Genomic DNA, 144,179 nt, shown 5'->3' with positions numbered 1-144,179 from the left:
TTTCTTTCTTTCTTTCTTTCTTTCTTCCTTCCTTCCTTTCTTTCTTTCTTTCTTTCTTTCTTTCTTTCTTTCTTTCTTTCTTTCTTTCTTTCTTTCTTTCTTTCTTTCTTTCTTTCTTTCTTTGACAGGTTTTCTCTGTGTAGTTTTTGGTGCTTGTTCTGGATCTCACTCTGTAGACCAGGCTGGCCTCAAACTTACAGAGATCCGCCTGGCTCTGCCTCCCAATTGAGATTAAAGGCGTGTGCCACCACCGCCCAGCAAAATAATAATTTCTGCCTCAAAGGGTTTCCATGAGGATGAAATGAGATGCTCTCAGGAATTGGTACAGTGACTAGTGCCACTGTGTTCTAAAGAGCAGGAAGTCAGGGGTACTGTAATTAAACATTAACAAGAAGAAAAAAGCATGTCCTTAACAAAATATAAAACAAACATAGCTCAAAGTGAAACCACTAAAATGAACTTATGAAGTATTAATTACATGGCACATATTGATGCATGCTTTCTTAATTTTTATTTATAATATTCATCTATAGCACCTCAGTTTTTATTGGTATAGGGGAGCTAGGCTTACGAAGAGAAAAAGAAAGTTATCTCATTTGCTGTAAATTCTGAATATCTTATTTAACTATAATGCAATGCAATATTTTTTGTGCATTAGAATGACCCCTACAGTCCAGAACCTATACCAAAGGAAGTCAAAGGATAAGTGTGGGTAGCATGCAGTCTTTAGATCCCATTCATTTCTTAGAAAGAGTTGTGTGCTCTTCCATATCCCCCCTGTGGAAGCTTTCAGTTCTTTTCCAGTTGTCTGCTGTAGCTTCCGCTAGCTCATGCTTTTTTATAGTTTTATAAAGCATAAATATTTTTTTCTGTAGCCCTCTCATCTTGCCCCCAGTAAATGGGCTTTTTGTATGGGGTATTGAAATTCCCCAATTCTCTTCTATTGTAGCCCCACAGCCCTCATAAAGTACTTTCCTGACAGGAAAATTTCTCCCTTAAAGCGTTTTTTATTATTTGTATTGCTTGGCCACCTGCCCTTTATCAAATGACAAAGAATGAAACCACCATCCCCTAGATGCTACTCTTTCAGAGGTGGTTTATAAAATACAGTAGATGTAGATCTGGCCTGGGGTAGGATTTTTTAAGTCAATCTTCCCTTCGTCTTCTCTCTGAAATGATGGGCCAGATCCTCATCTGTGCCCCCAGCCCACAGGCATCTTTTCACAGGAGCTAAAATACATGCAACCGAGGAATCTGATAGGAAGTTTAGAGTTGTGTGATAACAGTGATAGCCTGGTGCCCGAAGAGTCTTCAGTTGCTCCATGTTTGGAAATACCTACAGCAAAAGGTAAAAAGCCTGTTATCAGGAAGGAATATACAGTATTTGGGCTGCTTACACTTGGACTTGATGTTCCTAGGACTACAGAGAATAAGGGATGTTAGCATCTGCCTCAGATCTGTAAGGAAAGATGTGTGGCTGATGGAAGAGCATCGCTACTGCTACAAACGCTGCCACTTGCAAACACTGGCCTACAGCGAAAACAGCATTTTCTTTGCTCACTTCTTCTTTTCTTTTCTTTTCTTTTCTGCAATATGCAGGACCTGCCCAGAGCTCTTCTCTGCTGTTTGACTAGATGTCAGCTGGGCAGCTGCAACGCTGAGAGCTGGAATTTAAAGTCTGTCTTTGCGTAGTTAGCAATCAATGTGGAATGTAGATGAAAATAATAGGCGGTGCTGGTAGTTGGAAAACCTGCATGCTTCCTCCATATGGCTGGTGCTTTCTCACAAGATCGTGGCTGGGATCTGAGTAAGAGAACCTTACAAGGGACAGCCAGAAGAGAGCTGCAACACCATCACATTACATTTTTGTCTTAATATATTGGTTGGGACAATCATAAGACTGCTCAGGCTCAAGGAACTAGTTAATGAGATGTGGCTGGGGAGGGGTACATGTCACCAAAAGTAATTCTATGGCCAGTTTATGCAAATAAAATAGTTCAAAGGACTCTAGGCTTTGCAGGAGTTCTTCGTACTTCATGGTTAAGTAGTTTGGGGGCAGGACTGATAAGGACATGAAAGATGTAGCTTTCTTGTGTAGTGGTCCTAGTAGAAATATGTCCCCTTCCATCCATCATATCATAGGGAAACCAGGTTAGAAAACAGGAAAGGAATACAGGCTCACACCTCCTAGCACTCTAGGAATCCCTGGAATTTTGGAGGTACTTATGAGAGTGAAGGCTGTTTTCTGTGGAAATTTATGTAGCAAGCCAAATTTGAGCTCATCTGTGTCTAGGCTGGTAAAGCTAAGGGCAACACAGGGTAAGAAATGTGTCCAATAATCACAAAAGGCAACTTCAATCAGGTGACATCTCTCTCTCTAATGATGTTCACTTTATAACAACATGGAATCAGTTTTCTTCTTCCTAAATACAGCTTTAAATAGATTTTTCTATTGAAATAGAAAGATTATATTGTATTGAATCATTTTCAAATCAGTGAGCATTGCCTCTATTAATTTTATAGAAATTCATAACTTTTAAAGTTTTATATTTAAACTACTCTTTTACGTTGTGAATGTATTCTTATCTTTGCTCTTATCTACTCATATAGACATTATGTCTTTTGTTAACCAGTTCACTTCCCAAAATACATGACCTTCAATGTCATGACCAAACTCAGCATCATTGGAAGACATGACTGACTGCTCCTACTGGCTCATGCTACTTCCCTTTTTATTCCTAATTTAATACACTGCTACATAGTCTCCTCTTTATGAAGGAGGGACAATCCATGGCACCAGAGGTTGCTGGATTGTTGTTGATATCATTGAATCTGTCATCTGTTTATGTTTTCCTATACAAGTGTATCCATGATAAAGTTTAGTAGATTAGTAATACTTAGTAATGACAAAATCAAATGATTATAACAAGCATATACAAATATGGCAGTGCATGCTTTTAATTCCAGCACTCAAAGGCAGAGCCAGGTGTACCTCTGTGAATTTAAAGCCAGCCTGCAGCCTGGTCTTATTTTTTTTTTCTCTTTTGGCTCTTTTGAGGGGTCTGTCACCCAGCTCCCAAATAAATCACACATGGAGTCTTATTCTTAATTAAGAATATCCAGTCTTAGCTTGGCTTGTTCATTGATAGCTTTCCTTTACTTAAATTATCCCATCTACCTTTTGCCTCTGGGCCTTTCCCTTTACTCTGTTGCTGGTTGTATAGCTGGGTGGTTGGCCCCTGGAGTCCTCCTCCTTCTCTGGCTGCTTCTCTCCTCTCTTTCCTTGATCTTCTTTCCTCTCAGATTTCTCCTTCTATATATTCTCTCTGCCTGCCAGCTCTGCCTATCCTTTCTCCTGACTAGCCACTGGCTGTTCAGTTCTTTATTAGACCATCAGGTGTTTTAGACAGACACAGTAACACAGCTTCACAGAATTAAACAAATTCAGCATAAACAAAAGTAACACACCTTAAAATAATATTCTCCAACATGGTCTACATAGCGACTGCCAGGCTAGCCAAGACTACACATGAGACCTTGTCTCAAAATATAATAGGAAGAATTTACTGTTTTGTGACAGACCTTTCCTGGGGAAACACAACATACATTCATAGCTGCTCACCCCAGATTAGGAGCCCAAGACAGACCAAAATATAGATACAACAAAAGTATGACTTAGTGAATCAATGAATTTTATTGAGATTACTTAAATTAATGTGGGGGAGAAGTCAATACAGGATCAGAAATGACTCAAAGACAGCTGCATCACCAAGAGAAATAGGATGAGTGACAGCTCACAGCAGGTGGAGCACACTGCACAGCCTGCAGGCGGCTCAACAGGTGAAGAGTGTCCTTTCCAGGTGGCTTAATTGGTCATGGTCTCTTCTGGACAGTTTGGCTGGTCGCTGCATCTTTCCAGGTGATGGGGTTAATCTGAGAGTATTCTTTCTAGCGAGGCTTATTCCAGAGTGACTCTCAGCATCTTTGTTTGTTTACTTGGTGATGGAGGGTCCTAGTGAGTTCGTCAGTTTCAGGGACTTCCTGAAGCTATTTTGAGTTGTTTACTTTCTGCCTTCAGGAAGGAACTTCTCTAAAGAATGGAATGTTTCAATTTCAGAGGAAAATGCTACACAACACTACTATAATAAAACTTGGATCATAGTTAACTAAAATAAGGGTTAAACATAGACATTGATACTATAAGAGTTGATCTAATAACCCCAAATGACTTCTAAATGGCTAAAAAAGAGCCTGGGAATAAAGAACAGTTGGTAGAATGTTTGCCCTGCATGTGCAAAATCTTCCTTCATTCCTTTGTATCGCATAAAATCAGGTGTAGTGGCATATGAATGTAATGCCAGTACCTGGGATGCGGAGACAGAAGGATCAGGAGTTTTAGAGTCATCCCCAGTAATATAGCTCATTGAAGGCCAGTTAGAGATATAAACCCTGCTTTAAAAAAAGAAGAAGGTGATGGTATGTGGGAAGAGGTTAGTATTTGAGAAAAGAATTCATGCCCCAGTGGTAATAGAAAGGAACCATAAAGGATTTTATTATGTGATTCATAGCACAAAATTTAAACCATATAAATTATATACTTTTGGAATTTTCCATGTGCTCCTTTCAGGCTCTGGTTTTCTGAAGTTATGCAAAACTATAGTGAATAAAACTGGAGATAAAGGAGGGATCTCATATGTTGAACAATGCCAGACAAATGCCCGACACAAGGTGTCTAATTACCTTCTTCCTTTCAGCCCCAGTATCTCAAAAATGTGCCTCCTATGGAGTACATTGCAGCAACTCATGGCAGCACTCTTTCCTTTTTCTTTCATTGTTCATTCTACTAATGTTTGCTTATAAAAAATGTTTCAGCAAGTTTTGCCAACATCCTGAGCAAATTATACCCACTGGATCCCATATATACAATGTATCTTCTTTAAAGTAGGGAGAAAATTAATCAGTTAAGGACAGAGAGTTGTTCATTCGGCTGTTTAAACTTCAGACTATAGGCATATGTTTTCTGTAATTAACTCCTTAACCAAATCACCGAAGAATTAACCATTAGCTTAATTAGGGCATGAATTCTCACATTTGCTTTAGGAGTTCCAAAATTTGTTATTGTATGTGTTATATTCATGATGGCCATCAGGTTTATATACTGATTGTGAGTTTGAATTGCAAAATATCTGATCTAAGTTGACGTAGGAATTAGTCCTAGAGAGTGGGAATACATATGTAAGGTTACCCTGTGCTCATGCTGGCTATCATTTCCTAAAGAATTATCATAGTAAATGTACTAAGGAATACTGAAATTGAAGACAAGTTGTCATTCATTCCTCATACTAATGTTTTGAGATATACAGTTTCAGAGATAAAACTCAAGCTAAAAGGGACTAATTGTAATAGTAAACGGTAGCATTAGGACTTAGAACACTATAACCTAAGTCCCCCATTGTTCCCACTAAGATGTTGCACAGGCTTGGGGAGGCAGGGAACCTTGCCTCAGCAGCATCAACTGTCTGCAGTGGTCCCTGCTTCAAAAACATGAGGCTAGAACAGCAGGTGTTGAGTTGGTTTGTAAGTCAAGTCCTCCCTCAGATGTCCCACTTCTGTCTGTCCCAGTTTTTTATTGTAGAAGACCATGGACACTGCCTTCTTCCAGACTGACTCTAACATAGTCTGGTGCTATCCTTAAGGCAATTGCTTCAACTAAAGTTATGATCCATTCCTTAACATGAGCTCTAGTGGCACAATTGATATCAATTGATATCTGAGTCACTGGGCTGCCCTATTTGTCTTGGAACCTTTGTTTTTCAACATGCTCTCACTTATCTGTTTCAAACAGATTATTGTTATTCACCTGTACCATCACTAGCACTCTTTTATAACTGGACAGATTTTTTTCTGTCACTTGACCTTTACTTGAGCTGATTCTAATCTAGTCACTTGACATTAACCAGAATCTAAGGTATTCCCTCATTTATGAGGGAAGGGGTGGTCATCCCAAGTGGGAGTCAATGGAAATAGAATGTATATGAACTAGAGAGGTTGGAGCTAAATCAGAGACTAGGGTGGAATCAAGATTCAAGTCAGGGAGGTCTGAATCCAAGTATCAGCAACCAGAAACAGACCAGCTGATATCTGCTAAGGCCTGGCATCTGGGGCTGTAGACCTTGGTGGCTAAGCAGCAGAGAGCTAGCAGCTCTGCTTTCCAGTTGAGCAGTTAGCATCAGGTCCTGCATCACAATACAGGCTGTATCCAAGTTGCATCTTTGCTGTCCATATGACTTTCAGTGAATTGGAATATTCTCCTAGCTTTCCTCTTTATGTAAATTGGCAATCACAGTGCTTGCTTAGAACCCACTATAAAGAGTGGAAAGTCACTAACTGATGTAGCCTGCATAAGTCCTCATCATATAGTGGCTATCCTTAGTAAAGCTGTCTGTGCTTTCGATCATCATAGCCTTAGATAGTTCTTTTCACATTTGACCTTCAGTGTTTAGTCTACCAAGAGGTCAACTAGATCCTCTTTAACACCCCATCCAATGGAAGCACCCTACAATCTACTCTAAACTCATAACTGGCAAAGAAGTTTCATTCTCTAAGATTATCTTCCAGCTACCCTGTAACTTAAGACCAAATTCACAAATTTCGATTAAATCCCATTATTAACAAAAAGTCCTTTCAAAATATTAAGACCTACATATATATTTAAATAACCTCTTCAAATTTGCTTTCCCTGCAGAGGGCTTTTCATTATTCTTTTTCATTAAAATAAAATATACCTCTGGTTGACTTTCTAAATGTGTTTTCCTTCGGCCTTCAGCCTGTTGCTAACTATTATTAACCTAATATTAATCCCTGTCCTCCTGATGCTCAGTGTTCTGATGCCCCCTGAGAAGTCACCTGTGATGATGATAGAACAGGCATTTCACATGCTAAATAATAATAACAGAAAGTTAAATATATAGCGATCCTGGGGACCCAACAGGAGTCTGCCACTCACTTTCTTTAGCAGTAATTTTCACTCTGAAATTCTGTGTTGAAAAGGGTGGGGAAAGAACCCAACAAGGCAAATGTCTCCAGGCTCCAGGCTGTGGTAAATAGGGTATCTAATATCCAGAAAATGAATATGCAGCCTCCAGGGAAACATAGGCAATGAAGTGAAATGGATTTTCAGATTAGAAAGTTTAGCGCTAGGGAAGAAAGGGAACTAATTTGCAAAAGAAAAGAATAGATGTAGTTGGTTTCCACCCTACTGACAAACGGCCTCTCTATAGCTTTCTCTCTTCTTTTGATTTTAAAAGCTATAGCAGTCAAGGGTTTCCTGCTCCTTTATGTTCTGATAAGCAGCCCCTTACTCTATGAACTAATTACTTTCTGATTTGCTTTGATCTAGTACTCAGGCAGTAAATTCTGGATTCATTGCACCCATAATGTAAAACTCAAATGTAATCATTCTTGTAAAAGGAGATAACATAAAACTGTCCATTTGAGAGAGGCATTTCCTCCTCATCAAAAGTCTGGTGTATGATACAATTTCCATGTTGTTCAGGAAGTTGACTATGTTGCAAACCCAGTCCACACTTCATGGTTCTTTTTTCAGAAGAACAGTTTTCTATACTCTAGTGGCATTTTTACTTATTTGCAGCATTATTCTGATATTTAATATGCCATGATAATCATCAGTTAAAGTATGTCAGAGCATAGCTTATGGGATCAATAATTTATCATCAAATCTTGTCCATTGTCAAATTTGTTATTTCAGTTCTTTGTCTATGAAGTATTCTTTCTTCTACCGAACAAGTTGAGTCTACAAATTAAACTTCCCTTAGAGCCTATGAAATTTGTATGCTCAAAGCCAAGAGTCTTTTAAGAATGGAAGAAGCGTTCATCACTTCTTCTTACTTTACTTCCTATGGAAACGCAATTCACTTTCTAGCTGTCATTAGAAAAGAACACATTTTTGCCAGGCGGTTGTCACACATGCCTTTAATCCCAGCACTTGGGAGGCAAAGGAAGATGGATTTCTATGACTTTGAGGCCAGCCTGATCTACAGAGTGAGTTCCAGGACAGCCAGGGCTACACAGAGAAACCCTGTCTTGGAAAAAAAACAAAAACAAAAACAAAACAAAACAAAAAAAGAAAGAAAGGACAGAAAAGAAAAAAGGAAAAGAACATATTTTCAAAGTCACATGCAAGTAAATCTGTCATTTTCCAAATGGTTCCATAAATTGAAAGATATTCTGACAGCCTAGGAGCTTTCCTTGAATGTTCCTTAAGTTCCCATTGCCTTACCTCCCTTTCTTCTCTACCCCTTTTATCTCTCCACTTAAGTACATGTGTGGACTCTGCTCCTGTTCTACTCCAGCTGCAGACTGGATCTGGACATAAAAGGGGGTACCATGAGGTCATAGTTCTAAAGCACATAGATCCGTTTGGAATTTTTCCTGTCTGGATACTACCTGGGCAGCTTTTAAAACTCTAGGCTCAGTAAGAGAGCAGAATATTTGATTAGTTTTTCTCTCCAACTGTATTTTAATGTACACCCGAGCTCATCGTTAGAAAGAGTCGAGCATTAATTGTGAAGAATGTTTCTTCATAGGTCTTAAGAATTTACTCTTGCCTCTTCATTCCCATTTCCCCCTGCATTGTAGCAACTTCTGTAACATTTTGCGTGGTACCTTACAGTTACCCGTGTCATTCTAGAGAATGAAGAAATTTGAGGCATATGAGATAACCCAACAGGTAAAGGTGTTTGTAGCCCAACAGTGCAGGCTGGAAAGTCAGTGTTTAATCACTGGAACCCACATAAATGTGGGAGGAGAGAATCAACTCCACAGAGTTGTCCTCTGTCTTCCACATTCATGCTGTGCCATGCTTCCTTTACACACATGTTTACAGCACACACACACATGTACAGACACAGACACAGGCACACACACACTCACATACACTACTACTAGTAGTAAAAGTAGTGATAAACATAACAAGAATTGTTAGAATAAAATTGCCATTTTTCTCCTGCTTCTTTTATCAGCCAGGGCATTAGAACAAAATGACTTTTGGCCTCTCTTTGAGAGCCAGAACCTTGCCAATCATTAACTTTTTTGAAGGTAAACTTCAGAAGGCAGTTGAGGAATCTGAAGGTCAGGGTACCTGTTAAATAAACCACCCTGCTCTTTCGTGAAAGGAAAAGAATGAGTGAATTGTACTCTGGTCTTAGGTGTATAAGGGGGTTGTGAAGGGTTCCTGGTTTACAAACGTGACTGGGGTCTGGTACACTACAGATGAAACAGCTTTGAATTGTCCAAGTTTTGTACTTTAAAGAGTAGAATTATCTTTCTTTGTAAACAAAGAGGTACTAAAAATGTAATAACTATAGTTTTTAAGGTTTCAGACGTCTGCCCTTTATGAAATTTGACCTCTTTCAATTATTTTCAAGTTCAATGCAGAATACCTTCAGTTTGCCTCTTCTACCTTCATAGAACATCACATCAAAACACTTGAGCTAGGCAGACTGCAGCCCCAGAGCACACAGTCTACTGCAAAAATAGTTTTAATATTAGAACCCGCTCCACCCCCATTTTGGTCAACATTTTGTGTTTTTGACGATCTGTTCAGAATATTCTCTGTACTTCTTTCTCAGAATTATAAGACCACAGAACTTACAATTCCTAGGAAAACTAGGCTTCCTTCTTTTGAATTCTTAGTCTTACTATTAAACAGATTGAGAAACAGACAACGGAGGACACTTGAGGAAAATTTTAGTAGAGATTGAGAGGAAAAACAAGAGGGTAGTGAAGCTGTAAATCCTGGCAGATTCCAGGAAAACGGAGACGGGGAATAGAAAGAGAGAAAGCGAAGTTATTGCAGTACTGACCAGGAAACAAGGCAAATTCAGGAACAGAGATAGGCAAGCAGCTAACTGGCAGACAAGCAGCCACATGGTAAAAGTCAGGGAAGAGTTTCAGAAAACAAGTGTGAAACCCCAGAACATCAGGGAAAGCATGTCTAGGCTCTGACCAGTATTGGAAAGAAAAAAGGGATACAAAAGAATGCAAAGGAAAAGCTATGCTTTTCTGAGTGTCTGCAATGCTACCTGATGGAAGCTCTGTAAGCATGTGCTTGGAGGAGGCTTTGAGGGAGGATAAATCCCTTAAGGCAATATTTATTCCTCTCATCTCCTTAGCTTCAGGAGGACTAGCTTTCCTGGAAAGGTAGATGCCTGGCCCAGTGATTGACAGATCCAGCTGGATTAACTTTAAAAGAAGCAGACAAAAGTACTTAATATTTTGGGGAGCTTAGAATGTCGTCTCAACTCTACACAGAGGTAGAACTTAAATTCTATTGGTTTGACCAGGAGGAAGTAGCTTTCTGTAAGGAAAGCTATATGACCCTCAACAAATCACACATATCTTCACTTTTTCATGTAATTTTTTAAAAACAATGCATTTTTATTAATGTAAAAATTGTTATTATTATTTAATGCTTAAGTGTATGGTTACTTTGCCTGTATGTATGATGGTTTACTATATGTGTTTGGGGCACTCAGAGGTTGGAAGAGAGGTCTGATGTTCTGGTACTGGAGTTATAGGTGATTGCTAGCCACCACTTGGATACTAGGGATTGACTGAACCTGGGTCCTGAGCTCCAGTGCTCTTAACCACTGAGTCATCACTCCAGCCTCTCATATGTTCATTTTAATTTCTAAGGAGTAGGACTGGAGAGATTGCTCAGTGGTTAAGAATGTTCACTAATCTTTCAAAGGATCCACTTTGGTTCCCAGTACACGTTATGTGGATCACAACTGCCAATAATTTCAGCTCTGGGGTAAGGGGGCCCAGCACCCTCATCTGGCCTCTGCAGGCATCTTCACATTCATGGTAGACACATCAATAACAAACCCAAGGAGTGGCAAAGCTGACACTTACCTTCCTAATGTTCCAAGTGACACAGGAGGTGCAGTCCCAGTTAGACTGATGGGGATCTTCATTCTCAATGGCCTCTGGTCTCTGTACCAGTATTACTCTGCTGACAACCTCTGTCATGCTTTCACACTCAAGAGTAGGATCAAGATCTGGCTTGTACATACATCTCAGTAGCCTGAAATGCTGGCCATCTTGATTATATGCCTATAGGAGGTGGCTACAGCTGTAAGCAGATTTCCAGAGTCTGGAAATGGCACTAGAGCATGGAAATATTAGATTAATGTAGAGAATAATAAAGATTAATTCATAGGAAAAAATACTTCCTGGTGGGTAGCTGAATATTTTATCTTCTACCAGGTCCAAATAGCCAGGAAGATGAGAACTTCCCTTCATTGAGTATCAAGTATGTGTAAAGTGCTTTGTGTCAAGATACTGATATTAGGAGCTAGAGAGAGAATTCAGTGGGAAAAGTGTTTGCTATACAAGCATGGGGACCATAGTTTGGATCCCCAACACATGTTAATGTTAGGGAGACATGATGGCTGGTCTATAACATCAGAGCTCAGGAGGCAGAGACAGGGATCCTTTGCTGGTTGGTTAGATTAGTTGAATCAGCAAGCTCTGGGTTCAAATGAGAGACTTTGTTCAATGGGAAAGGTGGGAACAATCAAGGAAGATACTTGGAATCCACCTCTAGTCTCCACATAACTACAAACAAGTGTATCCCCATCCATGCAAACATGTGCATAAAACACACTTTTATACACACCACATACATAGGCACACAAGGCTAATATTTACAATGCTTTTAGGTGTTTTACATAACTCAGCGTATTGAATTCTGTTATAAAGTCTGTGACATATGTAATGCTTCTCTCTGTATTTTTACCGAGGAAGAAGTTGAAGTCTTGAAAAGCTGTCAAACATTCTCGTGTTTACTCATTGTGGTTGTTTAAACGAGAATGGGCCTCATAGGCTCATAGAGTGCTTGTTTCCCAGTTGGTGGAATTGTTTGCTGGAGCTGTGGCCTTGTTGGAGGAGGTGTGTTATTGGGGGTGGCCCTTGAGGTTTCAAAAGCCTACACCATTTACATCTCTCTCTCTCTGTCTCTCTCTCTCTCTCCTGCCTCATGCTTGTTGACCCAGATTTGAGCTCTCAACTGTCCCTTTATTGCAACAACATGAACTCTAACCCTCTGAAACTGGGAACCTAGTTAACTGCGGTCTTTTATAAGTTTTCTTGTTCATGAATTTTTTTTTTGTCATGGCAATAGAAACATAACTAAGACACTCACCATTCATTCTTACAAAAGCCCACTGCATAGTATTCCCTATTAGAAAAGTGAAAACTGAAGCTCAAAACGTGATTATAATTTGGACTCTCTAGCAACCTTGAAACTCAGAAGGAGAAGTGCTCTGACATGTTATTAGTTGTCATTTATTTCTAACTTATTTTGTATGCATGGATGTTTTGCCTGTATGTATGTATGTATGTATGTATGTATGTATGTATGTATGTGTATTCACTGCTCTCCTGGTTTCGGTGCAAGCCAGAAGAGGATGTTAGATCCCCTAAAACTACATTTATGGACAGTTGTAAGCCACCATATGGGTCCTCTGCAAGAGCAAAAATTCCTCTAAATCTCTGAGACATAGTTCTAGTCCTATCTTGCTTCTTAAAGAAAAAGGAAAAAAATCAGATTTGAATATGCTTTTGGACCTATGGTCATTGACCAGGCCAGTTATAGAGAGATGATGAAGAAAGATGGATGGTATAGCTGAGAGAGAAAGCCCTGAAAAGCTTGTGATCCTTTGGAAAGCATAGCTGCAATCTCCCTACCGCTGCTAGGAGCTGGATAGGAGCTGGATGGAGTGTAAAGATGGTCTGAGAAGGTGCTCTGTGGTCAGAGTAATGCATCCTGGGCTAGTCTCAACTTGCATGCAGCATAGGAAGCAAGGAAGAAGACTGCGGTGTAGCCAAGTGGCGGAGCACAGGCTTACCATGCTTGAGGTCCTTGGTTCAATCTCTGGTCCCCAACACAAATAACATAGGTATCAGTATCAAGAGTGCCTTTCTTCCTGAGGTCGCAGCCAGTAGGGAGCGCTGCAGATGTTACTGGCTAGACTGAAGAACAGGAGAGCAGGAAAAGGATATCCAGAGCAGGGCAGACACCAAGAGGGGAAGACAAGAAAGTGGAGGGAGGAGAAAAGGAGACACAGAAAAAGAAATCAGTCAAGTAAGTGTTGATGTTTACTTCCTATCAGAGGAGAAAGAGTTGGCTCACATTCCTCTAAATCCAAGGTTCTTCTTGATACCTTACTCCTACTTGAAAAGTTCCCCCTCCCAGGACTATGTATCTTCTACCCCCCTCTCCCAAAATCTATTTGAAAAACTAAATTATGTCTGAGATGCAGGCTCCCCCGACAAAAGGCCCCGGAGGTCAGAACAATCAGGATTCAAATTAATTGCTGAATGAAAAAAAAAAAAAAACATTTCTTAGAACAATGCTGATAATTTGTTAAACCAGGGTATGTTTAGAGTTCTTTGAAATGAATTGAATTGGTGGTTACAAGAATTAATTCTTATAGGGAAATTGTGATTGAAATCCCCAAAGTTAAGTATTAATTCCTTAAAGCAATTGGTAATTAGTGAAGAACTGTGCACTCACAGTCAGTATCACATTCAGCACTTAATTATATACTGTCTCAAGTTGTTTTCTAGTTGTTGCATGAATGTTAGTCTTGTCTCCCAAGTTGATCATAAACCCGGAGAGAATAATTGCTGGATTTTCTTCTTTTATTGGAGCATCCCAGTTGTATAAACACAGAGCTGAAAAGAGGGAAACTCAAAAGTTGATGGATGCCTATTCAAATAAATCAGTGAGCTTAGAAAAAAAGGCAATTTTTTTGGAAGGAAAATTTGTTTAGTTATCCCAGCATGCCAAGAACAAGGACACATTTCACAGGAGAGTCCAAAAAGTGAACACATTATGTAGCTGAGATCACATGTGTTAAATGGAGCAGGGAATTTGAAAGCAGAGGTCCTATTTGAGTAAAAAGAAATTGTAGCTGGCTTGAGGTCAGGGACTTTCAGTATGATTTGAGTTGCATTCATTTACCTACATTTTACACAGACTGAAAATAGTCATAAGTCTTAGAAGGAGATTTGAAGCAGAAGGCTACTGCTCTGTGTCTGTCTAAAAACATTCGAGTATTTCTATAGTTTGTAAAAGCCTTTAATGTAGTGTGTGTGCATGTACATGTACATGTATATAGAGATATATAATAAATCCCAAAGAGTTTGGTACTTTTCACTGTTACTGACACATATAAAGGGTTAAAATTATGTCCGTCATATTGAAATGCATTACTGTATGGCAGAGACAAATGAGAAATCACTACTGATCTTAGAGAGTATCTTAACTATATTTGCTTGTATCTTAATTGTTTTCTGAGTAAGTCCTCATTGTAAAAATGTTTAACGTGCTTTCTTGTTTGTTGGTTTTATAAGACAGAATATCCATGGCTGGCCTGGTCCTTGATGTATAGCACTGGATGGCATGGACTCGCAGTCCTCATCCTCAGTCTCAGGAGTGCTGGGGATTACAGGTGTGCATCACTGTGCCTGATCCTAACATACCCATTGCAACACTGGCTGTCTTTGAAAGAATGCTAAAGAATAACCTATGATGTTTATTTTCCTTAGAAAGGCGAAACTGGTGATGGAAGGCTGGGAAGATGTAGACACATTTTCTGCACAGTGACTTTCAGGTAACTAGGCAAAGAATTCCAGGGAATTCTCTTATGTCAAGGGAAAGGATCTCTATGAACCTGCTAGTGCCGGTTTTCAAAGCTTTTCCCCATTCCTCAAATTTCACGTTATACTCTGGTCACTTTAACTTGCTTATGGTTCCCTGCACACATCGTATTTTCTCAGTGTTGTGACTTTTATTGGCTTGAAAGGTACTTCTTAGTTTCCCTTCAACTCTTATTTATCCTTTAAGATTTCTCTGGGGGCAAACCTCCAGGATGCCCTTCTCCCTGTATTTTTAGATTAGATTAAGTGCCTTAATGACAAATCCATTGCACTTTAGACACCCCAGCATGCCTCAAGGCTACTCTATCAGTTTTATATTAAATATCACATTATATGTCTATTCCCTCCACTAATGTGAACATACATTTTCCTCTATATATCCTGCCTTCTTTCTCTCTCTTATTACTCTGGTGACTGCCATAGTTCCAAAAAGTGCAGAAAATGTACACAATACATTTTGGTGGTCCTTAGTGCAGTTGTTATGACAGGGTTGAAAATGAACTTCTGTTCAGTCAAGACAAAGAAGCTCATACACTAAAATTTTTCCAAGTTTGCAAGAGTAAAGGTTGCCCCTTACATCTGGTGTGTGTATATTACTTTCTCCAGTATTATATGAGCTCAATACTTTTGCCTGGCAGGATTCTAGAAAAAATTATTTCACTTGAATTTTTGATCGTGAATATGCTAGAATTCTCAAACTTTCAAAATACATCTTACTTGAAACATTCGATTTTATAACACTCTGAAAATTTTGTAGTGTACTATTCTATTTAAATATAAGATAATTAAACATAACAACTAAGGAGGTTAATAAATGACCAAAGAATTCTTTGTAAAACTTCAAAATGTAGTGTGACCACTAACTTTTCCAGAAGGAATAAATGGCTCAAATAGTGAGGTGTGGCAGAAGGAACCTTGCGGTAGGATTCAGATGCCTCAATTTTTTTTAGCCCACTATTTGACTTTTCATAAGTTGGTGACTCTCAGAAAGGTCTGGAATCTTACCTCAGAATAAAGAAGTCATCAAAAGCTATTTTAAATTCTACTCTGAGTGTCTCCTAGACACTGCATGTTTATAGTAAGGCATGTTAAACTAGTACAAAGAACATACAAATGCAAGATAGAAGTGAAGAATTAGACTAGAGTGTGTCTCAACAAAGAACGTGTCTGGAAAGCAGTGAGCTTACAATTCAGCATTGATGGAGGATGTGATGGGAAGGTCTACAGACTGGATTATAAACTGACTGGAACGACCTCTGTGTTTTCCATCCTTGTGTGCTTCTCTCATTTGTGGGAAGAAAAAGAAGTGGAAGAGAATAACCTGATGTTCAGATATTAGTAACCAAGGGTAAAAGGTGAAGGAGAGAGTGGGACAACAAAAGAGGACTTACTAGGGATGAGATAATGTCTGGGTCTTTGTTTTATTACTAGCTCTTTGAAAAGTTTAATGATGTATATGCAATTGTATATGGTCATATATATGTATAGATGTGCATAAAGAGAGACAGGGGTGGAAGCCAGTGTGCTAGCCAACCACTATGTCATTGACTTATGCCCCTTGGCCTATTAAGTTCCTAATCCTTTTGAAATTTTACTTTTCAATTTAAATTTTATTCTTTTCTCTTGTATGTGTGTAAATTGCTGTGCATGTGCACGTTCATGTGTGTGAGTACAGACAGGCTTGTTGCCGATGTGGTGTGGAAATTGGAGTACCACCTCAGCAGCTGGTCCTTGTTTGAGACAGAGTCACTTGCTGTCCACTGCTGCAGACACAAGACTAGCTGGGCCACAGTGTCTCTGGGCTCTCCTGTCTCTGCTTCATGTCTCCAGAGTGAGTGATAGGATGACAGACACACTTCGTGCCTGGCTTTCTGTGAGTCCTGGTAAGCTGAAGTCAAGCCCTCATGCTTTCACAACAGATGTTTATCCACTTAGCCATCAGCTCAGCCCCCAATCCCTCTCTTTTTTATTGTTCACTTTAAGGGGAATCTAATGCCTGGCACTGCAATTTGCATTTAATAATCCAAATCTTCTGCTAATAGAATTGTCTGTCCACACAGAGCTCATCCATTAGCAAATTATTTTTGTAAATAGCTTTCAAGCCTGTGGGTTTTCATGAGGCTCTTTGACATACTTCAAGCCTTCTCGTTCCCCAATCTCCCATTTCCAGTTAAATATTTAAGCCCGAATACATCCCCACCTTCTTCTTTCATACTGCATATGTCCTACCATCTTATCTGATGGCATTTTAGACTGGCTTACAAAATGATAAGTGTCCATACAGCTTAGGGGAGAAAAGACGTCAGTGGTCTTACCCAGAGCTAGACCTTGCATGCTCCAATACCAACCTGAAGAACACAATGTACCCACTGATGTCATGGTAGCACAGTGGTTATGGAGTAATTAACCACTTTCTATTAAATTAGAGGCCTGCTTCACAAGAGGAAATTCATACCTGATACTGTAAATCTGGTTAAAACCTCATTACTGGAGAAATTATAGGTCCTGTGACAAACCTGCGATTGCTCTTTTGATAATAGTTACATTGTCAAACTACCTTCCAAGTATTTGTGTTTATACCCATGGATCCGGGGTGCTTTCAACCTTGGGCAGAGGATGTTTTGTCAATGGGCAGCAGTTAATATAGATCCTCATAATCTGCTGAACAACTGAGTATTATTAACTATGGGTGTTCAGCCCTAAATGAGATATCTCTATCACTCCATACCTCTTGAAGACTCAGAGAACAGCACAGAAAAGGAGGTTGAAAGAACGTAAGAGTTGGAAAAAGGTGAGGAGAGTTCTGAAATATTGCCTTCTTATATGACATGGCCATTATGCTTCTGAATTCACAAAAGCTGTGGTTAACTGCAGAAGTAAAAAAAATTCAGCACCAATGCAGGAGAGACAACTGAGAGTCCTCCCCAAGCTAAGGAGACAATGGTAGTTATGGTGGCTGGAGGTCAGGTCGCCATTTTTCTTGGGTGTTGTGGCCACTGGTAGGTTGCCTATATTCTACTGGATGACTCCATGCCCTGTGTGCACATGAGAAGCACTATTTGAACACAATGAGATATTTTAATAAAATAGGACATGAAGTTGAAAACATCAGGGGCAGTTGGAGGGGAAAAGCAGGGAGTGGATATAATCATAATATATTTAATACACATGTGAAATTCTCAAAGGTAAATAAAATATATTTATTATTTTTTATTTTTTGTCTTCACTGGAGATTACATTTCTTTCTTATTTAAGAATTTTTTTATTCATTTTCCACACCAACCACAGATCCCTCTCTCTCATCCCTCTTCCCGCTTCTCCCCAGCCTTCTCCCCTTTACCCTCTCCCCTCCTCCAAAAGAGTAAGGCCTCCCATAATATTTTTAAAATAAATGCCTGTTTTGCTTTGATGCTAATTTCTTTCCTTAGATTTGGGAAATTTGTTGTTACAGTTTTGTTGAGTAGGTTTTATCTGCCTTTAGTTTTTATGTTGGCCCTACAATTCTATATATTCTTGAATCTTTCTCTTGGCTTATTTCCCGGAGTGACTGGAATTGTGATTATGTCTGTTTATTGGTTTTTTTTAGTTGCTAATATATGAATATAGTATTTCCTAAACCTTATCTTTCTCTAATATTCTCCCTTCTGATTTATCTAGTCTTTTGACAATGCTTTCCACTTTTGTTTTTTGAAAAATTTCATTTGTTTTCTATATTTCTCATTCATTTTGCTGATTTTTTTCTTTGTTGATGGTCTACTTCTCTATATCCTGAATTGAATTTGTTACTTCATTCATCTTCTTGTTCCCTATTTAAAGTCATAGATCATTTTGAAAAGTAGATTTTTGACTTTTTTGCTCAATAGTTTAGCCATTTCAACAATATTAGATTTGGTAATTTAGGAGTTATGATGTAGACAGATATCATATAATTTTACATTTTAGGTTTTCTTGTGTTTCTTTGTTTTAATCTGTACATCTGTTGGTTTGGATCTCTCTTTTCTTTTTGTTTGGTGATAACTATAATGAGTAGACTTCTCTAGAAGGCTCAGTCTCCAATACTACTCAGAGAGGAGAACCCACATTGATTTGGGATGAGGCTTCCACTTCTCTTCCTCAAACAAGGTGGCCTTGGCAGGAGTAACATTCACTCACTGCTTTCTTCTCAGTTGCTGTTCTGTTTCTGTGCATTCTTCAGTATCCCACCACTCACCTGGTGTGGTGCTTTCAATCTTTATCTCTTTGAAATGGAGATTTTGTTGACCCAAGTCTTGTCATACACCAGGCCAGATGGAAACAATTGCTAATTGCCCATCTTACCCTCAAAGCGGCATGAATTCTTCTTGATATTAATCTTTCTCAAGGAAAGAAGTTTTCCTCTTTTCTGTTCTTCCTTCCTGTCCACTCAAATCCTTCCCCTGCTCTAATGTTTGTTTCTTTCATTCTTTCTTCTTCTCATCTTCCTAGAGCCCACCCCCTTTTTTGCTATCTACTGCATATTCAGGGTGATAATGATAAATGCATCAGAATTGGCTTAAAAATAAATGTTAGTTTAGAAAGCATAATTAGCTATAAATGGCTTCATTTTTCTTACATCTGTTGTATTTCCTTTTATACTGTAAGCTGCTTAAATACACATATTCAAACATATGAGATGCTTTGACTTTTCTAACCCAGTAACAACAAAGAAGAGAGTGTTTTATGTTATAGGGAGGGATGGAAAGTTATTTTAGCATTGATGTGATCCACAAAAGGGAAAAGAAATTATAGGACTTTGGACTCGCTTTCTTTCTTTTATAAAAGATAAAAATCAAAACTTTTTAGAGAATGTGCTGTTATCTCTTTTGAAAAGGAGAATAAGGAGCATAATGTGCTACTTACAAATTACAACACATGTTCTAAAACTTTCCTAGATGTTTTGGTTATTTTAAGGATGAAAGAAACAAAGGAAAACTTGTTAAGCGAAAGAGGAGACAGAATGATGCACACACACAGAAGCGTGCAAGAAGGGAAATGTGGCCTGAAGGCAAGAACTGCTCCTAGCATTGCCTGTGTTAGTTTCCGTTCGCCATGCAACCATCTTCTGGTCTACTTCAACATCAGTTTCCCTATTTATTACTGGAGAATCAATACTGAGTAAATTGATATTTTACTATTACTAGCATGATTAAAGGAAATAGAAATTTTGGGCAAGTGAGACAGCTCAGCTGTGCAAGCCCAATGACCTGAGTTCAGTGATCAGAATCCATAGTGGAAGAAGAGAATTTGTCCTCCGACCTCCATATGTGTGACGTGTGCACCTGCTCTCACATACAATTATACACATACACATAAAATATACCTTTTCCAAGGATGTTCTAAGTCTTTGTAGTATGAATTGGTTTCTGCCACACATTTGTTTCTCATCCCTAACCAGCTTCTGAATAATATTTAATCTGTGGTTACAACATTTTCCATTATAGCATAGCCTGTATTCCCCATTTATGCTATTCTGAATAAAGATGCAAGATAGAGTGGAAGATGTTAAATGAACAGAGACATCCCCAGGTGCACAAGGAAGTACCAATCCTGCACATAATGTCGGAAGAGGAAGGAGACACAGAAAATGTATCTACTCAGTCTATTGACTCAAAGTTTTAAAAGCTCCATTATCCTTTCACAGGCATTAGCTATATAGCAACAGTCTTTTCCTTCTCAACGGTGTGTGGACAGATGTGTGTGGGTGTGAACTTTAGTCAAGCTGGTGATTCTCTCTGATGGCTGAAGGGAGGCAATGACATTGGATGAGTGGTTATGGAATATCTTTGGGTGCTATGTTGCTTTTTTTATCTGACCTACTGTTTCACACACCCTCTCAACATTGAATACATCTACTGGAAGGAGATTATTTGCTGTGGATGATTGGCCAGTAGCCAGCCAGGCAGGAAGTATAGGCGGGACTAGCAGAGAGGAGAACTGAGAGAACAGGAAGCCAGAGAGGAAGAGATGCCAGCCTGCTGTCCAGAGAGCATCATGTAAAGGCAGCAGGTGAAGCCATGGAATGCATGGCAGGTGACATATAGATTAACAAAAATGGGCTGAGTATAAGAGTAAGAGCTAGACAATGGTAGGCCTTAGCTAATGGAATAGCAGTTTAAATAATATAAGTGTCTGTATGTTTATTTTATAAGTGCCGGGGCTTGACGGGACCCAGAGAGAAAAACTCTAGCTACAATTATTAATATAGCTGTAGTATGCATGAGTCAATCAAAGTTTCAAACTTTGCACTACATTCCATCTATTGCTATCTTTCAATCTGTAGTTATAACCTCAAAATGTTTGAAGACATCTTTATGGTAGAATGGTACCTGTGCAAAAAAAAAAAAAAAGAAAAATTAAAATCACTTAGATAAGGAGAAAACATCTGGCCAATTGGATTATGTTAGAATTTGAAGCCAAATTGGGCTTATTAATATTTATAACATGAAAATGTGTCTTTGGATTTTGTATAACAGACTCCAGTGTGATATTTAATTGCTAAATGATTTGATTTCTTTAGTTATTTAAATACGGTGGTTTGTATCTTTTATTATTTAAAGAGAAACAATTCCCTGAAAACTCAATTTATCACTTGTAATTTACCCCCTTTAGGCTAATAATGCTACATTTATATGTTTGCTTATCTTTATATTTAGCTTAAGTATGTGCTTAAGATAGAACTAAATAATCTATGCTGTTTTGCTATTGTAGTTTAGTGTATTTCAAAGTGTAAGGGTCTACGAAATGAAGGTGCTCTACCAAGGCAGATATGCAGCACCTGACAAGCTCTGTGCTTACTAGGAGTGTGACTGTGCCAGTTGGTCTCTGCAGTGTCCTAACCTCAGGTGGGTCTAAGAAACAAACCTTAATATTTCAGCTCATACGTGGGTAACGATTTCTTCTACACATCAATATCATTTCCAACATTCAGCTACCACCCATGCCCAAAGGCTAAGAGTTGGCCCACCCCAACATCCACCGAATCTATGAACTGTTGGAGCATGCGAAGGGGACAAACTTATAGACCCCAAAGAGAAGGATCTCCACAACACAAGATGACAGCAGGATATCCAAGAGGAGCCCCAGTGAGGGACCATTATTGGTGGTGTAGCAGAAACCAGAGGCTTCGAGCCAGACTAAGGTCTTGTAGTAATGAACACTTGCAAGTAAAGATGAATGGACTGAAGCTTAAACTGTGTCTCAACAGGCCACATTATAGTTTCCAAGACAAAATTCTTCTTCTTTTTTTGTTTTGTGTGTTTGGTTTTGTTTGGGGGTGGGGTTTCAAGGTCAGAGGGCAGATGTGAGAGGACAGGGAGATAAGTGGGATCAGAATGCATGAGGTGAAATCCACAAAGAATAAATAAAAGTAAAGAAAAAAGAAAAAATATATTGATTCTATGAAACTTTGTACTTTTATAAATGGTTGTCACTTATCCCTGTGAAGTCTATTGAGAATATCTGAAATATGAATTCAGAGAGATTCAATGTCGAGGTGCTTGGGATATATCAATCCTTTTGAGACATGCTGTCGCATACCCAGTTGTCAAACAAGTGGCAACATCAAGAAGCTCTGTCACAGTCTACCAAGTTACTTGAAGAATTGCCCTTCTTTTCCTGTTAGTCTCACCTTGACACACGTCTTTTTCATAAACATCCTACCTACCAATCTGAGCATCAAAATTACAATCCATATTAATGAGTTAAGAAATCATACTGACTATAATATTTAGGGATTAATCGTCAATTTACAGATTGCTCCTCTTAGTATATAGAATGGATAGCTTCTTTCATGTTTCCACATACTTAATGTTTGTAGTTGGATGCCTCTCTAGAATATTCTATAGCCTAAAAGTATCCCACAAAAGGCATGGCGTTTCTCTTTTCTTAGATCTCTTACCGTTGCTTTCTATCTATCTTCTGGTTCCCACTCAAGGAATAAGGAATGATCTGATCATATTCTTCCTCATCTCTAACAATCCTGGGTTTTACTCATCTGTGTAAAGCAGCTTTGGGACCCTGTTCCCACAGTTTCCATTCATAGACATGTTGTAAATAGTCATTTTGGGCACCCTAACTCTTCTGAGACGCTCTTCCTTGTTGAGTTTTCCCTTCCTCTAGTTTTTGTTTTCATACAATCATGTTATTGCCCTGACTTCTTATATGACTTTCCCGACTCTCCCTTTTAAGTTTCTTTAGAGCCAGTCACGCTACATTTTATATCTCTTTCTGTTGACCATCTTTGGAAGACTGCCTTTTCTGTTCCATTGGTTCTGAGCACTTTGTGGCCATTTGCAGAAAGCATCTGATCAGACACGTGTCACTCTTTCTAAATATTATTTTACTCAAAATTGTTATTTGGGTTGTGGTTATTTCTGCCTCAGCCAAGAATGTCTGAGGTTTTCATCCCTTACTCAAAAGAGCATCAGTGCTGAGCCTTCAGTTTTCCAGTGTCTCAGAGGCATATGTTCCACATGAACAGTACAGTAATCACTGGGGAAAAGATTAGATGAGCTCTTGGTATAGTCACAACTGTACAGAGTCAAAGTTCAACTTAAGAAAATGTCAAAATGCCATAGAATTAAGAATGGAAACCTTCCCCCTGAATGCCATGAATGTATATATACATAATGTATACAGTGATGTTCATTGTTACTGGGAATGAATGACTTGTGTTTAAATGTCATTAGGAGTAATATATGTATGTGTATGTATAATATATATATATATATATTATATGTATGAATATTTGTATATGCATATATATTTGTGTGTGTATACTTAAATCACTTTAGATGAAGTAAATTACTCATACATGCAGGCATGTGGGGAATAAAATATTAAAACTTCAAGAAAACCATTTTTTTCTCAGTCATTTCTATGTCACCATATATGTAGTGGTAGGTAGGATACAAGTTGTGTTAGTTACTTTTTTATTAATGTAATAGAATATCTGACAAAGTAATTTAAGGGAGAAAGAGATTATTGCAGCTCAAGGTTGAGGGTCCAGTTCATCATGGTGGGGAGGTCGTGGAGGAGAGTGAAGCAGATGGCATGATTGTGTTCAGAGTCAGGAAACAGAGGAAGGAGAAAATTTGCTCACTTTCTCCTTTTCATTTTGTCCTGGACCCCAACCATGGGATGGTGTTGCATACATTCAGGGTGTGTCTTCCCTTCTACTTCAACATTTTTATAAACACCCTCAAAGGTTCACCCAAGGATGTGTCTCATAGTGATTATAAATACAGTCAAGTTGACAGTGAACCATTACAATTCCACTCGACACTCAAAGGCATCACTTTTAATTATAACATTCCATTGCTCTCATTTTTATTTCATAATTCAAAATGTACTTAATATATCTTTAAAAAATTTAAAATTGTTTAAGAGTGCCAACATTGTCTAAAAGTCCAAAATTCATTCTGAGACTCAAGACTGTAGTAGGTAGCTGTTCCAGCTTTGACCTGGAAATACTACCCCCATTGAGGCTTCGGTAACTGTCACGCCTACAAGGCGGGGCCAAGACAGGAGTCCTTAAGACCTGAGATCTGGATGTGATGTCTGTTGGTTCCCAGATCCTGGACACTAGAGGTAGACCGAGCAGAGTTTTCCAGAGAACACTGCTGGACTGTGCTACAATTTTCCTGGAGCCTGTAACCTATCCCTTTACTTGTAAGTTACCCCACAAAATAAACCTCCCTTTTAACTATGTGGAGTTGCCTTAATACTACAACCAACACATGACAATCTCTTAACAGTAAGCCCCTACAGAGTAAAAAGCAAGCTATATATTTCCATTCTGCTATGGCACAGTATAAATATTTCCACTTGAAAAGAGATGGATGTGAAGACATGAGAGAAAATTGTAGTAAAACAAGACTAAAACCCAGCAGGGCAAGCATCAAACCCTTCCATCCATTTTCACACTTCTGGAGGTCACGATGTAATAATCCATACTCTAGTAGCATTGCCCCTCTGGTTTTGATACCTGAAGCACATGTAGCCTCATTATTGGTCTCCTTCCACTATGTGGCCAATTTTGTTCGACAGGAATCTTGTGGTCCTGATATCTCCAACATCCTGACGTCACCATTTTAACTTAGGTTTTATACTTGTAGGTTCATGCAGTGGCTTCCCAGTGATTGCTTACAGAGAATCTGATCCTGTCACATGTTTCTAGGTCTCAGTGACTTTCTGGAACCTTTTGGTATAATCATCCATAACCCTGTAACTCTCGCATTTTTCATGCTTGAAAAAAAAATCACACCAAGTAGATTATAATGCCAAGTTCTAGTTCAGAGATGTTGTCTGGATTCCTTCTTTCATACCTGTGGTGATCTTTTTGTCCCTTGGTAGCTGTTCTGAGAAAATACATGCCTAGTTAGTTATTTTTTCATTAACATTTTCTAATTAAACATTTTCAGTTCAGGGTCTCTTAATTTAAATAAATTTATGTTTTTAGGAATTGGAGTTTAATAGGTTGAATCAAACACTGTTGGTACTTTTTCTGTTGTTCCAGAATGAAGTGATAGATTTTACCTTAAGTGGGCTCATCTCTTTAATAATCTGAGATGTTTCATTGGTGTCCTCCTTTTGTACAACTTAAAACTTGCTCACATTCCTTTCTTCACCAAACTGTATATTTTTTTAGTGTTCTGCTCTACTTGCTGCTGTTTTTTCATTATAAATCTGAATAAGAACACCAAGCAATCACCAGACCACATGCTGAACAATACGCCGTCTTGAAAATGTCCCCACCAAGCACATTAGTCTTTCACTTTCGAACTCAGCATCACTCAGGTTCACAGGGCACAGACAGCATACACCAAGATTATTTGTCAAAATGTAACATGAAATCCCAGTTCTCAGCAGAGTTCTTTCTCCCTGCCGGAAACCTCATGAACTAGGTCTCTACTGTCTGCACATCTTTTGGTATCCTGACATCCTAAGCTGTTAACAAAATGGCTAATTAAACGTGGCTTATAATGTTCTAGCCCACCTATCACAACTCTTTCACATTTCTTCTGCAAACCAAGGCCAAAGGCCCATAAACCACCTGGTGAGACTTGCTACAGCAACCGCCCCGCTCTTGGGTACAGACTCTCAGTTTTAATCATTTCTCTTAATGCTTGAGTCAAGACCTGACACAAGCAGCTGGAAAGAGGAAGGGCTGATTGTGGCTCATGATTTCATGGTGGTCTTCATAGTGGGGAAAGTCACAGCTGCAGAAGCATGAAGTCCTTGGTCGCATTGTGTCTGTAGGCAGGAAGCAGAGAGAGAAGAATAATGGCACTCAGCTTACTTAAAAAGCAAGCTTGTGGGTCCCCTGGCAGTGGGACCAGGACCCATCCCGGGTACATGAACTGGCTTTTTAGAACCCTTGGCCTATGGTTTGATGTTTTACTCAGCCTTGATTCTTGGGGGAGGGGCTTGGTCCTGCCCCAACTTGGTATGCCAGCCTGTGTTGAATACTCAAGGGAGGCCTTACCCCCTATGAGGAGGAGTGGATGGGGGTGGGATTGGGGGGAGCAGGAGAAGGGGAGGAAGGGGGAGCAGTGGTTGGTATGTGAAATGAAAAATTTTTAAACAAACAAACAAACAAACATGTAGCCCTGGACCCCAAACCATGAGATAATGCCACACCAATTCAGGATGAGCCTTCCCCTTCAGTTAATGAAAAAACCCTGTCAAACACACTGATGTGTATTTCTGCAATGATTCTAAATCAAGTTGAAAATGAAGATTAACCATCATATCCATTCTAAATTTTTCTTACTTTTGATTTTTGAAATTTTACGTTTTCGGGCAAACTAAAAGTGAACAGATAAATAATAATGTTGAATTCTTTGTTAAGGCATAACATGAGAAAATTCTTACTTTAAAAATGTTGTTTCATCTAACATAGAGTCTAGTTATACTGGTTCATACTGTTTCAAGCAGTCTTAATCAATGTAATTTCATGTAACAAGCATAATGAGAGGGAAATTCGTGGTGTATGCCAATAACCTTTGATATGAAGTTCAAATTAATTCTAAACTGGCAAGAACCACTATTGTCTAAAGTAACCTTACGATCTAACAAAATCTCACACGGATGAACTTGTTAACTGACAACATACATCAAACAAGCAGCCGTTTTACTATTTAATTCTGCTCAGCCAAGCTTGAAATGATAACAATGTTCACCTGTTTCCTCCCAATTCATTCCCAATGTCTTTATCTTCCTATATACATAAGACTAAGGCTGGAACAGTACTCTCTGTATATTGACTAAGTATTTTCCCTTCTGGAAACTTCACACACTGGCAGTTCCAGAAGTTTTAGATAGAAGTGTCATGGGTTTGTTGACATGTTTAGAAGTTGAACTGGGCTACCTCCTCCCACCCCAACACACACACACACACACCAAAGGCTTGTCTATTGAAAATATACATGTTATAGCCCGTCGGTGGTGACACACGCCTTTAATCCCAGCACTCGGGAGGCAGAGGCAGGTGGATCTCTGTGAGTTCGAGGCCAGCCTGGTCTCCGAAGCGAGTTCCCAGAAAGGCACAAAGCTACACAGAGAAAGCCTGTCTCAAAAAACCAAAAACCAAAAAAAAAAGAAAGAAAGAAAAAAGAAAATATACATGTTATTTTTTCAGTCCTGTGTTTCTTTTGAGATCATGGTGGATTACATGATGAAGGAATAGAAATGCTGGTCTGCTATGTATATGGACAGAAAGCCTAGTGAACCCTACGTGTCCTTAGTATATAGGTTTCTTCTCATTATTGGACACAATATATTGCTTGAAACATTTTCTACTTACTCTGTTTCTGAGTACCTAATTGAGTTATTTCAGATTATAAATTAACTTCCACTCTTTTTAACTTTCTTCCAAAAGTGTCTCTTCACTTCTTTTTTTCTTTTTCGGTGTGTTTTTTTGAGATAGGAAATCACTGTGTATCTCTGGGCATCCTGGAACTCACTATGTAGACCAGGTGGGCCTCAAACTCAAAGAGTTTGCCTCTGCCTCCCGGTGCTGGAATTAAAGGCATGTGCCACCAAGCCCAGCTATCACCTTCTTCCAAGCTCTCCAGTTTATGTCCTATCTTTGTCAATAAAGATCACCTAGTCTGATAATCTTTTATCAGCATAAAAATAATTGAACTTCAAAAGATTTGGATACTCACATTCAATGCCCGGCTTTGGGGGAAAACAGGAAAAGAGAATAGTATATTTGAAAGCAGTATTTCATAATTACACCTTATCCCATTTAATCCTCACTTTGGGCAGGTTATTGTCCATATGTTATAGATCAAGACACAGAAAACTAAAGGAGTCAAACATTATACAGTGTGTATTATTAGCATGCAGTCAAGAACAGTTTTTCATTGTTTTTATAGAACAATGTGATATGCTCTCCTAACCTCAATTATGTTAGAAGCTAGAGAGCATGTTTCATGTTTTTACATATTCTCACATCAGTCAGTTAACAATTTTTCATTAATAAAGTTATTAATATGAATCAAGACTTATTAAGTTGAATTACTATACTTAGGCATAACATTTTCCTGTCCTTTCAAAAATATTTCTTTAATTTTTTGAGATTATAATATAATTATATAATTTATTCATTCCCTTTTCTCCCTTCAAATCTTCTTTGTTCTTTTGTGATTTCATGACCATTCTATTTTATTTAAAATTATCATACAATATATTTTGATCTTGGTTTTTCCCTTTCCCAATTCCTCTCAGCTCCTTGCCCACCCAACTCTGTATTCTTTCTTTCTCCCCCTCTCGCTTTCAAAAAACACAAAAAACATGGAAATTATAATAAACAACAAAAAAAACCCTATTAAGACAAAAACTACTAAAACCAAAAAAGGCAGAACAAAAAGTCCACAAAATCCTCACTGAGTTCATTTCATGTTGGCTGACTACTTATGGGTATGGGGCTTGCCCTGGAGTGTGGTTGATAGACCCAATGACACGCCATTGGAGAAAACTGATTTTTTCCTTTGCCAGCTGATATCAATTACAAATCACTTTTGATTAGATGCTGAGTGAGGCACTGATCTTTGGCTATAACAGAATGTCATTAGGAGTCATTTTACTTCTATGTTCATTTAGTAGATTAATAGTATTGTATTTTCCCCTAGACCCATTTGGTCCCAGGATCTTGGCCACATTGGGTGTCAAGTATGGGTTGCATTTTATGTAGTGATTTTTAAATCAGTCACAAAGTTATCGACCACTCTTATATTTATGCCATTGTTACACCAGTATATCTTGCAGGCAATTTGGTGCCATAGGTCTCAGGTTTTGTAGTTGGGTAATAACTGATGACTACCTTTTTCATCTGGTGCACTCCAGCACGGTGAATACTAGTTAGTAGGGATGAAACTACTAGTTGAGCATCAGTTCAATGTCTCTGTGTTCAATGACATATGTATGTAGTGCCTTCAGCAATAGGGACTTACCATCAGGTTGTGGAAGGCAACAAATAGCCCGTGATGTTTAGAGTAATCCATGGGGTTCCTTTGCCCTACAGCTCAATGAGATGTGACCCTTTCCTGGCACTAGAGTTTTTACTTGGTGGCATAAGGTATCTAGTTGAGCGTTGTTTCCTCTATTATTTGGTTATTCCATTTCAATTCTTTTTATATATTCAAATATTTTAGAAAGCTTCTATATTAATAGGTTTCTATGTTTATTCAAAAGGCCTTTAATGTTAGTTTCCCTCACTGTATTTTCTCCTTTATTCTTCTTTTTCATCCTCTTCTCCATTTAATTATAGTTTTCTGTTTATCTTTCCATAGTACTTCATTCCATTTCTCCTTCTTTGAGAGAAACTCTTCTCCCTCATAGTCCCTTACTAGGTACATAAACACTTTGTCTATTTAGATTACAACATGCATATTGAGAGCTTAAAAACTATCATTCACATATAATAAAAATGCAATATTTATCATTTGGGGTCTGGGTTATCTCATTCTTGATGATTTTTCTAGCTCCATCCATTTACTGCAAATTTCATTTTTTTCTTAACAGCTGAGTAATCCATTGTGTTAGTGAATCACATTTTCAATGTCCATTCATCATTTGATAGACATCTAGGCTGTTTCAAATTATTGGACTTCATGGCCTCTTTTTTCATTGATTGTTTCATATACATGTTTATGAATATATACATGAATATATATTCCCAAATCCATGAATACAACCTGCTTATGTGTGTTACTTGTACGTATGTTTTTGCTCAGCATTTTTGTCACTGGCACAGACTAAATATAATTTTCTTGAAGGAACAACCCCTGGACTCAGGATGCTACTCTCTTAGGTAGATCTTATGCAAGAGAGAATGGAAAAAGTGTTAACTGTCTGCCACTCCTCCACCTTTCTTCCAATAAACAAACATTTTTATTTTTTGATTTCTATGACCTGTATCTGTGAGTTCCCATGAGTAAAGAATAATTTATTGAAACATTTCAATGTGGTTGTCTTACTTAGTGTTACAAATTCTGTGATGAGACGCCATGACCAAAGCAACTTTGGAAGGAAAGTGTTTATTCAGCTTATGTTTCCACACCACAGTCTACCATCAAAGGAAGTTAAGCTAGGAACCTGGAGCCAGGAGCTGTGGAGAGACCAAAGAGAAATTCTGTTTACTGGATTGCTCAGCCTGTCTTCTTACAGAATTCAGGACAGCCAGCCCCGGGGTAGGTTGGATCTACTCTGTCTTAGCTCTGTCCTAATTAATGCTTCTGTTCCAATACATCTGGGATGTTACATGACTCACATGAAACGGTTACAAACTGAAAACATAGCTTTATTGTTACCAATGTGGACTGTGAGCTAATAAGATAGTTAGGCATGCCCTGTAGATTATCAGCTAGCTAAACACAGAATTATCAAACTAGAGAATCCATGCTATCTCATGGTCTCAGCAATCTATTCTGAAATTTTGCTTTGGTGAGTCCCACCTTGGATTCCATTGTCTGTATTAACCTCCATTCCCAGATGAAGGAAGAGAAATTCTGAAGTTCTTATGTAAGAGGCTTCATGCATTATCAGGTAGATAAACTTACAATTTTTGCATAAAAAAAGAATTGATATTCCTAACCTTGTGGAGAGTGAAAAGCAAATGCTGTTGAATACACCTGAGTCTCAATTTTTGCATCTTGTTTGGTTAAAAATTGGCTGCCATTTCTATCCTTCTTTTGTTTTACAAAAAAACGGAACACACCTAGCTTTTGTGTTCTGTTGTTTTTGTAAAGAGAGAAAGGAGCCAAACATTACTTTCTACAGGTTAAAATTTTGTAACATACTAAAAAGTGATGGCTACCAATTAGAAATTTTGTGGTGAGGTGAGATAAGGTAGCGAATAGCATACTTTTGGTGTCAAAATTCAAATCAGCACATCTACACTCCAGCTTTGGAGAAACCAATAAAGCCATCATTATTAGGAGGCACAGTGAGTAGGAAAAATTGAAAGAGAAAAGGCCAACCAAGGAGGAGAACTGAGGATTGGGTTGCTGGCTGGAATCCCCCATCCCTGTCTGCCTTTTTCTCTTATTGGCTTTGTTGTCTCTTATTCCAAGGCAAACATCTTCCAAGAGTCAGAAATCAGGGATTTAGAGACAACAGTCACAGGCACAATTCCAGTTTAAGTGTCTAAAAAAGCTGAAATGGCTTTTCTTGGCACACAGAAAAGCCATCCTGGAGAGGAGTTCTCTTGGACTGGTTTGAGCTGTGAGCTGGTGCAGACAGCACTCAGCATGATCAGTCACTGTCACTGGGTTTCATGATAGATGCGGTTAGTTATAGTTCCTGCCTTAGGATCAATGGGAGAGAATTCTATGACCAACTCTCTCTAGATAATGTCAGGATTAAAATGTGAAAGGTCTAGTTTGCTTATGAAAATAGGTCTATTATAGAAGAGGGAGAGAAGCTGATAATAGACCTTGAGGGGGAAACTAGTTATCTGGGAGCAGGCAAGGCAGCTCAATGGATATGGCAAGGCAGCTTACTGGGTATAGGTGCTTGCTGCCAAACCTGATGTTAATCTTGGAAGTAGATGTATGTAGCCTTATGTATCTCAAAGAATAATTTTTATTTGAGCTTGATCTCTGGATCCCCCATGTTAGAAGGAGAGAGCTAATTTTTTGAAAGCTATCTTATGACTTCCATGCATATGCGATTGTCACACAAATTTGAAAAAGCATTTATCCTAAAATATCTGTTTTTTAAATTCATTTTTCTGTGCTTAATACTAACATAAAATTAAAATAATATTCATTTATTATTCTGGTTGCTTGGTTGGTAGGTCAAAATTTGCATATAGCAGAGCTAAGTTCACTGATCAGGGTCTTACAGATGTGCATTTAAGGTCTCAAGCAGGGTTGCCTGCTAATCAGAATCTCTTGGTCCCCTTCCAAACTCACTAGTTGAGGACAGAATTCATTTCCTTTGGCTTTCAGGACTGATGTCTCTGCTTCCTTACCAGATAAAAACCAGGAGCCTCTTTATCTAGTCTGCTTATCCCTGCCACATGACAAAAACATGCCAGATTCTTTTTTTAGGATTGAGTGGAGAAATTCTTGTACAATTGTCCTTTTAGGGGATACTTGGGCTCTATGGTTAAACAAGTGGGGATGGCTGAGTCAGGCTTTTCCACTCTGCTGATGAACTTAGATTAACTGAACTGAATCTGTAAACTCTCTTCAGTTGTGCCATCTCTGAGAGCATAATCACAAGAGTGACATTCAACATATCCATGTCATCCGAGGTTGACAGATGTAGTTTCCTAGGGTGCATACTTGAGTGGTCAGACATCCTGGGGTGCAGCTTAAACACATGCATGTCATATGTACATATTCTAAAAACAAATATAAAATAATAATTGAATATGTACATATGCATGCATATATGTAAATGTGCATGCAAATAGATTCTCATACTTCATTTCTACTTGCAAATACCAGTTAGTATTATGCTGGTCAATGTTATTTCTTACATCTCCACCCAGCAATAACACACAAAGAGCAAGTTCTAAGCTTCCTTCACATTGTGTTATTTTTTTTTCTTTAATTTTTCTTCACTTGCATCTTAAAATTTCCAAAAATTGGCTTCCAGTTATTACTGTAGTCTAGTTTCATGTCTCTGAGTTATCCTAGAGAAAACAATTTTTAAAGCCTGTATTAAAAATGGTTGCAGTATGTGAACAAGGGTCTGGGACCCCTGAGGCAACAACAGAGCCACCCCCACTTTCCTGGCTCTTGTGTTAGGATGGGGGATTACTTCGAGGGAAGTGTGAACAGCAGTGGCTTGGGCTGACACAGTTTTTAGTCTTTAGAGAATGAAATTGTTTCAAACAAAATATCTTGGGACACAGGATTTCTCTTGTAATATTGTAGTTTCCTAATCAACTATAAAGGTATATACTAATTATTTATTTTGTTCTGATGGTTCCAAGTTGTTATCCTACAGTTTGAAGTGTCCAATGGATTGGGGTTAGGGAAGTATGTAGCTACTGGCCTGTGGTGTTTTGAATGAGACAGAGCCCGATAAGCTCATATATTTGAATCCTTGGTCCCCAGTTTATGGAACTGAATGAAAAGGTTTAGGAGATGTTGCCTTGGAGGAAGTGTGCCATTGAGAGTGGCCTTTGAAAGTTCAAAAGCCTGCACCATTCCAGCACTGCCCACCCTCTCCTGCCTCTTGCTTGTGCATAGGATGTGAGTCCTCAGCTACTTCCTCAGTGCCATGCCTGCTTGTCTGCCTGTTATCATTGCACTTGTCATAACAGTCATGATCTCTAACCCTATAGAATCATGAGACCCCAGATAAATAGCTTCATTGGTAAGTTGCCTTGATCCTGGTGTTTTGTCACAGCAACATCAAAGTAAACAACACAGAACCCAACATTCTTCCTGGGGTACACAGGGCAACATCGGGTTCCGTAAAATAGTTAATGAATGTTTCCTTTCACACATTTTCTCTGCAATCTGTGCTACCATGCAATCAATATACATGTATATATCTATACCCACACACTACAGTGATTAACTGAATAGTCTTATCCTTATCCTAAGTGATTTTTAATAAAATGTATTTTATGAAATGCTTCAAGTCAAAATACCATCACCAAGAGCTGATTATTAAACTAAAAATAGCTCATTTAAGATAAAGACAGATGACGATGTTAATGATAATGAAGGCTTACATTTGTTTTGAAATTTTCACATATTTCTGAGCTTGTGCAAAAACTGTGTAGGCTTAATTTTAGGTTGCATTTTCTGATTCAAATGTACATTCTGCAACAGTGCCAGTGGCAATAATTTTATTCAGTATTATTTTTGTTGATGAGAAATTTAGAGACAGTGAAACAGAAGGAAAGATAGAAAACTTTATTTCTATCTCTTTCCTGTATGTACAACATATTTTTTAGAAAGAGTTAAAATAAAAAAAAGTAAGGATCTCAAGTTTCAATTTAGTCAAGATGTTATGGTGATAATAAAGATAATAATTACTTTTATTGGTATGTGCGGTGTATGTGTGCAGGTGCATGCATGTGTGTAGGTCAGAACATGACAATGAGTGTCCTCATCTATTGCCCTCTATCTTAGTCCCTTGAGACAGTGTCTCTTACTGTATTGTGAGCTTGCTGCTTTGCAGCTAGGCTGGCCAGCAAGCTCCATTTGATCCTATTGTCCCACCCCCACTCTACCCTCACACTAGGATTAAGAGTGCATGTGGCCACTCCTGGCTTTTTAATGAGAGGTCTGAGTATTCAAACTCTGGTCCTCATGCTGGCACAGTACTTGCTACCTGCTGAGCCATCTCTACAGACCCCGGTTTTGATATTTTAAGGCAAATGCTGTTTGTATTCATGGGAATCTGCTCCTAATTTTCTACACTCATTAGCTCTGTGAGCAATTAAGGCTCCCTGGAAGTACAGCCTCCTCTGTCTACCATTCATGACACAGAAAAACTGAGAGTATTTCTGCACAGATGCCAGGAAACACCTCTCTATCGACTATGGGACATTTTCAAGACATTTGCATTGTATGGTCTTCCAGTTTTAGGGGATCGACAGGTACCTAGGGAAACAGGCTTCAGGAGTATGAATCGTCTGTCTTTGTGGAGAGCATATGGATTCTAAATGAATTTAGAAACTGAAAGTCTTGTTTCTTCCAGATGTGGTGGTAAAGGAATAGGTAACTAACATTTGTTTTCAACACATTTGAGACGAGGGTCAGAATCATAAGGACATTGCCTCTGAGAGTGAAACTTTGAATCAGAGTAATACTGGGAGCTTGATGACAGATGCCCACTTGGGCTATTTTTCATTTCACAGAAGAAAAAAAATACAATCAAATAACCTTTACAATGAAATTGATTCCTTAAGGTGACACAGACAGTAAATAAATTAGTAAATGAATTGAGTAAAGAACCCAATTCTGAACTCTTCCTTCAAGCCCTTCCCTCATCTGATATCAGTAACTGCTTCTCTAGACTTGAGAAAGGTGTGGCTTGTATATTAATTTTTTGAAAAATTGTAAAAGAATTCAAACACACTAGTTCAGTTTAAGAAGTTCATAATAGCCCATGCTTGGTTTGTTATTTTTTTCAGTGTGGAATTTGGCCTTGACTTTCTTCATATTGAGGGTAACAGAAGAAAAACCTCTCTCTCTCTCTCTCTCTCTCTCTCTCTCTCTCTCTCTCTCTCTCTCTCCCTCCCTCCCTCCCTCCCTCCCTCCCTGTGTGTGTGTGTGTGTATGTGAAGATAACACAAACAGATTGATAATATAAAGTCCATGATAGATGATAATTGAGACTTGCTTGTTCATTTTATCTTGTTCATTTTTTTTAGTCAGTTTATAAGTCAGTTTAAATACCTGAAGGCAAAACTTACTCCCTATGACATTATCACACATGATTTGATAACTAAACAAAGCCAGAACTCATGTTTCTTATTAGTCAATAGCCCTGCCACCTAAGCTACAGATGCAGATAAATCTGGGCATTGGAAGTAAATTGACTACAAAAATGCATTTTTAACAGTGCCCGTAAGCTTCTAAGCCTGCATATCGAGCAAACTGTCAATGCTCTGGAACTCAAGGCATTAGTCACTCGGTAAATATTTGAATGGAAGTGATTGCAAACAAATATGCTTAAAACTCTCAATTGACAGATATTGGCGATGGTAGCTGCTGGGAGAGGAAGGAATCATTTGTATTTGTGGGCATGGCTTCTCATAGACTGCCTGTGCTCTATGCTGTGGTGGGTGGCCCCTTACCCATGCATGTGCAGGCAACACTAATTGAACTCACTGGGTCATTAAAATCAGAATGTGAAAGTATGGGAGGAAGCATTGGAGGGTTACAGGGAAAGAGGGAGGATTTGGGTTGGATATGATCAAGATACACTGTATGGAATTGTCAAAGAATAAATTCAAATAACATTCTGAAAGTATCTGCATTGACAAAGTTTGGTGAAAGATGACCTGTTGTTGTAGAGAGGTTTTCGACATACAACATATACTACAACAATGTATATTCCTGTCAAAAGTGCCGTGGCTTCATAAACATCATATGGTTTATGTCTCGGGAATTTTAGGATATTCTCACAAAGATGTTTCACTCATATTGGGAAAAATGTATTTTTCAAGTGTGCTTGTTAGAATTTTGAATTCTAGCTTGGTATGGTGGTATACACCTTTAATGTCAGTACTTGGGAGGAAGAGGGCAGCCTAGTCTACATAGTGAGTTCCAGAACAGCCAGAGATACATATGAGTAATGAGACACTATCTAAAATAAATAAATAAATAAATCTGAGTTCTGTGATTGTGGTATATATCATGTGTACTATTACTTGTTATTAGCATTTCCTTTTACTATCTTATTATTTTATTTCAGGTCCCACCTAACTACTGAACAGTTCTTTAAAGGAGGAGTGAGGATTAAGAAATAACAGATAGGAAAATAGAAATGTAAGAAAAAGACAGAGACACAGAATAGCATCCTGAGGGGTCTGGGTCAATACCGTAGTTGCCACAAGTTTATTCCTCATGGGCTTTTTATACACCAGCAAGGGGAGAGGTAAAAGTCTCCCTCCTCTCAATGTCAAAGTACAGACAACTGTAAACACTTCCTTAATTCTCAAAACATCTTGTAGCCAAGCCTTATGGCAAAGCATCCTGAAATTAGGCCTTGAAGGATAAGACACCTGGTAATGATGCTTTTGGCCAAAACATCCTATTATGTAGCCTTGCGGGGCAAAACAAACTCAGACTCTTTGAGCTTGAGTCAATATGCAATAAAGCCATACTATAGAGTCTTTGTGGGCCCCCACAATTTAAACAACATTTGTTTTATACTTCCTAATGAATACAGAAAAAGCCATTAAACTTTTAGTAATTATCATAAAGATACCATACATAACTACTACAGTATCAAGACAAATAAACATGATAAGATGTTTCCTGACATCTTGACTCTTCCTCCATTCTTTCCAAAGATGAGCACTGCTTGAAGTCTAAGAAGGTTTTTTTGTTTTGTTTTGTTTTGAATCTTCCAGCTTCCATTACTGCATTATTTTATGTCTTATTTCTTATGTTCAACATTGTGAGATTTATTCTTGTAGTTGGAGGTGGCTATGTGCTATAGATCTTTATTTCTGCAATAGTGTTTCTTTGTGTGGAAATATCATAATTGATGTCTCTAGTTTAGTGTTGATCAATATTAGGGATGTCAGAATCTTGGATTGTGACAAAAAATGTTGTTAGATTACTCCTGCTAACCAAGATAGGGTAACAGGATGGGATAAATCACTTTGTGTGGAATAGTAGTACAACAAAATGAGACAAGATATGACAAAATACTTTCAGTACATAGGACACAGAGCAACAGAGGGCATTTACCTCTGTGGGGAACAAATGAGGGGGCCAAATGATTCCTGTTGTTTACTACTTTCAAAGAATTTACAGAGAATGATGCTAGAGGGTATCCCAGGGAAACTCTTAAATTTGTAATAGAAAGTTCTGGAAAGGGGACAAATGCTTAGAGAGAGAATCTGGGACTCTACAGGTCCTGTTGAATATTTGGGAAAATACTGATCTTCATGAACACATGAAGGAACTATGTGAGCCAGAGGAAAAACTCCTGACCACAACAGAGGAACAAACCTGATACAAAGGGCTGGGATTGATGCCCAATCACTACAGCCCAACTGGAAAATTTGATTATTCATGGGACATTGGGTAGTGTAAAGGGCAATGTCTTGTCTTTGTAGTGGGGGAACAGTTAACCCCTGATCACACATTTCTAGTGTGTCTTCATTAATCTTAAAAGCAGGAAAAGGAATCTACTGTAAAATGGGTATACCAGAAAGTTGTTTAAAACTTTTTATTAAAGTTGGCAAGTGTAGATCTCTGAACTAAGCCGAGTCCCTGTACATAACAACTGACTGTTATGGTTTGTCTTTTATTGCTATGATAAACACCATGACCAAAAGCAAGTCAGGGAAGGATAAGGTTTATCTCATCTTACACTTCCAGGTCACAGTTCATAATTGAGAAAAATCAGGGCAGGCACTCCATAGGAAATGAGGCAGAAACTGTAGAGGAACACTGCTTTACTGGCTTGTTTACAGGCTCATGTCTCACCAGCTTTTAAGATATAGTTCAGGCCCACCTGTCAAGGGATATAATGGATCACAGTGAGTCCTACATCAATTAGCAATAAAGAAATGTCTCACACATGTGTTTATAGGCTAATAGATCAAGACAATTCTATAATTGAGATTCTCTTTTTTCAGGTGACTCTAGGTTGCATCAAGTTAGTTGACAATCTAACTGGTATAGTAACTGATCGGGTATGATGACTAGTCTTCACTGTTAACTTGATTAAATTTAGAGTTACCGAGGAAATTGGTGAGGCACATCTATGGATGTGTCTGTGGGGATATGTCCAGAGAAGACTAACTTATGTGTAGACCCATCTTGAATGTGGACTGGACAATCCCATGGATTGGTATTTTGGAAAGAATAAAATAGGTAAAAAGACAAACCACCTGAATATTTACATGTCCCTCCTTTTCTACATTATACGTGTAGTGAAAACTTGCTATGGCCACAATGTCCTATCTGAGTGCCTGGTACAAAGTCATGAGTCAACCCTTCTGAAACCAGAACACAAATGCTTTCGTTGTTTCTAGCAGGTATTATGAACACAGTGGGAAAAACATAAAATACCAGGTTACATGCCCATGAAGTGAGACTAGAAGAGCCTGAAGCATTTCCAAGGAACTTAGTTTTGTCTGCTAACCCTTCAGCCTACTTTATTTTCTTTTAAATTGTTTTCATTCTTCAAAAGTGTGACTATTCCTAATTGCTACTGGATACTTTATGTAAAAATTATAGAAGCAATTTGTAACTTGGGATGATGACCTGCTCCTCCAGAGAGAAAGAGAATCCAGTGCTTTTTGGTTCTAGGGCTTATCTACTTCTGGTTCAACCTTTCTTCTAGTGTATCATTTCTAATGGTTCGGACTTGATGCCGATAGTTTCAAAGTGAACTCCACATGTGTAGTCCGAGAGAGCAAATGGTTTATATTGTTGCTTCAGAACCTTGGTCCTGTTAGAAGATCTGATAAACTTCTTAAATCTCTAGCTGCCTCTTCTTGAATTAGTAATTGCCCTTAGGGAAAACTTATTCCCTCACAGATACTTAAGGATATTCCAGAAATCAATTTGGGTAGAGTTAAGCATAGGTTCCTATTTAGAAGCAAAGACAAAAGTAGATTTCCAGGTTTCCTCTGTGTTAACTGCTTTACAAGTCTTATTTTTATTTAACAGTTCTATTAGGCAATAAAATTGTCAGTTCAGAGTGCTAGAATTCTATTCATAGATTAAATAAAGTATCCAATCCCACATAATTAGTAAGCAGTAGAATCACAATCTAAACTTGGCTTTGTTGACTTCCAAATCTCCTTTCATTGAACAAAATGATAATATCCCATTTAAGGTAAGATGAAATGCAACGTTTACAAGGTGTACTTACTATAGAATACCCAACCTCCAATTTAACAGTTTCATTGAGGAAAATCAGCATCTGAAATAAAGGAATCTGTTCCAGTAGCCCAGGTGGCCATAACAAAACATGACCAACTGGCAGCCTAAATAACATTAAACTTTCTCAGCTATGAAGAATACACAGTCCAAATTAAGTACTCTTGCATGTCTCCTGTTGTGGCAGATATCCCTCAAGGTTGTGGCTTATTTACATCCTCACTGGAATATAACAGAGCCCTCTGGAATCTTCTTGTAAAGTCCCCAATGCTGTTCACTGGGTCTCTATCCTTATGACCTAGTTAACTCTTAACAGCACTGACTTCAAATACCATGATTGGGGAGATATATCTGAACATTTGAACTTTGAAGGCACACAAACATTCAGTCTAAAGCATGGCCTAGATTTTTAATAAGTTGATTGGGTAATGCACCTTAAATAGAGGTTGACTGAAGAATAGTTTTCAAGTGATATGTTCCAAATTTGGATGATTTCTCTTAGCCCACCAGGACTATTATATCGAAATACCTTAGGCTGGGTAGCTTATTGTAATGTGTGTGCTATGTCAGTGTCTTATTCTCAGCATCCTGACTAGTTATCTACACCCAAGAACGTTTAGACAATACCAGTTGAATACAATGAACTTAACTGATTCATGAATTTGGTTGAGTAGGGAGATGAGAATGGATCTTGGAGAGATGTGAATATGATCAAAATGCATTGCATGGAGTTCTCATTAATAAAATTTAACAAAATATTTTTGAAAAAGAACTAGCCTTTGTCACGTGTATGTTGGGTTATTACAGGTTATCTCAGAACATTTACAGTTGTGCGGTGTGTTTGCATGGTTCCCTGCAGGACAGAGAACACTTGCTTTGAAAGTATTCAATCCATCTCTTAGTACTTGTCCATTGTGTTGAATGTGTCTGCTGTCTGAAGAGCATCCAGGCCAGGGATTGCACTTTCTTACAGTAGTCGAGTGGCTCTGCTGATGACCTTATTACATTACTGAAAGATAAGTTTTTTTTTTTTTTTTTTATCTCAAACGGTGTATGTAAGCTAACATACAGTCTCAAAAACCTAAATCAATACTTATAACATATAGATATGGGCACACATATATAGTTGGGCTTCCTCTCTCTTATTTTGAAGCAAATATTAGCATGTTATTATGTTAAAAAATCTAAGTCAAATCAAACTTTATAATACTAGAGGTGTTTTTATTTATAAATAGAGTGAATTCATCATCAAAATAACACAGAAAACAGCCCTGAAACTTCCCCTTCAGGAGCTTTTCCTTATCAAACACCCACTCTGTTAACGGCTGTCCAAATATTGTATCTCTTATCCCTCCTTCTCAGTCCCTCTTTCTATGTTCTATCATTGATGTAAAAAGCAATGTTCACCACTCTAAGACCTGTTGTCTGAATATATCCAGAGGGCATATGGAATATAGATTTCATAGCATGTTGAGAATGTTTAATTACTTGCCAACCTATGAAAGTAAAAATATCCTTGTTGAAATTAAAATATCTCAGATTTATTTGACAACCCAAATTATCAGGAGAGTGTAACTACTTATCTGGTGCTTTTATATTAGGGTTCAAAGCAGGGAACAGTCCCAGCTCAACCCTTCCTTAGGCTTGTAGATTAGCAATCCTTTCACTAAAGCAGCTAGGCTGGGTTTTACACCTTCTATTTGCTTCTGTAGCATTCACCTCAAACACTGATGCTATATTCTCATGGTCCTACATTCCTTAAAGTGCTGATAATCGGCATGACTAAAGGGATGAAAACAAGGACTTATAATTTAAGTGCACCCATTGTGAAGAGATCAACAAATAGTACCAGATCCTGCTTCTTAACCATCCACAGGATGGAGGAGGAGTTGTTCTTTTGCTCAGGCCTTATCTCTCTCTACACAGGTGTTCTTGTTGATACTCCTTGGACCATTCCAGGAAGGACATCTTGAAAGGTGAAGGGAAAGCAAGTCAGATACTGGTTTTTATCCTTCCTGTAAAATTCTGCCTCAGTTATGATTACCATTTTCCTGATTGTAAGTAGAATAAAGCCCTCTAATATTGAGAATATCCAGCGTTTCACCATGTAAAACACACCCATTTGCTTTTAATTCAGTATGGGATTTTTCTCTTTTCACTTTAGCCTCAGAGACATTTTTGCCAACCTAAGTCTTTGAGAGATTATGTTCCTTTAAATAATAGTGACTTTAAGCTGACTCCCAGCACATTGATGGCCAAAGAGAAAGCAAAAAGGTGTTCTAGCCACTGATATGGATTCTCAGTTAGAATTAGAAAGAACTTGGAGGTTAGAAGTCAGCAACAAAGGGATTAGAGGAGCTGCAGAAAGATAATAGTACACCATATTGGTGAAATTATTATGGCCACTCCATGTAGTTAAAAGGGAGGTTTATTTTGTGGGGTAACTTACAAGTGAAGGGCTAGGTAACAGGGTCTGGGAAAGTTGTAGCACAGTCCTGAGGTGTTCTCTGGAGAACTCTGCTCAGTCTACCTCCAGCGTCCAGGGTCCAGGAACCAAGAGAGCTGGCGCTTCTGGATCTCGGGTCTTCAGGGTCCTCTCTCGGCCCCACCTTGTTACCGAAGCCTCAATGGGGGTTGGAACTTCCAGATCAAAGCTGAAATGGCTACCCACTACAGCACCATAAAATGTACATGAATACAATTTACAGCACTTGGGGCTCATTGACAAACAGCAAAATTCAGTAATTTTAAGGTTTGGAATCTGGCGGATGTTCTTTTACCAAAGCACTATAAGTTAAGAGTGTCTAGGCACAGGTCCTATTTTGTTTCACAAAATGTTGATCTCCTAGGTAACCATTTTACTGCATTCACAGTTCCCTACATTGCCTAATTTTAAGGTATTTACAAATGCAAAAATCATTGCTTTAGGACAGTTGCTTAGTGTTTGCAATTTGAATTTATGTCAAATTTATTATAATCTAACCATGTTATCCTCTCTATATCTTGTTGTACTATATAAAATGTTTTATTTATCTTTAGTCATTTAAATTGTAGTAAATATATAAAAATAAATTTCACTAACTTTGATATTTTACAAAAACAATTCAGTATCACAAAGTGCACTTTTAATGATGAGCAATCTCCATAATTCTTTTTAAGATAAGTTTTGTAACCTCCATTGGAGATGTAACATCTTTAGGCTATAGTTTTTAAACATTAATTAATTTTTCAATATAATAATGGTAATGCCTTTCCTAAGAGGTTTGATGAATTCCTTCATATCTGCCTCAGGATTTAATAATCTTTAAAAATATGAAGTGGCCTTTTGTTTAAGGCATTGCTAGAGTTTTTATTTCTATGACAGATACATGAGAGAAGCAATCCAGTTGAAGGAGTATTTAGTTTGGTTCACAGGTTCAAAGGCTTCAGTTTGTCTTGGTAAATAGGGTATGGCAGTAACCAATACCAAAGCCACCAGGAAACAGAGGAGAGAGGGAGAGGAAGGAAGAAAGGAAGAGAGACAGAGGGAGAAAAAGAGGAGGAAAGAGAGAGAGAGAGAGTACGACTGAGAACTTTCTTTCCCACTCTATCTAGACGTAGGATAAATGCAACTTCTGTTCAGGGTGGATTTCCCCTTACGTAGCCACCTCTGAAAATATCCTCTCTGACACACTCAGAGATGTACTTAACTGATCTATTGGGCACTTCTGAATCCAATCATGGACCAGCATCATCATGGTCAAGTTAAAAGCTCCAAACAAATTTGAATTATCAGAGACCATATGAGTAGACTGATTAGTGGATCAGAACAGGCTCAGAGAGCTCTGCTTCTGTGATGTGATAGTGAGATTTGATAGAACAAATGTGGAAAATAATGCAACTAGCCTCCGCTGGGCACTTGCCTTATTCTTGTAGGATTTGGTGGAAAGAGCTTGCTTAGAAATGAGTTGGAGGATGATTTTTGTAGTCTATAGTCTAAACTTTGGTCTTATATTAGATTCCCCTTTGTTTATGCAGGAGTCCCAAGTGCTGGTACTGCCTCAGTCTAGTGGTTGAGCAACAATACCCTTTACATTCTACTAAAATGTCACATTATGTTGACAGTAAAATAGAGATTTATAGCAGTGAACTAGCCTTTCAGCATTACTCATTACAACCAAGTCTTATAGGAACAAAGGACACAAGATGCTCTAAAGATCAGTAGTTTATATTACATATCTTACAGCTAGCATCTCTTGCCTCCTCGGGTCAAATACTTCCTTCCTTTTGCATGTTTGCCTTGAGAGTTCCTGGGACTCCTGGATGTGCTGTTTGGTGAATGAGTCATTTTCTGTCAGTTGAGTTCTCTTCTCTTGATTTCCGTTTCAGGTAACCATCTTTATTCATTGTATTTCCTTTATTAATTCTTCTCAATTATTTGATTATGATTAGTTCACTTTTTTTCTTTTATCATTTTTTCACATTCAGGTATATTTCTTGATATATTTTCTTTCGGTTTACTTCTCTGCTCTTTTTTTTTTTTTTTTTTTTTTGAGACAGGGTTTTTCTGTGTAGTTTTGATGCCTGTCTTGGATCTCTCTCTATAGACCAGACTGGCCTCGAACTCTCGGAGATCTGCCTGGCTCTGCCTCCCAAGTGCTGGGATTAAAGGCATGCACCACCACTGCCCGGCTACTTCTCTGTTCTTCTTACTTTTCAATTCATTCTTTCTCTCACTTTTCTATTTTTTTTTATATTTGCTCACTCCATTTGCATACAACAAATTAAGTTTCTTGTGTATTCTTCACTACAAGTCTGTTGATTAAATAAACCAGGCATAACTGAAGCATCTCATATCCATAGTCTCCACCCATCCCTCATGCTTTCAGGGGCCCTCTCTTATCTTTCCATCTTCATGTTCAGGGGAGCCCTTTCCACAGTCGTACAATGTTTTGCTCTGCAGACAGATCTTCTGTCCTTCCAGGTGCACATAGTTTGCTTGCTTGCTAGATCTATCTATCTATCTATCTATCTATCTATCTATCTATCTATCTATCTATCCATTTTTCCTCTTCCTAAGGATTTTGTTGGTCTAAGGATTAAGCCTGGGTTCTTCAGAACAATGTTAATACAGAACTGTTGGGCACTGTAGACTCAGAAAAGGCTGGGGCTATAAAAGCAGTTATAGCAAAGACAGAAAACAATCATCTGAATTTGGGACATTCACCTTTTGGTGATATAGTAATATATCAGCTTTTCCTTATCAGACACTATTGTTTTTCTTCATAAGAAGAGTTTTATGTAAAAGGTCTGGGCTTCCTTGTTTATATTTATGCTTCATTATATATGATTGTGTTTCAAAGTCTAAAGTTTCTCTAACCCTATTAAAATTCAGAGCATGTGTTAATCAGCATAATGACATTTCCCTACTTTTGAACCAATAGAGAAACTCTTGTTTCCATAATTTGCAGAGTAAACTTAAACTTTGTAATAGTTTAAATAATCACCCCCATGAAAGAGAGGATATGTCATCAATGTTTCTTGAGTAAATCAATGCCATTTCCTGCCTTGAAAGGTTAATGCCATTATTTTTAATCATCAGAATGAAGTTAGATTTTAAAACTCTACTAAGCATGTATTAGTAACCTTTCTCTTACTAGAGCACAACAGCTTACAAAAATAAGGGTTTGTTTTGAATCATGATTTTAGAAGTTGCCTTCCACTACTGGTTGACATCATTGTATTTGGGACTGTGCAGTGAGACAGAAACCTCATATCATTGTGATCCAGAAGGACAATGAGAATAAAAGGGGGCCTGAGTCTCACAGTCTCCTTCAAGGTCTTGATCTCAATAACCCAAAGGCCTCCCACTAGCCCAACATTGAATATTCCTCCACCTCCCAGTCATGCCATTTCTCTGGGGATGAAGGAACATGTAGGCACTGGGACCACCTACAATTTAACTATGTCAAGGTAAGAGAGAATTCCTTTTTCTTTATTCTTTTCATCTATTTCATTTTGAAGAGTCTGCTTACTTATTTTCCCATTGTCTCTGTCTGTATTCCATAAAAACATCAGTATCAGATGTTCCTTCCTCGGAGCCCCTCCCACTCTCTCCCACTATTGGGGGTTCTTTTCTCACCATTGTGGTGATATTGTGTCCCCCAATATATTATGCACCTTAATAAACTTATCTGGGTTCAGAGAACAGAACAGCCGATAGATAGACAGACATAGAGACCAGAAATTGGTGGCACACATACCTTTAATCCTATCACTTGGGAGGCAGAGATCTGTCTGAATCTCTGAGTTCAAAGCCACACTAGAAACAGCGAGGCATGGTGACTCACACCTTTAATCCCAGGAAGTGATGGCAGAAAGCAGAAAGTTATATAAGGCATGAAAACTAGGAACTAGAGCTGGTTAAGCTTTTAGGCGTTTAGCAGCAGTTCACCTAAGATTCATTTGGAAGAGGACTCAGAGGCCTCCAGTCTGAGAAAACAGGATCAGCTGAGGAATTGACAACGTGAGGTTAGCTGTGGCCTGTTCTGTCTGTCTGATTTTCCAGCATTCACCTCAATACCTGGCTCCAGGTTTGTTTTTTATTAATAAGACCTTCTAACAATTCATGCTACACACCATTCCATTCTCTAATTAATCTACATTCCAGATGTGTGTGTGTGTGTGTGTGTGTGTGTGTGTGTGTGTGTGTGTGTCTGTTTCAGTATGGCAATAAACCTAAATTTTACTATTTTCAAAATTTATCATAGTAACAACTTAACACAAATTTACCAATTATCTCTATGAAACATTTTTCCTTTTTTGTAATCTAGACTTATAGCTAATTTTGACATAATTGCTCTACAGGAAACAAGCTCATTTTCACCTTCGTAGGTCATTTATATAGATGATACAGTTAATATAGTAAATCATTTATAGGTATACAATAATCTATTGAAAAGTAGAATTTCCAACTTGCCATTAAATTGCTGAACATGCAGGGTATTTCCAATATTTTGCTACTAAATGTGCTAGGATAAATAAATATCCTTCTCCTGTCATTGAGCAAATATGTATTGAGTGACCATCATGACAGGCACTATTCTAGGCAATAAACTGTAGGAGTCAATAGAACAGATGGAAAATCCTGCCCTAATGAACTTTACATCCACTGGGAAAGAAACAGGCAATAAGCAAATTAAGCCAGTAAATGGGATGTGATCTACTTGAAGGAGAAAAAAAACAAGAAAGGGCTGGGGAATGCAGAGACTGTTATTTTTGGGTGTATGGTCTGGGAAACAACTGAGCACAGGCTTTAAGGGGTGATGGATAAGTTGTAGGGTGCATAGTGCGTGATAGGAACATTTCCATAAAAGAGTACGAAGTCTGTGTGAGTAGAACAGGAGCTCAGAAAGGGAGCTGACACCAGCTCTGTGGCCTGAAAGAAGTACCATCCCTTCATTTGCTATAGAACGGTACTAGTAGGAGGGTTTAAACAACCTGAGAAGTAATGTAGATTACTTTGATAGCAAAATGCTCCAAAGGTTGCCAGTATCTTTTCTGTGGGGGATATAAGAAAGGAAGTGAATTACTTCAATCAGTATGGCAGGTAGCCAGTTACAGTGGCTTGGATCATGATGGTGGAGTAGAGACTTAAGAAAACTGGTCAAATGCCATGAATGTCTGATCTAACTACCAAGTTGTCAGAATGTCCACAGTGCTGCCTTCCACGTCAATACATACTTCTTCAATACTTGGACACAGGACACACACACATACACACACACACACACACACACACATACACACACACACACTCATATATACACACACCACATAGATGCATTCTAGGTCCTTAATGTTCTTTTTCAGTCTGCTGTTACTAAAGTCCTGATTTCGCCATCTAGAAGTTGATAACTGAAACAACTACTTTGGATAATCTTCCACTCAATTTTGAATTTTTTACCTTGTTACCTCACTTGATATTTGTAACAATCATCTATTCATTACTCAGTGAATTTATAGTTGCAAATTGGATACAGAAGCCATATTCTGAGTTTGTATATTCATTTCCTTTGACTGTTACGCACAGAGAGGTACACAGAGACACCCACAGACACAGATATACATGCAGGCACAGATACACACACACACACACACACACACACACACACATACACACACACACACACACACACACACACACACACACACACACACGTGCGCGCGCGAACCACAAGCCTATTGTACCAAATTTATTTTCTCAAATCTCTGGAGGCAAGATGCAGGTAATCAGATATCAGGGTCATGTTGTTTCTGAATACTTTATAGAAAAATTTAGCTATCCATTTCTTTTAGAAGCCCTTGGCATTCCTTAGCTTGTAGATGAATCACTCCATTCCTTCTTCCTCATCTCCTTGTGTGCCTTTACATCATCTTCGTTCTGAGGTTCTCCTACTAAAGAAAGACATTTATCACTGGATTAGGGCCCATGCTAAATAGTTTAGTATGACCTCATGCTAACCTCACCGCATCTGGACAGATTCTATTTTTAAATTCGAACATATTTATAAGTAGTGGAGATTAGTGCTCATGTTATTGGTTTTACACAAAATATTTCAATTCAGAAGTTGAGATGAGAAAACACAGTGCTTCCAAAAGAATCAGCAAAATAAAGTAATGTTTTCAGAATTAACATTGGAAGTGTTGTCCACCCAGAACCTGGGGTAACATCAAGAGAAGATAAAAATCCTCAGCTTTACTACCTCATCACCTGCCAAGCCCCAGTTAATTCCTCTCTTCATCAAAGACTGTTGGGAAGCCCTGAAGAGTTATGTTTTATTACTTATAATAATCTTAATCTTTGAGTCATCTTTTTTTGCATGGCTTTCTAGTTGATTCATATATTTTGGTTGTTGTAATCAACAAAATCATAGGTTTTTGAAGGCAGGAGTTTGGGTATTTTATTTTCCCAGTATACTAGAATATCTACCACAATGTTTAAAACATGCAGGATCCTTATAAGCATTCATTTGGGGAAATTGGAGTTTCCAGAGATGTGTTTGATTGGATAGCTGTTTATTCTCTTCAAAGTATTCAAGTATTTATTCTTCTTCAAGTCATAATTAAAAGGTATTGAAAACTAGTTTTCTACCCTTTACGAGGGAATCAAGTGGCCTTCTCACAAAATCTCAGTATCATTCTAGTGCAGGCTTATCATGTTTTTTTTTTTTTTTCACTTTGGCAACAGTACTTTTATTCAGTTAAAATGAATAGACTGTGACAAACCCAAGCCAGGCCAAGGAGGTGGCCAGTCCCTCTCCCCACAGCCACTCTGAGCAAAGGAGAATGGGGCAGAGGGTTCTGCCTCAGAGTGGGAAGAGCCCCGAAAGCCACCTATCATTTGGGAGAAGGGACAGACTGCCCTTCCCAAGTCCACTTGGACAAGACTCTAGTTCCCTAATAAAACGCCACAAATTCTACCTTTATCAGCTAATTATCTAAAGTTCAGGGTGGGCAGTCCCGAGAGGATTTGGGGTCAGGGATTTTAAGGAATGCATTTATCCCCCCTTTTTTTCTTTAAAAAAAAGTTTACCTTCTGCTATTTTCTTGCCCTGGATAAAAGAAAAAGGAGAAAAAAAAAAGAAAAGAAAAAAACAAAACAAAACAAAACAAAACAAAAGCCACTTTCCCAAGTGTGAAAGAAACCGTCTACCTCAAACCTCAGGCCCGTGGTACGTAGGCCCCTGTTGACACTGGACCCTGCTAAGCCTGCTTCTCCTCTAGCCTCGCCTATCTCTCCCCAGAAGAGGAGGCTATGGCTAAGAGACCCTGGGGCTTACAGAAACAGAGATGAAATTGGCCAGGGAGAAAATGCGGAACAAGCCAAAAACGAGGAAGATTGTTCTTGAAGTATAAATTGTTGTCCCAAACAAGTCATTTCCCCACATACCACCTGCCCTCCACCCGTGTGTCTCCCTGACCCTGTTCTGACCTTCTCAGACAACCCACTGGCCAGTGGGATCCCTATAATCCTCCCTGCCTGGGCCTGGGGAAGGTAGGACATAACCTGGAGGCTTGTCTTCTGTCCTGCCCAGACACGGGGGCCCAGTCCGTGGAATGTACTGAGTTATTTGGAGTGGGTACACCCCCACAGAGGCACCCCAACTTTCTGTATCACGGGACCCAGGTAACCTGGCCTACCCAGTCAGCAGGGGTGGCCAGGAGTTATTTTTGTATGAGGTGTGTTTACGTTTTATCTCTCTTTTCTGTTACATTATTCTTGGAACTCCTTAGGTTAAAAAAGAAGAAAAAGAAAGAAAGAAAGAAAGAAAGAAAGAAAGAAAGAAAGAAAGAAAGAAAGAAAGAAAGAAAGAAAGAAAGAAAGAAAGAAGGAAAGAAAGAAAAGTACCTATTTTTGGTTACATTCAGAAATATCATGTTGTTTTTTAAAGTCTTGTTGATTTTTTTTTCTTTTTTCAACTCTGGTGTGTGAGCTTTCCAAGAGCAGAGACTATGACACAATGCTCTTGAATCTCTGTCTAGAACAATGTCTGTCTGTAGCTGTCATTTAATATAAAATTGTGGACTTTGTTTTTAATGAATAAATGACTATGAAATATGCTGAATCATTTTCTCCTCCTTGGCTTCTGTTTCCTCATATATGAAATAAAGGTAGATGAGCACACTTAAGAGAGCATACCTCTAGTTGCAGTGGAGGTTAGGTAAACATGGATGTGTTGAGATGTACTAGCATAGGAGTCCTTCCATTCACTGAAGCTTAGAGGACTGTGCTTATGCTGCAGTTCCCTGATGTGATTCTGGCCGGATTGAAAGAAGGAAGGGCTCTGCTCAGGAGCACAGTTGTATGCAGGTTCTAAGTAGGAATCAGGCTGACATTGTTAAAGTTCAAGTGCATAAAATGTCAGGCCTGACAAGACAAAGATATGCTGCAGGTAACACATAAAGGGGAGCCAAGAGGCACAATAGTCAGCTTCCATCAATTTATTTCCATCTGTTCTCATCCACTTAACCACCCTCAGTTTATTTAGAAACAATTATCCATGGCAACAAATTACATGAGTCTCTCTGAGGAGTTTATAATTTTTGCATAAAAAGACTCAGTGAATATTCAAAAACAAGAAATACCACAGGATAATTCCCAAACTAGGTATTGTTAAAACAAAATTAAACCCACAGAAGGTGGAGCAAGGTAATATGCTCCATTATTGCATGAAGGCATCCTGAGGAAGAAGTGTGGTTCCTTTAGGAAGAGAAACTCAATTTAAGGATTATGGATGAACCCAACAAACCGTACTTGGCTACTGTTTTGGAAGTCACAGATTTTTTTCATTTTATCTGAGCAAAGCCAATATTCATAACTGTCAATCACATGAACAAGTCAAAACACCAATTTTCCCCTTCGCTGGTGCTGTAGGAACAATTCTTCATGGAACTTTCTGTGTGAATGCGGTTTTTTTTTCAACTCCAAGTATTTCACCAACTGATCAGCTGAGCGAGGATGTAATGAACCTATAACTGAATTCAGTAGAATGTGTCTCAGACGCTCAACCCTTTTAAAGACCCAGACTCCCAACCCCTACCTCCTTTAAACTACCTTAGTCTTTCTGAGCACTTGAGTTGATATAGCTCCTGTGGTCTGAAATCCTGCACACCTCTTATATGAGCTGTTCCTTCCAACTGGTCCCTTGTTGCACACTAATTCTTTTTGAAAGTGATATCAGCAGCCCTCTGGCAATCCTGGCTGAAAACTTAGAAATTGTTGTTATTCATGTCTTTTCTCTTGAGCACTGGCATGGGTATTATTTTCTGATTATCAGTCAAGGAGACAAGTGCTTCACATGTGCTGAGAGTGTGCTCTAATATTCAGCTCCATCATATCTTATAGAAGACATAACTTTTAAAAAGCTACTCTCTACTAGATGTCCAGTGTCCAAACTATTACTTTCAGTCCAGTAGTGACCACTGTTATTTGTGTTCTTGTTTCCTTCTTTAATTACTATGAACACTTTCTAATTAATCTCTTTCTTTTTGATCTGTCAATGATTAGTCAGCCTTAAAATGTCTTAATATCACAAGTACATTGCTAAAGTTGCTTCTCTAGTCAACTTATTTTGTTACTTTCTGATATCTTAAGTTATTGGCAAGTTTAATTTCCCAGTGTTTCATAACTCAAAGTATATATACTTTATAGAAGGGAATATTCCAGGTTAAATAGTCCACCTGTTCTCAGTTGCATAATACATTTCAGGCAAAAACTCAACGTATAAGACAGATTAAAGCAACAATCACCTAATCAAATGACAAGCAGAGAAGAGAATGTAGAGTTCAGCTTGTTAGCTATATTCCAGACCCAGGTCATGGTTTGCTTCCTTGCTGAAGTTCCCAGGGCTTCTCAAATTATGTTTTATCTCTTTCTATGTATCTCAGCACATCATTACATGCTATGTCCTGATGTGTTACCTAATAACTTACCATTCCTTCATTTATAAATTCTAAATGGCATTAATATAACTTCCACTAAAATATCAACAGGTTGATGTTAAACAAAATTTGAAACATCTTTTGGAATTTTTGAGTGAAGTGTCTCCTAAGTAGAGAGAAAGTATCTCTTCATGGTGGATTATGTGCCCTAGAGATGGAAGTACAGGCAGTTGTGAACCACCTTATGTGAATGTTGGGAATCAAACTCACTCTTGTCCTTTGCAAAAACTGTGTATGCTCCTAACCACTGGGTCATCTCACCAGCCTCAGGAGCACTTTTAAGTCATGAAATGATGGCAATTACTAGGAGCTTTGCAATGAATTACCTTTCATGTTATATCTCCTGATGCCACCTGCAGTTAATTCAGCAGCTAATGCACATTTCACACCTACTGCATGCCAGTTAATGTCCTGGATATAGTGTAAGTTAATCTGTGTCTGTGTTCATAGTGTTTACACACACAATTTGCATTGAAATGTATGGTGTATTTATATCAGAACAAGCCTCATACATAAGATAAAGTTCAAACAGAGATTACTGGAGATATTTGAAACCAAAGAAATTCAGTCTCAGCAATTAGTCACACAGATGACTGACTTTTTATAAGGACAAAAAGTTGAACAGAAGATGTTGCCTAACTCCTAGAGGGAGAGGAAATACACAGTAGTACTGAAAATAGACTGAAAAATCAACATAAGAATTAACATATTTTATGGGGTAATTATATACTGATGAATAAATGAATATATTCACATATATACATATACATGTATGTAGTCACTTTTACATTATAAGCTATGGTTATTTGTTTAATTCTACTACTATATTGCAACCTCTTATTTAAAAACTATCTTCCCCTGTATGTATTTGCGAATCCCTTAGCGGGGCTTTCATTATAGGATAAATAAACCTTCCTGTATAGGTTATTATCCCTTAAGGAAAGAAAATGAGCCTTTGCATGTGAGTGTGTGTTTGTGTGTGTGTGTGTGTGTGTGTGAGAGAGAGAGAGAGAGAGAGAGAGAGATAGAGAGATAGAGAGAGAGAGAGAGAGGGAGAGAGAGAGAGAAAGAAAGAAAGAAAGAAAGAAAGAAAGAGAGAAAGAAAGAAAGAAAGAAAGAAAGAAAGAGAGGGAAAGAGAAAGAGAGAGAGAGAATGAGAGAATGCAACCAGGAATCAAGAGCATGTGTTATGTGTTTATTGGATAAATGCACCATTCTGTCTCTAGAAAGCATGGTAGAATGGATCTGGGATGGTGGAAAGGCTTTTATTTGGTTAGAAAATAATCCAATTCTAAAGCTGTGCCACTACCTGTTCCTTAACTTAACTAGAGAAAGAGAGATGGAGAATGTAACATATGTGTATTGTTGTCCTAGACCTTGTACAAGAGTTGCATTCTTCATCATCTTTAATCATTTTTAGAAAGCTAAAAACAAAACAAAACAAAACAAAAAACCCTCCTGGTACAAAATTATTGAGTCAATTGTCAGATTGGAAAAATGATAGTAAGAAAAGTAGAGGAGTTTCCTGAAGTTCCATAGAAAGTCACTGGCTTAGTCAACCTTTCAACCCATGCATTGAGAGCTAAAATGCAAGTAGCCTACAGTGTGATCATCCTGATTTCTAGTCATCATGCCTAAAGCCACTTAGAGAATTCTGCTTTGTGGAGCAGATCAAAGCTTTGTCATCTTAATGATCTCCCCAAACTGTCTTCAGTTGTTTGAATTGCCTAATACATGAGGGATTTATTTCTCATAATTAAAAAGAAAAGAAAGTCTTATAAAACATATTGGACTGTGATTGGGGAAGTATTAGAGTTAACAGTTTTAGGTTGATGTTCTAAAATGACTCCTTTCAACTTTAAAGAAGAGTGTTAATATATGAAGAATAAAAAATATAACATGTGCAGGAAGTCAGACCTCCAGAAAGAGAACAGGGAAGAAAATTAATAGTGAGTTTGAAAGTTATATTGTTTTTCAAATGCAGTTATCATTTTTTATTAATTTTTAAAATTTATTTTACGTACTAAAAACAGTTTCCTCTCCTTCCTCTCCTCCCATCCCCTCTCCCACCTTCTTTCTACCCCTCCTGTCCACTCCTCAGGAAGGGTAAGGCCTCCCATTCGAGTCAACAAGTCATGGCATATCAAGTTGAGGCAGAACTAAGCCCCTCTCCCCCCCAGCATCAAAGCTGAGCAAGGTATCCCACCATAGGGAATAGGTTCCAAAAAGTCAGGTCATGTGCCAGAGACAGATCCTGGTCCCACTGCTAGGGGTCCCCACAAACAGACCAAACTCTACAACTGTCTTCCACATCCTTATCATTATTTTCTAATCATTATTTGTAGAAAGGAAAATCGTGTGTGTGTGTGTGTGTGTGTGTGTGTGTGTGTGTGTGTGTGTGTGTGTGTGTGTGTTTTAGGGGGCAATGAATCTCTTCTGTTCCTGTTGTGGAATAGAATATTTGTTTAACTAAGTAAAGATGTGTTACATTTATTTGTATTGCAGAATAATTGTTTAACTATATAAAGATGTGTTGCATTTCTTTATGCTGCATTTAACTATGTAAAGATGCATTACTGTTTCACTTTGCCTGCCTGAGGCACCTGATTGGTCTAATAAAAAGCTGAATAGCCAATAACTAGGCAGAGGCAGGATAGGCAGAGCTGGTGGGAAGAGAGAAAAGAGGAGCCAGACAGACATGGAGGAAGCCGGAAAATAGAATGGACAGTACTTAGATGAGGTAAACGAGCTTTGGGGCAGCAAATAGATTAATAGAAATGGGTTAATTTAGGTTAAAAATAAAGCTACCTAGAAACAAGCCTAAGCTAAGGCCAAGCAGTCATAATTAATAACAACTCTCTGTGTCATGATTTGGAGCTGGTGGTCCAAGAAAGCCTGCCACATTTTCCCACAATATTGACTGTTGAAAATTTTGTTGTTCATATGAAATTTTGAGCAGGAACACATTTTTGGAATGTGTTCTGGCCCAATAGGTATAAACAATGTTCACATCCCTCAAATCTAGAATTTTATTAGTTAGTGTTTGTGCAAAAGGAAAACAATCACTATGATGGTAGATGGTGGGGCTTGAGTTCTTCCATTTCCTTTCGTCTTAGTCTCTGTACTATTGCTGTGAAGAGATATCATGACCACGGCAACTATTTTTCTTCTTCTTCTTTTTTATTTTTGGTTTATTTCAAGCAGGGTGAAGCAGTCCTGGCTGTCCTAGAACTCACTCTGTAGACCAGAGTGGCTTTGAAATCATAGAGATCCACCTGCCTCTGTCTCCTAAGTGCTGGGATTAAAGGCATGTGCCACCACCACCACCACCGGGCCATGGCAACTCTTATAAAAGAAAGTGTGTAATTGGGGCTTGTTTACAGTTTTAGAGGTTTAGTGCCATCCACATGGCACAGAGCATGGCAGCATGTAGGTAGATATGGTAGCTGAGAGTTCTACGTCTGGATCCATAGGCAGCAGAAGGAGAGAGACTCTGGGCTTAGTATGGGCTTTTGAAAGCTCAAAACTCACCCTCAGTGACACACACTGCCTGGTGACCAAGCATTCAAATCCATTAGCTTATGGGGGCTGTTCTTATTCAAATCACCTCAACATCTTACCCTGTGATAAAACCATTTACCCTAGAGATTGCTGGACCTGTCTTTGGGTCCCTTGGTTCAGGATTAGAGCATCTCACTAGTAATGCCTACCTTAGAAAGTGCTGTGGTAGATGCAAAGGGAGAATGCCTTCAATCCATAGACAGTGTTCTTTTATTTTTATCTCTTCAGGCATTTGGAGTATTCTGGTATTAAAAGGTGATTAAGCTCAGTTGTCTCTCTTAACTGCAGATTGGCAGCAGTCGGGAATTGGCTATGAGATGGTAGGAATGCACTTTAGTATCAACAGTGGTGCATTTGGATGAGTTGCTATGAGAGCACTGTGTCCTTTTATTTATCCTCTACAGAAAATAGAAGTGACTGTAACCTTATTTGAATTACCTGGGACCAAGCTATCACTGCTAGACTCCAATTAAGCAGGAAGTGTCATAATTCCCTCATTTCCTATACATGCTGTCGATTGAAGCCTAGGACAATTGTCCTTGCTTTTCCAAAATGTAAGAGAAATCCCCAGCAATGGCCTCCAGAGAGCCAAGGGGATGATGCCTGACACAAATTTGAGCATGATGCATCAAACCCACCTGGTAGGTATCCATATTTGCATTGCTCCCCAAGCATTAGAGAACCTGTGAGTGCTCAAGCATACCTTTCCACACTAATGAGGAATTTTTCTGTTTTATTCCAATAATTGTATTCAGTGTAAAGTGTCTCAGTAGTGACCTACATAAATCTCAGTGGAATTTTTTTTGGGAGCCAGAATTATGACAGAAAATTAAACAAGTCTTACTAACGTGCAAGTTGAATTCTTTTCCTGTTGGTTTGCTTTTTTTTATTGACAAGAATATCCAGCAAAACTACAGTGAAAAGTCAATCTAAAGAGAGGCCTATAGGGGACTTACTTATAAGCCTGGGACATTGCATCCATAAATAATATTTAAACTGCCTTGTGGAATTTGACTTCAAATGATCTTGTTAGAAAGAATTTGTGATCCATGAGGTACTCTGCATGGAAAAAGGCTGGTGAGGTTCTAGTTCATTAATTGGCCCCTAAACCCCTTGCTACCCAGGATGTACAACAGAGAGACCGAAATATTTGTTGGTTAGTATTTTTTGTTTCTAGTACTCTTATCCACTCACACAATATTGAATGAGTCAGTACTATGCCAGAGATTGCACTAGCTCTGATGATACCATGAAAAGAAGACTTGGAACAATGTGTCTACACTCATTGGTGTTGTTTTTTTTCTTGGAAAAATAGTAAAACATACTCAATACCATGACTATACACTGACAATGTTATGAAAACAAAGTATAGCATGATAAAGCTCATGACAGAGCAAGGGCTTGAGACTTATTGTATAACACTACACTAGGAATTCTATGTGAAGAGAAGACATCCAAGCCAAGATCTCCACAAGCAGGAAGTGACAGCAGGGATGTCTGAAATATAGAAAACTTTGTCTTCATTGTTCTTAGCTCTTTATCTAAAGGACATTTCTGCCAACCCCGAGACTCACACCCACAGGGTAGAAGGAAACTACTGACTCTTGCAAGCTATCTTCTGACCTCCAGATTCACGTGATAAGCCCTTATCCTCCAATATATAAATGAATGGATGGATGGATGGATAAAAATTTAAATACATAAGAATTATGTGATCTGAACATTCTACTTTTTTTTTTTAACCTAAAACAGCTTCTGTCTTTTCAAATGTTAATTTTTAAGGGCTCTGCTCAAAATCAAATGAATTTTAAATATAGAGCCAGTATTTTATAAAATAGCCCTTTTTAAGGTGACTAAACCACTTCCCGTTCTACCAGCATTAACTGCCAGTCTTGCGCTTCCACAAGCTTCATATGTGCTTTAGGTTTATCTGCACTGCCACTAATACCTGAGAGAAAAAAATTAAGAGAAGAAAGGCTTCCTTTAGCTCATTGTTTCAGAAGTTTTAGTCCACCAAAGAAGTGTTAGCGCAAGGTTTGGTACTTCTTTTTTTTCCGGGATCCCATTGAGAAAAAACTACCATGGTGGCAGAATTCTAAAGTGTGAGACACTGTTCTGCTCAAGGCAGACAGGAAACAGTGATGCAGTAACAGAAACAGTCACATGAAACACACAAGCCACAAGGACATAGGCCCAGTGGTCCACTTGCTGCAGATATTCAAATTATCTGAAGATGTACTACGCTCAGTAGAATACTGAAAGTTTGGATTGTTGCAGTGATTAAAGCTTTCTTTAGGCCAACTTTCATGATATAGTTGTCTCTGGAAAGACCTTCACAGGCATATGCAAAGGTATATGCTTCACTAGTCTCTTAGCTGTCTATCAGATCAGCTAACCCAAGTCTATGACTAGTCAACTTGACCCAAACACTTCCCCTTAAACACAATATTCCACCCTGTCATCACAGAGGTTCATGCAAAATAATACTTTAAATACAATATAATGTAGTATATCGCCCATGAGTCACCTCGTCTTTAAAAATTCCAGCATTATCCAAGAGACCAAATAGAAAGTCTCTGTTTAAGCTCCGAGCAGCTCTTGGCTATGAGGACTTAGAAAAAAATGCAGAATGAGTTATATACTTCCAACATACAGCAGCAATGACTAAACATTCCCATATGGAAAGGAAATGATTGGACATAGAAAGGAGAGAAGGGGCCAGGGCAAAACTGAAGACAAGCATTCGATATAATAGTTCCATGTACAGCTCCCAGGGTGTGTCCAACAGGCTTGGACAGCTGTCCTGGCCTTCTGTAGCACACATGGTCTCTCTGTTAGGTGGTCGTCAGCAGATGTTCATGTTCCTGGTATATGAAACCTCCTAGGGTTTCAAATGAAGCTTCTGTCTCACCACTTCATATATCATGCTTTCCATGTCTGATTGCAGGGACTGTCACGGTCATATTTTGCCTGGATCCTTATGATTTTTTTTTTGTGTGTGAAAATCTTGGTGAAACCTCACCCCCACCACAATCCCAAAGCTCCTCCATTCTGTATTATTACAAAACCAGCATGATGTTGATGATGACAAAGTCTGCTACCCGCTACACCTTTAGCTGGGTTGCTTTGAGCCAGAGTTGCAGTGAAAGCCTGGACACTCAAGCCTGACAAGGGCAAGGCTGAGAAACAGCACACTATGCAGCCCTGCATTTTCTACTGTACATGTTCTCTTTAGAAGGAGGGCCTTTCCTATGACTTTACTCTTTCATTACTTCATATCTATAAACGATAAGATCTCAAGGAGTCACCTTTTCTGTTGTCTCGTTCCAAAGAACCTGGCTCCTTTTTAATGGCCCTGATATCTCAGCAGCACACCTTCCTTAGCTCCAACTTTATACAGGACTTTCTGAATCACCTGTGTGTTGTGCAAGTTACCCTGCTTTGCTTTTTGTTCCCTGTTTTCACTTAAAACTGGAAAAAAAATACCAGTAAACAATAGCCATGCAATGGCCTCAATGCTAAACTCCATTTAAACTCACCCTTCTTCAGTATCAGGGCCTTAAACTATGTAGATAGTTTCTTTTCCTTCCCTTAACATAAACGTTCTCTAGTCCAATGATCAATGAGTCCTCATTTCCATCTGAAGCCCCATGAGCTAGACTTTTCTGTCCACTTTGTTCTTGACATTCTAGTTTGTTTGTTCCCATGAGAACTATTTATTTAGCTGTGCTCCTAGTACCTAGACTTTCCAACCCACATTGAATCCCTTCCAAATTTCTCCTGCAAATCAGTTTCCAAGTCTTAATTTCCTCATGGTCATGTTTAACTAGAGCAATGGCCATATTTCTCCGGCCCTGGTTTTGTGTGTTACTTTCATCACCATTATGACCAAATACTTGACGTAAAAAACTGAAACTGGTTTAATCTGGCCATTCAGAGGTTGACGTCATGGTCAGCTCCATTGTTCCTGGGACTGTGGTGAGACTCACATTAGTGTGATGGAAGAGTCTGGCAGAAGTGACACTTTTCATTCTGGTAGATAGGAAAGAGAGAGCAGTACAGGCAAAATCCCTTGACCAGATAGAGTCCATAAAAAAAAAAAAAAAAAAAAAGACACCCACATTGGTCTATTTCCTCCAGTTGCTCACCAGCTCCTAAAGTTTTCAGAACATCCCAAAGAAGCCCCAATCCTTCAAGTGATACCTAATGGGGGACATTTATGTGAGGACCACCTTGAAAGTCTACATTTGAAGGTAGAGCTTCCTCGTGTGCCCTATAAAATGATGGTGTCACATGGAGAGACTTAGCAGGAGGGGGCTGAGCTCGTGTTCATAATAAACACAATGAGGTGATTTTATTCTTGAAGATTCAGTCTTCAAAAGGTCCATCTCATACTTCCTGCATTTCAATAACATTGCAATTGGGAGTGGGGAATCATATCTAAATCATACTGATCATTTGAGCATTTTCAGACTTGGCATGGTATAAAATTAGGGTCTGTTTAGAAAATGCCTAAACTAGAGAAATTGCTCACTTATCAGGAAAAAAATGATCCATTTTACTATATGAAAGTGTGACTTGTTAATAATTTTCTTTAAAACATATGTGTATGGGGTATGCATGGAGGAAGCTACCCATGGAGGCCAGCATAAGGTGTCAGCTCCTTTGGAGTTGAAGCTACAGGAAGTTGTGGGTATTGAAAATACGATCTCTCAGGAGCAGCAAGCACTCTTAACCACTGAGCCTCCTCTGAATCCCCTGTTAATTACTTTCAAATAGATTTCTAATAATAAAGATTTCTATTAAACTTTTCTAAAACTTAAGAAAATGTTCCCCTAAAAAGTGAATTATGTTTGCAAGCATGAAACATACTGATATTGTGTACAAGCTCTATGATATTAATGTACAGCTCACCTTGAAATCTCCAACCAAAACTTCCTGCTTGGAAAAACCTGTTTGGCCTAATAGTAATATTTTTTAAATATATTGACCATATAATTTCTTAATTATTTAACCTTCCAAGATGAATATATATATTTATTTATTTACTTTTAAAATCCTATTGTTTTCTCTCTAATTTTCATGGATTCTTATATATTTACCTCTATGGAGGCACTGAGCTAGCTAATAATAGAAAGTATGGCCTGGTCTCAGACACATACATCCCAGAGAGAGAAGGCACATTGTGAACTCAGAATGACTTAAGTTTAAACTTTTGCTCTGCTACTTATGAATTGTGTAACCTTGGACCAAGTGTTTAAATGATAGTAATATCATTGGCTTCTCCTATAAAATGAGCATAATAATCATATAGACTTTATCTTATGATCTTAATGATAAAATTCAATGGACAAATTGCCTAGTGGAGGGCATGGGCCACAGCAAATGCTCAGAAAATGGTAGGAAACCTCGCCATGAGAGACAAAGGTCATGAAAGGAGAGGAAAAACCTTAATGTATTACAAGAATAAAGATTATACAATAGATTTTGTTACAGGTCAAATTAATTACATGATTATTCCAATTAACTGTGGGAATGACCAACTAAGATGGATGCAACAAATTATAATAAAAGATCCAATTTAGAAATCAGGTAGAAATTTGAGTTCTGTGTTAATATTCTGCCATGTTTATCTTTTTCCAAGTAAAATAATATCTTTAATTAAATGCTAATGATTTCTGTTATTATGATGCTTACATTTATTATATATATATATATATATATATCCCACTACATTCTGAAAACTTTAATAAGTCAGAAATTGTGACATTGTTTCTATTTCCCACAATGTAAATCTGAAGATGAAACTGGCTTTATCCAATACAGATAGGCTTCAGCTGAGTAGAGCTCATAGTTCATATCCGGAGCTTCTCCATTAAATTTCCCTCATTCCTGGACTTCGCTTGGAATAATGGCCTGCTGCAGAAAGCTGCACAAGGTTGTGTGGGAAGTTGCTTCCTCTGGATTCCTTCCACCAGGAACAGACTCCCAAGTTCTAAAAGGTCCTTGCTGCTATAATAAAAGGCATCTGTTTGCCTCTTAAGGTGGTGGCCAATCTTGGCATTGTCATAGTGATGCAGAAACAAGGGTTATGGAATCAGGAGGTTTCTAGCCAGATTCTGAAGGATTGACTGGGGGCCAAGTGATGTATGACAAGCCAAACCTTGAAGGAAATCTTGACAGTATGTATATGAAGCTGTGGGAGTGATGCTGAAGATCTCAGGAGAGAGGTAGTACCAGAACATCTGTTGAAGAAAGCCACTAACAATGAATTGACTGAGCCTAAGCAAGTCCATGTAAGCTGCAAATGTCAAGGCGGCAGGAATTATACACCCAAGCCTGATGTAACTTATATCATGACATCTCATGACTTGGATACCAAGTGTGGAACTATGAGATTTAATGTTGGCTTTACTGAGTTTCACTTTCTCTCTGGTCTCTTTGCACCTTTCCACAATCTTATTCTTCCTTCTGGGAATGTTTATTTTGTGCTACTCTCTACTGAACATATATAATGTTATTTTTTTTATTTTTGTAGAACCTCACAGCTAATAGTTTTCTTTGGGTAAGAAAAAATTTTGTATTTGAGCATTTCAACAGTGTTGGAACTATAAAGACTGAGAGGACACATTGAGAAGGAGTCAACTCATTCTTATTATGACATGGCTATAATCCCTTGGAAGCTGAGGTAACACATTTTGCTTTGAGTATAAAATGTGGCTCTCAGGATCATCTTTCAATACATAGCTCATAGCGTCTGTGGGAAGGTTCTTGAAGATTTTATTTGTGGAGACTACAGGGAGGAAGTAGGTTATGAAGTCACTTTCTTCAGGGCTCTATGTTGTCCAGCATTCCTATGTATCACTCTTCTACCTGGGATGTGTGTACTTTCCACACCTGGAGCTGCGTAGCCTCTGCCACATGTTTCTACCACTGTGATAGCATGCCTCACTCTTGACCTGGAAGTAATAGAGCCAGCGGCTAAGAATTAAATCCTCTGTAACAAAACTGAAATAAAACTCTGCTTTTTTTGAGGTGTTCAAAGAAAATTTTTATAAGTTCTTATAGTTCTTTTAATTTGTTCAGTATCTTGTGTTCTGTTATAGTATCACAAAATGGAATCAATCTCCAGCCATTTGCTAATAAATGCAGACTACATTTAATATGAATACACAATAAGTATATGTGTCTATGGGATTGGCTCAGTCAGGAAAATGCTCCCTGCTGAAACATCAAGCCCTATGTTTGATTCTGAAACCCATGTGAAAGAGAGGGGAATGTAATTATATTATAACCCCAAAATTATTAAAAAGAAAAGTGTCTGGGTGTAGTATCATGTGCTTATAGTCCTAGTACTGGGGATGGGGAGGAGGAAAATTCTTGAGATTATTGGTCAGCAAGCCTTGTCTAATTGGCAAACACTTAGCCAGTGAGAGACCCTGCCTCAAAAGTAAGGTGGAAGGCCCCCAACCAAGGTTGACCTCTGAGCTATGCATATGCATACAGGTGCACATGCATGCACCTGCCTCCACACACATACATTCTACAAAATACATATATATTTAATGAGGGGAAGAGATAATGTCAGAAAGAGAAGACAATATTAAGAGAGGAGAGAGGAATTCATTCAGGTTGCTGTGAAATGATAAGGAACAGTCTAGAAACAACCACTGCTTTAAAATAGTTCAATACCTTGAGAAAATTATATTCTCCAATTCTCAACCTCTGATAAAAGTAGATCTTAGAAAAACTTCAGTAATGGGAACTTAGGCCAATGCTTTGTTATTTAGCTGGGTGACATGTAACTAGGAATTTAAATTGTACTTTAAATGGTATCAATTACTTTCAATACACTAAACAGCTCAGTAAAAATTGTCAGGGCCATTTTGAAGGCAAACAGTAAAAAGAAAATTTCATTTGCTGTCATTGACAAATCAAACTCTGGTTTTAATATCTCTCATTAGGGTAAAAGCAGGTATTTATTGTGTTGTGAAATGAAAATGGAGATGGAGAAATGAGGAATGGTACTGGGTCCACCGACTGGACATGTCTGTATGAGAAGGTTAACATTCTATTCACACTTCATGTTACTAAGTCTTCTTTCAGCCATACTTTCCTGCTTATTGTCACTGTGCATCATGCACTGGACCTCAAGGTATTTCTCCTTCTGGGTGGTCTATGATTTGAAATAGGAACATGAGTTGTACTGGTCTCTAATAAAATGAGAAAATGAAGGGGCAGAGGGAGGAAGGGAGAGAAGTGTAATGTTGCAATATTGGTGTGTGGTGGTATGTTTCACAGAAAAAGTGAGATTAAGCATGAGGTGGGGTCAGAGAGGACTTCCAGAGGAAGTGATGTCAGTCACTTTAAATGGGGTCCAAGTAGTTCTACATGGTGTTGAAGTGAGCACTCACAGGAGGGAGGTAAGACATTAACATCAATGGAAAAACATGAGCCTCAATTCTTTTCTTTTGTATTTCTTACTGACACATGATATGTAAAGTAAATGCATTTTGTAAACATTTGTGTGACTCCACCCACAACTTTCCCAGAATGCAGATGGACAAATGGGTTAGTGTCAGAACATGATGCTCCTACATTCAGTCTCTTAAACTACAGTTTCAACTTCTAGCAGACTAGCTTAGTTTTCCATGACTTTAAACTTTAAGAGTTTGGACTTCTTGTATATAAAAATATTTTGCTTATAAGTATGTTGCATGAATCCTAAATAGTCTTATAATAAAAACCCAGAACCAGATATTGGGGAAAATGCTGAAAGATCAGAGAGACAAAGGAACAAGCCGCAGCCACTTCTTATCCTGCCAACTCCATGAATCCTCTGACTGAATGTCTCTGAGTCCTCAGCTGAAAGGGCTTCTAGTCCCTGTCTCCTCACGCCTTATATACCTTTCTCTGCCCAGCCATTTCACTTTCCTTCCTAGTGCTGGAATTAATGGCAGGTGTGCTTCCCAAATACTGGCAGCAAAGGCATGAGATCTCAAGTGCTGGGATTAAATGCATGTAACTCCCAAGTACTGGGGTTAAAGGTGTGTGCTACCACTGCCTGGCTCTGTTTCTCTCCTAGAATGAATCAATCTCCTGTAGTCCAGGGTGGCTTTGAACTAACAGAGATCCAGAGGGATCTCTGACTCCAGAGTGCTAGGATTAAAGGTGTATACCACCACTGCCTGATCTCTATGTTTAATCTAGTGGCTGGCTCTGTCCTCTGATCCTCAGGCAAGCTTTATTTGATATACAATATATCACTGCATAAATATTTCAATTTATACTCATTTGCTATACAGTATTCCAATGCATGGCTATGATACAGTTTTTTTTTCTTCTATTGAATATTTGAGCATTTAGATGGTTTTCAAAATTCACCTCTTAGAAGCAGGTGCTACACACATTGTAGCATGTGGCATTTTGTGAACATGTACATGAATTTCTCATGGGTATAGGAGCAGAATGTCAGAGTTAGAGTAAATGCTGGGTTACAGAATTACAGAAAAATAACCGAGTGATCCCTTTCCAAACACATTTCTCCTAACCATGAAGAGACTGGACTACAGAGGCCATCTGCAGTAGGGAGGAAGCAGTGAAGGCTTGAGCGAATCCATGTCAGTCAGATAACATGTGTTGGATAAAAGAGTGAGATGAGGGGACATAGCTGAGCTTGATGACTTAGGAAGAGCTGGACTAAGAGCAGTTTGACTTCCAGAGATGAGAGTGGTGGAAATCTCAGTGGAGAACATGGCTGTCTTTCTGTGAAGGTCTTCTTATTTAATCAGGAGAGAGTAAAAACTAGCACAGGCAATAGCTTATGCTTATGCTCTTATGCTCAATCTTATGGCTTACGCTCTCTAAGACAATGAATTCATTAGCCTGAGTAATTACTACTCCTGTCCTAGTTAGCTTTACTGTCAACTTGATATGGCCTAGAGTCACCTGACAAGAGAGTCACAACTGCACAGATAGACCTATGAGTATGTCTGTGAGAACTGTCTTATTGTTACTTGGTTTAGGAGGGTCACCCACTGTGAGTGGCAGTATTCTCTAGGCATGTGGTCCTAGGCTATATTAGAAAGATAATTAAACATGAGCCTGCTAGCTAGTCAACGAGTAGCATTCTTTCACAGTTTCCCCTTCAAGTCCTTACTTGAGCTCAGTGAAAGCCAAATAAATCTTTTTTCCCCTAAGTTAATTCTTGGTGATGATATTTCACAGCAACAGAATGACACTAGACTGACTCATTTGCTAATTGCCATGCATTCTAATAGTTTACACATTATAATATTTTCAATACTCTTCATAAGGGTCTGGAAGAGACAGACCTGGATTCATATCTACCTCTACATTTGTATGTTTATGGTGTAAGGGACAACAACTTCTTCACCTATAATACAAAAGTACTGATAGCTATTGTGTGATTCAATGGGATGAAACCTATAAAGTATCCATTAGTGTCTGGCACATAGTCACTTTAAATTACAGACATTAATATTGTTATGTTTAGCTGTTCCCTAATAATACTTATTTTAATATTCCTCTCAAAGGGAAGTCATTTTTCTTATTTCTTCCTCAACATTTTGATTTAAAACATGAGCATTTTAGTCTTAAGTAAGAATTCTAAGACATGATATTTAGCAACTTTAATCCAGATCCAACCATCTCCTCTCATGTGGCTTTGGCAATAAAATGATTCATTAACTCATGTTGGAAAAGATTCTCCTCTTGATGCTCATTTTCAATATTAATGATGTAATCAGATATTCTATATTCAAATGCATTGATATTAACAAACCACTAGCAATCATTGATCTTCTCTTATTAAGCTATGTAAAGATCACATACATATGATTATGAGTAGTTAGTACATTGCCATACACTTGAATATTAATCAATTATTAGTTTCTTTCCACAATTTATCACCACCCTGGCATATTGTAATAGAATGTCATCTTCTTATTTAACCAGTTTTATGTTCATAGTAGGTGCTTTTATAAAAAATTTTAATAGTTTTCCTCACTTTTGTTTGAAATGGATTTTTCCCCTTCTATTTTGGCAATAGGAATGGAATTAATACAGTTATCTGATATAATAAATAGTAGTATAAAATGTGAAAAGTAGACTTATCCCATGATTTGAATAATTGTTTGTAGAATGACTGGGTAGGCTACAGGGCTGTGCACACTTCCAGGAAACAGATTGTGTGGTTGCCAAGGTCCAGGGTGAAGTGAGTCAGTCTGGTACCCACAGCTGCTGAAACAGAGGCAGATGGGACATAACAGATGAGAACGGAGCCTCTAGTCATCCATGGAATCCTGCTTCTTCATCCACACACAATGCACAACAAGTGGCATGATTATTGCTGAAATCCAGCCCTGGGGCACTGATTAGGAAATCCATAGGTTTTCTGAAAGCCTCACCAGGTTCCCACAAGGGCAGTAAACACCGTGGGATCTGTGCTTCTTAGTGTAGCTTTCCCAGACAGCCTCTGCTCTTCATCTCAGTGTCGAGAAGGATGCACCGGTTTATGTCCATACCCACCCTGCTGAAGTCGAGCCAGGGGGATTAATAAGGAGAGACAGTATTTACCCAATTCCTTTCAAGTCTGCTGCCTGATTTGCTGACCGAATGGTTCTAGGTATTTGGCATGTGCACTAATGTGAAGGGACAAAACAGGAATCTGCATCTGGTCATGCATCACAAACCCTGGGAAAACTTTCCTTGATCATTGCAGATAATCATCCACAGAGCTTTCAAGCATTTTTTACAACACATAGATAAATAACATGTCCTACTCTGACCAGTGAAGTATGGAATATCCTGTAGTTCCTAAGAAGATTTTAATATATAAATAGGATTAGACTTTAGATTTTTTAGACATCTTAGAAACCATGCAAGCATATTTAGAGGTCACACAATCTGTGTGTGAACTATGCCATAGTAACTGTGGTTGGAGAAGGGGTTTCTTTTTTTTTTTTTTCTCGAGACAGGGTTTCTCTGTGTAGCTTTGTGCCTTTCCTGGAACTCACTCTGTAGCCCAGGCTGGCCTCGAACTCACAAAGATCCACCTGCCTCTGCCTCCTGAGTGCTGGGATTAAAGGTGTGTGCCACCACCACCCGGCAGAGAAGGGGTTTCTATTCTTGTACACGGACTAAGAAAAGTGAGAACTGTTCAGATTGTTCAACTCCATGTTTGATATGAGGCTATACATCAGAGATCGTGTGGTCTGTTCAAAGTGGCACAGCCTGTATAACACCAGGCACGCCTCTTGACTTCAGCTCCTGTACTCATTTTAATTCTACATATGTCTCTGACTAGATTAAATGAACAAACCAACACTTACCCTTTAAGATGACTTTTAAAATTATAGTTCTCTCTCTCTCTATATATATATATATATAATTATATTTATGTATATATATCACATATGTGTATGCATGTATATATACATATATGTATGTATATATATGTGTGTGTATCTATCTATCATCTATCATCTATCTATCTATCTGTCTATCTATCTATCTATCTATCTATCTATCTATGAGGGATTTGAAAACTTCAAGCTCAAATAGTTTGTGAGCTAGCACACTATCCATGCGATTTTTCATTCTGTTTTTTAAGCCTACTGTTTGACAGCTTTATTTGGCCTCTACTGTAAGATCTGGGACTCTGTATAAAATTCTGCTTTGCGGTGCCAGCAAGAGCTGCACCACTGAGCTCCACCTCAGCCCCCACACCTCTGTGCTCTGAATGGCATGTCTTAGTCCTGACTCTAGGGAGCAATGCTGCCTGCCGTCTTGTTTTTGCTCGCTTATTGGGGAAATTACATAAGGTTGCTTGAATCCATGGTTTTTCTTGTAGGTGACAATGTGGATGAAAGCAAAGATTGTCTGGTCACTGCTGAAGGAAGGATGCGGGTTGAAGCCTGAGGCAGAGCAGATGAGACGATGGGGTCGAATATGAATCAAGGCAGCCGCCAGGGATTCCGTGATGAGCAAACTGATTATTTTTTTATGTAGCCTCTATCCACATTTTTATGTTTGATTTTGTCCTTTGATTGTAATGACAGGTTGTGCTTACACATTATTAAAGATGAATACTAAGAAAGTAATAAAAGATATGATTGATGTCATCAGGCAGGGAGGAGAAGCAGAAGGGAAGGTCCTTTTCCCCCCCTTCGGTCTTGGATAGTACATACTCTCTCACAGACTTTAGAATGACCTTGGAGGATTTTCCTTACTCCCTGGTGCACCGGAGCACTGGCGCACTGGTGTACTGGTGCTCTGGCGCACTGGTGTACTGGTGCTCTGGCGCACTGGTGTACTGGTGCTCTGGCGCACTGGTGTACTGTTACTGTGGTGCTCTGGCGCTCTGGCGCTCTGGTGCACTGGCGCACTGGCGCTCTGGCGCTCTGGCGCACTGGCGCTCTGGGCTCTGACGCTCTGGCGCTCTGGCGCACTGGCGCACTGGCGCTCTGGTGCTCTGGCACACTGGCGCTCTGGCGCTCTGACGCTCTGGCGCTCTGGCGCTCTGGCGCTCTGACGCTCTGGCGCTCTGGCGCTCTGGCGCACTGGCGATCTGGCGCTCTGACGCTCTGGCGCTCTGGCGCACTGGCGCACTGGCGCTCTGGTGCTCTGGCACACTGGCGTTCTGGAGCACTGGCGCTCTGGCGCTGTTTTCCTATGACATGACACTGGATGGCTAAGGGAGGTGGAGGGCTACACTCCCTCAGCTATTGGCATATGTATTTACTGGCGACTCATATTACTCGGGCATGCTGTAGCACTTATGAACCCATATGTGAAACCCCTCTTTCCAGTCCCTTAATCCTTTCTCAGAAACACAGCCACTACTAAAGCTTTCTGAAGGGAAGAGGCTAATCAGATTTTTATGTCTTGGGAATACTGTTCACGAGAAAGATTGTGTTTTTGAAGACCTGTAGAAATATTCATTACTTAGGCCTTAGACATGAATACATAATCTAAGGCTGCATATTTGTTTTTATTTCAAAATTGGGATTTGGTTTTGCTTTTGAGATACCTATATTGTACATAACTAGAGAGAAACATTACTCAGTGGACTCCAAATGCTATCTTTAAGAATGCTTACTGCAGGGTGTGAAAAATAGTAAAAGTGGTTAACAATGAAATTTTTTTGGAAGGAGAATTATTAAATTGAGTTAAATATTTATGTTGAAATACTGTGCAATAATGAGGAGTAAACTGTAGCTACACACACACACACACACACACACACACACACACACACACACACACACACCCTGGAAATAAGTCTGTAATACTAAGTGCACTTAGTATTACAGGAATCATACATGCTTCAATACCTGATGAATAGGTTACATTGTTGGAAATATAATGAATATTTGCAATAAGGCAGTTAATTTTCTAAACATAGAAATTCTAAATCACCCTATAATATGGATTAAATGTTGCAGATTTCATCATTTACTGAATGAGGGAACTGATACAGAGAGGTTAGGTAGCCAGGCCAATGATCAAAGAAAGTCCCTCCAACCAGCATTGGGTCCAGTCAGCCTGATCACAGAATTCCTATTACATAATATTCCTCATTGTATTATCTGACCTTTCCAACTGGTAGTGTCAACAAGTTTACTTACTGACATATACCACAGAGAACTTTTCCTCATTGCACACTAGAACAGTATAACTGTGCCTGTGTGTCTGTGGCAATTGCATTGCTAATAGAAAAACAAAAACAGATTAACCTAAAATTCCACTCTAATAGAAGAGCTAAATAATGGAGATATACTCATACAAAATGTCATTTTACAATAATAAGAAGGAATAATATTATACAAATTAATAAGAAAATAATGCTGAGTGATAAAAACAAAATTGAAAACATTTGTCATACGTAAACATCTGTGTCTAAACATATCTAAGCAATCCTATTTATTAGTGTTTCATTGTATTTATATGTCTATTCAGTCTCTAAGTTTACATATCCCATTACCACAATTGAATTTAATGATTAAAAATGAGGGGCTGATGAGATGACTCAGTGATTAAAAGTGCTTACTGCTCAACCCTGAAGAACTGAGTTTGGATATGAGCCCCCATATAACTAAATAGGCATGGTCTTACACCTGCCTGTGACCCGGGCACCCATTGCTGTGGTGCACAGTCAGGAAGACTGCTGGGGATTGACGGTTACCATCTTAGCTAAAAAAATCAGGAACTTCAGGTATGTCTTAGTCACTTTTCTATGTTTGTGACAAAACAATATGACTGAGGCAGCTTATATAATAAAGTGTTTAATTGGGCTTATGGCTTCATGGGGTTAGAGTCCATGATGGTGGAGCAAAGGAATGGTGAGTGTTCACAACTTGATCCACAAGCAAGAGACAGAGAGACACATATGGGAATGGCACATGTCTTTTGAAACTTGAAAGCCTGCCCCCAATGACACACCTCCTCCAACAAGGCCACACCTTCCAATTCTTCCAAAACAGTTCCACCAACTGAAGACCAAGAAGTCAAACATATAGGCTGATGGAGGCTTTTCTTATTCAAACTACCACAAAGTTTGTGTAGATACCATGCCTCAAAAGTAAAGTGGAGTCTATTGAAGAGGCTACTCTTTCCTGTGCTCCATGTACATGAGTGTACAATTGTTCATGCATATATGCACATATGGATATCACACACACACACACACACACACACACACACACACACGAAATAGATGGTGAAATATACTGATAGATGTGGCTTTTATTGTTGTTCAGTTCAGGAAAATATAGCATTCTTGGAGAGTACACTATTTCATGAGTTAGAAAATATATAATAAGACATTTTATGAAGCTAAAATTAATTTCTTCCAAAATTTTTGTACAGGAATGTCATCAAAAATGGGCATAAAATTTTCTGAGATTTTATGTATAAAAATGAAAAATTGGGGATAGCAAGAGTAAATACCAAACCTGAAGGATTCAATCCCCAGGGCCCACATGGTGGAAGGAGATAGCCAGATCCTCTGGCTATCTTCTAACCCACACAAACTCACACACATACACACAAGATAAATGGAGAAATGAAAAAAAAAAACTTAGAAATAAAACATGTTAGTTTAGGAGAACTGGTGTGACAGAGATCCATAACCTGGTACCTTTACTATAAACTTATTGTTTTACTATCCTGGATACTAGGAATCCAAGATCAAGGTAATGGGAAGCGTGATTTGTCCTCTATAGCTTGGATACAGTTGCCTTCTTGGTACGTTCTGCATAACTGTCCCTTTCTTAGAGACCTCAGTTCCATCTCAACAATTCCATGTTAACCTTCTCTTTTTATGGCCTATGTCAAAATATGGTCAGATTCAGAGTTATTGATGAAGGAGTTCAAACATACATAATCAGACCAAGTATATGAAGTAAATAAAATTGGGCTAATATAAAATCTAGAAAACACAGCTAATAAAATGGGAATTATTAGAAGCATTAGAATAACATGAAATAACATATGTGTTACATTAAGGAAGAAATACATTTACTAAATGCGAAATTGCAAACTTGTTGATCAGAGCCTCTGCACCACCAGAATATTCATGGTGGTTATTGCTCAGTAGCGATATCATCATTATTTTCTTTTATATATTCAAGGTTATCTATGATGAGTATTATTTTCATAATCAGAAGAGTTTTTAATTTGCTACATGGAGAATATAACAAATTAAAAGCTGACATTAATACACCAAGGACACCATGCTCTGGTTTAATAAATTCACTCAGTCATTTGACCAGAAGCTACTGTTTGCTGACTATTGCCTTGCCCCAGGATGGGTGGGAAGGATTGAAAAGGAAGCTTTTTTTAAATGTGAAATTCTTATTCTATGTGTCTGTAACCTGGATTTGTAAATTTGTGACTCATTATGTAACTCACTTTTGGTAACACTTAAAATAATGTTCCTAGGTAACCTGAGCATATTCTATGATGTACTGAAAGTGGAAGAGATATCCACATAAGAAGACAGAAAGAAAGAGAGAAGGAGCATGACGCTACGTTTTGAAATACTATGAAAGTGTATAACAGAACAATTTGTGATTTGCAGGCTCATTTAGTAAAATGGAGTTAAGACCAACTGAACAGTCATTTCAGGGTGTTAGAGTTTACAAACATGGAAAAAAATCTTCTCAGAAAAATTGTGAAAACATCTGACTTGACTCATTTCTGGGAGGTCTTGAGTTTCCTGCAGTTAAATTACTAAAGCTTAGTTTCCTTTACTATTACTACTTAGTCTTCTTTACCACCAACAGAACTTTTGGATAGTGGAAGTCCTCTACATCCAGGCTGTGTGATATGGAAACCACTAGCCACATGTAGATATTGAAATGGCTCATTACTCAGTTTTAATTTCATTCAATTTTCATTAATTTGAATTTAAACAGTGTCTTCCAAGTTTAAAGTGCTGGTCCACTATGACTCTTGGTGGGAGCACAATAGATCTGAATTTCAGTTAATAGGACAGTGTGAGGGTATGATTCTTTAAAATCCCTTGTAGTACATGACTGTATAATTCTTCAAAGTGGAGGTCAAGGGCCAATTCTATATCTAGGGGAAACAGATAGATATCCTAGGAAGAAAGGGCTAATGATTATGCTGTGGATTATCCAAAGCATCTTAGTTTCACATTCACCAAATTTGAAAGAATGGCAGTAATCAAGAGTGTTCAACCTGAAATGCATATTAGTTTGTTATAATTCAGGTAAAGGTGACAGCATAAGAATGTTCAAAATATAAAATTAGTGTGTCCACAATTATATATTAATTATACAAATCTCAAATGTGTAAGACAAGAAACTAAGACTTTGAGTGATAGGATTCTTTGCTACTGGTCACTCATAAATCCTAGGTATCTCCTGAGTATATACTTTGCATCTAGAAACGACAACCTGAAAGATAGCAAACATTAGAATGATGCTATAACCCTGGTCCACTGAGGAAAATCCCTACCACTTTTCACAATGCCTTCTAAAAAGCACCACAAACCAAGTTCAACGAAAATATTATCATCATCGACATATCTAAGAATTTCAGATATCTAAGTTCCTTAGTGTGTGTTTCAGATACATAGATTGAAACCCAAAGTTTAACATAAAGGCTTGTTATTTTACAACATCCACACTACTAATAAACACTGACCTGTCTTTGGACAAGAACCCATAATAAGGGCATTGAAGAGAGAAGAGCAGATTTAAAGGTAGTTGCCTGGGTTCTAACAAGCATTCATGTCAGGAAAGTCAATTAGGAAGGGGCCCCTAGCAAGCCTTTGTCACCGAGGCTTAGTCCACATTCTTTGTTAGCAGCAACCTCCATAACACTAAATGTTGACCTTCTCTTTGCCCTGATGAGTCATTAATGAAAGTTAAGCTTGCTGGGTGTTTGCCATAGTTGAAGGCCATATATTTCAACCTTCTATGAAAAGGACTTACCAAGAAAAAGAGAAAGAGAAGGAGATAAAGGTCAGTCTGTGGTTTTGTCCATAAACTGCATCAAGTAGTTCACATTGTCATCTGTCCTTTCAACTGCTTCCCCTTCAACTTAACTCAGATACTACACCACAGCTTCCTGTACTGGCAGCAACAGTGTGCTGCCTTCACCAATGCAAGGATACATTTATTTCTATATTCAGTGCTTAGAAACAGCTGTTTCCTCTAAGCTCAGAATTTCCACTTGTAATTTCTCCACCTCAAAAACATTTCAAAGAGCATCTTAAACTAAAATACTATTGTTGTGCTAGAAAAGAAAAAGCAGTTGATAAAGTACTTGTTAATTGATAAAGTAGTTTTTGATAGTTGATGAAGACCCTAGAAGCGTCAAAACTATACAGGCAATTGTTGTTATGCTTGACTGCTTATCACAATGTGATGGTATTACTCTGTTGATGAAGAAATCAAGGCTTTAGACACAGGGAATAGAGAAAGCAAGCAAGCTGAGATGGAAGCTTCCTCCCTACTGGTGAACCATATAGTGCTGGAAGGTGCTACGCCGGCTGTTAGGGGAGAAGCTAAGCTACAAATGGCACGAGCTACAATAATGACCTGCCAAATAATGACGTGCCTCTGGTACGATAGTGTCATGGCTGTTATGGTGGTAACCAACTGCTTCCTGAATGGATATGAGGCCAACTGCACAGAAGACAACTCATATCTAGTACATGGCAGGAAGGTCAAAGGCCTTGGGAGGAACTTAACCCTATTGTTTTCCTGAATGGTTACGTTGTCAACTGCCTTCTAAATACTCATGTTTATACATATAGATCAATACTTCTCTCAGCATTTCTCAGAGATGGTTTTCACGACAGGACAGCAGTAAATGCAAACTTATAAGTGATCAAGGTTTCAAGAATGATTGACGGCAGAGAACTGAGAAACCAATATTTATATCACCCTCCAAGGTTCCTGAAACATTCCAAAAGAGCGGACAAAAAGAACGAGCCAGAGGATGGGGAGATGTGCAGCATAAAGAAGTCTCTGGACATGACTCAGCCTTTGTGTCTTGAGCTCACTGTACCTGTGGTTACCCTCACAACATTCCAGCACACACACAGTCATGGATGTGGGAGACACTTATTTGGAAGGGTTTCAGTATGAGAGAAAATGGAGGATGAGGCGGGGTTATAAGGAATGAAAAGAACTAAAATTTATTGTATACATGCAGGGAACTGTCAAAGAATAAAATTTAAACTATCTAAACAAGGGGTAAAACATTTGTGGTGTCTTTTGTAATGATATGTCAGAACCACGAAATGGACATTCCACACATGATATTACTTCTGATTAGATGTTTATCAGCTTTTGGAGAGGATTTCTGAAACACCCATTGCTTTAACAAAATGCTTGAGGCTGGGTATTTATAAAGAATAGAAATGCACTGATTAAAGTGTTGATGCCTGGAAAAGCCAAGATTAAGGTGGCAGACCTGGTGCCTGGTGACTTCTCTCTTCTTACCAATGTCCTCTCATGGTGTGGGGAAAGCTGCTCTTTGTATCTTGCTCATTAGTGCTCTAAACTTCTTAATCACTTTCCAAGGCTCACTCTCATAACACCAGTTCTTTGTTGGTTAGGTTTCATCTTAAGCTTTAGGAGGACCCATACATTCAGGCGAGAGAAGAGAGGCACAGGGTGACATGGTAATTCTTTAATGAAAATGGGCATAAATAAAAGTGTCATGTGGTCCTATAAATCTTCAGAAAACCATCTTACTTCCTTATCTCCAAGTTAAAGGACGAATAGTCTGCTTAAACCTATCCACTTTTGTCAACTTGACAATGTATGTATCCACATGTTTATGAGCAAAAGGTATTTACATTTCTATCAATGTTATTATTATCAGGGTTACACATCTTCGAAGAAAAATGTTTTCCTATGCTATTTGAAATAAATGAGAATTGGACAAGAAGTTCATTCAAGAGCCTGGATGGGGAACAACCTGAAGAATTGTATTTCATTTTACAGCAATGGCATTTTGAAACTCCAAATTCCTAGGTTTAGGAACACGGAGCTTCAAAGGGATAATCTCATCCAAAGACTGTGGTTGGCTTTTTATAGAAACATGTAATTTTCCTGAAAGCTGCTATGTTACGAATTATATAGAGTAATAAGTATAGGCCCTTGATAACATGTTGTCTTATTTGGGACTTTAATTTGTACAGCACTGAGTGTAATTCCATAAAGTGGCCTCTCTGTGTGAATAAACATATTCTATTCAGATATATCATTGAACAGGCAATCTTTATACATTTATTTTTAAATATTTCTGCTACTTACTCAAGTAATCTAGTGACATGGAGGGATTACCCAAAGTTGATTTGAAAAAGAAACATTCCTTCATCTCTGCAATTTGTGAGATGCTGGGATGAAATGGCTGTAAGAGGTAGAAAGGTAGATTACTGCAGAAAGCCAGTGTTTTCTTTTTAATCACTACTGCTGCAGGCAGTCTGCTATTTTCCGGTCCTTCCAGAAGGCTGCTGGTTCTTGTATATGTTCTGTGGGCTGACTCACAATTTGGTCCTATCTTATGATAAGGTGATTTCCAACTGGTCCTTTGAGAAGATCGCACATACGCTGTCTTGATGTCAAGTCAGAAGTAGTGGTGTATCAAGAGATCCCTGTGCTCTTAATGAGTTTTGCCAGTAGATGAGTTTTTGAAAATTGTTTGTTTGGTGACACTGTAGTTTGTTGTATTTTGCTTAAAAATTGAATTAAAGAAGAAGTGGAAAGAACATTCTGGCAAAATGATAACATTTTGTATGTAAACTCAGGCAGTAGATCACTGAGAAATGTATTGTTTGTTAATAGAAACTAATGACACCCACACTCACTTGTAATGGGGGCCTTTGACTTAGCAGACCCAGCAGAAATAAAATGGGTATCAACATTACTGTGGCTTATTAAATAATGATTGAATGATAGAGCGGGGGTCAGTCAGCAGGGAAAAGAGGAATTTTTGAAGCATATGCTATCTTTAGGAGGAAAGACTGAGAAATTAATTTGTCATGAGGTATTTTGCCGAGCCTCGGGGATTTAGAAGTATTTATATCTGCTGGCAGGTAAGCTCTCTAAGAGAGAATACGAAACAGGAAGAATTAAAAACAATCCTTTAGACTCTATTAGTATGACTCTTTCTTCCTCCCCTTGTTCCTCCCTCGTTCCCTCCTTGCCTCCCTCCCTCCCTTCCTCCCTTCCTTTCTTTTTTTTCTTCCTTCTTCCCATTCCTGCCTTGTAGTCTTATAGAACAAAACAAACTTCTTGCTACTCTAACAGTAAGGAAGAGCTCAGAGAAACTGTGATCCTCTCTTATCTTCAATGTATGATTGGATAGGTTTGAAGCAGAGCAGACATGCTGCACGGGGCAAATTTGGCCACGGAGGAAATGGCCCAGGTCTTGAAATGCAAGTGTAGCTGCATCTCACCACACTTACAGCCAGCTCTTTCTGCCACCCAAAGGAATGTAGAGCTTCGCTTCCTTAGATATGAAAAATGTTGGCTAATTTAATGAATATGATAACCATTATTATTGCTATAAATAACCCTATTTACTATTCATTGAGTAAAGACTGTCCAGACATATACTACATATATTTTATCATCAAAAGTAGTATTCTACAGAGTACTGGGCTTCATAAGGACATGTCATATGAGAATATAATATATTTTACCATGCCCCAACCTTCTTTTTTCATCATTCTCCATCCTGTTAGTCCTCTTTATTCTCCTGGGCATTTTACTTCTATGGTCATTCCATACACGCATACTATTTTATATATCTATCTGTATAAAATCTAGGCTCCACAAAGTAGAAAAAATTTAATTAGCTTAGTATGATAGTTCATTGTTGCCTCCATTTTCTTGCAAATGACATAATTTTGTTCTTCCTTATGCCTAAGTAAAATTCTGCTGTGCTTGAATACAATATTTTATTTATTCATTCTTCTGTTGACACACACTGAGGTTGATTCCATAACTTTAGCTATTGTGAGTCATGCTGTAATAAACATTGATGCAAATGTCTCTGTGATATGTTGACTTAGAGCTCCTTGGGTAACTTCCAAAGAGGGCACAACACTTCTTTCTGTGCACTCTATTATCAAACCTCTGTGTGAAGTGGGTGGATTCACAATATAATAGGGCTATCAAGAATGTCAAAAAGGGAGGAGATTGTTTCTTGGCTTAAGAATGAATTTATTTTACAAATATTTAGACAGGACACCAGGGAAAAATAGCACACACCCTATCAAAAAATTCAAATTATAATGGATTAGTATTTGAAGTCATGCATTTTCTTTTCAAAGTCTTATTATCTATAGTATTCAAGGGTGATATGGTGTGTGTTAAATTCAAAAGTAGCCACTGTTGTTGTTGTTGGTGGTGGTAATGGTGGTTGTGGTGTGTGTGTGTGTGTGTGTGTGTGTGTGTGTGTGTGTGTGTGAAGATAGAATCTTCCTATATGTCCCTAGCCGACCTAGTACTCATTATGTAACCCAAGCTTGCCTCAAATTCAGAGTAATCCTCTTTCCTCAGACAACCAAGTGCTGAGATTTTAAACATGTGTCACTGTGCATAACATTCCACCTGAGGTATAAAAATAGTTAATAAAAATATTGCCCCAGGGCTGGATATATGGCTCAGTTGGTAAAGTTCTTGCCACATGAGCATGAAGAGCTGAGTTCAAACCTTCAGCATCCACATAAAAGCCAGAGGAAGTGAGGTGTACCTGTAATATCCGATCTGGGGAGCTTGAAACAGGATTGCTGAGGCTTGCTTATCAGTCAATCTGTCTAGATTTCAGTGAGAGATCCATTTCAAAAGAATAAGGCAGAGACACAATTGAAGAAGACTCCTGATATTGACCTCTCCTCTCCACATGCATGCACTCACATGTACACATACACACATGAACCAACATAATCATGCACATATATACAAACACATACATGCAAATAGATATGCATACAGATCAATTTGCAAGGAATGTTTCCCTATTAGTTACACATACTTAAAATGCATTTGTAAATATTATGGCACAATTATAAATAATAATGTATTTTAAGATGTTCATTTTTATCTCGTTCATTCTCCTTTGGCTGTATTTTGCTTAGTGACATCAGTGTGTAAAAATACAGAATAAGTGTTAGGCATACTCAGCACTGTTGGAAGTAAATGTCAGCTTCCATTTCTACCCAGCCCTTTCCCTGCCCAAATCAGATCTTATACACATTACAAAGTTCAAGTTTAGTATTAAAGCATATATATCTAACCTGAAATTATCCTGTCTTTCCTTGAAAAACATAAATAAATAGATAGATGGATGATAGATAGATAGATAGATAGATAGATAGATAGATAGATAGATAGATATTAAACCACATAACACAACCCTCCTCCAGGGTTTGGCATGCATCCTACTGACTTGCTTGCTCCTGACCAGAAGGCAGAGGACAGGTGTGGCTTGGCTAGCTGTAGGAAGCCCTTTCTGGGCTTTAAGGGGCTACCAAAATCCACTTGTATTAGCTTTTCTGTCAGACACAGAACATGAAATCTGAGCAATTACTTCCAAGGTCAGATTGTTGGTTTAAATTCCGTGGTATTGTGTGTGCCTGTGACCTTCCAAGGTTTCTAGTACCCATATATACAAGCAGTAGAAAGCTTTCTCCATGGAGGCTCTTTTTAATTTCCAGTCATATTAATTCTCATAACAATGAATGGTTTAATTTTAATCAAGTAATTCATGACAGATGAGACATCACCAGGGAACCAGCTGGAAAATGATTTCCTTTTTGTTTCTTCCTCTATCAGGATTCTGAAGAAATGAGAAAAATGGGGTCAGAGCTGACTAATGACTGGTTATGTAGTATTGTAAAATTCTCAGTCATCTCAGCTAGCATATTTGTCTTAAACTTTATGTCTGGAGATTTAATGAAGTTCCATCTCTTGATAACAGGCCTCTTATATTTTAGAAGATTATTGCTTGAGGTCAACACTCACCTTGAAGTGTGACATAGCAAACCAGCTCTCCATATAGATAACCTGCTACTTTCATATAGTAGATTCACATACATTGAATACTGTACAGGGTATGGCAGTGCATGTCTATAATCCTAGCACTCTGGATGCTGAAGCAGGGGGATTACTGTGAACCTATGGCTGGCCTGGTCTACCCAGTGAATGTCAAGCTGGCCAGGGCTACATAGTTTCACTCTATCTAAAAAATAAAATAAAATAAAAAGTAAAGAATTCTGAAAAGAAATTGACACATAAAGGAAAAGAATTTAAAATACGAAAAGTAATTTTACATTTCTCTTTAGATATCTTCTCCATCTCAGAAGACAGTGTTACCCTTCCCTCTATGCTCATAGCATTTGTACCCTCCCGATTCTTTCCTCTCCTGCATGACTATATTGCAAGTCCTCTAGTTACATTTCCAATATCTACCTTGTCTCTCTCTTTGTTTCTGATAGTTTGTGGTAACATTAGCCATTTCAAAATGTCCTCTTTCATGTAGACCTTGATAATGGCTTGCTGCCTATCTGCCCAGCCTAATCTATAGCCTCTATTTATACAAATATACCTGACAGCAGAATATTATTATTATTATTACAAGACACAGATGAGAAAACTCTACTCTTCTCATTTGCATGTCCAGGACTTTCTGTCACTGTCCAAATATATCCAAATGCTTCACCAAATCTAATACCCTCCTTCAGAGACCAAGGAACTTGACACAAATTTCCATGCTGATTTTTCTCTTATCTTTTAAAAGTATATTTAAAAAATAATTTGGGATTGTAATATAGTTGATATCATTTAGTCTATCTCTTCCCTTCCTCCAAAACCTCTCATATGCTCCTCTTTCAAATCCAAGGCCTCTTTATATATATGTATATATATGTGTGTGTGTATATATATGTATATATGTATATCCATATATGTATATTTCTTAAATATATAAATGCAATCTGTATTTATATGTATCTGTTTTCAGAGCTGACCATTTGGTATTGGATAACCAATTGGTGTGCTCTTCCCTGGTGAATACTTTTTCCCTACTCCCAGCATTCCTTAGTTGCTTGTAGGTCTTTGTCTAGGGTTGGGGCTTTGTGAGCTTCCTTCTTTCCACATCTGCAGGTCTATTGGTGTCATCTTTGTTCAGGTCATGTTTAGGCAGCCATGTTGGTAGGAATTCACAGGCATGACTTCTGACATCTCTAGAAGACAGATTCTTACAGCAAACTTTCTGTTTCTCTGGCTCTTATGCTCTTTTTGCCTTCTTTTGCAATGATCCCCCTGAGTCTTAGGGAAATCATGTGTGGTACTGACTACTTAGCTAACTACCCAGGGCAAGTGCAGCCATGGATCTTGGAGAAGAATCTACAATTGCCACTTCATTAAGCCATCGTAGTCCCTAACCACATTCTAAATATGTATCCTTATACCCACAGATAAGTGTAATCTTCAACAATCATCAAGAAAGCTTAACTTTGCAGCAAATAGACACCATTGCAGAGAATCATAACGTATCGCAATGTTGGGTTGTGGAGCTCAACCCTAACTGCTATGCCTCTTCTTTTTTTGAGCGTGGCTGATCTTCTCTAATCTTACTCTTATTCTTTTCAGTTTTCATAAATGGTGAAGATGAACTTATATTTACAGCCCCATGGGTGACATTTTCTTGACCACCAGAGCCTGATGAAGATGGTGACTGTCACTGAAGTCTTACCCTGAGTGCAAAAAAGGTAAACCTTTCTTAAAGCTCTGAGCAGGGTATAATGTACAGGTAATAAAATTCATACATTTTAAGTCTTGATAAATTCTGGTAATCATATCCAATCATACAAGCAACACTATAATCAAAGTATACAAGAGTCCCTAGTCTTCAAATTATTCTGGCAGTCCTTTCTATTCATACTCTCCTAAGGGAACAAGTGATCTGCTCATTTTGACTATAGATTTGCTTTCTTGAACTCTCATGCAGTTATCACTAGAACGTTGTTTGACTTATTTCTCTTAGTAGAATTCTTTTTACATACATTTAGGTTTTGAGCTACATGATTAATATTTCATGGTATACCTATGTTATTACAATTTATTCATCTATTGTCTAGATGATGAACATTTGGATTGTTCCTGATTTTTGGCTACTATGAAAAATACTGCTATAATCACAATTGTACAACTTGTATATTCATTCTCTTAGATGTGGTCATATAAACAAAATTATACATTTAATAATATATGATATTTCTATATTGATTTTTAAAGTGGCATGATCTTTTACCTTTCTAACAACATTCTTGGTTTTTTTTTTTTTTTTGGTTTTTTCGAGACAGGGTTTCTCTGTGTAGCTTTGCGCCTTTCCTGGAGCTCACTTGGTAGCCCAGGCTGGCCTCGAACTCACAGAGATCCGCCTGCCTCTGCCTCCCGAGTGCTGGGATTAAAGGCGTGCGCCACCAACGCCCGGCCCTAACAACATTCTTAAATGTCTGCCCTTACTGATCCACCAGATATGTACTATGTCAAAAGGTCACAAACCTTCTAAACCAGCACTATTAGCCAGTAGCTAAGTATTCAAACACTTAAGCCATGTTGGGCCTTCTCACATTCAAACCAGAATAGATACTGAACATGTGTCATACTCACTTAGTAACAATAAAGCCATTTATAACTCTCACAAGTCTCAAATCTTCTCAGATTACTAATCTTTAAATCTTGGTCTCTCTCTCTCTCTCTCTCTCTCTCTCTCTCTCTCTCTCTCTCTCTCTCTCTCAAAACATGACTTCTTCTTGTTAAAAGTATATTGATAGAAAAGAAAATATAGATGTATAATTTTCTTAAAAATGAAATTTTCCTCTGGCCAAATCTTCACCTTGCCCTCAGTTCTTCCAAGTCCAGTCTCCCAGTCTCATCCCTAGCTCTTTAGCAGACCTTCTGCTGTGGCTGCTCCTCGCTCTCCTTCCTCATGCTCAGGGGACTAACTAAGCAGATCCTACTGGAACATGAAGCCTTCCACCCTTTTGTGAGTTCTTCCACTATACCTAGATCTTCTTAATTCTAAGTTTCTGGTCTCAATACTCAGAAGCACATTTTACCTGGAACTTCCAGAGCCCAAATCTATCAAGACCCCAGAAGATTTTGTCACAGGCAACACAGCCAACACAATCTCCTAAGAACAGACAGGAAGCAGAAAACAAGAAAAAAAACCCACCTACAAAGACAAGACCAGATAGAAGCACCTAGAATCATAATCTAAATCCCAGATGCCTAGACACCAGTGTAAAAGCATGATCAATAAAAGTCAGGACAATATAGCTCCACTACAGCCAAACAACCTTTCCACAGCAGGGTGCGAATATTCCAATATTGTTAAAACATAAGTAAAATACCATAAACCAGCCTATATGAATATGATAGAGGGAATGAATAAACCCATTAAAGAAATCTAGGGAAAGCAATTAAACAGTGAAAGAAAATGAATAAGACCATTCAAGACCTGAATGTGTAATAGAATCAATAAAGAAAACCAAAAGTGAAGGAAATCTAGAAAGGAAAAATTAAGGAACTCAAACAGGAACCACAGAGCGAAGCTTCACTACAGAGTATAAGATGGAAGAGAGGCCCGGTGGTGGTGATGCATGTCTTTAATCCCAGCACTTGGGAGGCAGAGGCAGACAGATTTCAGTGAGTTCCAACACAGCCTATCTACAAAGCAAGTTCCAGGACAGTTAGAGCCACACAGTGAAAACTGGTCTCAAAAAAAAAAATGAGGGAGAGAGAGAGAGAGAGAGAGAGAGAGAGAGAGAGAGAGAGAGAGAAAATCTCAGACATGGATTACATAATAGAAGAAATAAATACATTGCTCAAAAAATGTTAAATCTAAAAACTTCTGGAATAAAACATCCAGGAAATTTGGGACACTATGAAAAAGACCAAATTTAAGGATAATAGAAACTGAGGAAGGAGAAGAAAAACATGTCAAAGGCTCAGAAAATACTTTCAATAAAACCTGAGAGGAAAATTTTCCTATCCTAAAGAAGGAGATGCCTATAAAATTACAGCAAGCATACAGAACAACAAATAGATTGGACCAGAAAAAGTCCTCTTGTCACATAATAATCAAAACACTACACATACAGAAGAAAGAAAGGAAGAAAGGAAGAAAGAAAGAATATTAAAAGCTGCAAGGGAAAAGGACCAATTTACATGTAGAGGGAGACCTAGTAGAATTCCACCTGACTTCTCAGTGGACTAGACTTACATCTAACTTCCAAAAGCCAGAATGACCCTGGACAGATGTGTTATAGACTCTAAGAGACCACAGATGCCATTAATGAGCAAAACTCTCATTACCATAGATGGAGAAAACAAGGCACTCCACTCCACAAGCACTATTTATCTGCAAATCCAACCCTATAGAAAATGCTAGAAGGCTAACCACATCCAAGAAAAGACAGGGACTAAACAATCCCACACTAGCAAAGAAGGGAAACACAGACACTCACATGAGTGTGAGCACACAACAGTAGCAGCAGCAGCAGCAATAACAACAAAATAACAGTAATCAATAATCACTTTTCATTGATAACATCAACCCTCTCAATTCCCCAATAAACAGGCACAGAGGAACAGAGTGGGTGCTAAAAGATTGCCCAACCTTCTGCTGCATCCAATAAAAACACCTCAACATTAAGGATAGATATTACTTTGAGTAAATAATTGGTAAAGATGTTCTAAGCAAATTGATCTAGGAAGCATGGTGGTGTAGCAATTTTAATATTTGACAAAAATCTATGTCAAGCCAAAACTAATCAGAAGAGATAAGGAAGGACACCACATACTCATCAAAAGAAAAAATCCACCAAGAAGGCCTTTCTATTCTTGATATCTATGCCCCAAACACAAGGGCACCCATTGTTTTTAAAGGAAACACTACTATGGCTTAAATCATATATTGGCTCTCAAACATTGATTGTGGGAGATTTCAGTACCCCACTCTTATCAATAGACAGGTCATCCAGACAAAAACTAAACAGAGAAATGCTGGAGCTAAATGATGTTATAAACCAAATGAACCTGACAGATATTTATAGAACATTTCACCAAACACAAAAGAATACACCTTCTTCTCAGCTCCTGCTGGAACTTTCCCCAAAATTGACCATATATTCAGAAACAATGCAAGTTTCACCAGATATAAGAAAATCAAAATAGTACTCAGCATCCTATCTGACCACCACATACAAAAGCTGAATATCAACAACAGAAACAACAGAAAGCTCGAAAGATTATGGAAACTGAACAACTCTACTGAATGAAAAAATGGGTCAAGACAGAAATTAATAAAGAACTTAAAGACTCTCTAGAATTGAATGAAAATGAATACACAACATAGTCAAACTATGGGCCTCAATAAAGATTGTTCTAAGAGGTAAGTTCATAGCACTAAGTGCCTAGATTAAAAAAAAAATTGGAGGGATCTCAAAATAACAAATTAACAGTACACCTGAAAGTTCTAGAACAGAAAAAAACAACCATACCCAAAAGATGTAGACAGCAAGACATAATCAAATTCAAGGCTGAAACTAGTAAAACAGAAACACACAGACAGACAGACAAACAAACAAAACAGTACGAAAGAATAAATGAAATGAAGAGTTGATTCTTTGATAAAATCAATAAGATTGAAAAATCCTTATCAAAATTAACTAAAAGGCTGAGAGAAAATATCAAAATTAATAAAGCTAGAAATGAAAAGGGGGGATATAACAACAGACACCAGGGAAATCTGGAGAATCATAAGGACATACTTTAAAAACCTGTACCCCACCAAATTGCAAATTTTAAAAATGGAAAATTTTCTCAATACATACCATTTATTAAATTATATCATGACCAGATAATCAATTTAAACAGACTTATAACCCCTCATGAAATAGATGCATTAACTGAAAGTGTACCAAGAAAAAAAGGCTAAGGGCGATATGGTTTTAGCACATAATTTTTCCAGAATTTCAAAGAAGAATTAATATCAATAATCTTCAAATTTTTTTCATTCCACAAATTAGAAACTGAACATGGCACAATTCATCTTACAAGGCCACAGTAACCCTGATACTCAAGCTGCATAAAGACCCAACAAAGAAAGAGAATTAAGGACCAATTTCCATTATGAATATAATACAAAAATACTTAATAAAGTATTTGTAACATGAATCCAAGAACACATCACAAAGATCATCCACTATGATCAAGTAGGCTTCATCTTAGAGATGCCAGAATGTTTCCGCATACAAAAATCAGTTAATGTAATCCACCATGTAAACTAACTGGAAGACAAAAGTGCATGATCATCTCTTAGATACAGAAAAGCCCTTTGACAAAATCCAACATCCCTTCATGATAAAAGTCTTGAGAAGATTAGGTATACAAGGAATGTACTTGAAAATAATAAAGACAATTTATAGCAGGCCCATAGCCATGATCAAATTAAATGGAGAGAAACTCAAAGCAATTTTACAAAAACCAGGAACAAGACAAGGCTGTCCACTCTCTTCATTCCTATTTAATATACTGCTTGAAGTCTTAATGATAAAAAAAAATGAAGGTGATCAAAGGCATACAATTTGGAAAGGAAGTCATCAAAGTATTGTTGTTTGATTATGATATGATAGTGTACATAAATGACCCAAAGTATTCCACTGGGAACTCCTACAATTGGTAAACACTTTCAGCAAAGTAACTGGATCCAAAATTAATTATTATATAGTGATAAAAATAGCATGTTATTGGCATAAAAACAGACACATTGATCAATTAAATGAATTGAAGACCCAGACATAAATCCACACACTTACTGGCACCGGACTGTCAAAAAATAGGTCAGAAATACACACTGGAAAAAAGACAGTATCCTCAACACATGGTACTGGTCAAATTGGATGTCTGTATGTAGTAGAATGTAAATAGAACCACATCTATCACCATGCACAAAACTCAACTCCAGTTTGATCAAAGATCTCAACATAAAACCAGATACATTGAAGCTGATTGAAGAGAAAGTGGAGAATCGCCTTGAACCCATTGACATAAGAAAAAAGCTTTCTAAGAATACTGTTAGAAGAGGCACTAAAATCAAAATTTAATATATGGGACCTCAAGAAACTGAGATGCTTCTTCACTGCAAAGCATGCCATCATTTGAAAAAAGGAGCAGCCTACAAAATGGAAAAAGATTTTTTGCTAACCAAATTCACATCTGATAAAGGGTTAATATCCAAAATATATAAGGAACTCAAGAAACTAAATACCAAGAAAACAACCCAACAAAAAATGGAGAACAGATCTAAACAGAATTCTCAATAGAGGCAAGTTTTCAGTACTTGGTTTGAGTTACATCTAATTGAGTGGTTGGCCAAAGATGTCCCACAGGAATCCCCACACAACCCAGGCTGTTGCCAAGTGTATAGGTTGCTCTGTACAAACTGATAGCAAGGCCCCGTTGCTGAAGACAATGCCTACAGAACTCATGTCCAGTTGGTGCCTTCACCCTTAAGTTCCAGCATCTCTGGTACAGGAAGGTACTCTGCACACTATCAAAAAAGAAATGTAAACACCAAGCCAGCTATAAAAACCTTTCTCTACATGGTGTCCTGTCTGCAAGACGTGCTAGGGTAATGGTGGCATAAAGCTTATGGAAGTAACCAACCAATAACTGATTTGACTTAAGGCCCACTCCTTGAAGTGGAACCCACATCCACAACACCAAAGAAGGGAAACACACACACACACACACACACACACACACACACACACACACACACGAGTGTGAACACACAACAGCAGCAGCAACATCCACAACAAAATAACAGTAATCAACAAACACTTTTCATTGATAACATCAACCCTCTCAATTCCTCAATAAACAGGCACGAAGCAACAGAATGGGTGCTAAAAGATTATCCATCCTTCTGCTGCATCCAAGAAACACCTCAACATCAAGGATTGACATTACTTCAGGGATGACGATAGTATTTGTATTCTCTATTTATGAGCTCTCTAAATGATATGAGGCTAGTAAATTATTTCCCCTACTGAAAAATTATAATCAAATAAGGAAATTAAGAACTTACTTAGCAACAGTGAAAAACAATAACAAAATGTTGAGTTCCATGTATGCTCAGATTAGTTTTAACATAATGTAATGAGTGTTCATTTTTACAGGGAACCTTTGGCATTGAAATGCCAATACTCAGAGTCTCCTATCTCTGGTCTTTGCACTTTCCCAAATTTCTCCCATGTTTTATGAGACCATTTGTGATCTTTTCAGTCCACTTTGTGTATTTAAGTTACAGAAAATGTATTATATTAAATGAAACCACATAATATATATTGATACGTCTTAATATTTCCCTTTTTGCTGATTTATAATGAGAGCTTCAGGTCCAATTTAAAATTGCAAAATAAATAAAAAAATTGCAAGTCTTTCTTATATTTTCAGAATAATGATTTTATTTTTATTATTTTCAGTGCATTACAAAGCAGAAGGATTGAATATTTTTGTGCATGGTGCCTTCAGAGAGAATCACTAGTTGAATGTAAATCCTTTTTTTTTTTTTATCATAGATGTGTCAGAGCATTCTGAATGTCTCTTCTTGCCTAGCAAGCATTGGTTTATTTATTCACTAACCTAAGAGTGGTTCTTGATAGCTCTTTCGGTACATGGTTGTTCTGGGTGATGGAGATCTCTTAGTTGAATGACTAAGTTTGAACAAAATATAAAGATAGACAAACATTCTAGTAAGTTTTCCTGGCCCCTTTGGATGTCAAAAAGAAACTTCACTAAATGCAGTCTTTCTTTTTTTTTTTCGGTTTTTCGAGACAGGGTTTCTCTGTGTAGCTTTGCGCCTTTCCTGGAACTCACTTGGTAGCCCAGGCTGGCCTCGAACTCACAGAGATCTACCTGGCTCTGACTCCCGAGTGCTGGGATTAAAGGCGTGTGCCACCACCGCCCAGCCGAAATGCAGTCTTTCTAATCCACCTCCTCTGTACAATTTTAAAATGTTTCCTTTTTTTTTTAGATTCTCCATTTTTTAAAAAAAATCTTCTCTCATATATTACATCCTCTCCTCCTAGTCCCCCCTCCACTCACTCCCAGATCCACACCCCTTCCACTTCTCTTCAGAAAAGAGCAGACCTCTCATTATCAATCAAACATTGCATAACAAGTTACAGTAAGACTAAGCACATACCCTCATATCAAGACTGGACAAGGCAACCCAGTAGGAGGAAAAGAGTCTTCACGGAGAGTTAATAGACTAGATATAATCTCACATAACTCGCTTTGTCTAATATTGAATTTTCCTTTTCTATGCTCCCGACAATATTGGGTACTAAGAATTCAATGAAGAGCACAAGAGACAAGTATCCTTGAGAATAAGTGTTAGGGATTGAATGGTTTCACCTATTTTATATTTCCAAGTAGGGGGAATTCCTTGTCTTCAATTCTTTTCACCTTTATTTCCACAGTTAGTTCCAGAGGTGTGTTTCAATAGTGTCAGCATGATTTACTAAGCATTTGGAACTTGGTTATAGTGAGGAAGGAAGAGCCATATTTGAAAACTGGAGAGACAGCATCATCTTTCTTACTATGGAGAAGACAGGTAGATGGCAAGAGAAGCAGAGTGAGCACATGACTCCTTTGAGATGCTTGTTTGACATCCACCTGAAGATTCTGAAGAGGCTATTGGAAATATAAGATGGCTGTTGGAGAGACATCTGGGTGGGAAGTCTAACTTAGGCAGTCTTTGTTGCACCGTGTTTAAATTCATCAGAGTGAGCATGATCACAAACAGGGGAGTTTAGATAAAGAAAAAAGTCCAAAGACTCATCCATGAGGCACTTTGATGTTTGGAAGCTAGGAAGGAGTGTGTGTGTGTGTGTGTGTGTGTGTGTGTGTGTGTGTGTAAGAAGCTCTCAGAGATGTGAGGGAGAAATGCTAAATGTGGAAACCTGGAGGCCAGCAAAGAAATCTCACATTGAATCAGGAGTGATTAACTGTGTCAGGTGCTGCTGATAGGTCAAGTAAGATGCATTAGCTGGAACATATTGTCTAGATCACTAGAAATATGTTTGAACAAATGTCAGAAAGATAAATTAAACATCTGCTATCTTTTTGCTATGTGAAATGTCAGAAAAAAATAGTTTAAATAAATTCTCAGTAGGCAAAAATATTTATTAGCCATAGTTTCATTCCAAATAAATATGCAAATATGTAAATACATACATATTCTGTTCTTTTTTGTTTTAATTCCATGATTATTGTAGGTAGACACTCAGAACTCTGCTTTCTCTCCAAATACAGATCTGGGTGATAGCCTTGTGAATGTAATTCAGGGGCATTTCATAGGATCCCTGAGGTGAGAGTGAGAGAGGGTGGAACTTTGAGACTTGAGTAAATTTCATCTTGTGTTGTGTGATAACAGCTAAATAAAAAAACTCAGTAAAGAAATATTCTCAAACAACACTTTCTTTTGATTCTCTTTCTTGATTTACTTAATCAATGTTTTGTTAAAGTCCTGACAGCATGTTTACTTACATGCTGGCTTTGTAAATGCTAATGACTTTAGTGTTCTCTTAACATATATAAATTTATTTTTCCTAACCAATTTTTATAATAATTGTATAATCACAAATAATTCATCCATTTACAGCTAATATAATACTGTTTACATTGCTACCTTTAGCAGAACAAGATTATATGTGTCTGCTGTCTATAATAAAACATAAAAAGAAGCACAGATAAAATTTGTTTAATCATCAGTACAGTCACAGAATTTATCAAAGTCAAATTGTTTCAGTGGCTTCCTTTTACGTATCATTCTAGTTTTTGTTATTCCAGCCTCAAATAACAACTCTTTCTACCACTCAGTATCTTCCCAATTTACATCAGCTCTCAAGATTTTTACAATGTTTAATGTCAATGTAATGATGAAGATCTCTCTCTTCCTTTCTTTCTTTGCTGTTTTTGCATGTGAGTTCTCTCTTCCAAACAATTTTCTTAGTTATGCTCTAATTTGCTAGTTTGTATTATGCCTTATTTTGTTGAATCTACTAGATAGGCTTTAAGGTCTTGAAAATGAAGTCCATGAAAACAATAAGTTGTTTTTCATGCACATAAGGAATCTTAGAAAGTCACCATCATGTTATATCTATACTTGTTTCAATGATATAGCCAGAATTACAGGTTTTCATAGTTATTCGTGACATTGCAGAACTCTTTTCAGTGAAGAGTTTCTTTGAAACAAGATCCTGCTTTGTAGCCTAGACTTGTTTTGAGCTCACTTTGTAGCCTAGGCTATCCCCTACCTCATAATCTTCTTGCTTTACAGTCTTGAGTGCTGTAATAAGTGTTTAGCACTACGCTTGGCTTTTAAACACAGTTTTGAAAGGCATTTCTTCTAAGATGCACCCTTAAAACAATATCTGCCAAATGGGCTTTTTTTCCCCCAAATTACTAGTCTCCAAAACATATGTGAATGTCTCCTTAAAATAAATATTCCAAAATCATATTTTAGATAAAGTTAAACCTAATTTTTCTAAAGCAACTACAATTGTCAATTTATCAGAAATCAAAGGAAGAAATATGTTAAATGTTCCCATGATGACATAATCTATAAATCAAGCCTGAACAAAAAGCACTTTCATACTAACATCATACACACAAACACCACACACACACACACACACACACACACACACACACACACACACAAAACACCAAAAAAGTGATAATGATGCATATGTATGTAAGAAAAGTCTTAGTACATATATGAAACTATTCCATTTTTTTTCTATTATTCTGAATTATTTTTCTATTATTCTGCACACATACATGTTGTATATGTATGTGTACTATATGTATGTATACATGTGTGTGATTGCAAGTATATATGTGAATGCCCATGGAGGTCTGAAGTTGATGTCAGATTTCTTCAATCATTCATGTTCATTCATTTTGTTTATAAGGCCAATTCATTTTGTTGCTCTCTTGCCAAACCTGGAGCTCACCTCTTCTGGCTCCAGTAGCTAGCCAGCCTGCCCTGAGGGTCCTTTTCATTTTCTCCAAGTGCTGCGAGTATTGGAGCTTGCCATCCACCTTGCTTTTTACATGGTTTCTGGGAATCAGAACTCCAGTCCTTATGCTTGTACAGCAAACACTTGATCAGTTAAGTCATCTCCCTAACCCCGATAGTAGAGACATTTTAGAATCCCCTTTAAATAAGCAGACTGTGGGAAAAAACATAAGAAAATTCAAACACTGATTAGATAATCAATGAAGCTAAGAAATTAATACACTATCTAAAACTATGAAAATGGTATCATAATTATACTTTTAAGAGTTTTTTATTTTGTTGTGATTCAAAGATGTGATGTTTGGAATTGGAATTCAAACTAATCTACTAAGGTTGAAGTCAAGGGTCCCTGATACATATAAATCAAGACTGGCCACAAACTCCTGTCTGCTAGCCTATCTGATTGGTATATGATGATTCACTATGTTATTCTACCCACTTCATATATGTTTAAATTTTTATGCTGAAAGTTTCAGTATTTAATATCTTCTAAAACTGTCTTCCTGGACAGTATTCAATTTAGACTCTACAGAAGGCCCTCACAGTGGTAACTGTGTAAGTATTCTATGCACAGATTCATCCCTGTCTTTTCAATAGCACCCTATTGACTGAGCCAAGAATCTCTGATTCATCCTTTTCTTCCCCCTCATGGAGGAGTAATTTGGGCTGGATTTAGTGTGATTTGGCTTGAAGTTCAGATGATAAACTCTTAGTAATATTACGATGCTTCATTTTCCTACCCAAGTGTTTGGGCACAAGGTAGACGTGGGAAACCCAAGCTTCTTTCTGGGAAACAGCCTCACTCTTGTGTTTTTTTTCCAACTTCTTTGTAGTAACATGTTTTTCTTTATAAAGTTGCTTAACTACAAAATAACTATCCATATATAAAATAAGAAAAAATATAAATATCTAACTAAAAGGAGAAAGCTGTAAAACTAAATTATGGTCCTTGGGGAGGGAGTAATGATTTAATCCAGACTCAAGATCATTCTGCATCCATTCTCTTTAAGTGTCTCTATGTCTGGTCACTATTAAATTGAACACAATTGATTTGTTCTTCTTTGTTCAAGGATATAGTAGACCAATTGCTATCTATTTCCATGTTCCTTGGCAAGCTGGGAATTACAGCAGACTCTAGTATACATGTGCATTTTGTATTTGCTTTCCTTAAAGTATTGGTTGTCTATCTTATAAAATATTCTTTTCATATAGAACTATTAAGATCCACAACCTGAGGCTGTTGTAGGATATTCAGTGAGAATGAAGTTATGTAAACTGTGTTAGCTCTGCCTTGGTTGGACTTCACTTGCAAGGATGCTGAGAAGTTTATTACCCTCTGTTTTTGTTCGCCTGTTAGATCTCTCAGAAAAGGTTGTATATCCCTAAACTGTGGCAAGCTCATACTCACACTATGGTTATTTACAGGTTCTCAGATAAAGACGACCTCAGAATTCTTCATGAGGTCGTCTCCCTACTCTGTATCCTTGTCCATAAAAAAAGGAAACAGCTTTCCCCACCAGTAGACCATTAATTTTCTTCTGAATGGTCACTCAAGTTCTGACTAAATGATGTTCCTCTTCCCTTGTGTCCTTGTGACTCAGATCCTAAAATCTTTTATGCAAGTTGGGCAAATCCTTCTCAGTTCTTTACCTTTCCTCTCTTGTGTACCAAGCCACAGTGCACTGATATCTGCAGACCACTACTATCTATCTATCTATCTATCTATCTATCTATCTATCTATCTATCTATCTATCTATCTATCATCTATCTATATCTCTATATCTATATTTAAACAAAGGCAAAAAACAATGCATGGAAACCATGAAGAGTTGTAAAAACAAAATTTTAAAACAGAAAACTGTCAGTTCTCATAACCCCAATTGTTGATTCTGGTACACAGAATCTCTCGAAGGATTAAGCATTTTTTTAAATCACATTGTGATTTTAATTACCAAATGCCTAGTTACTCTGCTGCTTTGAAAATGCATTTTGTTAGTTAAGGACCATCCCAGCTTAACACATGTGGATGGGAGATACCCAGAGGTAAACAGCTCATAAAGTCCCTCTAAAATTCTCTTCATGTTAATGGGGTAAAGTATTTACCTGTCATGTCTCCTGGGAGAGAATTGTTCATGTTAGCAGTATAGAATGAAACCAGCCATGTATTTAAATTTTAAAGATTCATAAAAACCCACAATTTATCAGGCAGTATTTGGAGCTCTCTTCCCAAATAGATAGAGTGGTAAACAGTGTACATTCAGAAGTAAAGTATTTTTGTTTGTTGTAAAACACCATTTCTAAAGTTTTTTTTAACCATACTTTTTCCCTTTTGCTTGGGCTATTTATTGAGAAAGTCATTAGTATAACCTTCTATTCACCTCTGCATTGCAGCTTCATCCCAGCATCTCTCCAAGCTGATTATCTCTTTTAAAAAAGTCTTTGGAATTTTGAGGGCAAATGCAGCTAGTGCTGAACAAACCCCTTTATAAGCTGTGGGCCATAAAACAGTTGATGCCTATTATGCAATGCTGGCATGTAAAGTGAATTGTCTCAGAATAACTGGTATATGTAAAAAAAATGCTCATAATAAAAATACCACTTTTCTGTATCCACTTTTTGCACAAATACTATGAACCAGAGACAGGCCTTTAAAACTCTATCTAATGTAGAGCTTTGTCCCAAGTGCTTCAATGATAACTTTATACTGGGAAACAATTTTAATTTCATAGTTCATAATGGATTTCACAGTGGATAGCACTGGACTGTGAGGAGAGGAGCCTTGACTTGGTTGGTTTTTTTTTTTTTACTATGATTACTACTATTGTCATTTAATTATTTTCAGTCAACATCTATCAGGGGATGAGTCAAGAGAGTTCTTTATCAAAGTTCCTTCATTTTTCCAAAAAGCTAATGTTTAAGGATTTTTGCATGAATTCTGAAAGAAATTTAAAAATTTAAGCCCAAAACTCATGGATTTGATTGATTAAATGTGAACTTCCTATTGAAATTTCTGAAGTATTGCTTAAAAACATAAAGAGAAATATTCGAAGAGGGAACTGAATTCCAAAAGAAATTAAAAGGTTTTTTTGGTCTTTAAATAGGTTCAAGGCTATGAGCTTGGCTCAATTATATGCTAGGACCTAACAGATTTCATGTGTTCATTTGGAGCCCTGCGAACTTGGAAGAGTTTTGTTGAAGCTAGAAAGTTCCAGAAGGTTGCAAAGAGGTAGATGAGCTCTAGATTATCAGTGACTTTAATGTCCTTGGCCAAGGTCTAAAGGCATAGAACACCATGACATAAGGGTTGGCAAAGACAAATGTGGTATCTATTCACTTATACATTGATATTAGCTGTTAGGTAAAAGATATTTGAGTACAATCTATAGACCCAGAGAAAAAAGGAGATAAAAAGAGGAGGACTCTGGGGTGGGGGTGGGGTACATGTATCTCCCTGGGAAGAGGAAATAGAATAGATTATGTGGGTGGGCTGGGCATGTAGGGACTGGAGCAGGAGAGATAGGTTGGGGTAGTGGTGGAGGGAGAGAGTAAGAGACAGCTGCAATTGGGGGCCATTTGGTGGGTGGTGTGGAAACCTAGTACAGTGGAAGTTTCCTGGAATCTATGAGGGTGACCCTAGTCATGACGAATAATGGATGACATGGAGCATGAATTGGCCATATTTTGCAGTCAGGCATGGCTTCCAGTGTTGGAACTGGGTTGCATTCACATTCAGTTGAATTATTGGCTAAGATGTTCCTGTGGAGATCACTAAACAATCCAGACTGATGCTAGGGCAGAGGACTGTTCTCTGAAAATTGACAGTGGGGCCCCATTGTAAAGGACAACATCCACCCAGCACATTGAAAATAGGGAGGTTGAGCTGGTACCTGTATGGAGCCTTTACCCCCACATTCTGGTCTCTTTGGTTCAAGAAGGTAGCCACAAAACCCTCTACCTATAATCTCTCTTGCTTGCAAGATGTGTTAGGGCAATGATGGTCCAGCACTTGTGGGAGTGGTCAACCAAAGTTTGGTTTAACTTCAGGCCCTCTGCAAGAAATGGAGCCCATGCCTACACTGCCTAGATGGCCAGGAACCAGAGACTGGATAGTTCAGAGACGTAGGGTAGAACCAAATACAACTGTCAAAAATTAATCAATGGAATTACTCTCAATGATATTTTGCTATACTCATTGATTGGTCATTGTTTATGACCATTGTCTTGTCATCCTCAGAGAGGCTTTCTTCAGCAACAGATGAGAGTAGATGCAGAGTTCCACAGCCAGACAGTATGCAGAAAGAGACAGTCTAAACTGGAGGTCTCCATTGTGTCCCTAACCTCACCAAAGAGGGGGAGAAAAGACTGTAGGAGTCAGAGGAGATTGAGGACACCAGGAGAACATGGCCTACAGAATCAACTAAGCAGGGCTCACATGGGTTCACAGAAACTGCAGTGGCAAACATGAGGCCTTGATGGATCTGCACCAGGTGTGTGTGTGTGTGTGTGTGTGTGTGTGTGTGTGTGTGTGTGTGTGTTATTGCTGTTAGTTTGGTGTTCTTTTTGGATTCCTAATAGCAGGAGCAGATGTATGTCTGACTCTTTTGCCTACTCTTGGGACACTTTTCCTCCTATTGGGTTGCCTTGTCCAGTCTCAATATAAGGGCTTTTGCCCTGTCTCATTGTATCTGAAGAGGAAATAAGGAATGAGTAGATCTTGAGGAGGGTAGAAGTGGGGGTGGGTGGGAGGTGTGGTAGGAGGAGAAACTGTACTGTATGAGAGAATAGTCCATTTTCAATTAAAAAATAATTTAAAAAAAACTCAAGAATGGTTTAATTTTTTAATTATACACACACACACACACACACACACACACACACACACACATCAGTTCAATTGCTCCAAATCTTATCTCTAAAGTTTGGTGTTTTCAGCAATAGGCTATTACCTTCAAAGGCAGTGGAAATAGTGTATATTGTTTTAGGATATTCTTAGATGCTCTAAGCAACAACTTGAAAGGATATTTCCTATTCATGACACTGGATATTTTTGTTAGATATTCTGTGTCTGCTGGGGGATCATTATCACCCCAAGTGGCATAACTTCATTAAAACACACACACACACACACACACACACACACACACACACACACACACACACCAAGAATGTGCATTTTAAATAAACATAAAAAGCCCTCTTCATTTCCCTGTCTCCTTCCCTCCCTCCTTCTCAATTGCCTTCCCTCACCTCTCCTAAACTGATCTTTTTTTATCCGAATTTATGTCAGATTTGAAGACCATTAGCTTGATTTATTGGTACAGGCCTTTAATCTTAGCTTCCTTGGAGGCCAAGGCAGGAGCATGATGAGTTTAAGGCCTGCCTGGACAGTTGGGATAGTAAAGGGAAATTTTTAATTGTCACAGTGTCTGGGGGGTACTGAAAACTTTTAGGAGTAGACAGTGTATAGTAGGAAATAATGTACAATGGCAATAATGAATCTTTGAAAAGCACAGAACAATTGCAAGCATAGGTTGGCTTAATAGAATGGCTTCTAGGAATAGAGGAATAACATTAATATATTTAGGTAAAATAAATCTATACTTTTAAAAAAACATTTGCAACACAGGTTAACATATGGGTCAGTTGTGGCAAACGTTTCTTTATGTATCAATTCTTGTTGATTATAAGAAATAGCCTTGAAGTTTGTGATAAAAATATCCACAGGAATCGTGTTTTTATAGAGAATTCCCTAATAAGTTAATGCCAATCAGATCTTCTAGGCAAGAGAATAGTGATATTAATGCCAGGAGTCTGTCATTAGGCTGAATTGGCAACATGTTGTGGAAAAAGTGATTCCCATCAACATCTTGTCAAGATTGTATGGCTACACTCTACTTTCTCAAAATTTCACTTGAAGCAACCAAATCCAAGCAGACTGTATGACTTCCAAATCTCTAATGGGCTTGATTACACTCCTCCTAAGCTCATGTGCTGAGGGCCTAATGCTCCATGTGTCAGAATGTTACCACATTAAGGATTAAAGCCTTGCAGAAATGATTTACCTAAAATCAGATTTTTCCAATATTAGGGCCTAGCAGAGTAGGCCCTCATCCATTCTAACAGATGTAAGAGGAAATGTAGACACAGAGAGACACTGAGGATGTACACAGAAAACAAAGTTTACTTTAACTCATAGCTAGAAGAAGATGGTCATCTGCCAGCCAGGGAAACCTTAGGAGGAACTGAACTACCATATCATGATCTTGAATCTATAGCCACCGCAGTTGTGAGACAAGTCTGTTAAGTTACTCAGTCTGTTTACTTTTGTTATGACAGCCCTGGAAATCCCACAGAATGTCTATTAATATTGCACTGTGTAAGTTTAATTACGAATTTCATCATGAGTAAACAGATGTATAATGCATGTTGAGTCATATTTGAGATCATCGTTATATAAAGTGCAGTTAGAGACACTAAGTAGAGAGGGCTAAGGAGACGGCTCAGCTGGTAGCAGAGTACTTGACTCATGAGCATAGGGCTTGAGTTTGCGTCCCTAGCTCCCATGTATAATGTGGGTACCTTGGTGCAGACAGAGGAAAGAGGATGCCCAGAGCTTGTTGGGTATGGAAACCAGTTGAACGAGTGAGCTCTATGTTCAGTGAGAGACCCCACCTCAAACAATAATGTGGAGAAGAACTGAGGAAGATATTTAACCTCTAGGTATAACCCCCATAAGCTCACAAGTGTAGACACACACACACACACACACACACACACAATCACCACCACCACCAATAGCAGTTGAAAAGACTTCATAGTACGCTCAAGGCCTTTTCTGAGTATGTCTCTCTCTCTCTCTCTCTTTTTTTTTTTTGCACTTCCAACCTGTTACTAGATTGTTTCTTCCTTCTACTTGAACTCTCAGCTAATATCATCTATTCTTGATCAAAGAAAAGCACTATAGCAAGAAACCTTTTAAAGTTAAGCCAACAGCCGTCATCTCCTATACTGTGCTTTTGTTAAGCAGCCATGATGACCTGATCAGAATAGCTTACTGTGCTATGAGATCTACGCAGTGTAGACATATGCAGACAGTCAGCAAATATGTAAGAATGTGGTGATATATTGTGCACCCTAATAAAATTTTCCTGAGAGATGAGAGACAAAGCAACAAGCTACTGTCATGTCTTACCTCTAGGACTCCTCAGTCTGAAAAAGCCTTAGCTGATAGGCCTCTAGCCAAATGAACTTTCTCAGCCAACAAGGCTTCAGCAGAAAAAGCCTCTAGCTGAAAAGGATGCTTCTGTTGAAAAGCCTTTAGTTCCTGTCTCCTCCTGCCTTCCTTACATACCTTCCTCTGCCCAGCCATCACTTCCTTGGATTAAGGGTGTGAGTGCTTCCCAGTACTGAAATTAAAGGTGTGCGCCACCACTGCTTGGCTCTGTTTTCTCTCCTAGACTGAGTCAATTTCATGTAGTACAAGGTGGCTTTGAACTCACAGAGAAGCAGACGATCTCCTGAGTGCTAGGAGTGCCACCACTGCCTGGCCTCCATGTTTAATCTATTGCCTTGTTCTGTCCTCTGATCTTCTGGCAAATTTTATTAGGGTACACAATTTATCACCACATGTAAGAACAAATAGAGACTTATCTTCAAAAATGGCAAAACATCCACAAATTCTCATTTACTGAGATACTAACCATTCTTCCAAGTTAGCAGAGGAAAACACAAACCGTAATTGAACTCCTTTGGAAAAGTGACACCCAAGAGAAGCAAATGAATTCCAACTTTTTTTTTTTTTTTTTTTTGGATAATTAAGGATAGGATATGTCTTTATGCTAATTTTTCAGACATCTCCCATAACATTTTCAAATGGGAATTAGTCCCAGAATTATGCTTTCTTGCCTGTATTGTCCTGAAAGTGTCATGTGAGGGACCAAATTGAGTATTCACTGCCTGACTGGTGTCATTCTGTGAGGTTACTTCTGGGAGATGTTTTTTATCAAACATCCCTTAGGGATATCCAGAGATATTTAACAGTCGCTATTTTACTGTGAGAGGCTGAAAAGGCCAACAGATCCTCTTTGGAAGTGTGGTCCATGGCTATGGACAGCAAAGTGTTTGTGTTGGTGCCTAAGTGGAAAGGAACAATAATGTAAGTGGGAAATGAACAATGAAGTTATCCTGAGTTTTAGGATTGAATTAAAAAAAATTAACACCATAACACAACAAACAAAGAAGGCATAGTTGTTTGACTTTGCAAGTCTTTCTTCAAGAGGTGGCATATAATGGGATCACTGCAAGGTTGAAGAGACAAAGAAAACACAAGTAAAACTGCAGATGTTATTTCTAAATTGTTCATAAGTAGCAGGGAACTGCGGGATGATGTTTAACTACACTGTAGGTAGCAGACAATTTGCATTTGTAATATCAGCATAATGAGTTTAAGATGTGCATTGATCCCATTTCATTTTATATGGAATGCAACAAAGCATGTTAATGGGTAACCTAAAAGCATACAAATCAGGGAAAAATATGAAATGTCATAAAATTCAGAGCCATCACGGTAATTGTTCTTGTTTGAAACATCTCATCCAAGGTTTCCACGGAATCTAAGATAATAAATAGTATGGTAATTATAGCAAATGGAGAAATTAAGATTTTCCATTTTCAAATATCCACGAGATACAGTAGAATATGTCTCATTCCCCACAGTAAAATCTTCTATGATTGATAGTCCCTTAATTAAAAATAAGAAATTGTTTCATAGTCACGTTAGTCTTCTTGTTCTAGAAATAGCTGTTTGACTTTTGCTATGCTTCATTTTTCTTTTTTCTCTTTTTTTTATCTTGTTGTTCATTAATTTCAGTTTTCATACCCTCATAACTCACTTAAATATTCAAAGGGTCATTTTATCCCTGAGAAGTATATGAGACTATTATTATCCATCTCAATTTTGAGAGAAATATTTTCAATTACTTAAAATTATTATTTTGTGGTTTTTGCTTTGCTCTGCAGTTGCCAATTATGTTAGGAATGGCAAAATAAGAGTCTGAAAGTTGGGAGGATAGACGTTATAATACAAATTTAGCAAAGTCAATATAAATCGTCGTTCATGACATTCCTACTTATAAATGCAATTGTAGAGGTCAATTAATTTAATATGAGTCTCCAGACAATAACTAAACAGGGATCATTTATTTTGGTAGTTACTGGCTTGCTTGTTGAACATCTACCCACCACTTTCACTCTCACTTTACAAGAATAATAACAGCAACAAAGATGCATGTTTAAAATGGAATTTACAAACGATGTTTGCTTCCTCAAGTAATCAGTACCATGCAAGTTAAATTTAATTATGAACTCTTTCATGTACTATCAACTAATAAAATTAAAATAGTATGATAGGGTAAAAAGATGAAGGAAAAATAGTTTAGCTGGTTGGAGCAAAAGCGCAACCAAATTTTGCAAAGGAATTTCTTAGAATCAAGTAGAGGTGCAGAAACTTCACTGGTTATGTTAGATAGTCCAAAGAGTGGATGTATGGATAGCTACTGTGAAAAAAATCCTTTAAATATGTAGCTGAAGAATCATTTCATGTTTACAATAAGAGAAAAATGAAAACAATCTACTTGACTACCCCTCAACAGGGCAATGAATAAGTACATAAAATTAACTCATAAAGTGAAATGCTACATAACAAATTAAATTAAAACAAAGCAACCAGGGTTTCATGTATCTGCATATGCATATCTAAAAAAAATCAACAGATTGAGTTATAAAATGATAGTTTTGTAGTATATTAGTTTGGGAGTATAAATGATATTTATGTATATTAATATATATATATATATATACATATATATATATATATATATACTTGATATGGTGATACATTAACCTCAGAATATTGGTTACTTCTGGAAAAGGAGCGAGCAAAGACACAGAGTAGGGTCTTAGCTATTATCTGTAATATTGTATTATTTTTATAAAGCATGATCTGGAATACATATAGCAATCTATTAACTTTGTTTAAATCCATGTTTCTGACCTTGTATTAAGTATTTTTGTATTTATTTTAAATACTTAATATTTAATATTTGTTTGTTTTTTCAAGACAGGTTTTCTCTGTGCAGCTTTGGAGCCAGTCCTGGAACTCACTCTGTATACCAGGCTAGTCTTGAATTCACCAAGATCCGACTGTCTCTGCCTCCCAAGTGCTAGCACTCAAGGCATCTGCCACCACTGTCTAGCCTAATATTTAAAAATTTAGAATTAAATGGAAAATAATATATTATCCTTAATTTCACAATTATACTATAGCACAAATCTTAAAAGGTCTTATTAAATAAAAACCAGTGAGCCAGAAATTTGGGTCAAAGCTGTAGAGAGATCAGGGAAATACGGAAAGCCACCAGCTAACCTCACCTCACCAACTCTGCACCTTCCAAACAGAGCAACTTCCTGTCTGCTCAGGCTTATATGCCTTGCTTTTCTGCCCTCTCATTGGCTCTTAGCCCAGCTATCTCACTTCCTCTTCCTACACAGTTCTGTCCCTGTCTGTACAGACCTCTAGGTCTCTACGGTTGGTACTGGGATTGAAGGTGTGTGTCACCAAGCTTAGCACTGTTCCCTAGTGTGGCCTTGAACACACAGAGATGCTGCCTGCTAAGGGATTATGGGCATATGTTGCCTGATTCTTTGTTTATTTAAAATGGCTGGCCTTTTCTCCCTGATCTCCAGGCAAGCTTTATTTATTAATGCACAAATAAAATATCACCACATTATACTGATAATATTTTCACATAAAATTCTATTAGACATGAAATCCCATTTTTTTCTTCATGTGTTTAATGTGTATGAGTTCGTTTACATAATACCTTTGTTAAGGACATACCATTTTATGAATTTTTGAGATGAATAAATATAAGTAAAAAACAGAATTGTAGATATTGGGCTTTGATTTGCATTTTAAAATTGTGAGTCTACTCTAATTCAAATTTAATGTGGCCTGATATATTTATGACTTATATATGCATATATATATACATATATATAATATATGCACATTATTTACATGTGTTCATCTTTACCTATAAACACACTGTATATGTGTTATAATTTAGTAAAAAATAGGTAATGGGATGACCAAAGATTCAGGGCAGTGAGTTCTGATCTCAAAATTTCTAATTTCATCCTTACCAATAATAACCTGTTAAATTATTTGTGGTGAGTCATGTCCCTTCTGTCTTCAATATTGGCTTCTCCACCTTGATAGAACCTGTGTACATCAAACACCTGCATCATGATAACATCAATGGCATATGTTTTGAAACATATTTAACAATCAAGACTTAGACACACACACACACACACACACACACACACACACACATACACTACAGAATGTTATTTTTCACACAAAATTTAACAATATAGTCTAAACTCTATCCTTAATCATTCTTCAAATATATCCTTTTGAACATCAACTATTATTAACAAAGTATCGAATAAAACAAAACAAGACTATTTTTTTTTTCCATCAAAAGGGCTGTTCCTGTGGACAAATTGTATCAAATCCTACAGGGTTGGACTAACTTCCAGCTTCTATTCTGTGACTTCTGCTACCCTGTGATTTAACAGGAACCAAGAATGCTGGCCTGGAGTGAAAATTTGCAAGGACCAGCTCCCTTGAACACATATTAAGGGTGGCACGCAGGAAATACACCACAGGATATTGACCCCTTGCCTGTGAATGGGTCCAAAACTAACTAGTAATCAATTATTACTGGTTGTAAATTGAAGCTGCAAACCTTTTGGAATTACCAGGCTGTTTCATAAAAAAAAATGTGTCATTGAGATCAAGGAATTTGGTTCCCAGGAAGGAACCTCTATATGTTCTATGTGGCAATCCTACTGAATCTAGAATGGCCCTACCCTATCACACAGTGTGGGGTTAACTCAATTGAGTTAACTGAAGTTTGAGTAATTGCCTCATTTGTCCCTATTCTATTATTTGCTTTTTTTTGTAGCCTCTATCTTACAAGATAATTTTAATTTTTACATATTTAGTTTAATGTCTTTTGTCCATTTTTCTTATGTCCTGTGTGGCTTTTGGGAACCTATTCTTCATGCTGGGTTGCCTCTCCCAGCCTTGATGCAGGAAAAGGAGTTTGGCCCTGCCTCAACTTGATGTCCTATGCTTTGTTGACACCCATGGGAGGCCTGCCCCTTTCTGAAAGGAGATAGAGGAGGAGTGAATCGGGGAGAGGAAAGAGGGGAGGTCAAGGGAGGGAACAGGAGGAGAAGAGGGAGGGGAAACTGTGATTGGGATATAAAATAAACGAAAAACTTTAATGAATAAAAAAAGATTATTAAATCCTAGAGTAATCATTCTTTGGTTTTTATCTGGAGCTTTCAGTGTCTTTTAGTACTGTTTTTCACATCATATGTTCCAAAATTTAAAGCAATTTCTTTGTACTGTATGGACTTGCAGAATGTGTTTCTTCTTTGAAATAAATGTGGACTCTTTCTGTTTCCCGCAGTTGGTGTGACAAAACAGTTTTTTTTTTTTGTTTGTTTGTTTGTTTTTTTTTTTTTTTTTTTTTTGAGAGGAGCTCTGATAATGCCAAAGGAAATCCCAACAGGGCTACAGTCCTGGTTCTAATGTTCCCAAGGCAGAAGAACTCCTGTCAGAGCACAGGTAGAGTATGCTAATCTGTAGTATCATAGGCCCATGGGGTCAAGGAAATTGGCTCAGACCAGTTGCCAAGGCATGCATATAACATATACCTTAAGATCCAACCTGGAGTCTGCCTGAGGGCCTAGCAAAAGAGCTGTCAGAGGTCCTGCTCGCTGTCAGAGTTCCTGATTGTGCCCAGTCAATGAGGAACAAGCATACAGACTGGGTTCTGGGATGAGGGTATATAAGGGCTTCCCTGTTATTGAATAAATGAGTTTGTTATTTGTTTTCAATGGACTTCTGGTGTCTGTGTCATTGATGCAGCACCTTCTCACCCCTCCCCCAAGGGAGCTGTGTAGCTGGAGTTATCTCCAGTCCCACCGGGGCCTGGAGCTGCTCATACCCAAGTAAACACACAGAGACTTATATTACTTATAAACTGTATGGCTGTGGCAGGCTCCTTGCTAGCTAGATCTTATATCTTAAATTAACCCATTTCTATTAATCTATAAGTTGCCATGTGGCTTGTGGCTTACCAGTACTTTTACATCTCATTTCCTCTGTGTCTGGTTGGCGACTCCTGACTTAGCCTTCCTGTTTCCAGAATTCTCTCTCTTTGTTCTACTTATACTTCCTGCCTGGCTCCTGGCAAATCAGCACTTTATTTATTAACCAATCAGAGCAACACATTCACAGCATACAGATATCCACAGCAGAGCTGTTAGGATCCAAGCATTACCAATCTTACTTTTAGCAGCAGTTAAGGAGGAGAAATCAAACTACAATCCCAAAGCAGAGACTGGACCCAATGAGGCGTGACACAAAGGGCTGCCTCTACCAACAAGCTTGCTAAGTCTCTGTCTACTCCATCTCTCCTACTGTGTGTTTGGGATTGGAGGGGATGTGGGAGAGGAATCCCATCATCTATCTGTAGGGACAATCATGATTTCCTCCATCATCACCAGGGTTGCTCTCCAAACTTTTCTTTTTACACACCAACTCTGTTAAAGGAGAAATTCCAGCTTAATTTCTAAAAAGAGGCAATGTCTGCAAGTCTACACAGTGCAAAGAAAGAGCTTTGAGAATGTAAACCATATTGTGTGTACCTTGGGACTGTGTGGGGTGGTCTTCTTCCCTGAAGAAGTAGAAGTTTTCTTAGAAGTGGTCTTTATAGGACGATTAGATGCATTGGATGCAGGAATGTGTATAATGATATATCTACATATAAATTACAATGTTTAGTAAGAGAAAGATCCAATGTGCCTCATGTGTGCTCATCAGGTGGAGCTGAGTGGGATCCTGTCATAGCCTACTACCTCAGGCTTTGTTGTTTTTTTCCCAAAGCCCTGTTCTTCCTCTTACCCAGCTGCAATCCCTCTTCTTTGCATTCCCCAATGTTTCCATTATTTTAACTTTAACAATGGTCGCACTACATGATTGCATCAGAATGCATTACTGAAGCACCTCTGGAGAAAATAACAACTATCAAAGTGTGTGAATAAAGTCAAAGTTATCATAGAAATAGTAAATAAAACCAGAGGTAAATCAGGGGTGGAAACTCAAGCAGAAAAGATTTGACTTAGCCAGAGCTCATGTTCTATGGGCAAGGGCAATTTACACATGAATTCTTTGGATGAATTACTCAGCACAAAAATACCTTGTTCTCTCTGGATGCTGTGACTCCCAGAGGGAAAGTTCAGGCTCAGCCCAAGCAGGGAATCAAGTGTGGAGGAGGATCTGTTAACTAGACAAAAGAAAAGCAGTGACTTGTGTGCGTGTGTTTTTCATTATTAATCAAATTCGCTTTTGCACAATTTCACACATGTACGGAATACATACCAGTCACTCACACCTCCTCCTCCCCACTAACCCTGTCAACACCACCCTCTCTCCACAGATGCAAACCAAGGCATATCTGATGAATAACACATGACCTCTTACCAAATACACATGACCTCTCACCAAATACTTATGTGGCTTGTATTCTAAGCTGTCTTCAGGAAAATGTTATCCAACTTTAAATGTATTATAGCATATTCTAGACTTGGAATTTAGTTTTGAGTGTTTTTTTTTTCCAGTTGATATTTTAAATAAGAAGTCTGGACTGTTTACCTCTTTCTTGGTGTTTTTTATTATGGAGTATTACACCAACTCACCAGCATAACCTTGGGGATTAACAAAAATAGAGGGATGGATGAATGCCTGGATGACTGGTTGGGTAGATGATAAATACTGTATTATAGATAGATTTCTGGAGTCTGCTTGAGATTTACCAAATTGGAAGCCTTAAGAATAGATCCCTGAAACAGCATGTGTAGAAGCTCCCAGGTGACTCCTGCTCTGTGGCATTTTGGAAGCACTTGGTTTGAAGCAGATACTGGTGGGTGTATCACACACAAACTGAAAGATAGTGTTTTATGTCTTCAGAACAGATTTCCTCTTCCCTCCATTCAGGCAGCAGAAATTCTTAGGCAAACTGCTTTAGGAGTTTGCCTTTAGAAGGCAATATCAGGACCTGCTTTATTACTTTAGCACACAAATGAGCGGAAAGACCACAAAGACTCAGAGAACTAAAGGACTTCATTTTCGCTGGAGATAGGTGTTGCCTATACTCCTAGTTCTTCACACATGACAGTGTCTTCTTTGCTTCTGGCCTAAAAGATAAAGCATCTCTTCCAATTGGCTTATCTGTATGGTTTTCTGGGGGTCGTACTTTGTTATTCTACTTACTGCAAGGTATCGTCCTGGTATAAACCATGCACCACAGGTAACACAATGCCACCTCTTAACTCCTATATCCTGTCTCCTCATCCCTTATTAAGAATTTTCAGGATGTAGTTATGCAAAGATGGCCACCTAGATACTTAAACTCAGTTATTACAGGGACTGACCAAACATTTCTACTTTCCAAACAATGTGTTACTATGTTGTTGGTGTGATATCCTGGATGATATCTCCTATCAGACAGAGACTCCAAAATTTAAATTCTGTTCATTGATTTCTATTTGTGTGACATGTTGGTAGATCTTTCTGATCTTCAAGAAAAAGTGAAGCTATTTCACTTTATAGAGCTATTGTTAGAATCAAATGGAAAATAATATAAACTAATATGTAGCTACAACTTAATAAAAATAAATACTTTATCTCCCACCTAGCTATGTAGACATCAGGGGAAATTTTCTTTTACTTTTTTTTTAGGTGAGTTCCCAAGTTGCACATGAGTTCCTTAGGGATAGAATCTGGGTCAATATTGAAAGATACAGGGAAGCTCTTTCCATGAACTTTAATACCAGCAGTTGGACACACATGCATTTGCTGGTTGAACTTTTCCAGCTCTCTTCAGATTTTGAAATGATCCTTGATCTATAGCCCTATAATGGTTAATCTCAGTTGTCATCATGATGAGATCTAAAATCAACTGGAAGATAGGCCTCTGGATAGGATTGTATGGGATAATTTGATTAGGTTAATTGAGTGTAGAAGACCTCACTTGGTGAGTGACAGCATTCCTTGAACTGGGACCTCAGACTGTATAAAAAAGGAGAAATTGAGCTGTGTGCAAGTATTCATCACTCTCCTACTTGATTGTAGATACAATGTAACCAGTTACCTCGAAGTCCTGCTGCTGTGACTTTTCTGCAGTGATGACCTTGACCTTCCTGCCTAAGTGGCTTTTGTTGGGTTATTTTCTTATTAAAGTAGTTAGAACTTTTCTATTGTTACAATACATACTAGAAATCATATTGATTTCCTTCCCTCAAACTGGAAATCTTCATCAGTGAGTTCCCATGATTCTGCCTTGAAATATTCATTACTTTATTCATGTGCATTATATAAAGGAGATGTGAGAACCACTTTGATAAATCCACAGACTATTTGCTTATGCTGTGAAACTCTTTATAAATGAAAAGTGTTATTGATATTAGCAGCAGCCTGTACATTTCTGTCCTCTTTATGTTGTAGGATCTCTCCTCCTGATTTGTTATGATAAAAATTATCATAACGATAACAACCATTAATCACAATTATATTGCAATCTTATCACAATGCTTACAGCTGAGCGAGTTAATTGAAAACTAGGAAAAATCTAATTGCAACTGTTCATAATTTTTCTTGGGCAGCACATGTAATCTCCTATGAATTTAGGACTATAATTTCTTAATGGTTGAAGGAATCTTTGATGACATCTAATTTAACCTTTTTATTTTTAGATGAAAGGACTGAGCCTTGTTGAGAGAAAGTTACTGCCCATAGCCATGTGACTTAGTTGGTTGAAAGTCAGAAAGAAAACAGAATTAATTAAGATATTTCCTTGAACTCTTTGGTTAAAATAGTCATTAGTTTTAGTTAATATGTCCTTTAATTTTTTTAAAAAGGAAACAATGCTTAAGTAATTTCTATTTAATATATCTGTTATGGTAGATAATAAGGGGATATAATACTGTCAAATTGTTGAGGTCTTTCTTCCAGGTAGAAGAAATTCTTTCTTGATGTGTAGGAAAAAAGGTCTAGAAATCTGCCTCAATTGTACAGTATATTTCCTTCCACACACATAGCAATATTTTTTTTTTTTACAGTCTTGTGGTTTAGTTAAGATGCTTTGGCAATGAAATCCCTTTTGAGGAAAGTTTAAATAGAAGGTCACATTAAGAGAAACAGAAGAAAACCTCAGCTTGGCTCTATGGGAAATGGTTTGAGAAGCTGGAGTTCTTTAGAACTAACACTCTTTATGTCTGCTTTGTTCCAGCCAAGAGAACAGAGCATCTTTTCTTCTGTGAATACTTGGACAAAACAAAGGTCACTCATCCCAAGTGACCTCTCAGTTCAAACATCTAAACTGTTGTCCCTGGGATTTTTTATTCAGATTGGAGAAGAATAATTAAATCCTTGGGTAGACAGTGGATTGGCCCTTGGTCACCTCAGGTTCTTCCAGTGTTTGGGGGTGAAAATATTTTCCTCATTAGGCAGCCAACCGCACATTTTTAGAAGAACTAATTCATTTCTCAGTTACCTGAGAAGAGAGAATTACAAGTAACTGGCAACTTAAAACTAGTTTATAACATCAGACTAAAGTTGTGGTTTTGAAGTTTTTCAGAATTATAATGTGGGGTAGCCATGTTGTCATGTGTCCAACTATGAGAATGTCCATTTTAAATAAGCTTCAGACCATGAGATGTGGCTTCAGTACCATGAAGGCAGCAAAGATCCATTCCTCTGGAGAAATAAAAGGTAGTTATATAGGAAGCTTTGTGAGGGAATCTGGATGCCAAGAGGAAGTTTAAAACTTCTTTATTCTTTTTTTAGTATAGAATCACATGACTGGACAGACATAAACCAATTTTAAGAAGATGATGTCAGTCCATGCTCCAGTTACCATGTCCTATCCACAATGTTGCCTGTGGATTAAAGGCAATAGTATTTCAATAACTACAAAGTAATACAGGCAATAGGCTTAGTCATCATGAAATATTGGCTGGAAAGTTTTTCATCTCCTTGTGTTTTGTCATATTGACTTGAAGTTATTTTCATAAACTAAGAGAACTCTTTTTCAGAATCCCCCCTATTAACACATTTTTTAAGTTTTTACCATAGACACATTTCTATGTACAAATCCTAAATTATGTTTTTTGATTATTCTATTCAAAAGCCTCCAAAGCTGAGAAACTGGGAAGAGCCTCATGCTTGCAGGTACACTGTGGCTGTCTTTTTGGCAATGGGTACAATATTAGTATTCCATGCCTCTATTATAACGTTCAAATTTTAATTTTTAATGTGTCTCTTTTTTATGTTTAGTGGAAATAGGGGTACAAAATATGCAAAACACAAATGTAAAATGGCAAAAAGAGATTCCTTATTATTCGGTTACAGTTATCCTTATAGGCACAAGTAGGTGAAGTAGGGGCATTTGGACCTGTGGCTGATCATGGCTGCTTGGAAACTAAGGAGAAGATTTTATTGTGATGGAAAGGAGATGGAAGAAGTCATTAACCCTTCCAATGAGGTTATGGAGAATTTTCCATGACCCAGGGTGGAAATTATTTTGGCCTTGGAATCAATTGTGAACTTTTAGAATATACTTTTAGAGCTGCCAAAACAGTATGATAGCATGGGTAGGTTGAATATTTGATTTACTGATGAAAAGGTTAAAGAGGAGAACTGAAATATGCTGTGAAAAAATACAAACTTCAGCACTAGCATGTTAAGTGATGGAGTGTAAGAAGATCTGAGATTCTAAGCATGGAATTCTGGTGAAATTACCAACATGTGCTGAAATCCATTCTTTCTACATGGAAGGTGCCGGCATGGCACCTGAGACCTAAAAGGAGTGCAAAAGCAGGCAGTTGGGGATATTTTTTCTCAAATTATCAGCATTCTAAGATGAGGCACGTAACTTTTATCTGTGTATGTGTGATACTTGTGCCCATGTGCACTCATATGTGTAAATGCAACAGACATGTTGCTACATGATAAACACGGGAATCTGAGGACATCCTCCCTCAAACATTAGGCTTTACCTTGCATGTATTTTCCCACAAAGCCTGTACATTTTTAGGACATTAAAAGGCATTTAATTAATTTTTGTTTTATTTCTTAATCTAATAAATATTGCTGAAATGACTTCATCCCTCTTAGCCTTGCTGTTCATTTTGGTAATGCCCAGGAATTCCTGAGCTCTTATTTTATATCACAGCAAAATAAAATAATAAAGTATTTTGAGGATCCTTTTTTTTTTTTCCCGACACAGGGCTTCTCTGTGTAGTTTTGGTGCCTGTCCTGGATCTCGTTCTGTAGACCAGGCTGGCCTCAAATTCACAGAGATCCACCTGGCTCTGCCTCCCAAGTGCTGGGATTAAAGGCGTGCGCCACCACCTCCTGGCCCCTCCTTTTTTTATGCTGCTGGTTTTGTACACAGGATTAGGTGGTCCAGAAACTTAAAGGGAGTCTCCTGTCTCTGTGTCTCTTCATGCTATAGGTACTGAGATTTCAGATATGCATTACCCTCTCACACTTTTACATGGGGTCTGGGCATTCCAACTGGGGTCCTCATGTCTGCATGGCAAATGCTGTATTCACTGCAACATCTCTTCAGCCCAGGAAAGACTTAAGAATTGGAATAAGTGACAGCATATGTAGGTATTACAGAAACACAAAATGTTATGGAAGTTCTGGGTGGAGGAACACCTTGAAAATAGAGAATCAAGATTTTTTTTTTTGTTAATAATTGGTATTATGTTAGACTTGGGTGCTGAAAATGGAAAAGATTTGACCATACAAAAATAAATCTATGGGAAAAAAATATTTCAGAAAAATCCATACAGAGGCCCAGAATCACATGTAAACACACTCTCCACTTTTGTTCTATTAAACACACACACACACACACACACACACACACACACACACACACACACAATATATATATATGCTACACACAAATGAGTCGTGCTTATCTATATAAAGGAAGCTCAGTTATAATATGCGTTATAATGGAAATAGAGAAAGGAAACTGCCTTATTTGTTATTTTATTATTTTATTGTGATATTTAATGTGGGCTCAGGAATTGTTGAGCATTAACAAAATGAACAGCAAGGCTAAGGGAGATGAAGTAATTTGGGCAATATTTATTAGAGGAAGAAAGGAAATGAAAATTAATTAAATGTCTTTTATGTCCTAAAAATGTACATGTTTCGCGGGGAAACACATTTATATTTAACTGTAAAACTAACTGTGATGGCTTTATGCTGCTGAGGGTTAGCACAAAGCATGTCAAGAGGGACCTATCTTTATACTTTTTATTTCAGCATGTCATAGGAGAAAGAAAAAAAATGACAGAACATAATGTCTTTGTCTCGCTTGTTTTTCTGCTCTGCTTAGGTTTATAATTCAGAGTACATAGTTGTGTCTCTGTTTGGAAAAGCACCTAAATGAAATCCTTGGAGATAATGATAGGCCTAGCTGACAGAGTTGGAGAAAGGAAGAGTTAAGAGTTGTATTTAAAATGGTACGTAGTGAAAACATGGTTCTGATCAGAACTGTGGAAAGGAGCCTGAAGGACTCCAGGGCCAGTATTGTAAATGCTATTGGATGATAATCTCTTTCCCAAATCCCCAAATTTGTTGAGATCTGCTATCCACACAGCCTCCTTTCTTTGGGGGAACTGATCTGTTGAACTTGGGAAGGCGTTTAACAGCTTGGTTAGAGAAGGTAGGGACAATCCCTTTACAGGAAAGTAGACATCTAGATAAAGGAGCAAACAGCAACCTCTTAAACCCAGAAGTAATTTTGAGGAACTAAGTACTCAGAAATTCACACACACACAACACACACACACACACACACACACACACACACACACACACACACACACACGGGTTGAAAAGCTTGAGCAACTTCATAGGAGAATATGATCTCAGGTCCATATACTTACACTATTTAACTCATATGATTATGTAGCAAGCTTAGAATTGCAACTCCTAGGTCTCTGGAGTCTCAGTTTAACATTCTTTCCATTGTTCCAAGAGAGCAGGACAAAAGGAAAGAATGTGCAGGTGCTGGGGATTTGGGAGACTCTGGAGGGTAAGCAACAAGGAATGTCCTATCTCTATGTTAAGCTGGTACAACAGATGAAGCTATGTCCAACAAGCAAGACTTGGTGTGGGATCAGTATACTCTAGCATAAATTAGGGGTGATTTTTTTTCTTATAGAGAATTAAATGCAGCAATAAAATGAACTAAAAGTCAGTTTCCTGTTGTTACTATCATATACTATCAAGTCTAAATAATGTTCATGCCAGAAATGTTCCTTCCTACCGGGACCCACATTGGTCCCAGGGTAGATGTAACCTGAAGATATTGATTTGCAAAGGCATGCAGCCTTCTTGTTGCCAGAAGGCAAAGCTCAAGTATGGCATAAAATCAATATAAAGCTAGATGACTAGGGTTCTGGAGAAAGCCTGGGAGAACGTGTTCCCTGCCAGTGCCAGACAGTGTAACACGGCACAGCCTCCCTGCTAAGTATTCCAATCATTTATTTGAGATTCAGTGTGCCTGTGTGATCACACTTTGACTGCACTGTATCATACAGCTGTGTTCTACATTGGCCTCCTCAGGGGTATCCCAGGGGAAAAGCCTGCCATGGTTGGTCACTGGCAGTCCTTCAAACCTCCAATCTTCTGCAGTCTCCATCTGCCTTTTGATCTCTCCAGTGCTGTCAGGTAACTTCAACTATCCCCTGTCCAGGTTTTCATGGCTCTCTGTAGAAAGACTGATTTAATAACCCAAGCCATGAAAAGGGAATCATATTGCTATCTTGTTTGCTGTTGAATACCCAGATGTCTCAAGAGTTTTTTGCAGACTGGAGGTTTAATCAGTATCTTTTAAATTAAGTGAAAATTAGTAAAGTGAAAGAAAGATGTATGAAGAATATCTGAGCTTTGAAAAGTGTCATAAATCCCAGACTAAACTACTTTGCTACAGGACCAAATTCATGGAACTAACATATAATTTAGAGGTTTACAATTGAGCATATTTCCTCCTTATTCTGTATATTATCTCTTCCTCTGAAACAGATTATCTTCAGTCTAAGAGGCTTAGGACAATAGAGTGTCTCGAGGTCAGGAATTCAAAGGTGACTTTGCTGAGGGCCCCCAGCTCAGGGTCTTTCACAAGATTGCTGTTTTCTCAAAGTACAACTGGGGGATAAATTCCTTTGAGATATTCACATGATGATGGTTGACAGAATTTCCTTTGTACTTTGAGCACAGGATGGATGTCTTTGTTTCATCCATGAGTGGAGCCAGGTTCTTCATTCAGGTCTTCACCATATGGACCTATTTACAGTATATTAACCATCAAGTAGTTGAGCTCCTCAGAGGGAATTAACAGAAAGGGAAGAGATAACAAAGGTGGGCATGACAGTCCCTCAGTACCCTAATCTTAAAAGTGACATGTAGACAAATTTCTAAACAGTTTTATTAAATAAGAAACACAGAGCCAAATACAGAGGTAATAGCCAAAGAGATCAGAGAACTAGCAAAGAGCCATGACTACCTTATCTTACCACCTCACCGCCTCACTTCCCCAGAGAGAGCTTCTTCCTGTCTGACTTGTGTTTTTATTGCCTTCTCATTGGCTCTAAGCCCAGCCACATGATTTCCTTGTCACTGCCTGTCTTTACAGACCTCTCTACGGTTGGTACTAGGATTAAAGGCTTGTGTCACCACACCTGGCTGTTCCTTGACCACACATAGACTCTGCCTGCCATGTGATCAGATTAAGGGCATGTGCTACCACCACCTGACTCCTGTTTTTCACTATGTGACCTCGTTATGTGACCTCTGGTCTCCAGGCAATTTTTATTTATTAACATACAAATCAAATCACATCTCAACACAATTAAAATATCACCATAGTTAACACCTTGCCGCCTCTGCTGCAAGATCATCACTAGGCATGTTTCAGTAAATCCAACACAAGAGAAGAGGATTTTATAAGATTGTGAGTGTAAGAGGTAGTTTATTGAAAGCCCATTCTAGGAGCTGCCTCTAGCACCTGTCTTACATGGAAAGGTAAAATAAATAGATAAATGTTTGAACAAAAAATTTAAAATAACAGATCTCCTATTTTGTTCCAGACACAAAATGGGGTTGGGACTGGAAGAAGACAGTCTTTATCTCCCAGGAGCCTGTGGTCTGGTTCAGGAACAGGACCTTTTGGAAGTGGTTGGTACTATAAAAGCCTCAGGAGCTGTGGGAACAGAACAAAAAAGTTTAAAATCATGAGAACTGTTACCTTAACAAAGGAGGTCAAGCCTGGGCTCCCTGTTGATGGAAAGTGGGGGTGGGTGGGGATGCAGATAAAGACAGGAAGAAACGCCTCCCACCGTGTGCTTTTGTTGCAGGGATTGTAGGTACACTGAATGACAGGGCCAGGTCTTTCCGCTGGAGGGAGTGGTGGGAAAGGGGGAGCCAGAAGCCATGCTGAGAACGGCACATTCGACCATGCTGAGAACTTTGAGCTGTGTGCAATGAGAGCAGTGGAAACACGGAAGACTATAACTAGATATTTACAGGATAAATAATACCTTATCCAAGCCTTGTGTGCATTTCCTGGCCAATAAATAGTCTCAGAAAAGAGGAATATTATCATCTCCTGTAAAGACTTCACTGTCAGAAGAACTGGGTCATAGTCTGGGTGAAAAGTTCTCTTTGAGTTCTTTTGCTTCAAATTAAATTACACACCTCAATAACAATGTGCTGCCTCTCAATAACATGTAATTTCTCACAAGCACCACCTTTGTGAGGAGACTGCAAGAATATGATTCAAGTTCATTTTCAGAAAGGAATGAAAGAAAATAGAAGTGTTCACGCATGATGTTGGCTACAATACATCTCAAGCCATGGTTCCTTTATTTAGCCTGGTAAATTCAATGAATCCCTAAACATGTTAATTACTTACCCTATTACCTTTCTTCTCCCATGGTGCAAACTATGCCATTCACTTGTTAAAACCTCTTTTGAAACTCATTTCTCATTTTCCCCCAAAGATCCACAGGCTTGCTAAGTAAATGAAAAGAGGCAGTGAGCCATGCAGTTACTGATACTTACAACTGAATACGTCACCCCCTAGGAATGTCTTGGAGAAGCAGTGAAGAGTTAAGGGAGGTCTCAGGTCTGCATCATGGTCCTCAGATTCTGATGAATATTTAAGCAGACCGGGTTTGAACTAAAGTTGATAATTGCTGAGTCTTCTTTACATCCATACACTGTCAGAAGTCTCTGAGTATGATGGACTTTAAATAATTATCAAATACATCCCATCATCCTAAGGAAAACATCTGCCTAGTCTGGGAGATGTATGGTTTGACCTCTCATATGTGCTCATCTGAGCAATGAAGAACTGAACAATTTGCTCATTCTAGGTTTCCATGCATATTGTCTTTCTCTAGTATTCTGCAGAGAACCATAGGACTACTGGACCAAATACACAGGAGGTGAGGTCTGGACCATCCATAGCCTTAACCATTATTTTATGTCTTCTATTAAGAATAATTAAATTTTGTTGATGAATTTTTAACTTCAGAAGCTAGGAGGAAAGGTATAGTTAGCATGAAAATATCTTACATTGATGTACAAAAGATACCTTTTGCCTTTTGAAGTTTGATTAATCTATATGCAATCCAGCAGGAAGTTCAGCTATCAGAAGCAAAGAACATTCATTGTATTACCTGTAGTTAGAGTTTTTTTTTTGTCTTGTCCACAGTTAGGACAAATCTCTGTTACCTACCAGTCCCACAGCTGCTCAGACCCAACCAAGTAAACATAGAGACTTAAATTGTTTACAAACTGTATGGCCGTGGCAGGCTTTTTGTTAACTGCTTTTGGATATCGCTCTATATAAATAAAGCACTGATTGGCTAGTGACCAGACAGGAAGTATAGGTGAGACAAAGAGAGAGAAAAATTAAAAAAACAAAACAAACAAACAAAAAAAACAACCTGCCTGAAGCTGCCTCCAAGACAAAAAAAATATAAAATACCGGTAATCCACTAGCCACGTGACAAAGTAAAAATCAATAAAAATAGACTAAATATAAAAATAAAAACTAAACAATGATAGGCCTAAACTAATGGCCAAACAGTTTAAATAATATAAAAGTCTATATGTTTATTTTATAAATGGGTTCCAAAACTGGCGGGACTTGATGGCGAGAGCTGGAGAGAAGGAAATTCTCCAGCAACAATTACCTTGTCTTCCAATCTGAGATCAGGTAGGGTTTTAAACTCACCATTATTATGACTGAGGGAAGATAAGCTTCCAGGAAGATTAAAGGGTTCAGCAGGGCCCTTCAGAGAAGGTGATTACCAGGGACAGTTATCAAGTACATATTTGAGGAAACTTAATTGATGACAGATAGAAAGAATGAATATCATAGAATGAGGCAACATAAAACAAATTAGATGTGTACTATTGTTACTATGGCTAATGATGTAGGCTTAACATGTCTGTTGGATTAAACACCAACACTTTGTCATTAGGTGTGGGTTAATGTAAAAAAAAAAAAAAAAAAAAAAAAAACTCCCACAATTGCCAATTTAGAATATGATACTAAAAAATTAGAGGTATTATAATCCTAATAAAATACCCAAAAGATACTTTACTGTTTTGGAAAGCTATTGATGTCCAAAAAATGTGGTTGGGTTATGGTAGGAAAATGGAGAACACATGGAAACTCAGAAGCTAAATAAAGTCAACCTCATGATGAAAATTTGACCAATTTAGCATCTTATTGTTGAATATTTTACTCTTACAAAATTTTACATAAAGTGTAAAAGGATACAGCTTTTAGATTCTTGTGGTATAAGTATGTGAATATTACCTTAAAAATCAATACAAAATTCACATGACTGGATAGAATATTATATAAAATCTGTCTTTGTGCAAATTTTAGAGTGTTAACTTAATTTCTTGCTCCCAAATAAAATTAAGCCACAGAAAGAAGGACTAACTGCATATAAAGTTTTACAACTCTTACTGCTAATTCATGCCAACGTTTACCAGAAATGTACTGTGTTCAGCATACTATGCCAGCCTTGTATCTATAGATAAAGGAAATGGATTATTTTTCTTTCCTGCTTAGTCTGTTTGCATGTTCTTTCGTATAGTTTAATGTCTTCATAAACTCACTCTTTGCTTATTGGTCTTTTATGTTGGGCTTGTTTAGATTTATTTCATTTATTTCTTCATTATTTTGCTTCTCTCCCTAATTTGAGAGTATGGCTTGATGTTCTAGCTTCTTGAGTGCAAAATTAGGTTGAAACTACTTGAAAGTTTTCTCTAATTTTGAGGTATCTATAAGATTCTGTCATACTACAGTTTCTGCTATATCCAATACCTTTTAGAGTAGAACATCTTCTTTTTCATTTGCTTTAAAGAAACCATTTAATTTCACTTTGATATTTTCAGTGGCTGATTCTTTCAAAGTGGGCTTTTTGCTCCTCTTGTATCTGTGTAACTTAAATTTTCTTTCAAAAACAACTTTGCTTTATCCTGTTCAAGTTAGGAAAGGTATGTGGGAATTAAATTTTTAATTTTTTGAGATTTTTTTCTATTGTCTAATATGTGGTCTCATGTAGATGGTTTTCCATACACTGATGAAGAGAATATGCTTTCTGCAGTTAGGGATAAAAATGTGCTGTAAATAATATGTTAGGTCCATTGAATCTTCAGAGCAATAGACTTTAGCTTTGATGGTTGTATGTTGCTTTTCTTTGGTTGATTTGTTCACTGATCAAAATTGTGTGTTGAAGTCACCTACTATCATTGTACTTGAGCCCATTTTTCCAAGAAATGCTATTATTTCATTAAATTGAGTGCTCTAGCAGAAGTGTATATTCTTGAAATTCTTTCTTTATTTTGCCAAGCACTAGAATGTATTCTGTATATTTACCTTTGACTTCACATCCATTATTCCATCTCACTTTATCCCTCTCTCCCTTCCAAACTGTTAGTAATATCTATTGGACATTGAACTTGCCTCTTTTTAAAATTCTACTTATAAAAGGAATCACACAATATATTCTTTCTGTATATGATTTAGTTCACTTAAAGTGTTCTCTTATTTCATCCTTTTTTTCTGCATGTATCAGGATTTCAATCTTTTGTGAATTTGTATTCCACTGTATCTATATAGAACCTCTTCATTAAGCATTTATCCATGGATGTCCAACTTCTGTGATTCTGTTTCATAGCTATTATGAGTAGTGCTGCAGTAAACACAGATATGTTGGTATCTCTTTGCTACACTTATTTCATCTGCTTTTGTATATGTACCTAGGAGTGAAATTACTTGATCATTTGGCAGCTTTAGTTTTTTTGGAGAAATTCTATGCTCTTTTAATGTCTATACTAATTTATATTCCCACCAACGATATGCAATTATTCTTTTTCTCTATATACATATTGATGTATTATGCAGCTTGTAGCTGGAATCTTTTCATTTTCTTCACTTTGAAATTTATCAAAATTACCAGTCAGGAGACAGGTGTGGAGGTACACATGTGCAATGCTAGCACTTGCATGCTGAGGCAGGGGGATCATGAATTCAAAGTTGGCCTTTCTACACAGAGAGATCCAGATGGGTCTGAGCTATGAAACTCAACCTCAAAAAACAAACAAACAACAAACAAACAAAAAACAAAAAACCAACCAACCAAACAAACAAAAGAAACCAGCTGTATCTACAAATGGCTGGTCTACAATTATTTTTAATCTGTCTTCAAAAAGGATCATGTCGGACCTTCAAAGATGTTTGCAGAAAAAAATACTAACAAAATGTATACTAGAAAACAATAATGAATACCTAAGTGGGGTTCTTTTAAAGTATTGTCACATTAACATTAATTCCAAATTTACACATTCAATGCATGACATCAGGTACAATAACAGCAAAGAGGCAGATGTCTGAGTTAAAGTATAATATGTTTTCCCTTTAAAATGAAAATTTGCCTCTAAATTTCATCACACTTTGAAGCTTCTTTCTTCCCATATCAGCTGGTGAAATATTAATAGGAAATTGAGGAAGGTGAGCTTGGAAGAATAGATTATTATAACCAACCCCAAATCATTTCCCTCTTATAGAACAGAAAACACAGGTAAGTCAACAATCTGTCATGCTCTCAGATGGAGGCTGGACTCAACCAAATGAACACGGCTTGTGTGGGTTCTGCTGATAATAAAACTCATAACTGAATTCCTCAGTCACTACTACTGATAAATAGTGCAAACATCATGGAGAGAAAAGTTCAAATATTCTCTTGATCTTTAAATTACTCTCTATTGTAGAACCCCTAATAAGAGCTGACAGAACACAGGAACTCTGCTGATCCATTTAGGATGTCTGCTCTGGAACTGAGAGGTCTCTGATATTTTTCTATATATCTATATAATAAACCATTCCAAACTTAATGGTTTGGGTTGCCTTGGATTGCCTAGATTTTTACTTTTCTTTCGGTTTGGTTTTCCCCTCTCTCCTTTCATTTCCTTTCTTCACTGGACAGTTTGTGTTTGGGGTTTCCTGTTGTGATGGTAGTCACCTGGTAGCTAGAGAAAGATCACATGAGTTCCTTCATGCACCAGTCTGGCTAGTGGCCTAATAAGCTAGAGAGTCCAATCCTTGCTTGGCTTTAACTCTCTCCACATGACTGCATGTCTAGTTTAGGCTTCCTTGCAGTACAGAAGACTGAGGTCTGTGGTACTTTCTTATATGTGAGTGAATCTTTCCCACTCAGAGTCTTCCAAGTAGAAGATAAAGTGCTTTCTGTGTTCTCTCTTGAGGAAAACAACTAACACTCCTGTGAAGGGCATTTGACTCCATTTCTAGAATAGCAAAAAAATTATGTGATATCTTTGAATTTAGATCATGTTATATCTAGGCTTTTTAGGGCTTGCTGATATTTGAAACAGTAAGGAGGCCTGGAGCAGTTAATTTCCTGGTTACCAACATCCCTCAGTCAGTTCATATTAGAATAGTGAACAGTATCATATGTAAACATGTTCACCCACTGAGGAGCTGCTTGGCCCATTGTTGAGTTTCTTAAAGGAGATTAATATATCTTGTGCTCCAAAATCTAAATCAATCTGTGTGACAATTTGAAAATTCTTGTATATGTGCATTAGTAGTTTTTGTGAAATTAAATATTGTCTCAATTTAATGTTTCTTTTTTTCTGACAGGTGTTTCAGTCTCTGATGTCTTGGAATCAAGTTACAATTGCAGCATGGGTAATATTCTCAGAGGTTATTTTATCCCAGTGAATATATGGGATGCAATTGCTATTTTAACTCATCTCTGCAAAACGGGACAGTAATGCCAAGTAGATATCATGAACTTTGGACTACTTAACATATTTTAGCCATGAAAATCCATTTAAATATCAGTAAGCAGAAACTGAAATGTTAGCAATTCTGTTTGTGCATATTTAATTTAAAGAACTGGATTTTGAGGTGGAAGGAGAGGGTATTTTCTAGAATTTTATGCAAACTGTTCTATGTCATGAACACCACTCATGTAAGTTCCTCGCTCATAAAGTAATTTTTATATAATTTGATAATTTCTCATGTTCATTTCCATATAGCTGAGTATTTACTGACTTGCAAATTGGTCTTTTGATTGTTCTGTTTCTTGTGTTAAATTGCTGTATTTCCATTACTATCAAATGTATTGTAAATAACTTGCTTTGATCATGATCAACTATGAGTTTGCAGGAAAAAAAGATAAGTTTCTAGTCCTGTAAAATTGTGGATGAGGCTCTGTACCTCTAGTTTTTTTTAGTTGTTTTAATGGCCATCACTACAAAAATTCATGCTAGGCAAGTGTTCTACCATTGAGTTATATTCCCAGCCCTGATCACTTTCAAAAATTGAGTACTTAATGCCTCTCTTGGTCTATTGAATAAATTATCTTCTAGATGAGACTGAGACTGTACTTTTAAAGTAATTCTCCTGGTAATTCCTATATACAGAAGAGGCCATATCATATTTTATTGAGACTATAAAGGAAAATAGAGAAATATGGAGTATGTTTATTTTCCTGGGACTAGAATAAATGCTGGGGGCATTGTATAAGGAAGATATCTGTCTTCAAAGAAGGGAACATAAATATGACAGCAATTCCCAGTATTTGAAGTATATTATCGTGCCACTTTCTATAAACTTCTATCCAAGGATAACAAAAACATGAAGCAGGTTTTTTGTTGGTTGGCTTATTTTAATTTTCCTGTCAAGAAGGACCTTCTAGGAATAGTAACATGAAACATCCAAGTTTAGAGTCTCAAAGATGCATCAGATTTGATGCCTTACAAATAAGGAAAAGATCTTAATGCCTCTGACATGGAGGAAAGACTACAAGAAGTGTAGAAGTTAAGCTGTCCAGAGGTTTGGTGAATTTGAGTTCCTTTTCTGAGAGTGAAGTCTAGGATGATGGAAGAAGAGGATCTGGACCAGGGCTTTGATTTTTCTCTAAGGTTTATGTTAGCTTTATTTGTGTGTATGCATGTTTGCATGTGTCTGGGGGCATGCTGATGCCCATGGAGTCCAGTAGATAGTGTTGGATCACCTCAAGCTAGAGCTACAGGCAGTTGTGAATTACCCGGTGTAGGTGCTGGGTACCAAACTCTGATTCTCTGATTCCTTGAATAAGGGCTCTGAAATGGAGGAGTGAGAAATGGATTCTGGTCATGGAAGTTACAGATTTGACTGTACATTTACCAGCTGTTCATGCTTAACTTTGTTGCCAAACCTTGGGAAAATGGTTATTATAAAAAGTACTGTAAGGTGGGCAAAGCAATGCAGTTTAATAAAACTCCCTATGATTCATCTACACTCCCAATAGTCTACTTAGTCTCTATTAATCTAGGAAATAGTACATTTTGCTAAAAATTATGTTATTAATTTTGTAAACTATTCAAATCTGTCTTGGAAAAACCATAGGGTAGAAAATTCATGCAATGTATAACACACTGAAGATATACTGTACTCTAGAGTTTACAAGGGGCAAATCTCTGTAACTATCTCTAGCCACCATGTTCTCTGGTCATCAGGCTCTGAAAGCTTAGCTATCTAGATGAGAGCCTTGGCTGTCATCTATCACTAATGGGGCACTATTTTTCGAACAGTAAATCAGTTGGTTCTGAAAGTATTCAAATTGAACAGATTCATATAGTGAAAAGAAATTCTAGAGCAACAAAATATGAAAAAAGTAAACAAAGAAGGAGAAAGATTTTTAAAATAGGACCAGTCACTGATAGGATAAGAATATTATACCTTTAAGAAACATGACCAATACATTTTTAAATGATTTTTTAAAGATGTCTGAGTCAGACCATATGTGGAAAATGACCAGGAAAAAAAAATTGCTTCTTAAGTAAAGGCACAGTGGTGTGGAGGAACAGGCAGAGGCAGAGAAACTAGTGACTTGAAAGTTCAAACTTGTGTGACTAAGCTGATGACAGGCTCTCTGAAGTTTGTTGACAAGTGAAATGGGCATAACAGTTTGTTTTACATTGAACGCCTAGTTAGGCTGTCATGTACTCTAAGGTGAAGAAGTGTCTTTACAAAAAGAATGGTGACTTTTCCTCACAATTCAGCGCTGACTTAGAGAAACTAAGGTGGTAGCTAATATTTTATAGCACATATTTAGTATCACCTGCCACAGTATAAGTATTTCTTGAGCATACATTTATTTTATTCTCATTTTAAGCTTATTATCCTGATATTCAAATATGTTACAGACAGTAAATTAAGCCACAGAGATGAAGTAATATGGGAATCATCACTTGGTGCTAAACATGTTGTTCACTCTCCCAACTGTAAACAACATCTCTAACTCTAATATATCAATTTCTCATGATGCAAAGAGTCTGAAATAATAGGGAGATAGTTGTAGCCTGAGGTTAAGAGGACTGCCAGAACATCCACAGACCATTACACTTATCCACAACTGCAGTGAGATTATGGCAATTGAAGTGGATGATCTAACAGTGGAAAGCCCAGAAAGCTCCTTAGCTGTAGGAAATGATAGTATTTTAATATGTTGACCTTGACAATGTCTATACTTCGCATTTAGTGCTTAATGGTTCACCACTCCTGTTTCATTATCATTTTCAAAGAATCAGTTGCCTCTAATAACAGCTACAGAACGTCACAGTCTTTATAGCAAAAATTATTCTGCCTTTCTTAAAATGTATTTTTCTTTCAATGTGTCATCCAATTCATAAGTAGAAAATTTAACAATGGTGCTATGATCATCTACGAAAGATGTCTATGCATCAAGCTCAGTGACAGGGTCCTCTTTGCCAGCTAGTCAAGATATGTAGAATTTGATTTTAGTTTTAGATCCCCCAATTTAGGATTGCTTCTTTGAAATATTTCTGGCACTATTTCAGATTGGGATCCCCCAAAAAGCAGGCATGCAATTAAAAATTTGCATATAGGAAGTGCTCAGAGGGAAGTTTTCAGAACCAATTTCTAGTTATTATTAGAGTAAGAAAGTAGGATCTAGCAGAGGACGAGACTGGAATACAATGAAGTCATGTGAGAGGCTCTAGAACTGGGTACATATTTTGTTAATAAAGCACTTGACTAATATGCCCAAGGCCCTAGATTCGATCCCCATTACTTCAAACCTAAGTCCATAAACACAGAGTCATGTGACATTATAAAGATCTTCACAGTCTCAGTTAAACCAACTACTGAACACAGCGCTGCTCTAGGTAACAGAATGCAATGTTTGGTACGTTGTGGAGACTGACTCACTGAGAACTCTTCAGTATCAACATTCAAAAATTAGGGGAATAAGTATCTCATAGCTGGCGGTGTATGGTTGTATCCATTGAAATTACTATTATTTTAAATAATGATTCTTAATTTTCTATAGCAAAAATTCGATAGTATTTTTAGATATAGAATAGACATAATAGCATGCAAAATACAAATAACTAATAAGCTAACGCTGCATTTTAAAAGATGGCTCAGAGCACATGTGGAAAATGACCAGGAAAGAACCACCTCAATGAACTTCTTGAGTAAAGGCCCAATGATACATAGGGGCATCCGGAGGACCTAGGGACTTGGGAGTTCAAATTTGTGTGACTAAACAGATGGCAGGATTTCAAGTCTATTGATGAGGGAAGCAGGTATAATATCCTGTTTTATGGTTGAGCACCTGGGAAGGCTGCCATATACTCTAAGGTGAATGAGTGTCCTTGTTAAAAGGATGGTGACTTTTCCTCATCAATATCCTTTCTGATTGGTGATTTGTGTCCCTATTAATATGTGTCTTTACAAGTAAATAGTTCTACACAGGGGAGTGGGGTGTGAACATGATGGTATTCTTCACATTTCACATAATGTTTATCCAAAAGCCTGAATTGTCTGTTAATAATTCTAGGAGTGACATGAAGTCAAATCCAGTATTGGCATAATTTTGTCTAGCAATTAGAACATAAGAACTTAACCTGTTGCAGCTGGGGATACCTCTTCTTGGAGGCTTCCTGGGTGTCCTTTTGGGAATAGTTAAGATATGCTTCCTCATTCCTGATCCCTTTTTTCTCTCTGTCTCCCTGCTGCCCTTTTCCCCTCTCTCAATATCTTTGTCTCTCTCCTTTCCTTATATTTATTAGTACTAATTTTCTTTTCTCCACTTTCATCTCTAATGATTTTTTTAATCCAAAGAGTAATATGCACCTTCTGAAGAATAAAAACCAAAAATTATAAAGCATCCATTATCAAGCAGAGATACTTTTTCTGTACATACGAGGGTACTTTTCTATACTGATCACCCCATATTTCTGTATTTGTTTCAAAAATACAGGAACTGGTATTTTTGAATGACTTTTCTCTCATCTTTTATTTACCTTCAGAGAATATTCAACACCATTAAATATTCCTAGAAAGCACAATTTGTAAATTGTGTGTAATAATGTATATGCACAATGTAAACAATTTAAATCAATGTTGAACATAGTCTTTATCTATTATGAATGATAAGACTTTGTATATTTAAAAATATACACAATTTATGCATATTTGATTATCCTGAGTACTAGGGCAAAGGGCAGAAGAATTTCAATAATCTTAGTATACTTTTCAATAGCCTTACAAAAATTTGGACCATCAAAACAGTAACAATTTAATAATTAACATTTAATAATGAATGTGTCCATTTTATTTTAAAATAGGCCATAAAGTTATCAATTTCATCTTATTTATTCAGTGTTGCTATGAATTATACTCACCCTATTTGTGCTTTTCTTCCTAATTTGCATTCAGCACTTCTAATTAATCTTATGTCAGTAAGTAACCTATTTTTAAGCTTATTTTCTCATGAATAATATGAAAATAAAAACATTATAACATGTCTTTTTTGTGAAATCTTATAAAGGAGCAGGTTTTGTGAATGTAACACCGACTTAAACCGATAAGAGATGAATAAAATTCAGTTTTAGATAGGCCCTAATAGTCATAGAATCGATGATAGACTAGCATACCAGAAATTGATTTTATTAGACATCTTCACTACAGACTATTTACCAGCTCAAGGATGGCTTGAACACTTTTATGCTTTCTGCAGATGGTGCCCAGTGTGAAATTATTTTCTCATGCAATGCACAGAACTGCATGGCACAAAATTTTCCATGCAAAATAATTGATTTCTTCAGATGTTACTGAAAATAAAAAGGAATGTATGTTTCATTTCCTTTTCATTTTGAGCATAGTAGGGATTAGTTTGTTGTATCTAGGGATTCTTGACAGGACATTTGTAGGTATTGCTGTTCCTGCTTTTCCTGACGAGCAAGTTTAAGGTCGCAAAGGCATTAGGCTACATCACAGAAGAAAGATAAGGAAAGACGGCAGAATATACCACTAAGATTACTTACAAATCTCAATTTGGAAATTGCTGATCAGTATAGCAAGGATGAAAGTACATGGAGTGCTCAAAAAAGAGATTTTTATTAAACAATAACAAAACCTGCAGAACAATAGCAATGAACAAGATAAATGAGAGAAGACATTTCAGGCTATTACTTGCTTACGTAAGAGGAGCCCATAAAAAAGAGTCGTGTTTTGAAGACTTGGTTCCAAGCTGGTTGTTCTATTGAGAAGGTATTAGATCATGAGAATAGTAACTCATCAATGAATCAATCCAATTGTAGTTAAATGAGCCATTATGAGGCAATGCCTAGGTAGATCATATTGATGGGTATGTCATATTTCCTTACCATTTTCTCTCTCTGTCTCTCCTTCCTGGCTGTGATGAGGTGAGTATCATTGCAACTTTCTTCTTTCTTAATATCTTGGCCTGGCCACAAGCCTAAAAGCAATGGAGTCGGCCAACCTGAGATTGAAAGCTCTGAAACCATGAACCTAAATGTGCCCTACATCTTTTCAGTTGATTTGTTATTTGTTGTGGGGCATAGATGGGCTGCAAAGAGGGTGCTGAGAGGAAGTTAGACAAATAGAGCTTAAGCTGTTTGCCCAGAGAGTAGACACAAAGGATGGTGTGGAGAGGAAGTTAGTTTGGGTTGTTTGTATGGAGATTAGAAACAAATGGTGAGGAAAAAAGTTAGCTCAAGTTGTTTGTTCTGAGATAAGATACTAAGATCAGGAGATGATGTCAATTCATAAACAATTTGTAAATAGGGTGACCTTTAAAATGATTGGTTGGTCCTTTCACGCCCTCTTAGGGTTCTGGGGTTTTTGCTATAAAAGAGGCTTACTGCCTAACAATAAATGAGTTCTTGCTTGACTTGACTCCCCCTCTCCCACCCCACCCTGCACCTGATTGTCTCCAGGTAAGAGGAAGGCTAGGAACAGGTAAGCAACGTACACTTACCTTTCCTCAGTTCCAGGCCATCTCTTCACAGGTGACCTAAGTTCCCGGTGGGGTAGGAACCCACAATTTGTCAGCTTTTTATCATATGCGTGTATCATATGTGAGTGAGTGAATGAGTGAGTGTGTGTGCACGTGCATGTGTCTGTGTTAGTTTTCATGTGTGTGAATGCAGTTCCATGTGCCAGGGTGGTGTGGGTTGAGGTCAGAAAGCATCGATTTCCTTTTGAAGCCATCGATTTGCCTTCCACTTTGTTAGAGGCAGGTCTTGTTTCTACTGTGCACTTCACTCTCCAGGATAGCTGTTCCAAAGCTTCCAAGAGATTCTCTTGACTGTACCCCTTGTCTCAAGAAGAAATGCTAGAGCTACAGATGTATGATACCACATCTGGATGTAGCTGGAGGGCTTCTCTCCAGGTTCCCCAAGCCCCGCAGTCCCACAATCCACTTATAAAATAATCACTCAGACGCTTATATCACTTATAAGCTGTATGGCCGTGGCAGGCTTCTTGCTAACTGCTCTTTTATCTTAAATTAACCCATTTCTATAAATCTATAGCTTGCCACGTGGCTGGTGGCTTACCAGCGTCTCTACATGCTCTTCTCCTGGCGGTGGCTGCAGTGTCTCTCCCTCAGCCTTCCGCTTCCCAGAATTCTCCTCTCTCCTTGTCCCACCTACCTCCTGTCTGGTCATTGGCCATCAGTGTTTTATTTACATAGAGTGATATCCACAGCACTTCCCCTTTCTTCTTTTTTTAAAAAGGAAGGTTTTAACTTTAACATGGTAAAATTACATATAACAAAACAATTACCGAGCAAGAATTATAGTTACAATATTAAAGAAGATGTCCTATCTATCTTATATTTGTGAGTTTAAGGTTTTATAGCTAACTTATCTTTTATCATAACTGAGGAAATTACGACTATCTAGCCTTCAACCACATCAAAGACCTGAGAAGGAACATAATGGTACCTGAGAAATGGTAGACGGATGCAAGCAACTTCGGGAATCTTGCAAGAGTAGACCAAGACAGCTGGCAGCCTGGACAGTCACCTGATGTTTCTCAGCATTGTTGGTGCATTCAAATTGGCTACAGGCCTAGAGTATCTGACAGACCATTTTCAGAAGCAGGAATTCTGAGAGACCATCTTACCCTGTCTTGGCAGAGTACAGTGGTCGCTTTCCTTGTGTCCCGCTTGTCCAGAAAGGACAGCATTGCATTTCGGTAGAGCATGAGACTCTTAATCTCAGGGTCGTGGGTTCGTGCCCCACGTTGGGCGCCATTTGTAGCTGGAGGGCTTCTCTCCAGGTTCCCCAAGCCCCACAGTCCCACAATCCACTTATAAAATAATCACTCAGATGCTTATATCACTTATAAACTGTATGGCCATGGCAGGCTTCTTGCTAACTGCTCTTTTATCTTAAATTAACCCATTTCTATAAGTCTATAGCTTGCCACGTGGCTGGTGGCTTACCAGCGTCTCTACATGCTCTTCTCCTGGCGGTGGCTGCAGTGTCTCTCCCTCAGCCTTCCGCTTCCCAGAATTCTCCTCTCTCCTTGTCCCACCTACCTCCTGTCTGGTCATTGGCCATCAGTGTTTTATTTACATAGAGTGATATCCACAGCATCTGGATTTTCATGTTAGTCTTGGGATCTGAACTTTGGTCATAAGGCTTATGTAGCAAGTGCTCATACCCATTTGGAGAAAAACAATTCTCCGTGGCTTGAGTTATTTTTGCTCAGATATGTTTTCACAATAATAAAAGGAGTGACATGAAGGGAGTGACTTCATGGAAAACATTCATGCTGTCTAAATCTAGATTTTGACCTTCTGTGGGAACTATGTATTTGGATTAAAAGCAACCAAAATATGTATATGTGTATGCATATATTTTTTAATTAATTTTTAGATGAGCAGAGGTAACTATTTTACATATTTTAGGTAAAGAATGTTGCATATTTAGGTAAAGAATATTTGTGTGTCTCAAAAAGGAAAACAACTGCTTCTAAGTACAGATCATAGCTTTAGTGTGAGGGAAATTTTCTTTGTGCCTCAAAATTTTGCTTCTTTTAAATGGTTCTCTCTACTTTGTTCCTCTTTTGAGGTTAGTAGTTCACTTTGAATTCAAAGCTGAGAAAATTTTCAATGCACAGCTGGATTTGCTGGTGCATGCCTGTAACCCCAGCAGGTACAGGTCTAGGCAGGAGGGTTGGAGTTCAAGGCCTACATGAGGAACAAAATGAGACCAGGCCTGAGAGAACAGAACAAAAATTTATAATACTTGAAGTCATGAAATTGCTAAGCAAATATTAAACAGTGTACAGTTTTGAGCCAAGTATAGGTAATAGCTATTGTTCTCTGCTATGGACAGAATTTTGAAAGCTCTCCTTTCAAATTAACTATTCAATACTATAAGAATCCATAATTATTTATTTTATGTTGTATTGATTGTTAACTCTTTTCATGATCTCTCTATATAAACCACAAAGAGTATCCAAGGATAACTAAGTCTTTATTTTTATAGTATCTCCTAGCAAATATGGGCACATTTTCAAGGAGACTTTGAGATTCATGCAACAAAAATGAGGTGTCCCCTTTCTGATGTTTCCACTGTGTATTGCATTGGTTATATTGTCTTAAACTAGGTTTATTGTCTAAAACTCAGTTTTCTTGGCATCCCCTAAGCATTTAAAAATTGGGTGAGAGGCTGACATGCAAATGCTTCCCAGAAAGTTCTAAATCTTATTTTATGAGTCAACTAAGTTTCTTTATTTAAGTAAAAGATCTTCTCATTTTTGCTGTCTGGAGAAGACTTGAGGGAAACAACATGAATGTGCTTTTAATTGTCCCTCTCCCCAGCTGTTCTTCATATGAAGAATGGGGGAAATCCTGGTCTCCTACATCAGTACTATTTGTTCATCTGTGAGCTTGTTAGATTATTATCTATACCACATCTGATAAATCTAAAGAACGTGAGGTCTTGTGACTACTCTGGAACTCTGTAGGGGTTTAAAGGATGGGAAACCTTCATACCCAGTATGTGCTAACACAGAAGTGGCCTACCAACAGCTAGTATTTTACATGCCTGATACAATTCCAGTACCACAGCATCTTAAGAGATATAACCATCATTAGTTGTGATGACAAGTAAATAAGTATTGTCAAAAACCAGGAGAGGTCCAGATACCCACTGCTTCAGTAAATAGACAGGAAAGGCAGAGACAGTTTCATGGATACTTACCTGTGCTGGTATTCACAGAAGTCGTGTCTTGGGAGCTCCCACATGTGCTTAAGAAAGACGTTAAGGCACATTGTCTACATCAAACTCTTGGCATGGAGTAGAGCACTAAGGAAGCCAGTGTTATAAAGTGTATAAAGCCAACACAATAAGACACTAAGGATACACATCTCCTACTTCCTAGGCATCATGAAAACAGCCCTATAGTCTTCATATGAATAACTAAGGGATGTAGTTAAGAACAGACTAAGATTAATAATTTGTGAATGCCCTTCCTTGTCCTTCTGAGGATAACACATTGCATGTTGAAGAACATGAGATAATCATTAAATCTAAAAAAGCTATTTTTTTTCTTCAAGTTTACTTGAATCATTGAGATGCAATCATTTGGAATTTAAAATATGTTTTAGATTTGAATGTTGTCTGGTACAATCACTTGACATATAGTTCACCCCACATTCTGCCTTCACAGCTAGTTACATGTTAAATTATAAAAGAAGAGAGGATATAAAATTGGCCATACTTCCTGAAGCTGAATACACTTGGCCCTCTGTAATCAACAAATATTATATAAGTCTGACAAATCTTAAAATACCTCCTACCTGAGGATTCTCAAAATGTATCGAGTCATATCTGAATACACAGAAAATGGTGAAAGTCAGAAACTCAATGGTAACTGGCCTATTTGTATAACACAGAATGATAGGAGCTTTAAACCTTATTCACCTGCCTACAGGGAAGATGTTTTAAAATCAGCCTTTTTCAGATGGAAACAGAAGCACAAAGAACATCCTGTTTATTACTTCAATTTGGGGCTTAAAATAAAAATCTATTATAAACACCCTTTATGTAGACTTCATCATGAAAGGATGTTTGTAAGGTCAGAGCAGTGCATTTTCTCCAGGGTGACTTCTTTGAAATTAACTCTATTAATATTATCAATAATGCAATGAAATACTAAGAACTAACATTTTACATGCTGACATTAATAAACCTTTATATATGAAGTTCCTTTCTCAGACAAACTTATAAGGTTAGTACTGCTATTGTTATACTATTTTAAGAAAAATGAACAGGCTGAAACAGTTTAAACAACTTTATTTGCATGCAAAATTTAGAAATAAACCATTGTGTTTGTATATAAAAATTCTGCCAGGCACAGCATGATCATAAGCTTTCTGTTGCTGTTGCAGAATAGGCAAGATAGACAAGCTAAAGGGAGGAAGGATTGACTTGGTTGATAGTACTAGACTTTTTTTCCATGACAGTTTGGTCCATTTGCTTTAAGGCTAGAGGTTATGGAGTATATTATGGATTTAAGTGGCAGAAGAAAACAGATCACATCATAGCCAAGGAACAGAGTATGATAAAAGGCCCGGGATAAGATAGACATATACTCCTTAAGGAGATCTTCCCAGTGACCTAATTTTTCTAATAATTCCTCCCCTCTCAAGTTTCTGCCATCTCCCAATAACTCTACATGCTGACAGTGAAGCCTTTAAAACCTGGTCTTTGAAGGACATTTGAGATTCAAATCATCACATTCCATGACGCCTGTCTTTAAGATGTCCCTGAATCTCAGCATCTTCAGTACTACCTCCAAACCTAAGCTCAGCGAACAGGCATGTTTTGGATGAAAAGTCCAGGCTCATAATCTAATCTGGATAAAGCAATCTCTTCACTGTGAGCCTCTATGAAAATAAATGGTCATGTGGCACACTCCAAATTTACAATGACATAGCATAAAGACCTTCATTTCAAAAGGAAGGAATAATTAAATAACAAAGAGTAAAGAATGCAGTTACCTGTGGGTAGAAGGATGAGTGTTTATAGATTGTCGTTAGGAATTTGCTAGTTTAGTAAATATATAAACACATATATGCATGCAATAGCAATTAATGAAAAAATTAATGAAAAAACCAAGTCATGAATTTTAAAGAGAGCAGGGGGTTTTATTTCAAGGATATGGAAGGAGCAATGGGAAGAGAGAAATGTTGTAATTATATTATACTCTCAAAAAGTAATAAAAATAAACAATAACAAGGAAGTATAGGAATGAAACAAAATAGGAACGTAGCAGATAAAACATTAAACTCTGTATTTTCATGTCTAGTATCTAGGACACACAGTGTATGTATGACACACACTCCACAGGCCCCAAGGAGCCCTACATTTCTACTGTCTTGGGATGGCTGCGCTCACTGACTGCATCTTCCTTGGCAGGTCCTTTATTGGAGAAATTATTTTGGCCACTCCACGTAGTTAAAAGGATATTTATTTAATGGTGTAACTCACAAATTAAGTGAAAGGTAGGTCGCAGGGTCAGGGGAAGGTGTATTGCAATCCAGCAGTGTTCTCCAGAGCTCTGCACAGTCCACCTTCACCATTCAGCGTCCAGGCACAGAGAGCGAGCCCCTAGAGAGCGCTGGCCCATCCAGCTCTCGGGTCTCCAGGCGCCTCCCCTCGCCCCACCTCGTAGGCGTGACAGTTGCCAGAGTCTCAATGGGGGTTGGAACTTCCAGATCCAAGCTGGAATGGCTACCCACTACATCTCCCCCTTTTTGTCTAAATAAGAAGGTTCTAAACTAATACAAGACTATATACAAAGGAATGGTTATCAAATATTGTCCAGAAATAATGAGGGATAATGACCTAGATAAGATGTAACTACAACCAATGCAAACAATATCAAGGAAGAAACACATATGAAAATCCAGAGAAGTATAGAGCATAGGTAAATGCATGTTATAAAGATCATTCAAAGGTGTCCTATCCTAAAGAACCTGAATCTAACACTTAATATGTTCTATCTAAGATATTATATATACTAAGTTGCAACTATAACTGCTAAAGAGGTTCTGCTTTTGTTTCCACAGAAAGCCAGAGACTGTGGATTTGTTCCAGATTAAGATACATCAGGTTTGACCAGCCAAGACCCCCTGAAAGGTCTCCGATGACACCATGGCCCAGATGATCCAACATCCAGAGCAGTTTCAAGGCAACTGGTTCACACAATACAGCCTCACGGACTACCCCATAGGCCTAAAATTTTCTTTGCATCCCCATAAGATACAGCAGCCCCCTCCAGCAGGAAGTAGTAAGAGATGCTACGCCCAAATTCCCAAATATACCAAGCTGGCTATACTCCCCCTCTAAACCCAGACATATTGCTTTAAAAAAAAAATGGTTAAGAGATTCTTGTGTCCCAAATCAGAAGAGCCCTCTGGTGTGGGACAAAGAAAAACCAATATTTTTATTTAAAACAGGTTGATTATAAATGTGATCTCTTTCTAAAAAACAAAAGGGGATATGATATAGATATATAGGAGGATATGTAGATGATAAGATAAAAGGGTAGATTAATGAACCTACTTTTGAAGAACAACTTGTTTAAAATGTTTTACATTGGTATAGATTTTAGTTTATGTTTAAAATGTTTTACATTGGTATAAATTTTAGTTTATTGATACAAACTTGAAGTTAATTTTGTTATACTGTATATATATATATATATATATATATATATATATATATATATATTTCTATTCTTGTTTGAGGTATTATGTTTATGTAACTCATTTAAAATTGTAATGGATAATTAAAAAATAGATTAATAATTAGTCATCTATGATAATCATATCTGTAGCCATGTTAGTTAAGTCTTCTAGGTATACATAGATATATTTCAGATAGATAGGTAATCTTCAAACACTTCATAGACCAAGAGAATATGGCATTTAAATAACTTAAAATTCTGTTGACGTGAGACACAATTGCTCCTGGCTGCACCAATTGATCCCGAGAAAATGTTGGGCTTCTAAGACATTTCCATTTGGAAGTTTGTCTTTTTGGCACACAATGGCCTACTGGGAAAAGAACTGCCCTTGTCTTGATGGCTGACAGTACAAATGCAATGCTGTCCTTTCTGGACAAGTGGGACACAAGGAAAGCAACCACTGTAATCTGCCAAGACAGGGTAAGATGGTCTTTCAGAAATCCTGCTTCTGAAAATGGTCTGTCAGATACTCTAGGCCTGTAGCCAATTTGAATGCACCAACAATGCTGAGAAACATTAGGTGACTGTCCAGGCTGCCAGCTGTCTTGGTCTACTTTTGCAAGATTCCCGAAAGTTGCTTGCATCCATCTACCATTTCTCAGGTACCATTATGTTCCTTCTCAGGTCTTTGATGTGGTTGAAAACTAGATAGTTGTAATTTCCTCAGTTATGATAAAAGATAAGTTAGATATAAAACCTTAAACTCACAAATATAAGATAGATAGGACATCTTCTTTTTTTTTTTTTTTTTTTTTTTTTTTTTTTTGTTTTTCGAGACAGGGTTTCTATGTGTAGCTTTGCGCCTTTTCCTGGAACTCACTTGGTAGCCCAGGCTGGCCTCGAACTCATAGAGATCCGCCTGGCTCTGCCTCCCGAGTGCTGGGATTAAAGGCGTGTGCCACCACCACCCGGCTAGGACATCTTCTTTAATATTGTAACTATAATTCTTGCTCGGTAATTGTTTTGTTATATCTAATTTTACTATGTTAAAGTTAAAACCTTCCTTTTTAAAAAAAGAAAAAAAGGGGAAGTGCTGTGGATATTGCTCTATATAAATAAAACACTGATGGCCAGTGACCAGGCAGGAAGTAGGTTGCCAGGCAGGAAGTAGGTGGGACAAGGAGAGAGGAGAATTCTGGGAAGCAGAAGGCTGAGGAGGGAGACACTGCAGCCACTGCCAGGATAAGCAGCATGTGAAGACGCCGGTAAGCCACCAGCCACGTGGCAAGGTATAGATTTATAAAAATGGGTTAATTTAAGATATAAGAACAGTTAGCAAGAAGCCTGCCACAGCCATACAGTTTATAAGTATTATAAGCGTCTGAGTGATTATTTTATACGTGGATTGTGGGACTGCGGGGCTTGGGGAACCTGGAGAGAAGCCCTCCAGCAACAGTCCTTGATATTCTTGGTAGCTCCAAACATAAGATGCCACCATGGCGCCTTTAACATTTACTTTCATAGTAACATACATAACCTACCCCAGGACTTCCCACAGAGAAAACAGCTTATTTTTTCTTGAACTTTTAAACCTTGTACCACTTTAATGCAGATTTTATCAAGATTTACAATGTTGGTCATCCCTCTGAAACTCTCCTCTTTCCCATGGTGTTTCCCTAGGTGCCCGCTCATGGGAGCCGGGTGAGGAATCAGAGAAGCACATTTTATCATAAAGCTCTTCAGGATTTTACTAATTACTATTTTCCAGACACTGCTTTTACTTCAAGCAGCTCTAGCCAGAGTCAATTTGATATAACAGTACTAGATGGTAAATATTTTACCTTGAGACTTGAGACTTGAGACTTGAGTATTGCATCACTATATCATGAGACTGAATGATTTTGCTGACAATGTGCCTGAGAAAAATCTGATTTTTCCCCCCATCAGGTGACCAATGTCTATTTTAATGTGTGTGTTATACCCAAAAGATTAGTTTTTATTTATTTTTTAAGTCCAATATGTTCACTAGGACAAATATGAGTGCTTATGTAAACCAATTTGTTCTTTGGGTACAATATGACTTACAGTTTTTCTAGAAATCTTCCTAATTTATATTCTTGGAAATAATTTTCACTCAGAAAATTGACTTTTCTCTCTCTGGAAAGTTATGCACATGTGGTACCTCCTTCTAATGTTTTCTGTATCTTGCATTTTTTTTGTATAAACGTTCATGTTTGCTGACATCAATCTTAATTCTGGCTTCTTATATGGGCATATAAATACTGCCCTTATCTCTCTTGTAATGTTCTTTTCTTTTTTTTTTTTTTTTCAAAAAGCTGATCCCGTGAGCTCATATTTTATGTCACCTTGTCTCACTATTGCTATCCAGAGGCATTGATTCTCTCCTATGACATTTGTTAAGTTATTCAAATTCATGGAAGCAGGCTCCTGGGTAGTAATATTTTTATATCTGTGTTTTATTTTTACTGATCCTTTATTCTTTTCCCAATGCCTTCCTGTTCTGTTTGCACGATTCTTTGCCTCTGATGAATTTTAACAACATGATCTGACTCCACCATAGTTATGGGAAGGGCCCCAGATAGCAGTGTTTTTTCCAGCACCCACTGAGCTTCCTCACGAAACAGCCCTGTAAATGCTGGGTGAATGATTTCTCTCTTCACTACTATCCCAAGGACTGAAGCTCCAGGGAAGCTCAAAATTCAGAATCTCTTCTCCAAATGGGACCCTGAGGGGAACAGCAGAGAATACAACACTAGTTCCCACATCAAATGTTGGCTGTTTGTGACACAGTAGTCTGGCTTTGCCCTCTCAAAATGTTCTATCTTCTGTAGGCAACTCTGCATCACTTCCCTAAAGTCTAGCCCCCCCCCCCCATTACTCTGATGATCTTCTAAAAGCTGTTTCAACTTGATTGTGCATATATTTTAATTTGAGTGACAAATACTTTCCTTTTCTCCATAGGAGTTTCACTTTAGTTTTCTGTTTTCTATTTTTGTTTTGATATATATTCAAGGAGGAGAAGCAGATACATTGATTTCATATACTATTTAATAATTAAAGTAACATAAATAATAAGGAAAGCTATACTTAAATGTATTTCCCCAGAAGTAAGGAAAAGGTATCATCTGTTTGTTGAGATTAGATTTCCAGGCACATTTATATTATTTAAAGATGCACAGAGAACAAATGCCATTGCAACAGACAGCTTTATTTTGATTAATACAAATACTAACACTGAGTATTTGTGAGCACACAGTTTTTGTACTTAACTGTCTTTTCTTTTTCAAATGAATTTGTTGAAAAAGCTAATTTAACAAACTTGCCCTCTGATTTTAAATTAGCTTTTTCAACAAATTCATTTGAAAAAGAATGAAGTCAATTGGTAATCAAAGATTACTACATGGCCATATGGTAGGCTATAATAAAACGAGAGCAGAGCAGTTGTGCACATACCTGTAGGGGGCAAGGACTTCAATTGTTGTTGTTTTCTTTTTCCATGTCTATGTTTTAACCTTTTTTTAATTTAAGATTTTTCACTTTACATATCAACCACAGTTCCTCCTCTCCCCCTTCTCCTGCTTCCCCACATCTTCCACCCATTCCCCCATCCATTCCTTACAGTGGGTAGGGCCTCCCTTGGGTGGTCAACACAGGCTGGCATACCAAGTTGGGGCAGGACCAAGCTCTTCCCTCCTGTATCAAGGCTGAGCAAGGCATCCCACCATGGGAAATGGGAGTAAAAAGCCAGTTCATGTACCTGGGATAAGTTCTGGTCCCTCTGCCAGGGTCCCCACAAACACATCTAGCCACACAACTGTCGTCCACATTCAGAGGGCCTAGTCTGGCCCCATGCAGCCCTTCCAGCTGTCAGTCTAGAGTCTGTGAGCTCCCACTAGCTTTGCTCAGCGGTCTCTGTTTTCCCATTATAACCTTGACCCGCCCCTTGATCCTATAATCCCTCTTCCCTCTTTTCAACTGAACTCCAAGAGCTCAGCCAAGTGCTTGGCTGTGGGTCTCTGCATCTTCTTCCAGCAGGCACTGGATGTAGGTTCTATGATGACAATTAGCGTAGTCACCCATCTCACTACAGGGGAAGGCTAGTTCTGGCACCCTCTCCACCATTGCTAGAAGTGTTAGATGGAGTTAGCCTTGTTCCTGGGTTACTGGGGATTTCCCTAGCCCTAGATTTCTCTCTAAGCCCATAATGTCTCCCTCTATCAAGGTATCTCTTTCAATGATCTCCCCTTCTGTCCCTTATGCAATTTGGTCATCCATCATGTTCCCATCCCCTATCCCTTGCCCTCTACTCCCTCCTCTCAATTTACCTAGGAGATACTAACCATTCCCACTTCCTAGGGCAATCCGTGCTGGTCCTTCTTGGGGTCCTCCTCTTTACTTAAGTTCTCTGTGGTTGTGGATTATAGCCTGGTAATCCTTTGCTTTGTGTCTAATATTTACTTATGAGTACATGCCATGTTTGTCTTTCTGGGTCTGGGGTACCTCACTCAGGATCTTTTCTAGTTCCATCAATTTGCCTACAAATTTCATGATGTCTTTTTTTTTTTTTTTTTTTTTTTTTACAATGAGTAAATACTCATTGTGTAAATGTACCACATTTTCTTTATCCATTCTTTGGTTGAAGGGCATCTAGGTTTTTTGCAGGTTCTGGCTATTAATGAATAATGCTGCTATGATCATAATTGAGCAAGTGTCCCTGTGGTATGGTTGAGCATTTTTTGGGTGTATGCTCAAGAATGGTATTACGGGGTCTAGAGATAGGTTGATTCCCAATTTTCTGAGAAACCATCATACTGATTTCCAGAGTAGGTGTAAAGTTTGCGCTCCCACCAGCAGTGGAGTAGTGTTCCCCATTCTCCACATCCTCTCCAACATAAGCTGTAATCAGTGTTTTTGATCTTAGCCATTCTGACAAATGGTAAAATGGTGCCACAGAGTTGTTTTGATATGCATTTCACTGATGGCTAAGGATGTTGAAAAATTCCTTTAATGTCTTTTGGCTGTTTGAGATTCTTCTCTTGAGAATTCTGTTTAGATCTGTAGCCCACTCTTTAATTGGACTATTTGATATTTTGAGGTCTTGTTTCTTGAGTTCTTTATATATTTTGGAGATCAGATCTCTGTCAGATGTGAGGTTGGTGAAGGTCTTTTCCCATTCTTTAGGCTGACATTTTGTCTTACTTACTGTGTCCTTTGCCTTACAGAAACTTCTCAGTTTCAGGAAGTCCCAATTATTAATTGTTGTTCTCAGTGTCTGTGCTATTGATGTTATATTTAGGAAGTGATCTCAGGTGCCAATGCATTCAAGACCACTTTCCACTTTCTTTTCTGTTAGATTCAGAGTAACTGGATTTGTGTTTAGGTCTTTGATCCACTTGGACTTGAGTTTTGTGCATGGCGACAGATATGAATTTATTTACAATCTTCTACATGTTGACATCAGTTTTGCCAGCATCATTTGTTGAAGTTGCTTTTTTTTTTCCATTGAAAAAATTTTACTTCTTTGTCAAAAATCAGGTGTTCATAGGTATATGTATTAATGTCAGGGTCTTCAATTCAATTCCATTGATCCATGTGTCTATTTTTATGCCAATACCAAGCAGTTTTTATTACTATAGCTCTATAGTAGAACTTGAAGTCAGGGATGGTGATGCCTCCAGAAGTTGCTTTATTGCACAAGATTGTTTTGGCTATTCTGGATTTTTTTGTTTTTCCACATGAAATTGAGTATTGTTCTTTCTAGGTCTGTGAAGAGTTGAGTTGGGATTTTTATGGGGATTGCATTGAATCTGCAGTTGCTTTTGATAAGATTGCCATTTTTACTGTGTTGATTCTACCTATCTAAGAGCATGGGAGATCTTTCTGTTTTCTAATATCTTTTTCAATTTCTTTCTTCAAAAATTTAAAGTTCTTGTCATACAGGTCTTTCACTTGTTTGGTTAGAGTTACCCCAAAATATTTTATGGTATTTATAGCTTTTGTAAAGGGTTTTGTTTCTCTGATTTCTTTCTCAACATATTTATCATTTTTATATCAGAGGGCTACTGATTTTTTGAGTTAATTTTGAATCCTGCCACATTACTGAAGGAGTTTATCAGCTGTAGGAGTTGCCTGGCAGAATTTGTGGGGTCACTTGTGCATACTATCATATCATCTGCAAATAGTGAAAGTTTGACTTCTTCCTTTCCAATTTGTATCCCCTTGATTTCCTTTTGTTGTCTTATTGCCCTAACTAGAACTTCAGGTACTATATTGAATAGATATAGAGAGAGTGGACAGCATTGTCTTGTTTCTGATTTTAGTGGAATTGCTTTGAATTTCTCTCCATTTAATTTGATGTTTGCTGTTGGCTTACTGTATATTGCCTTTATTATGTTTAGGTATGTTCCTTGTATTACTGATCTCTCTAGGACCTCTATCATGAAGATGTGTTAGATTTTGTCAGAAGCTTTTCAGCATCTAATAAGATGATAATGTGTTATTTTTTCTTTCAGTTTATTTATATGGTGGATTGCATTAACAGATTTTCATATGTTGAACCATCCTTGCATCTCTGGGATGAAGCCTATTTAGTCATGGTGGATGATTTTTTTTTGATGTGTTCTTGGATTCAGTTTATCAGTATTTTATTGGGTATTTTTGCATCAATGTTCATGTGGAAAATTGGTTTCTAATTCTCTTTGTTGCATCTTTGTGTGGTTTGGGTATCAGGGTAACTGTAGCCTTATAAAAAGAGTTTGGCAATGTTCTTTCTGTTTCTAAGCTCTTCTTTGAAATTCTGGTAGAATTCTACACTGAAACCATCTGGCCCTTGACCTTTTTTGGTTGGAAGACTTTTGATGACTGCTTCTATTTGCTTAGGGGTTATATGTCTATTTAAATTGTTTATATGGTCAAAAAGTTGGAATAACCCCCTGTTCAGATAACCATGGTTTAAAGTTAACATTCAACACAAACTCATAGAAACTGAACAACACTCAACTAAATCATCATTGGGTCAAGGAAAAAATAAAGAAAGAAGTTAAAGACTTCCTAGAACTCAGTGAAAATGAATGCACAACATACCCAAACTTATGAGACACCATGAAAGTAGTGCTAAGAGGGAAGTTCATAGCACTAAGTGCCTACATAAAGAAAGTGGAAAAAGCTCACACTAGTGACTTAACAGCACACCTAGAAGCTCTAGAACAAAAAGAAGCAAACTCACCAAGGAGGAATGGATGACAGGAAATAATCAAATTGAGGGCTGAAATCAATAAAAATAGAAACTAAGAGAACAATACAAAGTATCAATGAAACTAAGAGTTGGTTCTTTGAGAAAATCAACAAGATAAACAAACCATTATCCAAACTAACCAAAAGGCAGAGAGAAAATATCCAAATTAACAAAATCAGAAATGAAAAGGGGAACATAACAACAAACACTGAGGAAATACAGAGAATCATTAGCTCATACTTGGAAAACCTGTACCCCACAAAATTGGAAAATGTAAAAGAATTGGACAATTTTCTGGATAGGCACCACATAGCAAAATTAAATCAAAATCAGATAAACAATTTAAGTAGGCTTTGGTTGTTTTAAATCAGCATGAACATTTATGATGTAAAGATGGTGTATGCCAAAGTAGTTGAAAACTGTTCGGAGTTCCTTGAGAATTAACATTGAACATTGCAATCTCAGTATGCTGTGTCACTGGGAAATGTTGTTGCTGTTGTTGTGCTACCCTCATTTGGGTACACTTCACATGCTTGTGACAGATAAAATTAGAAAAATATTAAGATAAATCATGTGTCCTTTTGACTCTTCTGTTTGCTGATAGGCTTCGAAACGAACTGCTCTTTCATTCTGCCATGATAAACTTGGTACTGTAACATGGAACTTGTGAAAAAGAATAAAAGAAATAAGAGAATAAAAATAGATTTTCAATCACATATAGTAATGGAGCATGATTGGGGAACCTATTTCTTAATGAGTTCTTTACCTGTTTGTAAAAGACATTGTGATTTTGTCAAGTGTCCTAATTTCCATGTTCCTCTTTATCAACAGCCAAGGGAAATTTCCAAGGCTTAGCTTTCACCTTCCTTGGTCTGGTAGATTCAGTGTGTTCTTGTGAGAAGGGAGTTAAGCAAAAACATGCACAAAAGAAATGTTGTCTGGGGACAAGCTGTCTCAGAAGATTAGAAACAGGAAACATGACAACTTGAACCTCAAGGTCAAGAGTGCCAACCTGTATTTGGTCAGTAGTGGCTAAGAGGTTACCAGAGTTCAAATGTAAACAATTCACAAGGAGACAAAAAGAATGTTTCATACACTCACTCTTTGAAAGTTAGCATCACAGTTTTCAATTTGAAACTGAGAAGTGGATAAAGGAACACTAACGCATCCATGCACGTGTGTACAAATGCATGAAAGTGCACACTCACACAAGGATTTACACTGATAAAGGAACAAATGTAGAAGAATTCTCATATGTACATAAAGAGTAGTTTTGAATGGTAAGATTATAGGTCATTCAATGTTTTGTCAAATCCTGTTTTCTGAATATTGTATGTTATAAAATGTCAGTTCTCAGACTGATTTTTTATAACATTTAAAAATAACCCCTAATATCTTCTTAACCAGTTTCTTCCTTTAGATTGTGTCTATAAAATGCTCTGGCCAGTAGCTCTTCTGTGAAGCATATACGACTAAAGCTGCTAATTCAATCGCTTATCTTCCAATCATCTTCATATCGAGGAGTACTTGGTTTTCAATTCAGGTATCAAAATAAATTCATATGACTTCAACTCTCT

The sequence above is a fragment of the Peromyscus leucopus genome, chromosome 12 (assembly GCF_004664715.2).
Source record: "Peromyscus leucopus breed LL Stock chromosome 12, UCI_PerLeu_2.1, whole genome shotgun sequence".
Lineage (NCBI taxonomy): Eukaryota > Metazoa > Chordata > Mammalia > Rodentia > Cricetidae > Peromyscus > Peromyscus leucopus.
The sequence above is the reverse complement of the archived record's forward strand: the minus strand, read 5'-3'. Positions refer to the sequence as shown.